The sequence below is a fragment of the Tachysurus fulvidraco genome, chromosome 5 (genome assembly GCF_022655615.1).
Source record: "Tachysurus fulvidraco isolate hzauxx_2018 chromosome 5, HZAU_PFXX_2.0, whole genome shotgun sequence".
Classification (NCBI taxonomy): domain Eukaryota; kingdom Metazoa; phylum Chordata; class Actinopteri; order Siluriformes; family Bagridae; genus Tachysurus; species Tachysurus fulvidraco.
The window spans coordinates 27882832-28027010 of record NC_062522.1 but is presented as its reverse complement, the minus strand read 5'-3'; the positions used below and the strand labels follow the sequence as shown (position 1 = coordinate 28027010).

The window sequence follows — 144179 nt, the reverse complement described above, 5'->3', positions numbered from 1 at the left end:
GTGTGTGCACAGTTGTAGCCTGTGATGTTTTGGCCAATAGCTCACACCCAGAGTTCTTTGGGATAGACTCAAGGCTCCCTGTGTGTAGGATAAATGGTACAGAAAATGGATGGATGGTAACCAGGACATGCTGTTCTATGGAAATGAGCAACAACAGGTTTAGATCCAGAGCGTCGCCAATAGTTAGCTTTTTGTCATGAAATTAAGTGGTAATTTTTTTTTTTCTGCTACCACATTTTATCCAACGATAACCAGTCGTGTCCTCACCAGCTCGTTGTGTTGGTTTGAATCTTACCACAGACTTTTACAAAGCACTGACACATGATACAAAAATTTTCCTCAGATAATTTCACATCAACATCTACACACGTTTTAAATAGGTTTTATGTAGCAGATCCACTCATTATCCAATCATTAGAATAAGCACATGATTATAAAAATAGTGTCAGAGTTGATGTTATGAAGAATGAATCCACTTTCTGACCAATCAGAATCAAGAATTTGGTACCGTCATTACAAGAAGGTTAAGAACAGGTCTAACGCTGTATTGGTTAGTTTCACTAACTTGGTGCTCTTCAGTTGTTTACTTTCACTTGAAGGATATTTGATTTTTAAGACTTCTTCAATATGGGTTTTTTTGCTCACACTCTCATAAAAGCTATGAAGCACCACATGACATAGTTAAGATGTTGAGACATTCTAGAGAACCACTTGAACACCTGAGTTCACACAGTTACTACAATGAACAGCTCCAAAGGCCAAACATTTCCAACCTTCTTAATCAAACTTCATTTCACCCTGAACAGAGATTGCTGTGTGCAGACTCTGTTCATTTCCTTCAGTTATTTTAGAACATGTGATGATGCCCTGTTTAAATGCTCATGCAGCGTGTATCTGTGCGTTTCTCTGTCAGGCAGCCAACGAAGAGACGAAAGAGCGCCTGTATGAGACTCTGTTGGCCGAGTGCAGAGACACCATCCAGGCTGTGAGAGAGGAGCTGCGTACTGACGTGGTAAAAGCACGCTGCTTCTCTGCATATACATACCGGCATCATGGAGGGAATTATTTGCTGACCAGAATTTAAATAAATGTACATGTTTGTGTGTTCAACCCTAACAGAAGCAGAGAGAGAGAGCCGTAGACAGTGCAGAGAGCGGAAAAGTCTCCAACCTGCAATACCTGCACAGGTTAGTGCTTTCCTGCCTGTGTGTGTGTGTGTGTGTGTGTGTGTGTGTGTGTGTGTGTGTGTGTGTGTGTGTGTGTGTGTGTGTGTGTGTGTGTGTGTGTGTGTGTGTGTGTGTGAGAGAGAATAATGTCATTTCGTCAGTATTTGTGGTCTCATTTACTTTCAAGAGCTCTTGGGTTTTTTTTTTTCTTTTTTTCCTTTTTTCTTTTTTATAAATGTTAGGTTTTTCTGGCAGCAGAGTAAGATACTGTATACTGTATGTCTTAATGCATAACTTGTTGCAAAACCACTGATGTACGTCACGTCACTTTCCTCACTTTCACTATCTATCTATCGGCAAACTTGGAGCGTCTTTCAATGGGTGTGCACTCGAATTCCACCTGTAAAGGTTTATTTTTGTTCTTTTTCATGTCCATACCGAATCACTAATGTGTGTGAACTGGCTATAAGGCATATACTGTAAAAGTATAAAATGTGTGTGTGTGTGTGTGTGCAGCTACCTGACCTACATAAAGTTGTGGACGGTGGTGAAGAGGAATGAGAGCATGGCTCAGGCACTGCAGGCCAAACTGAAGGAGCCACAGACAGACGAGAACAAAAGAGGACCACGACCCCAAGATCTGATCCGGCTTTATGAGATCATTTTGCAGGTACACACACACACACACACACACACACACACAATGCTTACCTGTCTTACAGCTGTGCCTGCATTGCTGTTAGGACCTGGAAGGATCAAACTGTTGAATTTGGACATTTAATTAATTAAATTAATTCAATTGCCACCTTTTGTTAACAAACGCCACAAATTTGCAACATGGTTGAATGTTATTTGCTTTTATGTTGTGTCACACTAACACTTGCCGGTCACACGGTCAGCATTACTCCGGTTATCCATTCAACATTTCCCTGTTTGACACAATGAATAGTTTGTGCACTCTGTCTAATTGACCACAATATGCTTTTAAATCTTGCACCCAGAGAATGCTCAAGCAAAGTCCCTTCATCTGACGCGTTAGAATGTAACTTTGTTTGACATGTAGCTTCCCTCTGTCTCTTTTCTGCATGGTTAATTATTATTAATATTATTTTTTTTAATGTGTCTTTTGGGGCAGAGCCTGGCAGAGCTGGCTACCCTGCAAGGTTTGGAAGAGGACCGTGCCTTCCAGAAAGAGTTGGCCCTTAAGACACTGGTCTACAAGGCTTACAGGTATGGTTGTGTGTGATAACACATCCTCAGTGTTATCTAGCCTTAACTGTATGCAAGCATCATACCACCACATATCTCAAATACCTGAAAGGTATTCTGAAAGGTTCAGATTTGTTGCATGCCGGAACCACGTCTTTTTGTCTTTTATACACATAATGACTGTCTCTGTTCTGTGCAGGTGCTTCTTTATCGCCCAGTCATATGTCGTAGTAAAGAAGTGGAGCGAGGCATTGGTTCTGTATGAAAGAGTGCTGAAATATGCCAAAGAGGTCAGGTCCAAGGCCAAAAACCTCAATAACAGCCTCAAGGTACAACATTTACACGATGTGAACTTTTTCTCTTACAGCTTAATTTCTAACACTTTCTACAGCTTCATTCCCCACAAATCCAACCCATGTACTCAAAGCTCTGTCTCCAAAACCAAGGGTGGTTCAACTGTAGTGTGTGTGCAGTTGGGGCATATATATAAAATGACTGACAAGTGATTAATCCAAATACAGACTGGCCAGATTGGAAGGCATGTATTTATACTGGGGGTTTTCGGCTCAGTTTCTGCGTTATTTTCCACCTTTATTGTACCAGTTAGAAAAGAAAAATATCAGACTTGAAATTGAGTTTGATTAATAAAATTATTCATTATTACAACAGAATTGTTGGCCACTGATTGGCCACAAGGTGCTGATTAATTTTGTATAACAATTTGAATGAATGATTTACAGTTTACTAGTTGACCTTTTTTAAAACACATGAAATAAGTGCCATTGCCTTACGTTTACTTTGTGTCCCTGTCATTAGGATCTTCCGGATGTTCAGGAACTCATAGCCGAAGTCAACTCTGAGAAATACTCCCTTCAGGCGGCAGCCATTCTGGGTAGGTCTTTGTCTCAATGAGCATTTATCTCTAAGAGCTGCTCTGCTCCGGGGTAGAAAAGAGGATGCACATATTATCCTGTGGGTTTTAAATAAATTATGTTTCTCTCTTGTGACTTATTTCTCTCTTCTGACTTTTTTTAGATAAAGAGGATGTAACTGAAGTTTCTGCTCAGCAGCAGGTGAAAGATAACACTGTAAGAACCAGTCCAGAATCTATTATCCATTTTACAACCATCCATTGTCCCAACTATGGCGTTGGAGGCCGTGTCACCATTTCTCCACGTAAAACCATTGATTCTAAGCCGTACGTCTCTGACACAAGTAACGACTCTCAACATGGCTACAAGTTAATAGACAAAGTGTGCTACAATCCACGAAACCCCACAGTGTGCTACAAATCACAAAAAGCAATTGTGATCATAGTTAAAAGAGCATTTAGCCATCAAACAGTACATACACACTAAAGCGTTTCTAAGCTAGCGCTAAAGCGCTGGAATTCCTGCTAATATACTATAGTCTACCCCCAGAACCACAAAAGTTTATGACCATTTGTAATTCTTGAAAACACCCACACAAAACCACTAACACTACTTTCCTAGGGGTGGAGCTCAGTGGAATGTTGCAAGGCAGATCTCAGTGTGCTAAAGACACCGATATGTGTAAGATGCTGATACAGGGCAGGGTTCCAGTGTCATGTGTTGTCTCACCTAGATCTTCCTTCACTGTCCATTACCATGACTGCATTCTCTGTATGACAGATTACTTAAATTGACACTCCCTTTTAGAACACGGCATGAAGACTGGAAACTGTAACAAACAGAAATGATTTAGCTTGTAATTTAGGGTGCAGAAATGTTACCAGGTGCCTGAAGAATTAAACGCAAAATGGATAGATTACTTTTAGACTGATTCTATCGAAGATAAGACCTGGATTCATTCGTTGGCCACAAGATGGTCATTGACCACTAGACACATTCATCGACCACCAAACCACCTTCATCATTAAAAAAAGCCCTAGGACAAGGTAGTCAAGGTCATCGACATTTTATTTGTCTTGGAGTTTTAGTTACCAAGGTGGTTGTTTCAGTGTGAAAGTTCACTTCAGCCCTTCTGGCCTACTCATTACCTCCAGGTGATGTGGCCAAACGAACAGCTAGCTGACGTCAAATTCCTCCCTGTTAAATGTTTACAATAAAATAGGCAGCCTTGGTAATCTATTGAAGGTGTAAAGCATTGCTGAACTACAACAGAAACCACTCATGGATAGGAGACACACCCTGAAGTGGCATCTCTGGCAAGTTTCAGACACACTCCCACACAAACATATCGGTACTCATAGTGTCTCAAATCTGCCCTGCCAAATCTTTCCCAGTCACTCAATACACAAGGAGACACACGTATCTCACTATTTTATGTTTATGTTAAGAATTAAATGTATGGTTATGTAAAGGAACTAGATACAAGACCAATTAAGTATTCAGTACTCTAGATGTTCGTTTAGGTCTTTAATAAGCAAGGCTGATAAGGAAACCTTTAGAGGGAACAGATTCATAAACAAACCTGTCACCTTGTGGGTGACAAAGATGGTGGGATTAATTATCATTACAGTATCGTACAGTATTATAGAAGATTCAAACAGAATAGAAGTGTGTTGAAATGAGGTAAGAATATTAGGAATAAGAATCCAGGGATGAGCACAGGAAAGTGAGATTAACCACTGGAGAAATTTGGGCACAAACATTTGGTAAACTTGAAGTAGAAATGTTTATGGTATCTGTTTATCACTCAGCCCTAATATATGAACTCTCAAACTCATTTATCCTTCTGTCATTATCCTTCCTCAGCCTCTCTCTGAGCGATTGGACAAATTCCATCTCGACCCATCCCTTGTCGGAAAGCAACCGAATCTTGTCCAGTTCCCGCCGGACTTCCAGCCTATCCCGTGCAAGCCTCTGTTCTTCGATCTGGCCCTTAACCACGTGGCCTTCCCGCCGCTGGACGATAAGGTGGAGCAAAAGGGCAAGGGCGGCCTAACTGGCTACATCAAGGGCATCTTCGGCTTCGGCAGCTAAATCGAGGCTTTGCTAGGCCTCGAACCTGAGAGCTGGAGGGAGTCAGCGAGCGATCTGGACTTGCCCCCTTAATCCCTTCCCTGTTTATCCATCATGTTGTTTTGAAATCAGTTTTGTGTACTCTATCTCCTTTGACCTGAGAGATCACAGATGTGCACAGCGCACGGCTTACCTGCTTCACCAACAAAGCCGTGTAGGTCTGGGAGAGAACACCACTAGTGTTTATAGTAGAGGTATCGAATTCATACTCACGGTGGGTCCTACCATATCGTCTAGGTCTGTTTTATTTATGCAAGAAGGGCATGGGGCACAAAGGTCGGGGGCAATTTCGGACTATTCCAAGCTCAAGGGTCCATGTATTTTCTCTAGGTAGTGAAAAAAAAAAAGAAAGATTAATTTAGTACTCATTAAAGAATTTTTTTTTTTTTTTTTTCCCCATTAATTTTAAAAACTGACCAGGTTAAATACACAAGTAAGCCATTGTTTCACAGGAACAGAGAAATGTACACTAGACATAGAAAACCAGTCAGTCTGCATCTGGAACAGATAACTGGCATTTTAATCATTCAATAAAACATGAAAAGGACTCCGACAACTGTTCCACTGTCACAGAGCCGGTGCAGGTTTATGGCATTTAAGCATTTACATACAGCATAAAGATAGCTCTAGGGATGCATCTATACCTTTTTTTTTCTTTTTTTTTCCCCTCCCCAGATCAAGTACTAGTATATGAATTGTGGTATTCATTGATACAAATACCAAAGCCAAGTTACCAGCTTAGTCAGTATTAAGCAATCAAGTGCATCTAAGAATATTTGAACTGGTTATAGAGAGCACAAGAGATTTTACCGCTCTGTCTCTCCACAGAGTCTTATAAAATGACCACGTGTGCTGATTGTGCTCTGCGTGCTCAGGTCAAACTCTCTGTTAAAGATAATATTTAAACACTGTAAAAACGTTTAATCAGGACCCTTGTGTCCTAGAAGGATATAGGAATATAATACCAGTGTCGGTATTGATGCATTCCTATTCACTGCATGTTCATGCATTTGCCAGTAAAATGATTGTCCTACCACTGATCACTAGAACACTGATTCATGGTTACAGTATACATTTTGCTGTATTTTACAACCAAATTAGTTTGGAATCCCTACTCACAGAATTGTTCCGTTGAGTTTAATGCTGGAAAAGAACTGATTTGGTATCCAGTAGAAGAGCATTGAATGATATCAGATTGAGAGCCAACACTGGCACAATGGACGTGGCTCAAAATGACCATATGTATATATGGAATGGAACTTTTTAAAATCCATACATCTGTCTATTCTGTCGTATATATTGTCTTAATTTGTGGACTTGTAGATGAAAAATTAATCTGTAACGTTTACTTTAGAAAAAAAATCATCATTCATTTTGTACTAAATCAGAATTTTTTCCATGTATTTTAGTAGATGGCCAGAAATAAAGAGGAAAAATATTTTTCCTAGGTTCTAGAAGTCAATCCTTATGTGTTTTGAGAACCTCCAGAGGCAGTGTAACATTTTACCCCTCAGCTTAATGGTTTCTCTCTCTTTTTCCTCTGTCTCTCTCTGTGACTATAGCTGAGTGCTGCTGTTACTCGTATCAACTCGTACCAAAGCAAATCTCTGCCGTCGTTTTTTTGCATCTCAACACTTCATCTCTACTGTCTCATCTATTTTTACTTTGTTATTTATCATTTCTGGCTTACTTGTTGTACCCTGACTACTTTGATGATTTTTTTTTCTTTTTAATTGTTTTAAGAGAAATTATGTCAAATGAAAGGAACTGAATGGCTGAAACATCTTTGTCAGAAAGATGATCCATGAAATGAGCGTGCTCCTAATAAAAAGAATAAACCATAAATGGAGAAGCTGTGATTGGTGTTACTTTTTTTAGAGGGTATCGAATGAGTGGAATTATATTCTGTCAACGTTAAAAAATAAGACCTAGTGAAAGTAGTTTTTCAACCTTTTAGTTGAGTCTCCCTCTTACATGCCAGCTGTGATATCCTTTTAATACTGTATGTTCATCCAAGATATGTTAGGAAACTTTCAGAAGAAAATGAGACAAATGATTGTATTCAGCAGAAATGTTTGGGTAAAAAAATAAGAGAAGAGATACTAGGAGTAAGTAGCTGCTGATTTCTGAGTTGTTTAGTGCGATCCATTTCTTGTACTTTATCTATCATTAGTGTTTGAACTCTAGGTGTCACTTGTTTCTTTAGACTGCTGGAACATTTTTATAAACTTCAACCCCCATGGCACAATGTTAAAATGCATTATCCATCTAACACAGACAGGAGACCCATTCAGTAATTACTGAACTGGAATGATTTTCTTGTCATTCTTTGTGTGTGTGTGTGTGTGTGTGTGTGTGTACACATCTGTGCATTTTTTTACCTTCATTGACTGTCTCATCTTTCTGATTCCCCTCCCAGAATTCCATCAGAGATCTTTATCATTTTGGCCTAAGACACACATTTTACACATTCCATAACATACACAAATAGCTGCCTTCGGCCTAAAGGAAATTGACTTGCACACCCCCACCCGCCCACACACACACACACACACACACACACACGCACACACACACAAACTCGATCTGAGGAACATGCAAAAACGCAGATGTCTGCAAGGATCAGATAATGCATGAAATAAGGATTTTTAATACAAAACACTACTTTGTACTTTGACGGTTGTGGAGAAGAAAAAATGTACATAATGCAATGTCTAATCCTGAAGCTGACTTGCATATCTAAAAAACCACAATCAGGATTTGATAGCACATACTACAGTTGTGAAAATAAACATGATTGCACAGCAGGTGCAAGGTTTGATCCTGAGCTTGGGTTATTGTTTGTGTCGAGATTCTGTGTATGTTCCTTTTGTGTATGTGGAGGTTTCCTGTGGGTTCTCAGTTTTCTTCCACTCTAAATTGGACCCCTATACTACCCCGTGTGTGTGTGTGTGTGTGTGTGTGTGTGTGTGTGTGTGTGTGTGTGTGTGTGTGTGTGTGTGTGTGTGCGTGTGTGTGTGTGCGTGTGTGCCTGTGTGTCTGTGTGTGAGTGAGTGATGCCTTGTGATATATTGCCATCTCATTCCAAAGGAAATGTGCACCTTATGGATTTTACATTGATTTAAATAGATTATATACACAATACAGTTATTAATCAAAAAGTACAAAACAGATTTTTTTTTCATCGAATTAATACCAACAACTTCAGGGAGAAAAAAAAATAACCGTTTATATGCTATTTTCTAGCACAATAGCTGCAACATTTCTTTCAAATGACTTGTTAGAAAGAAAGAAAAAGAAGAGGCGATTAGGAAAGCATTAGCAGTTAGTTTACTAGTTGTTTGACTTTTTTAATTTTGTTATGATCTGCAGTATCCTTCATACCGTTAGCTAGCTTATGAACTGAATGCTGGCTAGCAGGTGAAGCTGCTAAAATCGAAACCTTAATATAACAAAATATAAAAATACATCTAAAAAAAAAAATAACAGCTGGTTATCGGTAGTTAGAAATCAAAGAGACTGTATAACTCACCAACTAAAAGTATTTAGCAGTTGAAATAGCCACACATTCCTCCAATCCCTGTGTGGCTATTTCAACTGCTAAATACTTTTAGTTTATGCATTCATTCATCATCAGTAAATGCTTTGTCCTTCTCAGAGGACATGGACTCAAGGCAAGGTGGAAATTTACCCTGAATGGAATGTAGTCACGGGTTAAAGTTACACTTTGGGGCAATTTAGCCTAACCATCTAATTTGTGAGTGCCAGATTAATAAGTGAGAATGTTTAACACTGATGAACAGAAGACTCTCAGGTAGGTGACACACCCTAAGAAAGCATCCTCTAAGCAAACAGACTCCTTGGCTTTCAGCATGTCATGGGTGCTTTTGAACAAATACTCTGTTTAAAAATGCTGGCATTGAAAAATGGAGTTTTTCAAGGTAGAGCGAGTGCAGGAATGAAAGTAGGCCACGAGTTCTCCAAACTCAATGCTAGCTCACTGATTCCCTACTAGCTTTCACTGAGGTGATTTTGAAATTTAGAAATGAATAAACTTGTATGTCATAACTGGTCAAAATGAAATGAAAAACTGTTAAAAACGAACCACAGATGAATCAGAGTCATCTGAGTTAAGTCTGGAATCATCCACAAAGTCATCTGAGTCTCCTTTTTGTGTGTTGCACTGGATGGTGTGTAATTATTAATGGATGCCAAGTTTTATGTTTGGCATTTGTTTAAGTAAGCAATGTTTTTTTTTGTTTGTTTTTTATTGTTTAGGCAAATGGTGAGACTACAATAGCCAGGAAGCTTGTAAACTTGACAAGATCTCCAGTGGTAGCCCAGTTGTTAAGCATCATCCAGGTTGCTGTATAATAATAATTTTGCTGAAAATGTAAAATATATCAATCCTTTTGGGTATCGCACATAACTTGTATAAGCATAATTCCTTAGAACATACAGGAGTCTCCAGTGGTTTGTAAAAGTTTTCCATGGGGAGATATTCAGGATTGAGGTGTTTACGAGTTCCAGATTCTCTGTGAAATAAAAAGATGCAAGTTTTGTTTTGTTTTTTTGTTTTGTTTTTTTGGGATAGGGGAGAGGTTTGTGAGGCAAGTAAGTAGATAGGTAATATGCTTTATTGTCATCTTATACAATACAATGTAATTTAGTGTGGCAACTCCCAGAAAGCAACCTAGGACACTATAGTTTTTATAAAAAATACACATTGAGTAATAGATTGTACTGTAGCACAGTTATTATCTATTTATTTATTTATTTATCTATCTATCTATCTATCTATCTATCTATCTATCTATCTATCTATCTATCTATCTATTATGTAAACAATATTTATTTTTATTTATATATATATATATATATATATATATATATATATATATATATATTTATTTATTTATTTATTTATTTATTTATATTATTTAATTCTGTTTTACATCAACAGGTTTTACAAGACTGTTTCAAAGTAGTCCAAGAGTGACCTGAGAGGTCGAAGGCAGCTACAGTTCTGGGGAAGAAGATGCTCTTTAATGGATAAATGATAACATGAACTTATAATACAATAAAAAGTCAGCAAATTGCTGTGGTGTAAGAGGAGGATGCAGTGTTACTGCAAAACCTACTTCATCACACAACCCTGTATGAGTTTATCAAGACTATGATTATTTCCTTAAATATGTATGGTTGGCATTGTGGACTGAAAAAGAAAAAGTGTGTTTTGTTACGGTATAGAATAGTTTATTGTTTTTATTTCTGGTTTATATCCTGTGGAGAGTCACATGCCTTCAATGGATACAAGCACCAAAAAAAAAAACAGGAGGAGTTTGATTTAAACTTTAATTTGCAGATGATGTGTTGTATGTTTAGGAAACAATAATTCAACTTGGTTGGATTCTAAGGGGCAGGTCCAGTATATTTCCACCTAGGTTCACCTTTGTACACACCCCATGGGTATTTTTACTCCTAAGTGACTAACGTTAGTGAATATTTGAACACGTACACATTAAACATCATCAGCTGAAAATGGAACAAGATCTGATTCCGAGCCCAGAGGACGATCATGGTTTGAATGGCAAATTCCCAGCACCATCCCATACAGTGTGATAGCGAGGAAGGGAGTGAGAGGAAAAGAGAGATGGGTTGTGACTCATACTCACCCACCCAGATGAGTGAGTGTGTTAGAAATGCAGGCTTTCTGCCACGGCCCAGCTGAAAGAAAGTGGCTGTGCAACATTCCAAAACATAAAACACCCTTCATTGTACATTCATAGTGCATTCATTTAAACATTATTTTAAAAAAAAAACAAAAAACTTTGCATTCTTTAAAATCACAGAAAAAATGGTAATCAAAGTCATAGATAGTAGTCATAGATTGATTTGGTGAATCTCACCTTTTTATAACAGAGAGATAAAGGAAATGTATTTTATTAAGTGTTCAACAGTCTTCGCAATCAGGCCTATATGCAACTGTATAAGCACTGCTAAATAAATAAATATTGCATTGCTCGATATTGGAATAAGTTACTTGTCACTGGTATAGATTTATTTTAAAATGACATGAAAATAGGATTTTCTATAACAACCTCAGCACCTTCACACACTCCTTTACACACTCATTCACATCTAGGCTCAGTTTAATCCAGCCGATCCACAGCTTGTTACCGAGAGGTGGGAGGAATCCTGAGAACCTGGAAGCTCCTCAGAGCAACAAAGGGAAGACATGCACTTGGTGCATCCATCAATTCATTTTCTATATCATATACAGGGAACTTTTATTGGACACCGTACACAAATGACCCTGGATGCAGTGCAAATCTATCACAGGGCAAAATCATACACACACTAGGGACAATTTAAAGCCTACAATACATGACTTTGGCCTGGGAGAGGAAACAAGTGTACATGGAGAATATGTAAACTTGACATGAGGACGGAAACAAACCCCCAACTCAGGAGGCATGAGGCAAACTTGCTAACCACTAAATCAATGTGCTGGAATTATCCAGTCAGCCATTCATGTGAAAAAAGCGCAGTGCATATGGTCATGCAAATAAGAGTTTCTGTAAAAGTTCACCTGAAACATCAGAATGCGGAAAATGTAATCACATCGTCGCTGTTGGGGCAGCCAGAGATGAGAGAGGTCAGAGCAATACGGGTACGACTAATAACCATTCTTTTTACGACTGTGGTTAGTGGAAAGGCCATTAGACAGACTGGTGACTCTAAATTGAACCTCTGAGGCTACAGTGGGTTAAATAAAACTAAGTTAAAGCCTGAAGAAAACTGAAGCTACAATTGAGAGTCCTTTGTATGTTTAATGGTTGTAGTTTTATATAAAGTTGCGGAAAGCAAGTATATTATAAATGATTAACCCTGTCATCAGAACCAGGAGTTGAATGCAGCACAGGTTTTGGCAAATTACACACATCTACAGGAGGCATTCTCTGTTGGCCCATATTATGAATGTATGACAAACTTCTGTGTGTGGGTGTGTGTGTGTGTGTGTGTGTATGAGAGAAATGGGTGCGTAGAACAGGTCTGCCCGGTCCCTTGGTACGCCTGGGTGTCGTCCGACACTTGTTCCTCAGGGCGGAGCAGAGACAAGCAAACATCTCCATCTTTTAACAGTCCGCCACATTTCACCAGAGTCACGCAGAGTGTGTGTGCGTATGCGTGTGCAACCGAGACGAGACATAGACACAGCGCAGAAGAAGTCAAACAGTGAGCGAAAAGGGATTTAAAGATCAGCTGAGAGGCTGAGAGAAATATCTGCATATACACGTAGGTGACTTTTCACCTCACACCGAACCTGCAGGATGTTTAAGAAAAGCACCAAGGATGCCACCAAGGACAGCAGCACCTACAAGGCTTCGTCCAAGATGACAAAGTGAGTGTGTTAGTGTGTGTGAGTTAGTGGCTGGTTTTGAGGAGGTGCTTGTAACCGGAGCTCAGGTGGAGGCCTAAGTCGGTCACCTCCAGGCTGCTCGGGTCTAGATCATATATCTCACAGTTGGCCTTGGTGTTCACTTTGCGAGTGTGTGACATGAATGAGATCATCTTAACTCTACTTAAACTTTGGTATTCCATGTAGATCTGCATGCCAATTAAAGACATAAAACAATAGAGAATGTATGTATGTATGTATGATAGGAATTGCTGCATTTTATTGTACTTGAGTATTTTGACTTAAGTGTCAAATTCCAGAAGATAAGTCCTTCTTTATCACCTGATTCAACTCCATGGCAAGTTACCAAACGCATACGCAATTTTGTTTGTGCAGTTTGACAGCTCCTGTATTCTAGAGTAGCGGATCAGGTCCCGCGTGTGGATATAATACTTATAATTGTAATGTCTCTAATGCTTATTCCATTAAAAAAAACCTCAGAGATAATGAATTAATGAAAAGATTTCCATTGCATGACTGTTGATGAGTCATGAGCGATGAGTTGTTCCCATTGTACCTTTACGAATGTGGTGTCACAAGCATTAACTTTGCTTTGTAAACATACCCTTCAGAGAAAAACGAGCTCAATGGAGTACGCTGATGCCACCCTGATGGTGGACGTTAAATGGAAATAGAGTAAATGTCAGTGTAAGAGGTGAAAGTACAACCCAGGAATGTTGGGGTGGTTAATCTGTCAGATCTCATCCCCTTGTTCCTCAAACAGGTGTTGGCTTAGCTCTTAGTCATTGTTGTTCCAGTGTAGCTTTTCCAGAGGAACTTGCTCCTTTAGTTTGCAACATCAAGCAAATATTTTCCTGGTACCTGATGCACTGTAGATCTTAAACACAGAACCCTGTTGTGCCAATAAGATGACTTTGTGCCAATAAGTGGCTGAGACAGCGTAGCACGACATGTAGGTGTGGGATACGAGTGTGTAAGGCACAAGTGTGGATGAGACACATTTCACACACTCCAAGAAGCATCATACGACGATTATATATATCAAGAAAATAAACCGACATTTTCCTTAAATTTGAAAATACCAGAATAACAGGACTGAGGTTCCTGACAGCTGTGTATCACCACAAATATTTTCTGTTAGTGTTTGTTCAGACACACCTCTTGTGTAACTAACGATAAAATAACGAACATCAATGAACTTTAAATAACTTTACTGAGTACAGAATGGATTTACAGAGAGGATATATGTAAAGCTCCAAAGAACATCTATTTGTGCATCTAGTTAGTGCATTGTGCATTTGTTAGAAAAATCTGCATGGATGATAAATATATGAACGAGAGTCAGATCAGTTAACGTCGACTGTTTTCCAATAACAATTCAGAGCCAGGCAGAATCAGGTTTAACAAGTGTAGTTAAAGATCAAATTGAACAGTTCAAATGGTGTTACAAAGCTTTATGGGGATGTAATTGCAGCCTAATTGTGTGTAACATGTTTGACATTCTCAGAGATGGTGCAGTTCCTTGGGCTTGTGAAATTTATGGTGGTTTTCCATTAGTTCTCGGTACAAGAGAGGTGGAACCTGCCAGGGTGTGTACAAAAGAGATGCGAGGGCCCGTGGCATGAGGGCGGGTGGAACAGCATTGTTGTGAAGGGACAAAACCAGCCTGGTCAATGAATGGGAAAATGATTACATCACTGTTTATCTCACAGGACTTTGCTTGCTGGAGTTTTAATAACTCATTGTAATGTTGGGGTTGTCGAGGCCCAGTGTTTAAGGTGTTTTTCGAGGGCCTCCAAGCTGCCACCACGGCTGGGCCCCTGAGCAAGGCCCTTAACCGTCATTTTCTCAGCTGTACAAATGAGATAAACTTAAGTCGTTCTGCAAAAGAGTGTTTACCAAATGCCATGAATGTAAGTGTAAATGTAATAAATTCAACCAAAGTGTTGAGAGATGAAGAGAGAGCAAATGAGAGTGAGAGACAGATGAAGTAGTTAAAGATTATAAAGAGAGAAAGTGTGTGTGTGTGTGTGTGTGTGTGTGTGTGTGTTAGGGTAGTTGTGGAATGACAGACATTCACTGAATTCACAGAACCCAGATATCTTTAGTTTCATTGTCCCCACACCCAAACTGCACATACCAGCTGAACATGTCAGCAAACCTGTTAGAAGCCTCAGCTCGTTTGGCCACTTTGCCTGCCACATAGACATAAAGCAAAAAGACCTGGAAAACACACACTTTCTATACTATTTTCAGATGTGCACTCTCACTTTATTAAACATGCTCCCCTTGCTGGTCTGCCTTGTAAGTGTAAGGTTAGAGACCATGGCAGCATATGGATGTTTAATGTTTAATAAATGCAGCACTGATGTATGTGATAAACTCAACTGATCCCAATACAAACACACCCATGCCGATGCACATATGATCAATTAGCTAGACTGCTTTTTCTGATTGTTTATCCCCGTGCACATGTCCATGGTGCTTCTGTTACATCCTCACTACAGGATCCTGAACAATGAGAACCTGTGTGTTGTTCGGTCATGCACATACAGTAGATGGATGTATTAAGTGATGGTGGTTCACAACTTGATCATATGACATCACTGATCCTTCTTTTAACTTCTTTGGCTACAAAAATCTGCCAGTTTGTAATATTACATCGACAACTCTGACTACTATTTAAAAAAATTATAATTCTGGTTGATTACCAGAGGATGAACCATGACTTTTCGAACCCGATTCCTACAGGTCTCAGGTGAATGACCTGACCTTATTGATCGCCCGCATGCAGAAGAATGCTGACACTGTGGAAAAAGACGTGCTGAGGGCTGAAGACCTGATGGTCATTGTGAGTCGAACTTTTGTCTCTCTTGTTCTTTCCTATTATTTATTTCTCAGGACATCCAAAGATTGATGATCAACTCATTTCTGCTTGGATTTCTCTTTCAGGATGCAGAAAATGACAAGAAGAATATTCCCTTTAAATACCAGAAGGAAAATTCTGATTGCCTGGCTGAGGCCGAAGGGCTCCTCAAGGATCTTTTCCTGGATTTGGACAAGGCCAAGAAAATGAAACACCCACAGACAGGAGACATAGAGAAAGAGTGAGTATACAAACAGGCTTTCTTACACTGCATTCATTAAAGTCGAAACAAGGGTATTTGTACACATGATTCAGTACAAAGTTTCACCAAAAGTGAACAAGCTTCACAGTGTAGCGGTATCAAGCCATGTAAGAAAATAAGAGCTGGAGGTGTTTGTACACAGATACACTTGTGTTAGAGTTTTATACAACATACCTGCTAAACTGCATCCTAAAGTCTAAAGCTTTAGCAAATATTGAAACAAATTTCATTGTGTAAATGATTCAGAAACAAACACTTAGCCATTCAATTTCTCATCACTCATTAATACAACTTTAATTGTATGTAAAAAAAAAAAAAAGTGAAAAGCAATATTTTCATAACATAATCAGACTTTTGGGGACTATTCTTTTTTTTCTATTCTTCTATACTTGTCTTTCTTGTCCTCATGTTTTTTAAGAACATGAACAATTTTGCCAAATCATATAACCTGAAATATTTTTTGTATACCCTTGATACTTTTTCCTTTTTTTCTAATATGAAATTAACGTATCAATGAAATTTGCTATTGATTTATTGCAAACAATTCCTTATTCTCATTAATCGTTTTTATGAAATACTATCAAATATAATACACAGAAATTTAGCAGCAGAAATGTATTTATTTTCACCCTGAATAAAGTGTGTCACGCGGCAATACACTGAATAGCCACTAGATGGCGCTTGATATGTCAATAAATACACATCAGGTTCTGCAAGGAAAATAAGCGTCACCTGTTCTTATGGTGTTTGTATAGACTTTTGATATGCATTGTCTCTTAGGTTGTGACGCTGACGTTTTGTGTTTGTGTGATAGTGTAAGTCGACTTCATGAGCGCTGGCTGAAGGACTGCGTGTTTTACCGTGAACTCTACAAGCAGATGAATGAGGTCGGCCTTCAGCCGCGCATCAACTGGATCCAGGTGTTCAACCAGAAACAGGTAAGCAGCACATCTGGAAATCACTCATTCTCCGTGTTCACCATGTCTTTGAGTTGAATCATATCGGAGCTGAATCGATTCGTATTAAAGTCGAGTTGAATCCTATCGGAGCTGAATCGATTCGCATCAGAGTCGAGTTGAATCATATCGGAGCTGAATCGATTCGTATTAGAGTCGAGTTGAATCATATCGGAGCTGTATCGATTCGTATCAGAGTCGAGTTGAGTCATATCGGAGCTGAATCCATTCTTATCAGAGTCGAGTTGAATCGTATCAAAGCTAAAATAAAGGTAAATGTAAACGTAAATATCAGACAATAAAAACAGATTATAAAAACAGTTCAGGTCATTTTCAACCCAAAAGACTAGGAAAAATACACTATAATCTTTCTTTGTATACAATATCATCTTATTCTAGTTCCTATACAAAAATAAGCTCTTGTTAGGTGGTATGTTAGGAATAAAACATGGTGGAGGATGCTTTTAGGGGGAAATCATCAACTACATATTGAAATCAAATGACCTGATGCAAAGCAAAGTTTCTTTTCTGAAAATAGTACATCCAAAAATGTTTATATGTTTAATACCACAGATATTTTTATTTTTAATTACAAAAAAAAGAAAGGTCATATTTCTTTAATCATTTATAGTTATGTTTATAATTGTGGAACATTCCTGAAACAAGTTCCCTTTATCTCCATTCAACATATGAAGCGCTCTCCTAACGGAAAATTTCACCTTAGCTGTTTAGAAGAACAGCATGTAGTTGTCCATAGGCTCTTACCTACTCACCTCTTAGGCTTCATTACTGTAAATGTGACTGTTTCTCGGTGCCTCATTATATTTACTACATGTGTATGTGTGCGTGTTGCAGAAAGAGGTCAACTCAGAGGCGTATGGGCCCACCATGTCTGAACTGGAGAAGCAGATCGCAGCCCACAATATACTACACAAGGAGATCGAAGCCTACAGCACGCAGCTCAGCCCAGACAGCACCAGCTCTAAGGTCAGACATGATCCTGCCACTCATACAATACAGCAGATATCTTTCTTTAAAAAAAAGAGTTGTCATTTTTTCAGTGCTCACATATCTGTGAGGTGAATTTCAGAAAATAAATTCTGACATTTTGCTTTGTTGTGGTAGGCGGAATATGCTGAGCTGAAGAAGCAATACGCCAATCTCTTGGTAAGATATTTCTCCTTCAGTCCTAAATGAAAATAAGAGCTCTGGAGTGCTAAATTGCTCAGCAACATCAACAAAAAAAAATCTGTGCAATTTTTCGTTCACACAAATAACATGTTTTCTGGCTGAACCATTACTTTAAATGCAAATCATGTAATGGATATAAACATAATTTTGGAAAAAAACGTAAATTTGCTTATTTTCTGAGGTATTTTTCACAAATACTTTCCACATTTGTATACATCACTGCTGTTAATACTGCAGGACTAACTAATCACACCTGCGTACACGTGTATGTTTTGTTCTTGACATGAAGGACAACTCCAAATGGCGTCAACACTACCTAAACAGCTTGTACGACTACATGCAAGGCTGTAATAAAGAGTTAGGCTACCTGAATGACGAGCAAACTAAGATCCTTCAACAGGACTGGAGCGACCGCATGGTGGATCCGCCTGACGTCCGGCGCCGCTATGAGGTGAGGCTCTCCATTCACGCTTCTTCACATCTAATTTATCATCAAACTAATTTTAAATGCAAGGTTTAGGTTTGAAGAAGGCTGAGATTTTTGTTTGTTGTTTTGTACTCTGTGGTTTCCTGTAGATCTTTAAAAACAACAGCTTGCTGTCTCATGAGAGCGAGGTGAACAAGCTGCAGGATGATGGAGATCGTCTGATAGAGATGAAACACCCCGCAGCGAACACCATTCAGGTGAGAGAGAGAGAGAGAGAGAGAGAGAGAGAGAGAGAGAGAGAGAGAAATCCTGGGATTTGAATTAAAACTCCTGAGCAATATAGAAAACAGAATTGAGATTGTTGTTGTGTATAATTTAATGAATCATATAAAAAGTGGTGACGGATAGTATTATATGTGTACCCCCCATTTTTTGTTGTTGTTTGTGTAGGTAAATTGCTCTATAATATATATTGCTGGTGCTCCACACATTAGGTTGCTAGGCGAGGCTGAAACACAATGTGTGGCCAATGACACCAGGGCTAATTACACAGAGGTGTCAATTTCAGCATGTGTAAGCTGTTTCATGTTTCAGGGCCACAGAGACACGTTGAGGAACGAATGGCAGAAATTTCTGAACCTCTGCATCTGCCAGGAAGCACACCTGGACAATGTGGAGGAATACAAAAAGGTAAGGTGATACAGGAGGAGTCCAGCAGAACAAGCACAGCACGTTCATCTCAAGCAGCTTTGAACAGCTGAACATGAGTAGCCATGTTGAATGTTAGCCAGGCCTGTAATAGTCTAGGTATGGTGACGTGTCAGGGGATAGTTGGAGTCATACAATCATACTGAAAGCTCTCTGATGGGATTGTTCATGGTGGGGGTCATGGAACGGTCAGCCAAAGGCACATGTTTTCTTCACGTGATTGACAGACCACGCACATGAAATAATAAAAGCTATAATAATTAGTTGGAAATGATTTAATATGAAATAAACACAAATGTTATCACCATTATGCAGAAATATTAAGCATCAATTGACCATTTCAAGTGATATCTTAAGGGTCTTAAATTGCTAGTGTCTTTAGGGACTTTATATCACCAATACATTACAATGTTCTCCATACTCTATCAAATCTTAGTCCTTGCTTGTTAGAGGGTAAAAGGTACTAAACACATTTTCAACACCGCAAAAAATCTTATTGTCGTGTATCAGGGAGATGAAGAATGCAGAAAATTCTTTTACTTTTCCTTGCAACAAACAAGAACTTGAATCAAGGAGGAGTCCAGCAAAACAAATACTAACATACAGCAAGAAAAACAAACAAACAGATGGATCTTAATAAAGAGGCTAGACAAAGATACTGACACTTAAATAAGATCATTAATCACTAAACACAAAGCAGCTGACCAAAACTCAAGACTTGCAGGGTCGCCGTCTGGTGGTCTGGCAGGGAAGTGACCTAAATTCCCCATGGCACGTAGAATAAGAGCAAGTGCAATAATCGCTTGAAAAATGAGCTAAAATATCCTTTACATCAGGAAGAATGTCTAGAAATTAGTTTAATAACTCTTATAATTTTTTAAAAATATTTTAATAGGAAATACTACATAAATTTGACTAAATTTGAAAACAAACAAAAAAAGTAAATAAAATAATCCCTAATTTACTTTACTAGTGAATTTAATGAGATTAACAGCCATGGTTAATGTTGTAAGAGTTGTAGAGGTTATACATATTATTTAGTTCATAGTTATAAGCCTAACTGAGAGTAAACTTTGAACACCGTTGGTTTAACATGCACCGTATGAGATATGAGGTATGTAATTCATGCAGTATATGCACTGTATAATATATTTATATATGTTTGACAGATATTTATTTATCTTTTCTATTTGCAGTATCAACTGGATGCCGAGACCTTGTCCGAATCATTGACAGGCCTCAGTTCCACACTGGACCCCAAAACTCTGTCTAAGAAGTCTAACACTGAGGTTCAGCTCCAGCTAGAGGTATGATATAAGTATATTAATATGATATCAATATATATGAGGAGAAAACATGTGTAATAAAAAATACTAAAAGTTTAGTTTAAGGATTTCTGTATTCATTACTTGGTTTGTATATTAACATACTGTCACTATATTGAGATTGTAGTGTGGTTTAATCATTATATTTCTTTCATCATTAATCCCTCATTTCTTTCTTATTCTCTCTCTCAGGCAGAGGAAAGGCCTCTTCAGCGCTGTGAGCAGCTCTTAGCAGATCTGAGAAAGCGTAGCACTATCGTCGCTCCTCTCAAACTCCGCCGCACAACCCCTAACCGAGCCACCACCATCGAGTCTCTGTGTGACTGGAACACACCCAAGGTGTCTTCATTAAACACAATTCGCATCGATGTGGTTTCATTAATTCAAATAACAGGAAACTTGGACTGATCCTCACAGATAGTTTGGCCAGTGTGCAAACTGCATGTTTAAATGTTTTGCACACAAACACTTCAACCTTGCTAAGAGGAAGAAAACACCCCTAGAGTACCGTATGTTGTGTGTTGTTAGGTAGCGTAACATTTGTCCTCAGCAACTACATTGCAATAAGAATATAATGAGACACAATTGCGGTGTGAACGCTAGTATTTAATAATAAACTGCTCCTCACCTAATTTTATAGAGATCACAGTTTTACCCTGCTGTTTTCTGTTCACTCACAAGTCCGAGGATTGTGTATACAGAGGTCACAGATTCCCTAAATAAAGTCAGCCAGATCTGCTATTAGAAACTAGAATATTTTGAGACCTTTCCCTTCAATACATGTTGGCAACTCTGAACCGTCTTATAAAATACAGTAGTTTCAGAAGTCTACATTAAAATGGTAAAGATGGCAAACTTCCCATTTCATTATTACTTTAACCGTTCATCTACAGCTGCCATATCTACAGCTGCCATATCAAGGCACCGATTTTGATCCAAAACTCACAATTTAACCACATTAAGATTAAGCCTTGCTCTAGTCTAATAACCTTTGAAACTTTTCATACATTTCCTAATTTTTCTGTATGTTCTCTTTTATGTAAACTTTTCATACGTTTTCTCTTTTTTTCTGTATGTTCTCTTTTTTCTGTATGTATTCTCACACACACTTGATTTTATTTCCAGGCCTCCATATCCAGAGGCGAGAAGCTCGCCTTGAAGTCCAACAGTAACAATGCGAAATGGGATGTGCATTCGAGTGACGGGGCCGTCAACTCATTTCCTGGAGTGTGCTTCCTGATTCCTCCACCTGACACAGAGGCTATTGACAGAGTGGACCTGTAAGTCTGATTTTAAAGATTTATAAGCTTTTCAAGTGTAAAGAAGATAAGCATGTTAATACAGATATATGTTCAGATCATTAGAAATGTGGTTAAAGTTGTGCGTGGTGTGTGTAGGTTGGGCAAAGAGCTGGATGACCTGAAGAAACGGCGTGCAGCAATCAGGGCCTCGCTGAAAACTCAGGCCCCTGAGACGTCACGAGCAGTGCAATCAGGTGAATAACACACACTGCACACGTACACATACACACACTTCAAGAGCAGACACACAGTAAAAACACATTACACAAATGCAGTTTGTACACACCAACCTCTATTGTCTTCTTTGTGCTACAGCTCCTTTATCGAAATCTCTGGACAGCCCTAAAGCTAAAGAACTCAGTGGACACCTGAATCAGTTGGACAAAGATCTGGCCCTTGCGGAACAGGACATGCTGAACCGAATGAGAGCTCCACTGAACAGCAGCAACCCTGGTGCAGATCTTAGTAACCGCTTGAAGGAACAAGAGGTAAGAAAATGGACTTTCTGCCTATTACATACACTATATGGGTTTGTGGACACATGACCATGACGCTCACATGTGGGTCCTCCCACCAAACTGGAAGCAAATAATTGTATAGAATTTCCTTGTATACTAAAGCATTACACCAAGCCAGTTCCAGCATGACAATGCCCCTGCATAATGAAATCTTGAACTTGAACATGGCACCCCAGAGATTCTCGACCCAACGTCACTGCTAGATATCATTAAAGATCTTGAAGCTGAATGAATACAAATACACACACAAAAGTTTACTGGAGAATCTCTTTACTGGAGAATTTATAGGAGATATATTTTCTAATTTACTGGAACAGTGCAGTAACTGTGTGGTTTTCACAATAAAATTATCACAATATAATTGATTCCCTTCTCCACACTGTATGTGTATGGAGTTTGCATGCTCTCCGTGTGCTGCAGTATCCTCTGGGTTCTCCAGTTTCCTCCCCATTACAAAGACATGATTTGTAGGATGATCGGCATCTAATTTTCAGTGTGTCCCCCTCCTTGTCCCATGAGTCCCATAAGATAGCCTCCAAGCTCCTTGTAACTAAAACTTTGGAAGGCAAACTCAACACCTCTACTGTAAATGTATAAATCATAAATCATAATTCAGAAATATTTCAGTTCAATTTCATTCCATGTTCCTACAGAAAGCTGCAGCGGCTCTGCGGCAGCTGGAGCAGCAAAAAGCAGCTGTACAGAAGCAGCTTGAGCCGCTCATATCCCAGGACTTCAATGGCCCAGTGTCCTCCAGTTTGCCCGATAAACTGAGCCAGACCAACAACAAACAAGCCAGCCTGGCGGCTCTTAATGACCTCTACACAAAGAAGTAGGTTAAAAATCTAGCTTATAAAACAGAATCATTTTGGGGTTTGTCCAACATTTGTAGTAAGATATAGTAAACAACTGTAATGTATCACCATATGTCTTACAGTTGCTTAATAAATGATCTTACACTTCTAATGATGTTGTTGCAGGGCAAATGCATCCCTGAACTTGGAGAACCAAATAAGAAAAGTTGATGGGATAGTTTCTGGTTATGAGAAACAGCTGAGCAGAGATGGTCCTGTTTTAGATTTTCCCAACAGCCTTCAGAAACGCAACCAAGAAGTGCAGGTCAGCAAGGAATTTTGGTATTTTGCAGGGAAATTCAAAGGAAATACGCAATGTTATAAAATGAAAAAAAAAAACAAAAAACAAACAAAACGCTTGTATTCGTACATAATAAACTTTGAAGCCCTTGTTGACTGTCATTTATTATATATAAATTTATTTTAATATATTTTCAGAATCTGAGAAAAGATGTGGCTGCAGCCCAACCTGAGATGCAGAAGCTAAACAGGGACTTGGAGACGACCGAAAAGCTGTGTAGTTCCCTCCAGCAGGGATATCAGGAGTACTGCCCTGACATACGCAGACAGGAGGCTCAGGTTAAAAGCCTGCAGAACCGCTATGCTAACCTAAACAACCAGCTGGTAGACAGGTATGACGTCGCTACAAAACAGCATCTTTCTACCAAGTGAACTTCTAATTGTATTGTATGTGATTATTGTTATTATTATCATAACAAACCCTATTTCACAATTCTGCATAGGGAGAGCCTTTTGCAAGGGGCTAACAGCAAGCATAATGACTTCCAAAACAGCGTCCAATCACTTGACATGTTTCTGGACAATTTGCCCAACAACAAGATCAGACCTTCGGATAATATATCCGAAGTCCAGGCAAAGCAGACTTCTCAAGAGGTTGGTGGACTTCATCTATTTACACCATGATTACTACAACAATACTTTATCTGTCCAACTGACAGCCTCTGGATAATTAGAACTGATGTTCATTAAAAATGCTTACATTTTTTCACAGAGAGTAGTAGAGGACATTAAAAGGAAAGGTTATGAAGTGGACAGGATGGTCGATCTCTCTCAGGATCTACAAGATATCCTCAGTGTAAGCATAACTCTAGGTTTAATGTTAATTTACTAATCAAACCAACTCTTAATACACTTAGGTCAACATATAATTTTTTTTACCCACTCCATACAGGAATACAGTGTCAACTCTGACAAGTACCGAGCTACTCTGAAAAACCCTGACGTAGCAGATAGTCGAACAGTGTCCATCCCTACTCTGTCAGAGTCTGTGACAAAACAGGTGAGACTAATTACTACTGTTACGTCATCTCACAGAAACAAATCGAATGCGTTTTATGTTTCTTAAATTCCTTTCTTGTATTTTTGCACTTTTTTTGTGTGTGATACAGGAAAAAGCTCTAGTGAACCGCTATGCTAACGCAGCAGCTTCAAATGACCAGCTTCTCAAGCAGATGGACTTAGCCAAGAGTCTTCTTGCACAAGTATAAATCTGCCTTGTTACAAGTTACTTATGATGAGTGCCTTATGAGTGCTATGTTCAGCCCAAATCTGATTTTATAATGAATATACAGCAAAAAAAAATCATTTTCAAACTTAGATATTAAGTATTGTTTTATATATTGTTAAGCTATATGTAGGTCAATCAGAAAAACTATAAATTCTTAACACTCTGAGTGTCTTATGTCTTATTTAATCACCACTTACCATGGAGTTTGACACGACCAAAACAAGCACTGTAAAAAGAGTATATGCCTGCAATAATTTAATAAAAAAGAAGGGAATTAAAAATTTGCACATTGTCCCAAAGGAAATATATTTGAAAAAATCTGTGATACATTTCAGGCATTACCAATACCATTCAGAGATGGCACATACAAACAAAACTAACAATCTGTATAATTAGATGTTTTCTGTTGTTTTCTTTCTGAAGAAAGAGGAGACAGTAGCCATGGTACAACAGAAGCAGCAACTGCAACAAAAAAGCGCAGTAGAGGTTGATACTATGCAGAGGAAACTTGAAGAGGAAATTGGCAGACGGAACCAGGTCGAAAATGAACTTAGAGTGTTTCAAGATAGGATGTTGTCCCTCAAGAGCAGAAAAGGTGTCGAACGTGTGGAAGAGAAGGAGGTCGTAAAGTATTACCGTGATCCGAAGATTGAGGCTGATTTAAACAGCTTTCAGAAAAAAGTCCACGAGGAGGCCTTGAATCGAACCGGAATCCAAAGTGAGATTGAGGTGATAACCAGAAAGATTTCCAATGTGGAAACAGAACTTAAGAGTGTGCAGCCAAAACTGGTGACTAGAGAAGTGACCAAATATGAGAGAGACCCTCAGTTGGATGTGGATGCTAAAATACTGAGGGACGAGATAAGCAGACTGATGAATGAGGTTAAAGTAAAAGAAAGCCATGGAGGTCAACTGAAATCAGAGATGATATTCTTGGAGCAAAAGAGGCCCACTATCAAAGAAAAGGTGGTACAGAAGGAGGTTGTCAGAGTAGAGAAAGATCCTGAGATGCTGAAGGCTGTTATGAAATATAAGATGGAAATTGAAGATGAGGTTGAAAGATCCCGTACTTTGTCCAATCAAATAGTCCAAACCAATAGTCAGATTACCAGTCTTGAAAGACTCATTCCTACCATTGAGCCCAAGTATGTGACCAAAGAAGTGAAGAAAGTTGAACAAGACCCTAAACTCTTTAGTGAGTCTAGCAACCTTCGAGCTTCAATAGAGGAAGAACAACACCAGAATAAAATGCTTTTAAATGCGATATCTGACCTTAAGGCACGTTATGCCCAAATTGAGCTGCTCAAACAGAAGATAGACATCAAGGAGATCGTTAATGAGATCTACAGGATTTCCCCAGAGACTGAAGCAGAGATAGCACGACTGAGGAGAGAATTCCAGGATACTAACAGGCAGATTTCTGAATACGAAAGAAAGCTTAATTTGGTCCGAATTGATTTGGAAGCTCTCCGCTCTCAGAAGCCAACAATCGAGTATAAAGAAGTAGTTCAAGAGGTGGTGAAAGAAGAACGTAGCCCAGAGAACCAGAGAGAGATTCAAAAGCTCTCCGACCAAGTCTATTCACTTCAAAGAAGCTACACTTCCTTAGTAGACGAGCTGAACCGTCTCAAGCGAGAACGGGATGAACTGAGGATAGAGAAGTCAAAGATAGAGACTAAGGTGGTCACTAAAGAAGTGGTCAAGTATATCAACGATCCACTCTTGGAGAAGGAAGCAGATCGTCTAAGGAAGGAGGTACGCGACGAGGCACAAAACCGCAGAAGCATAGAGGAAATGGCATTCGATCTTCAGAACAAATACATACTGCTGGAGAGACAAAGGCCAGAAGAGAAGGTGGTAGTAAATGAAGTGGTGAGATTAGAGAAAGATCCAATGCAGATTATAGAGCTTGAGAGGCTAGGAAGGACTCTGGATGAGGAAGTAAAAAATCGTAGGAAGGTGGAACTGGAAGTTCAGAGATTAAGAGCTCTGATAGAGGATTTAGAGAGGACTATTAGGGACAGTGAAGAGAGGCAAAAGAAGATACAGGTGGAGACTGAGTTGTCAAAAATTAAATACCGTATCAATGAGCTAGAGAACGCACCCCCACCTGTGCAGGAGTATATTGTTATGGAAGAAGTTTTGAAAGTAGAGAGGGATCCAAAACTGGAAAAACTGAGCAGTGGCCTGAGGACAGACTTTGACGACGAGAGCAACAATGTCATGAGGCTGGAGCGAGACATCAGGAATTTGAAAATCCAGATCGAGCTCGTGCAAAAAGAGAAATCTTATGAGAGAACGATCTACAAAGAGGTGGTCAGGGTAGAAAAAGACCCAGCAGTAGAGACTCAGCTCTCTCGCTTAAGAGAGCAGGTGCTCCAGCAGAGAAACGCCAGATTAGATTTGGAGGATGAAATGCGTCGTGTTAATGAGAAACAGGACCGACTGCACAGCAGAAGAACAACGACTTCTCAAGAGGAGACTAACCTTATACGTCAAAGGGATACCCTTCTAAAAGAAAAACAGGATCTCCAACGACAACTGAGAGATCTGGAGGGCAATCAGAAAGAAGTCAGCATATCATTCCAGCAGCAATCCAGGCTCATGAGTGAAAGATCTCAAATGAACAGGCAAAAAAGCATCAAGATAGAGTCTGATATTCAGCGCTTGGAGAGAGAAATTCTGGACGAGAAGGACCGGATTAACAAGCGCGAAAACACAGTCAGTGAGCTGAGGAACAGCCTGAAAAAAGAGGAAAGTGCTTCAGAAACGCGTACGCAGGAGAAAAACGTCTCCACCAAAATTAGCATCCTGGACCCTGAGACCGGTAAAGACATGTCACCATATGATGCTTACCGTCGAGGGCTAATTGATCGTACACAGTACATCAATTTGCAGGAGCTGGAGTGTGACTGGGAGGAGATCACTACAATGGGACCTGAAGGCGACACGTCTGTATTGCAAGATCGCAAGAGCGGAAAGCAGTACTCTATTAAAAATGCTCTCCGAGACGGCAGATTGACTCAGTATCAGTTACAACAATATAAAGATGGAAAGATGCACATCTCTGAGTTTGCCCTTCTCGTGGCTGGAGAAAAGAATAAGCCATCTACACTCACACCAGTTACCAGCCAAACCACTTCACAGAAACCTCCACCTTACAAAAAATACTCCGCTGAAGAGCAACTCCCGATTTGTGGAATTTATGACAAAGATACCGACACAAGCCTTTCGGTGCGCTCGGCCCTGGCGCGAAAGATGATTGACCCCACTACAGCTCAGAGGTTGTTGGAGGCACAAGCAGCCACTGGTGGTATTGTGGATATTAACAACCGAGAAAGATATTCAGTTCATAAAGCAGCGGAGCGAAGCCTGGTAGAATCTAGCCAGCTGCAGCGCTTGCTCAATGCACAAAAAGCCTTCACTGGGGTCGAAGATCCGGTAACTAAACAACGTCTGTCGATTGGAGAGGCAGTTCAGAAGGGGTGGCTGCCTAAAGACACGGCCATGCGTTACATGGAGGCGCAGTTTGTGACCGGTGGCCTCGTCAACCCCAACCAACCAGGCAGAGTAAAAATAGTAGATGCGGTCAAAGAAAAAATGATCGACAATACGATGATGAGAGAGATTCAGGAAGAGGCAAACCACGTCAAGGACATAGTGGATCCAATTACAAAGCAGAAAATCAGCTACAAGCAGGCCATGGCGCTTTGCAAGGCAGATTCATACTCAGGCCTTCCTATGCTTCCCGCAGCATCCACTGATGCCAGCTTCATGCCTTCGTACAAGAGTCACAAATACAGCAACTTCTCTTAAGACATTCTCTTTACATCCAAAGTGAAGAGCACAGCAGGTTCTGAAGATTCTTTCAAACAAACAATAATCCACTCGGTGCAAATATTAATGTTTATACTAATGATGCTCAGATTGATAAATCTCAGGAAAAAAACTGCCAAATTACACCACCTGTGTAATATCTAATAATATTTGAGCACAAATGTCTTAATGTTAGTTACTAAAATTTTGTGTAATTTTTCACAGCTTATAGGGATTACTCTGCATTTTGCTTATTGTACTATCTGGCATGAACTGGCTCTTTTTAATATACAGTAAATAACTATTAGAACATTTTGGATAGAACAGCATTTATTTAAGGGCTTTGACTGCTGCTGTGGAGATATTTGTTTACGATATTTGCATGAAGTAAGAAATAACCATATATAAATATTAATCAGTTATATAAAAAAAAGCTTTTGCCATTTATTTTAATTGGGATGATGGGCTGTTTTTTTTTCTCTTGTTTGCTTTAAATAACAATAATTATTTAAATAATGTTTTTAAGAAATTCAATAATTCGTTAAGAAATTGTTATAAAATATATATCATCGTTTATTGAAATGTTAAAGAAAAAGTTCTTGTCTGGTTAATACAGAAGCAAATAAAACAACCAGTAAATACAACTTTAGTGAGTTTGATTTGAAAATGATATACATTTTTTTTTTCAATAATATTTATATTGGTTTTATAACAGACACACACACACAAAAAAAAAACAATTGAAAAAGGGGCCGGCAATATGACTTAAATGACATAAATGCCTTAGTAAAGTAAAAAGGAGAAAGACAAAAATGGGGAAGAGGTCTACACAAAAATCCTATCACACAAATGTCAAAACCATGAAATTCTACTGTCATGAATATTTTGGAGAAAGGGACCCCAGACTTTGGAAAAAAGTTTTAAGAGACTTTGATTTGTTAAACCACATTTTTTCAAGGTGTAAGACAGACATAGTTCCCCAAGACATCTCTAAAAACATGGGGGAACTGTAGATTTCCCTCAGTATAATTCTTTTGGCCATAACCATGCCCAGAATTGATGCCAATTGCAAGTGCAAGGCAACGACGAATCTGTATCAGAGCAGCCAAAGATGGCCGATTCCATTTCTGGTAATAAAACTGATCCTTAAGGGACTCCATATTTCACTGGATGATTCTCCATTTAATATCTACAGAATGGTATCGATGAGGCAGGTAGGATCTTAACCATCATAATGCGGTCTAGGAGAATATCATGATCTATAGCAGGGGTATTCAATTAAAATTCAAAGAGGTCCAGTTACTAAAATTTCCTCCCAGCAAAGGTCCGAATCTTATATTGTCAATTAAAATAGTGTACCCTCATGTTAATAAAATCAATAACGCACATACATTTCTATATAATTTATTTTTAAATTTCAAGTGTTTTCAAAGTCTGAACTTGTATGGCACTTGAATGGAAAACAATCCTTTACTACATGTCAAGTAACAGACAACAGACACTAAATTTTCTTCTGAATAAAATAAATAAAAAGTGCAAACACAGCTTTGAGCAGCCTGAACTTAGGGCTTATATTTCATGTAATGTAAAACATTCAGAATCTTTTGAATAAAATAAAAGTGCTTTTAATCTTTAAGAAAAAAATTAAACAAAAAACTTTTGAGCTGCTCCTTTTTAAAAAATTAACTACATTAATAACACAGGAAACTTAGGCAAAAGAACATTTCAAGTAAAATAGAACAGGGCAGAATTTACTGAATAAAAGAAAAGTGCAGAGCTTTGAGCAGCTCCCTTTTTCCTCTCTCCTTTCCATCTCTCCTTACTCCCTTTCCATCTTCCCTTCTATGGAATAAAAACACTGTCAAATATAGCTGCAAGCAGCCATTTCGGGGTCAAGCCGATCACATGTGCTCAGAACACGTGGCTGATGAACCATACCAAGTTTCGTAGCGATATGGCAATGTTTTTAAAATCTCATTGCCACTAGGTGGCGCTGTCACGAAACGTTGCATGCACCCTCAGGTCATGACTGTAATGACATATACCAAGTTTCGTGTCGACACGCATAAGTTTTGCGAACATACAGCCTCACGTCTGTTTTGGCATGCTCGCCACCACACAAAATAGCCGAACGAAAACCGTTTGGTATCGTTTGACTCGGCATGCCTCAAGGAGTCTAACAACACCTCCGTCATGATTTTAGACTCAAGTTTGCCGTAGTTATAAGCGAAAAAATAGCTGTTTTTAAAATCTCGTGGCCACTAGGTGGCGCTATCACGAAACGTTGCATACACCCTCAGGTCATGACTATAATGACATTTACCAGGTTTCGTGTCGACACGCATAAGTTTTGCGAAGATACAGCCTCACGTCTGTTTTGGCGTGCTCGCCACCATGTATGTTGCCACGGTATACGAGAAGGCATTGGTCTATCAAAAAACTTTTGATAACTTTTTGTCTCGGGTGTCTCTAGATGCTAGATTCCAAAGGACATGCAAATTGGACAAACGGTCTAGGAGGATTTCGAAAGATTAGGTTATACGGAAAATTCAAAATGGCGGAAAGGTATTCATGACGGAAATGATGTCATATGGTGCATTCGAATTGGCATGAGCAAACGATCCAAAATATGCAAGAACTGTGTCTCTAGGCCTTACCAGTCAGCAGTTATGAACATGAACATAATTGGATTTTGGACTGTTGGTGGCGCTAAAGGGTTTGAGCTAGACACACCAAAGTTGCTATAGTAACCTCAAAGACGGGCCTCTACATGTGTGCCAAATTACATAACTTTCCTACATACGGTTCTATGGGCTGCCATTGACTTCAATGGAAGAAGAGGAATAATAATAATAATAATAATAAGAAGAAGAAGAAGAAGAAGAAGAAGAAGAAAACCGACAATAACAATAGGTGTCTACGCCCCTTCGGGGCTTGACCCCTAATAATAATCGTACGTAATTCAAAGCATTTGTGTGTAAATTTTAATTTTGTGGAGTTGGATCCCAAAATTTACGGCCACGACAGTTTACAGATACGCGATTTTGTGTGTTTGTTCAAATACAACTCCAAAATGTACGACTATGACAGTTTACACACAAAACGCTTGTTTTCACAACACCTCTTTTTCACACACGAAAAAGGTCTGCGAAATAACTGTCAAAAATATGTCATCACGTTCACAGGCATTACTATCCGAGGGAAGATGAATCGATTCCACGAAATGCACATGCGCCCCGCCCTCTTTTAAACCACTGGCGAAATGGCGGATCAGCAGCCAAGCACTCACTCATCGTCAGTGTTGTATAAAGTATTAGAAAGCAATACTTGAGTAAAAGTACAAGTATCATACTAGACAAAGACTTTGGTAGAAGTGAAAGTCACCTTTTAAAATACTACTCAAGTAAAAGTCTTAAAGTATCTGATATTTACTGTACTTAAGTATCAAAAGTCATTTTCTGATATTCAATGTACTTAAGTATTTGAAGTAAAAGTAAAATTTCAGTGATTTTCGGTAGGTATAAGATCAGGGACGGTTCTAGGGTTTCATCTTTAGGAGTTTTAGCCCTCAGTGAGAATTTAAAACAAGAAGAAAAAATGACTACATAGTAAGTCAAAAGTTATGGTATTATTAAATGGCAAAAGTGGACACAAAAATTTTATGCATGATGTAATGATGCCTGTCTTGAATCAAATCAGTTCATGTATGTGTGCATTCTCTACAAACAGTGTGTCCAATGAATGCAGTCATTAATAAACAAATATTCACAAAGACAAATGTTATTTTTATTTAGTATTGTATGGATTGTTTGCATTAATATTTTGTTTGTGCTACAACTCTGGTAATAAGAATAGTGAAATTTCACTGCTTTTGGTTGCTGTATTTGCAGCTTTCCGATTAACGTTATACATTAACGCCTCCAGCTCTGACTGCGCATGCACACTGCACGTACCTGTGCTTCTCCGTACAGCGTGCAATGCAATCTAGGAGTAGTGATTCTCTCAAACCTCTCTTATTGCAGTCACACACATTTCTTCTGATTTTATTTTGTAGTAACGAAGATGCTTAGTGGAAATATAACGGAGTAAAAGTATACATTTTATCTAGGAAATGTAGTGGAGTAAAAGTGAAAGTTGACATAAATTTAAATAGCGAAGTAAAGTACAGATACATGACATTTCTACTTAAGTACAGTAACGAAGTGTTTTTACTCCGTTACATTACAACACTGCTCATTGTCTCAGATAAGTTGGTTTTTCCTTCCAAATTCAGACACGTTTAAGGGTTAGTTATCACTAATATCAGAGAGGAGTAATAATACAGAGATAGGTTAACTATAGTAAGTAAGATTAGCTCTCAGAGTAAGGTTACATTAGGTGCTTAAAGAATACAGCTGTTTAGGAGGTCATCACTGCAGTCTGTAGCGTGATGAGAATTAGCAATTTTAAGTGTTAACTTACTAACAGCTGTGTACATGCACTGGAATACACAGGTCATACAATATGTGTTCACTGCTTAAGTGTTAAAGTCATATTTTATTGTTTATCAGGTTCCATTAGGTGACATTTTGCACTCAGCCCTGATTCTGGTGTCGATGTTGACCAACAACTTAAGTGTTTGAAAAGAGGGCGGGGCGTATGCGCATTTCATGGAATCGATTCATCCTCCCTCGGATAGTAATACCTGTGAACGTGATGACGTATTTTTGACAGTTGTTTCGCAGACCGTTTTCGTGTGTGAAAAAGAGGTGTTGTGAAAACAAGCGTTTTGTGTGTAAACTGTCATAGTCTTACATTTTGGAGTTGTATTTAAACAAACACACAAAATCTTGTATCTGTAAACTGTCGTGGCCGTAAATTTTGGGATCCAACTCCGCAAAATTAAAATTTACACACAAATGCTTTGAATTACGTACGATTATTATTGACAGTGTTTTTATTCCATACGTTCCTCGTGAGAGAAATGGGCATGTAACTGTCCTGTCAGCAGGTTGAATCTTAATTGTCCTGCCACCGTAATTAGGTGCATTACTGCCACCTTCTGCTCTGGAGTATGGAACAGAAACAATCTGTTTGGCATGGCTTTTGATGACGCTCCTGTCGTAATAACTAGATTAACTGCGCATGAACAAAAGATTTATCTTTTTATTAATATCAAAGAGCTTATAATCGTATAATATTAGATTATAATAAGGAGATGCTTAATATGATAATAGAATTTTAACGGGTCCGGGCAGACCCGTCACTCGGTCCGGATCCGGACCGTGGTCCGCCATTTGGCGATGCCTGATCTATAATGTTGAATGCAGCACTAAGATTAAGTACTGTAGAATTTATATTGAGATGCATTCTTGTTCCAAAGCCAAGAACAAGTCATTTGATGGGCCCTGAAACCTGACTGAATAGATATTGGTAGCGTAATTGAACAGACACGACCTTTTCTAATATTTTTGACATAAACAGGATGTTTGAAATGGGTTTGTAATTTGATAATTGGTTAGGATCTAAATTAGGTTTCTTAATAAGGGGCTTAATAACCACCAACTTGAAGGTTTTTGAGATGACCTAAAAATGTAATAATTTAGTTTATTTCAAGTTTTAGTAAGGCAGAGTGCATCAAAACTATTGTTCTAAACCATTTCATTTATCCCGCCAAAACCCGTGAAGTTTTCAGGCAGAACCAAAACGAACGAGATGCATGCCGACATCAATCACAAATCCTAGACACCTCTGGATAAATCTTGTGAAGTTTAACTTTAGAAAAGTCCAATCTATGTATAATTATAAACTGAGTTAATTGTAGTATAGAATTGATGGAACAGCTGTGTTTTCTCTGAAATTGAAACCAGTGAAATTTTTCCAAGCTACCTTAAAATGATAAATAAATTGTGAGAACCATATGCTTAGAATCTGCCCCTTGACACACTAGATTATAAAAACAGGGTTCTTGCTGTTGAATCCTGTAATCAGGGAGAACCTGCTGGACGTAATGCCGTATCTGCAAGTAACAATAAATATGAGATTGAGAAAGACCATATCTGCCAAGAAACTGATCAAATGAGGAAAAGCAACCATTTGAATATAATCTGTTAAACATAGAAAGACCTTTTTTGTTCCACAGCTGGTTCCATCACTCAAAGCGGGTACAAAGTTATGATTCTGATGATATACAGTTTTATTGATTTTACATACATGCATACTGCAAACAATACACACAAACTGGAAAATGTGAAAGTGGAAACTGGAAAAGACATTTTTATACAGGATTTATGCTTGACCCAGTATCGTTTTACCTGGATAAATAAGAAGAACCCTTTGTCGCATATACTGTACATTAAAGCACAGTGAAATACTTTTCTTCACATATCCCAGTTTAGGACGCCGGTGTTAGAGTGACTTAACTCCTTAAGTTAAATCTAGAATTACACCTAAAGTCTACTTTCAAGGTTACCACTCATTTATTTATTTATATTTATTTTAATTTTGCACAAGCTTCATCAAGTCATTATCATATCAGCACTAAATATTGGTTCTAATATCACACCAGGATGCTGACCAAGGATTAACTGACATTTTCAAATTATTATTTGTTACCATTAATCATTTTGTATGCATGAGTATTTTATGATTTTATACAACCTTAATGTGTCTAATGGAAATGCTAATAATGACATTTTAACAATGTCATTATCAAGACACAGTCTGATCTTCCCCACTGTGAGATATGCTTGTGTTACTGTGCACCACCTTCATCATTTCGTTCACTAAAAAATGTCCTCTGTTCCTTTATGGCCTTCTGTAGCAGCGCAACATCCACACCGTCCACACAATTAAAGACCCTTGCACGCACCATGGCTTCACTGTGACCTAAAACAAAAGTTTGATGATGAGCAGAACTGTTGAGTCATTTGTTTACGTAATGAGCGTAAATGATAATACAACATACCCTCTGACTTTTCAATCTCTCCGAGTACAGTGTATTGAGCCCCAATTATTGGATCAAATGGCTCAACAAAGGAGGTCTGGATCGACACCTGATACTGCACCGATGCATGATTGGATGTAAGAATGGCTTTGGACTCCTCTGGCAGATAATCTGTAAGTCTATGGGTAGAAAGTTATATAAAATATCTTATAAACATATGAAAATTATCACATGGAGGCATTTTCGGCATTAGTTGGATCCGGTATGTTAGACTAGGGGGAAAAGTGTGAAGGACATTACTTCAGGCTTAACTTAAACATGGCAGTCTCATGATGCCATCTTTGTCATGTCTGTTTATGAAATATCTGTGGTGCTACATCTGCCCTAGTCAACTGTAAAAGCTTTTACTGTGAAATGGAAGTGTACTGGATCAATAACAGCTCATCCCTGAAGCATTAGACCACGCAAACTCATAGAGTGTGAAAATGTTCTTTTTTGTTGAATCAATCATTACAGAGTTCCAGACTGCCTCTGACAGCAACATCAACGTGTCAGGAGCTTCATGAAATGGGTTTTCATAACCAAGCAGCTGCACATAAGCATAAGTTCACTATGCTCAATAGCAAGTGTTCACTGGAGTGTTGTATAGCACACCACCACTAGACTCTAGAGCAGTGTAATCACGTTCTCTAGAGTGAAGTATCGTACTCTACTACCTGGCAATATGATGGACGAATTTGGGTTTGGCACATTCCAGGAGAAAACTGCTCCAACAGTGTTGTTTGATGGAGAAGCAATAGTATTCTGTGTTTAGGTAAGGCTGCTTCATTCCGGTAAAGATTTATGTTAATGCTACATCAAACAATGCCATAAAAACGGCCTTTTCCTCTTTCTGTATGACTGTGTCCCTGTGTAAAAATCAAGGTCCATAAACACACAGTTTGACATGTTTGTGGTGTAGGAACTCTGTGTCCATGTCCGTGTCATGTCCCTTAAACCCATCGAAAACATTTAGGAATGAACAAGATGTCTAACATCAGTACCTGGCCTCATAAATACTCTTTTGGCTGAATGAGCACAAACATCCACAAACACAGTCCAAAGTCTTGAAAGCCTTGTGAGAGGAGTTGAAGTTTATACATGTTAAAGTTTCAAAAGGGGTTATTTTATATTATTAAATCTACAATTTGGTATAGCTCCATAAATTAACAATACATCTGCTTTTTTAAAACTGCCCAACGTGTAAAGATATACGTTTGCACAACTCAGCACAAACATGGCCATAGTTACAATATCGTGCGTCATGATCTGTTCAAATATCGTGCCGATATCTGTTTGATCATATCGTCCAGCCCTAATCAGTCTGTTATTAAATAGAGATAAAGTACCTGCCAAATGTCCTTATAGAGGCTCCATCTTTTACCAGATCTGAATTGATTTCCCAGGGGAAGTGAAAAACCGCCGCTGAGGGAAGCATTACTGCATTAAAAGTGCTTTGGTTCAACTTTATTTAGCTGAGATTGCTAATTATTTCTCAATAACACATTATACAGACTCGTCAAAATAACAGCATGTTTGAACTACAGGACCCAAACTTCCGCCCCATTTATCCTAGGATTCCTATTGGTTGAAAAAAAATCTGACGCCAAAACACGTGACGCACTTCGCCCCCTATTCCGGAAACGAAGTTCACGTCCGTTACTAGACCAGAGTTGAAAGATTGTTCGATACGATATTCTCCAAATAACGTTCAGCTGTGTTTGTGTGAACGTCCTCAGCTTTTTCTGATCAAGAGAAAAGCAACAGAATTTGTAAGAATGAATCCTGACCTTCGTCGAGAAAGAGAAAATGCTACGTTCGAGTCGGAGATCCTTACAAACATATTGGACGGCAGTGTAGAGAAGAGCCGAAGGAGAAGAGAAATAGGTCGGATTTACAAGCTATGGGCTGAATATTAATCAGCTTTCCTTTGCTTTAAAGTCTAAAGACATAGTTGTTAAATCGTATTAATTTAAAATCGACAACACTAATCAACACTGTGATGTTATTGTGTTGCAAAGTTCATTTGCTGTATTTTGGAGCCTGCATGTGTTTTATTGTGTAAAAACTATTAGCAGCAAATTCTACATAAGTACTTTGTTCTCTGTATGTTTTACCTTTTCAATGCCTTGAGATGGCGTTCTTTATCACTCTTCATTAATAATGAGTGTTAACTAGAGTGCACTTTTTCAATTAACCTTTTTTTTTAATCTGTCTCTTTAGTTTATTATTTTAGCTTTAACCCATCCACAATATTCCAAAGCAGTTCAGTTGTGTCTGTTCTCACTAAGGATAAATAAGTACATACATACATGCATACATACATGCTGTTTGTTCTACACATCAGGAAAATGTGGTCTTTGACCTAATGTTTATTTCGGTTAAGAAGAAAAGTCAGCTTATGGGTATTTGTTGAGTCCCACAGGATCCCGGCCCTGACGTATGTCTTCGGTGGCATGTGAAACTTTTAAAAGATTAGTTATAAAACTTATGTTTTATAATTGTGATGTGGTAGCTCAGCGGTTAAGGTGTTAAACTAATGGTCGAAAGGTCATAGGTTCGAATCCCAGGTCCACCAGGCTGCCCCCCGAGCAAGGATCTTAACCGTCAATTGCTCAGTTGTATAAATTACAATAAAAATGTAAGTCACTCTGGATAATTGTGTCTGCTAAATGCTGCGAATGAAATGTAATCTGAAATATATGGTGGATATTCTAAGTCTGCAGTCCATGCACTTATACCGTGTGTTTGTATAATACACTGATCATTATAACATTAAAACCACTGACAGGTGAAGTAAACAGTATTGATTATATTGTGGACATAACATACAGCTAAGTACGATGACCCATACTCAGAATTCGTTCTCTGCATTTAACCTATCCAAAGTGCACACACACAGCAGTGAACACACACACAGAGCATTGGGCAGCCATTTATGCTGCGGCTCCCGGGGAGCAGTTGGGGGGTTCAGTGCCTTGCTCAAGGGCACCTCAGTTGTGGTCGGCCCGAGACTCGAACCCACAACCTTAGGATTACGAGTCAGACTCTCTAACCATTAGGCCACGACTTGCCACTTGTTATAGTGTCACCTGTCAAGGGGTGGGATTTATTAAGCAGGGAAACGTAAAGAAAAAATGATTCATCAGACCAGGTCATGTTCTTCTGTTGCTCTGTGGTCCAGTTTTGATGCTTACATGGTCATTATCACTTTTTCAGTGGTGTGATGTGATGCACTTTGTATTCTGACAAATGATATTCTGATATTTTCTATCATAGTCAGCATGAACTTTTTCAGACATTTTTGCTACAGACCAGAAGAACTAATCTTCACTCATGTGCATCTTGCCAGATGCACATACATGCATACATTCCCCGTCTGTACTTCTTCCAACTCCATGAAATGATCGTTCACTTGCCTGCCAACTTTTGACATGTGCCGCTGTAATAAGAAAGTTATTCACTTTACCTGTCAATGGTTTTAATGTTCTAGCTGATTAGTGTACATGATAATAATATAAGTGAACTTGTATTATGACACTAAAGGTAGCAATATTCAAATGCTGAAGCCACTTTGGCCCTTGGTGGATAATATTGGGCACCTTGGATGTAAAGGTTTTAGTTGCTTTGTATTATTCGTAAGGTTGTGGTCCTAAAATTTAAAGAATATTTGACACGTTTACTTGACTTGTTTATTGTTTACTGTTGTTAATATGCTGCTCTGTCATTGTGCTACAGAAACTCTGGTGATTAATGACCCTGACTTCCAGCAAGAAGACCCGAACTTCCTGTCTCGCAGTGAGCGCTATGACGCGGCGTTGAAGAAGAGCGTCCAGATGTTTTCAAAGATCCGGGATTTTGGCATCTCTGATCCTGAGGAGATATACTTCTATAAGAGGTACTGAGATAGATTTCTGAGTCTGAATAAACAGTCTTTTTTTTCCTTACTGCAGACTGTCTCTCATTTCTAAATCTGCATGACATCTGTTTTTTCCCCTCGAGTGTAAATCTGAAAAAAAGTTTTGTCGTGTTCAGATGTGGCATTGACTACACCTAAAGTTTCACCTAGACATGCTTTTAAGCTATAACTTTAAGAATCCACTGTGCAGTCCTCACCACTGTATTGCATCCAAAAATATCATGTATGTACCTCATATCAGAATACAATCCTTTATTTATTATGGTGCCAGGGGAAAAAAGATGTAGACTGGATATAGTAAGGAGAAACCTGGCCAGTCTCCTTAGCTCAGCAGTGGGAATCATTACATAACTCTGAAATACATAAATTGTAGATAAAGGGAAAAAGTTTGTTCTAGATCAGGGGTCGGCAACCTTAAACACTCAAAGAGCCATTTGGACCCGTTTCCCACAGAAAAAATACCACAGGGAGCCACAAAATTCTTTTGACATCTAAAATGAAGAGAACACTGCATATATCGTTTTTTACCTTTATGGAAAGTATAGAAAAAACTGTAGTGTGTTGCATTTATGAAATCAATGAACTGCTACCGAGTAAACGCAATTTTATTGCTGCAGGCAAACAAAAATATTTCGAACAGTTTGAACTAACCTTAAGAAAAAAGACACTGGGTTGAAGTTTACTTTCAAATAAAATGTTTAATGTATAATTGAGTCCTTCGTATTCATGACCAGTGCTCTGAAGTTTTGAAGACAGGCAAGCATGACATCTCCAACCCCTCACTAAATCTCACTAAACTGACCTCTTTTTGATTGGCTGATAAGTGTCAGGCTCGACTAAGAACTGAGACGCGCTTGGTTCCTGCCCGGTTCCACAGAGACAGCGGTGCGGACTGATACATTTTGGGTGCTGCGGCTTATTAAATATATGATAGTCAAAAAGTTTTTCTGCGTGAGAATATGATGTGCGGCGGGAGAGCGTGAGAAAAGACCCAAATGCGTGACTGTCACTCTCAATGCGTGGCACTTGACAGCCATGCATGACATCAAAACTTTAACTTGCCGGCTGCAGCAAACCAAAACTGCCCTGCTTCTGTGTGTCGGATTTTGCAAGTCGGCAGTTATGACGCATAAAAAAAAAAAATTAAACACGGTTTATTTTAATGTTACAAGAGCATCATGATCTTAGAATTTAGAATTATATTTTTAAAAAACTAACTAACAAAAATAAAAAATTTAAATTAAATATTTATTTTCCAAATCTACAGGGAGCCGCAGCAGAGGGATGAAAGAGCCACTTGCGGCTCCGGAGCCGCGGGTTGCCGACCCCTGTTCTAGATTATCTGAGCAGGAACTTGTAGGCCAAGATAGAAAGCCAGTCATTGCAGCAGATTGAGAGAAAATTATTATTATTAGTAGTAGTAGTAGTAGTATGAACAATTGAGTTTTCCCCATAATAGATCTAACACGTGCCAGATCCTGGGATCATTTTCAAGAATGTTTACTTTGTTGCATGAGTTGCATTTTAATAGGTACTCATACTAGTATTTATGATGTGTGATGTGATATGAGATTATTTTTGCCAGAGTGAATATTAGGATCCCACATAATTTGTTTATCTCAAAGTACACTTTATTTTTTATTTGTTTTAATATTGCCCCTAGAGTTGATTTTTAAAATTGCACTTGCAGGTTTTTGGCCACATCCCAAACCTACATGAGTGAGAGGGTACAGTCAGAACAGAGTGTGTATCGAGAATAAACCTATGCTCAATGGTTGTTAGATGTTATTCATTGTGTGAGTCCTTCATTTTACAAAAGATTGAAAAAAAAGCTTGTAGCTTTGAGCATCTCCTGTTGCACTGAATCATTTGAAAGACTCTTTTATCTGAAGAATTTAGGAAGTAAAGAATGATCAGTCAGTTGATTGCGTTGATCAAGGGCTTGTGTCTTTCTCAGGCTAAATGACAAAACCAACCACAAAGCTTTTTCAAGCACATTTTAAGCTTAATTTTATGTATAAGCTGTTTTTAACCATATTAAATCAGGATGATATTGATATTGTTTTTCAGAGTTTGAAGTGATGCGCTAAAAACTGTCAATATACATAAAGTTGCTTAAAAAGAACGTTGGCTTTTTCCTAGTTAAAGACAAAAACAACAGCAAAATAGATACAAGACTAAGCATAAAGCGACTGTTGAAACTTACACTGTGCATTCGCATCATCAAAATGCAGAAGAGCATTTCTTAATGCATAAGTCATTAATAACAGCAAATTGTAATATATTTGTGTATGTATTTACAGCGCATGATCAGTCTTGTGCAGTTTTATCGTTATTATACTTACTGAGTTGTGTAGGTCAATACAGAGTTCAGACTTATACGCAATTATGCAACAAGGCAGTTAGATAATGCATGCATATCAGATAAACACATCAGATCCTTTGCTCTAGAGTTCTAGAGTTATAAATCTTGATTATACCAGCAATACTGATGCAGAATGATTCAAATGGGGCAAAGAACATGTATAGTGTAGCTAAAATGTGCGTACATTCCTGCAGAGTGGCTAAAAAATCCCCCCATGAGGTTTTCAGTCTCCATTACGTGATGTTCATCCCTACACTGTCCAACCTGGGCACCCCTGAGCAGCGTGACAAATGGCTGCCACTGGCCAGTTCATTCAAGGTGGTCGGCACGTACGCCCAGACCGAAATAGGGCACGGTCAGTCATTCTCATTCTTATGGAATCATGGGATATGTGCATTCAGATCCACAGGGTGTCATGAGTCTGCTATCAGAACTTGGTCTAATTTCATCACAACTAATAATACGGTCATATGTTTGAAATATAGATTTTTATTTGTTGTGATGGTGCCTGTTTTTCTAAGAGAGTGCAACATGACTTTTTTTTTAAGTTTTTTTATTTAGCCCTAACGTTCTACTGGGTTTTAGCAAACCCTGTATATTGTGTGTCATAGAATATGTATGTCTTCGAGAATTGTGAAGGTATTTGTGATCATCGTACTCACCCCAATTCTAACAGTAACTCAACAAACAAATAAATAAATAAACCTATTAGCCCTAAAATATGGAAGTGCATAATGTGTTAAATCTGTTTCAAGGAACCAAAACAGTCCATGACAATAGATGGAAAAGTTTTGGCACCCATTGGCAAATGCCATTCTATTCATTTAAACACTTTTTCTGCAGCAAACATAATTTTTATTAATAATATTTTCTGTCATAGAAGCCATATCATTTTTGATGAACTTAAAAAAAAAAAAAAAACAGATTTGGCTTGTGTTGCCCAAACCTTCAAAGACCGCTGTATGCTTACCATCTTAAAACTGTAAGTTGATCTAAAACCTGGGGGAATAAGCGCAGGTCCTGATAGCAGACTTTTCTCTGCATTTCTGTGGTCCAAAGTATGACTAAGTGAAGGCCTTGACTCTTGACAGCAGTCTTAGTGGCCTGTGTGGGTGTTTGACAGCATTCCCTCATATGCTCGAGAGAGAGTCTTTTGGAGGAAATAAACGAAAACCTTTGTCTATAGAATTCGTAGAATCGTTCTCTTTTCCTTCAGTCAGGGCTTCTACAGTAGCTCCAGCTTTTAGTTCACTCCTTTTTTTCTTTTACTTGTTCTTTCTTTCTTTTTTCTTTGCATGTCTGGCTGGTGACAATGAACTTAGGACCTAAGTGCATGGTTGATGATTTAATTTGACGTGCATGCTTTGATTCTGTAAAGATTTCTGGCCTGATTAAAAAAAAAAAAAAATCGACTTTGTTATAACTTTTTATTTAAATTCCCTCTCATTTCAAACCTAATCCATCAGTCCTTACAGGTGTGGCTTGATGAGCTGCAAGGTAAATGTTGCTTATGAGTAAAGGAAGTCTGCCTCAAACAAAAAATCTGCCTCACACAAACAAATGGTTAGGATTTTTTTTGGTTTGGTTTTGTTTTCTAAAGCAGTTTACATGTGGGGCATCTTTCCTAAATTGTGCATGTCATTATCTATGATGTTTTTAAAATCCTGAATGCTTTTGCTTTGTCTAGTCAAATTAATTTATTTCCTAATGATTATCTGTATAATATCTTTATTTATTTTTTTTTCGACTAAATGACACCAGTAATAATGAAATGTTGTGGAAGTGATGGTTAATTAACCCCAAGATTCAAGTTAATTAACTTGATTGTTTTTCTCTCCATATTTCTTCACCCCTCACACTAACCATTCCTTATTCTTGTCTTTCTCCCTATCCAACCTGCTTACTCATATTCTTTCACTAATCATTACACTCCCAATGCCAACACCCTCCTTTTCATCTTTAATTCCTGGCTGGCTCTCTGTCCTGCTTTAACCCTTTGACCTGCGACTGCAGATGCGTACACAACGGACGCTCAGAACCACTGGACCTGCACCTGGGCATGTTTCTGACCACACTTCTAAACCAGGCCTCGCCGAATCAGCTGGACACCCTCTTCACGCCCGCATGGAACCTGGAGATTATCGGGACCTATGCCCAGACAGAGCTCGGGCACGGTACATTCACATTTACGGGGGTTAGATGTCTAGACATAAAGCACTAGACTACGGAAAATGTTATCGGGAAAACGCGGTTTTGATATTGGAGTGAAACTGAATAATTCTATATTCCTGATAATAATCAGATCATGTCCAGCATCTAATTCTAACCTATAAAACCTCATCTCTTTTTCTCATAGTTTTTACAAATCCTTCTCTCAGAAAGGGGGTTTGGGGGGTTCTTTTGGCGTTAGATCAGACCACATTACAGCTGTCAAACATCTACTAGACCCACTAGCTGTTTAAATTGACGATTTTTAAAAAAAAATAAATTGGCGATTTTTTTTCTTCTAAATTACCCCAAATGTAATTCAGTTAAATGAGTAGGAATTATGATTAGCTTCAAGCTTATAAGTAAACTACATTTCGGTTATAGGTTAAATTCTTCCTCAGATTCTGTAGGTTGTTATATTTCATACTTTGGACCACAAGCTAAAGAATTTGACATCCTCTGTTTCTTCTCAATAACAAATTTGTTTGTGTCGTAAAGTTTAACCTTCAATTCCACTGCGTTTGTCCTGTATGAGCTCATATCCATGCTCTTCAGGAACACACATCCGTGGACTTGAGACCACCGCGACCTACGACCCCTCCACGCAGGAGTTCGTTCTGAACAGCCCGACGGTCACTTCCATCAAGTGGTGGCCAGGAGGACGTGAGTGATTTTTTTTCCCCCCTAATGAATTATTTTACTACCAATTTATAAATTCAATAAGAATAATATAGCTGCAAGCAGCGACGACGGGCCCTCGCACGTTTTTTTATCGCTATACGGTGCCTCCCAGAAAACAATGCACGGTGGGCAAGTGCATCAAGTGGGTAAATATCAGTGGACTATTTCACGTTGTTACTGAACAATTTGGGGACTGTGGGTAAATGAAACCCCACATTTTAGACAAACGGGGGCACTACTGAGCCACATAAGCGACACACCTTTGTCTGACCTTTTTGTACACACTTAACAGCCGACAAATGTGATGTATGTGTCAAATTTCAAGTTAATCTAAGCATGCCAAAAGCCTTAAATATGCTGGAAAAAAGTAAAATTTGACACGATGCCATGGCAACAGTGTTTGAGATATCAAAAATCCGTTCGCAATTTCGCGTCTCTAATATCTCTCCGTCATGGTGGCCAAGTCTGGTCTCAATTGCATGAACCCCCTAGGAGGAGCATTTAAAAGTTTACCGCATGCAGCTGTCAAAAAATCCACCTTTGTGACTGACACACTTCCTGGGGCCTGTTGGTTATATACCCGGGACTCACAATAAGTACATCGATGTGATCGGAATCCTTGGCCGAACATACACACCGTGTATCATCACAATAAGACATTTTTTGCCTTAGATAGAAGACACTACCTGTTTCTCTGAATTCGCCATAACTTAGTCGCCTCGCCATGGCAGCACCGTTCGAGATATCAAAAATCCCTTCGCACTTTATCATCTACAACGTCTCGGCATCATGTTGACCACTTTTGGTGTCAATCGCATGAATGTCCTAGGAGGAGTATTTAAAGGTTCACACATGCAACTTTTGTGACTGACACACTTCCTGGGACCTGTTGGTGACGCTATGTCCGAGATTCACAATAGGCGCATCGATGCGATCGAAATCCTTGGCCGAACATACACACCGGGTGTCATCCCAAAAAGACAGTTTTTGCTTTAGATATTAGACATTTCCTGTTTCTCTGAATTCGCCATAACTTAGTCGCCTCGCCATGGCAGCACCGTTTGAGATATCAAAAATCCCTTCGGAATTTAGCAAGTGCAATGTCTCGGCATCATGTTCACCACGTTTGGTGTCAATCGCATGAATTCCCTAGGAGGACTATTTAAAAGTTCATTGCATGCAAAAACACAGAAACACTTCCTTGGGCCTGTTGGTGGCGCTATGTCCGAGATTCACAATAGGCACATCGATGCGATCGGAATCCTTGGCCGAACATACACATCGCGTGTCATCACAATAAGACATTTTTGCTTTAGATATTAGGCATTTCCTGTTTCTCTGAATTCGCCATAAATTTGTCGATTCGCCATGGCAGCACCATTCGAGATATCAGTAACCCCTTCGGAATTTAGCAAGTGCAATGTCTCGGCATCATGTTCACCACATTTGATGTCAATCGCATGAATTTCCTAGGAGGACTACTTCAAAGTTCACCGCATGAAATTTTGAAATAATCCAAAATGGCTGACTTCCTGTTGGGCGTAGCTCATAGTTTAGAGCGCGAAAGTTGTTCGGGTCCATGAGATCTATATGCGTACCAACTCTCGTACATGTGCATACATAATTGCCCGATCTGTGCACAAATGTTTGTTTTTTCATTACAGGGGGCGCTACAGAGCCCCCCTGCCACGCCCGTATTCCAGCCTTTGCCCAAGCCTAGCGTCGTACGACTCTGATGTGTGTGCCAAATTTCAAGAGTGTTCGAGCATGTTAAGGGACCCCAGTTGGCCAATGTGTGCTAAATAAATAAATAAATAGATAGATAATAGTAATAAACCCGAGCAAAAACAATAGGGCTTCGCAACATCTGTGCTCGGGCCCTAAAAAGAGAAAAAAATAAAGAAAAACAGTATACAAAAATGTATGAATACACTTAAGATAGAATTAACTGTACAGATGGGAAAGGCAGGATGTGAAAAAAAGCATGTACATAAAATATATATATGAATAGTGTGGAAAACAAAAACACGTCAGTCCTCGGTCGGAACCAGCTTGCTCATGTGAAACGTGTTGTGTTTGGAAGGAGAATTAAGCATGATGTCTTTGTGCATTTGTTTTGTAGTGGGTAAGACGTCCAATCACGCCATCGTGTTGGCGCAGCTCTACACACACGGCAAGTGTCATGGACTCCACGCCTTTATCGTCCCTATACGGTGTATGAAAACCCACCAGCCTCTGCCGGGTATGTTTGATTCATGCTTCTATGTTTTAACAACTATTTATTAATTTAGAACAAGAGTCATTGTGTGCACTTGCCAGTGTTAAAAAAATCAGTTTGTATATTTTTTAGAGCTCTCTGTAAACTGTGACAAGCCTTTGACCCTAATGTTCTGTTAATTTTAAGGGTTAGATACGACCAGCTCAGATTGATTTTGGTTTGGAGCATTTTTATTCCTTAAAACAGACAGAATGTAGAGGCTGTGAATATTCACTATTTACATGACTTGTGCAGGGTTAGTGAATTGAGTCCACCATGTTTGCAGGCGTGGTTGTAGGTGACATTGGCCCCAAATTTGGCTTTGACGAGGTGGATAATGGATTTTTGAAGCTGGACAACATTCGGATCCCACGTGAGAACATGCTGATGAAGTACTCCAAGGTAAGGAGCACATGAGGATGTGAAACATATTTGTGTGTAAAGTTTTGTGTGAGTGAGTGTGAGTGAGTGTGAGTGAGTGTGAGTGAGTGAGTGAGTGAGTGAGTGAGTGAGTGAGTGAGTGAGTGAGTGAGTGAGTGAGTGAGTGAGTGAGTGAGTGAGTGAGTGAGTGAGTGAGTGAGTGAGTGAGTGAGTGAGTGAGTGAGTGAGTGAGTGAGTGAGTGTGTGTGTGTGTGTGTGTGTATATATATATATATATATGTGTGTGTGTGTGTGTGCGCGCTTGTAGGTCCACCCTGATGGCACGTACGTGAAACCCCCCAGTGATAAGCTGACCTATGGCACCATGGTGTTCATCCGTGCCATGATTGTAGGAGAGTCAGCCATTGCTCTGTCCAAATCCTGCACCATCGCCATCCGCTACAGTGCTGTCCGGCATCAGTCTGAGCTACGAGCTGGGTGAGAGATCAAATCTCTCACCTCCTATACTACAGAAATTTGCTAATGCTTTTTTATGAATAAACATGCACTTTTTATTCATTTATAGTTAGGATTAATATTGTGAAACATCTCTGAGACCAATTAGTCACTCATATTGCTTACATTCTAACAGCTGTAAAGCTTTGTTACCTTTCCACTTATCTTCTCTTATGTCTAAATCACTTTCATTTTCATTTCAATTCTTCACCTTTATCAATGAACACACGTCTTTTTTTTTCTTTGTAAAATTATTAGGAATTATTTGTTCCACGTTTGCCGTTAGCGATTACTATTTACACAGTTCCTCACATTCAATTATTAATAGTCTAGTATGAGCTCATATTGTTTACTGGTGTTTTCTATACTCAGAGAGCCTGAGCCACAGATCTTGGACTACCAGGCTCAGCAGTATAAACTCTTCCCCCTGCTAGCAACGGCCTACGCCTTCACCTTTGTGGGCCAGTACATGAAGAACATGTATAATCGCATCACTGGAGACATCAACCAGGGAGACTTTAGCGAGCTACCTGAGGTACGAGGATGAGGTTCAGTCAACAGGGTCCAGTTACAGTAATCTTTTTAATAATACACAGTCAAGGAATTCTATAAAGTGCAACTTTACAGGAGATTTTAATGTCCTGATTATGTCCTTGTAAGGTGGCTAATAACATGCTATATTATAAACATTTGATTCAATCATTAATACTGGATGAAATATAAAATGATGCATACTTTACGTCCCATATAAAAAAAATAGAACAATTATTGCATTAACTAGAAAATCTCGTGGTGTTTTTTGTGTCCGTGTTTTATATCTATATGATAACTTCTCACTGCTACTGTATATCAGACATGTTACCTTGCAACATTTAACTAACTTTAATATATGTATATATATATCTTTCTCTCTCTCAGCTCCATGCTCTAGCTGCAGGTTTGAAAGCTTTCACTACCTGGAGTGTGAATGCAGGGATTGAAGTGTGTCGGATGGCATGCGGAGGTCACGGTTACTCTCGAAGCAGCGGCCTGCCGGACATCTACGTCACCTTTACGGCCACGTGCACCTACGAGGGCGAGAACACCGTCATGATGTTGCAGACGGCTCGGTACACACACCCGACACGTTGCAGATATCTGCTACAAACCTCTGACATGGATTTTTCACATTCTTTGTCCCTGTGCATAATTTAAAGTGATATAACAGTGTAACAGTTTCCTGTGTTTGTGGTTTATTTCTGTGGTTCAGGTACCTGGTGAAGAGCTACAGACAAGTGCGTGATGGAAAGCAGCTGAGTGGCATCGTCTCGTACTTGAACGACGCTCACCAGCGTATTCAGCCTCACCCCACTGGGTCCAGACCCACAGTCATCAACATCAACGACCTGCAGAGCCTTGTGGAGGCATACAAACTCCGTGCTGCCCAGTGGGTCACATACACCGAGCTCTGCTTTACTAAATATCATAGTTGTGCAGAATTTTTCCCTCTCGAGTGCTGCCAAAAATACAGGGCTAGTGATTGCACATGTTAATTAAAAGGCAAATATTGTTTTGTCTAATGTCACAATAAAAAAAGCTTTATAAATAAACCTCAGGGACTAGCACCAGATCTTTACTAAGGGAAAGTCTCAGGTTGGGGTTTATTGCTTCAGGAGATCAGCAAGAGATCAAGAAGAACTTTTTTTTAGAGATTTAAAGAATCAGCATGTTCTTTTAACCCAACCTTTTGCATGTGTATTTGATCTTAGTCTGGTGGAAACGGCAGCGAAAAGCCTTCAGACAGAGCTCCAGCGCAGCAAGAGCCAAGAGGATGCATGGAACAACAGCTCCTTAGAGCTCCTCCGAGCCTCTGACGTATGACTCTGATGCTTTCTTTAGTTTGAATTTGACACCTTTGTGAAAATCTGGTGGAATTATTATATGATGTTATCCGAATGACTTGTATACTTGCATACCTGATCCCAGCCTGCACCACAATGACTCCAGTTTGAGTTTATTTTTGAGCAGAACATGTATTTATAAGGTTTGTTATAAATTTCATTAATAATTGATAAACATTGATATAAAATGAGTAAAGTTATTGTATTGCTCCAAGTCTGATATAAAATGAGTCAGGACTTGTGTGTTTTCCCCTCTGAAAAAGTAACTCTTAAAGCTCTGAGTCTATACTTTCATATGAGCTTCATATTAACCACCACTGTAGAGTGTGACATGATGAAGACATTCAATGCTGAACCCGGACGCAACAAAACAGCCACAGATTTTATTTTTTAGCCTCCGGTTGAAAGTCATCATGAAATTGATGCTTTTATCACAGAGACATAGTGTAGCTTTCTAGCAGGATGTGGTTGCTTTTTTTAAAGCTTTATCAAACCACTCTGGATTTTTTTTTTTTCAGTAATTCCAGTGTTTGTGGCTGGCTGTGCATTTGTTTTGAAGAATGTTTTGTCTCACTGTCTGTGTTTGTCTGTCTTTGTGTTTAGGCCCACTGTCACTTTGTAGTGGTGAAGCTTTTTGCTGCTAAGCTGAGTGAGATCAGTAACACATCTGTCTACTCCGTCCTCAGCACTCTCGCTCTGCTCTATGCCCTGCATGGCGTTTCCAACAACTCAGGAGACTTTTTGCAGGTTTAACACACTCGCACGCACACATTTATAAATCATTAAATGTATTCCTTAACAACACTTTAACCTGTCAACTCATTGGAGTCATGCAACTGACGACAACTCGCACACGACACAATATTCTTAGGAATATATTAATAGTAACATTAAGTAATTTGGCCTTCATTGAGCGTGACTGGGAAGTGAGTCATTTTTCTTGCTTATAACTGCTTATAACGTAAGACTGTCTCACAGCGTTTGAGTCATCTTGGTAAATGTGAGTTGTTCTTTTACAAAATTAAAGCAAATGTGGAACTTTTAATTATGATAAAGGCTGGATTATTGAAGGCATAGTTAATAGAGGGGGTTTGTGGGAAAGCCTGGCGAACAGAGGTGCACTGATGGGCTGACGTACTGTACCATGCACTCACGCTATATAACGCATCATGTCTACACATTGACGATGCCGTGAATCAAGCAGGTGAATGAACAATGAACAAGTATCATAAAAGCTGATATGCTGCAGGTTTAAGGAGCTCACTTTTATTGATCCTCTTCTTGTCTGTTCATTCACGACTATTACATTTTCTGGCTCTGTGGTGAACATGTTCATGTTGCATGGGTGGAAATATAAATGCAAACACACCCAGATATGTGCACAGATTTGCATACACTGTATAAACATGCAGTATAAACCAGGCTTTTGTACTTAATCTAAAGAAGCAATTATTTAAACAGCAAACTTTATATTTACTATACGTTGCTATAGGTACATGTACCACATTCAAAGCTCAATGTGGAAATCTCATGTACAGTCAGCTATACTGAAATCTTTTTTCTGTCGCATGTGCATTTTCTAGGCTGGTTTACTGACCGTTCCTCAGCTGTCTCAGATCGCTCAGAGGATTAAGACCCTGATGGCTGAGATCCGTCCGAACGCTGTGGCGCTGGTGGATGCCTTCGACTACCCTGACGAGATGCTTAACTCGACGCTAGGCCGCTACGACGGGAACGTTTACGAGAGCATGTTCGATTGGGCCAAGAAATCTCCGCTCAACCGCACGGAGGTAAATCAACAATATATACATTTACTATTGATTTGCTTTATTTTCTGTCATTGCTTATCAGGATAAGAATGAGCTCTCTTCATATACTGGCATATATTTTGTCATATGGAATATACAGTACTCCAACATCCTAAACCTGAACAATGCAGTTTATTGTAACCCAGAATAAACCTCAAAGCAACTTGAAGCATTTTATTACTTTAGGTCATGTAAATAATTACGCATTTACTCAGCTGGTGGAGGCAAAGTACACTACACCATGATGCAGCTATGAGAGATATGAAAGAAATATCAAATATAAGGCATATTTTTCATGCAAAATGCTTGTTCACAAAAAAATTCTTTGATACTGCAAAATAAAAAAATCTATTTTAAAATGCTTAAATAAATGTTTGAAAATTTGGCAATTGGAAACTGGAAACAATTTGCTTCCAGTCATATGTTATCTATAACATCTCAAAAAAAGCATCTTGTGACATTTTCTCGATTTATTTAGTTCTTCAGAATAGGGAAGTCTTCAGGATTGAGGTTTTTATCCATTATTTTCTGTAGCATGACAAACTGGGTCTTTAAATGTCTTTAACTTTGAGAAAAAAGACCGGTGAGGAACCAAACTAAAATACAAGCATTATATATATAATTGTAAATGGTTAAAACGTGCAACAAGCCATTTCTTAACACACAAAATCACTGTGTTTATTATTTTCTTGTAACAGCAAACCCTGTCACATTTTCTTCCCTACTTCATAAACAAAGCATTGGTTATCCGTCTTGTACCTTCTGCACAGTTTGTTTAATGGTCTGTAAATTATCATGTCAGATTTCCTTAATTGGTGGTTTTCTAACTACATGAAATCACAACCGTTCACACCCCTCTTTTATTCTCTCCTCTTCACTTTAGGTCCATGAATCATACTACAAGTACATGAAACCTCTGCAGTCCAAACTGTAAGCCTGAAGCCGGGACTTCTTTTCAACTACAATTTAAGGGCACTCATTTCTAACTGGAGAATAACCTCTCAATCACGTAAAATTCATCTGATAGATTCTCATAAGTTACAGACCACATGAATCAGTGTGTTACTCTTCGATCCGTGTTTTTTTTTTTCTTCTTCTTTCTTCATTTTAATTCTATAATCTGAAGTGATTAAAAGTCAGGAAGTTTGTTGTGGCTTGGTGGCATTTCTGGGATATAAATTCAGAACCAACCCATCACTACAGCAGAAACATAACTGATAAGCTATTACTGATGTACATTGTAGGTAACATGCTAATATAGATGGTGCTATTGGTCCCAGGTCAGTACGTGATAAATATGAGGATTGCATTATATGAGGAGACTGTTCATGTTCTTGATTGATTTTGATTTGCGCTATTAATTTCCCCCCACTGTTGGTGTCCAGATCTGTGTTCGATATGTTTTGTGTTTTTTAATTGCACATAATTTTTTTGGACTCATTTTGTGAATGAAAGGTGATAATCTTTTATTTGATATTAGCATTAATATTTTGAGTGAAATATGAGTAAAATGAATTACAGCCTGTACTGAGGAGACTCATGTAAAGTTTGTAATTTTTTGTCAATTGAAAAAATTAATAGCAGTGTGTGTACTCCTGTGAGTTACTAGATTTCACATTAACGTGTTCCTGATTTCAGAAAATATTTTTAATGTGAAATTACGTATGTGGAATTTCCAGCAATGGAAATTGCTAAAATGAATATAAATTATTTGCGAAAGCAAGAAGAAACTAAATGCCAGATCAGAAGCAGTACAATTCGACAATGAGCCTGCCTGGTACATAAAAGCACTTAATACAACATGTGTTGTGTAATAATATTGTTCTCTAACCAGACACAAGTTGGATGAGTCTTGAATCACTGATTGATTGTCCAGAAACTTTGGCTCTGATTTGCAAGAAATTAGAATGTTAATATTATGGATTAGTCCCCTTTTAATATTTACATTTTTAATGTCCATGAATCAAACTACTCACTCACTCAATGTGAGTACATGTTAGTCTTGCTTACTTCATGATTTTTGAGTGAGTAGTTTGATTCATGGACATTGCATTTCTTTCTGTTGTTCTAATGAAAACTTACTAGCATGCGAGTACATGTTAGTCTTGCTTACTTTATGATTTTTGACCAATAGTTTGATTTATGCTACAATGAATTAGTCATAAAACTACAGTCTAACTCTGGAAAATAAAATGCTAAAACAACAGAAATTTCTGAAATCAGGTGTCTTGGTTGATCACTTGATTGTCAAATAAAATATTCGCAATCAAGCCTTTTATTTTTGTGTTCTATTGTTATTTCTGTTCACACTTCACACAACCTAAAAAGAAAACTCTGTAATTAGACAAATTGGCCCAGGAGGTGTCAGTGTTAGAGGAAATTACCTGTTTCTTAGATCAATGTATTTTCATAAATTTACAACATTTTATTATTTAGAGAATAAAATTCTGAATTATTATGTAAAGTGTAAACCAAACTTATTGCAGCTTACAATAAACTGGACACTTTCCAACATCTACAGTATATGCACTTAGTTAGAATTTATGACATTCTTTTTATGCAGAGTTGTAGGAGTAAATATTTGCCCACAGAGCAAATATCTTTCTATTGTACATATAGTGTATAAAAACGTATACCTTCCTGTTACTCTTTGAATATACTCCTGCATTCAAATGGTGGCATGTTTCTCTTTACAATATTTACCATGAACAGTCTATTTGTCGTAACAGTGGAATGAAATGAGGGGGGCACGGTGGCTTAGTGGTTAACACGTTCGCCTCACACCTCCAGGGTTGGGGTTTCGATTCCCGCCTCCGCCTTGTGTGTGTGGAGTTTGCATGTTCTCCCTGTGCCTCGGGGGTTTCCTCCGGGTACTCCGGTTTCCTCCCCCGGTCCAAAGACATGCATGGTAGGTTGATTGGCATCTCTGGAAAAATTGCCCGTAGTGTGTGATTGAATGAGAGTGTGTGATTGAATGAGAGAGTGTGTGTGAGTCAGTGTTGTATAGAAAGCAATACTTGAGTAGAAGTACAAGTATCGTACTAGGAAAAAGACTTTGGTAGAAGTGAAAGTCACCTTTTTGAATATTACTCAAGTAAAAGTCTTAAAGTATCTGATATTTACTGTACTTAAGTATCAAAAGTACTTTTCTGATATTTAATGTGCTTAAGTATTTGAAGTAAAAAGAAAAATTTCAGTGATTTTCGGTAGGCATAAGAGCAGGGGCGGTCATCTTTAGGGGTTTTAGCCCTCAGTGAGAATTTAAAACAAGCACAGTTTTATATTATATATTATCTGGCTACATAGTAAGCCAAAAGTTATGGTATTATTAAATGACAAAAGTGGACACCAAAATTTTATGCATGATGTAATGATGCCTGTCTTAAATCAAATCAGTTCATATATGTGTGCATTCTCTACAAACAGTGTGTCCAATGAATTCAATTCAATTCAAGTTTATTTGTATAGCGCTTTTTACAATAGACATTGTCTCAAAGCAGCTTTACAGAACATAAACATAGAGCAGAAGGTAAACATAATTAATGATAAAGGAAATAACGAATAATAAAAGAAATAGGAATTAACAGAATAAAAATTCTAGATTATTATTAGATGTATATAGTTCACAGTGTGTATGTATTTATTCCCCTATGAGCAAGTCTGAGATGACTCAGGCAGCAGTGGCAAGGAAAAACTCCCTTAAATTGGTAAAGGAAGAAACCTTGAGAGGAACCGGACTCAAGGGGGAACCCATCCTCATCTGGGTGACACTGGGGGTGTGATTGTAATATACAGTCAGTTAAATGTTGTATTGGTGTGAGGTTCAAGGACTTCTGATCTCCTGAGTACCACAGAGTCTAACCGGAGATGTCTCAGGATTCTTAGAGTCGGCCTCGGCTCAGTGGATGTCCAAAGGCTTCGTCCCACAGAGGACGATGGGAGCTGGATGCAGTCATTAATAAACAAATATTCACAAGACAAATACCAAATCAATAAATTTTATTACTCCGTCCAGGGTGTATCCTGCCTCGATGCCCGATGACACCTGAGATAGGCACAGGCTCCCCGTGACCCGAAAAGTTCGGATAAGCGGTAGAAAATGAATGAATGAATGCATGAATAAATTTTATTTTTATTTAGTATTGATGTTGCATTAATATTTTGTTTGTGCTATCAACTTTGGTAATAAGAATAGTGACATTCCACTGCTTTTGGTTACTGCCGTTATAGATAAATGCCTCCAGCTCTAACTGCGCGTGCACGCTGCGCGTGCCTGTGCTTCTCCGTACAGCGTGCGGACGTGCGTAATGCAATCTAGGAGCAGTGATTCGCCAAACCTCCCTTATTGCAGTCGCACACATTTCTTATGATTTTATTTTGCAGTTACGAGTAACGAAGATGCTTATTGGAAATTTAACGGAGTAAAGGTAGACATTTTATCTAGGAAATGTAGTGGAATAAAAGTGAAAGTGGACATAAATTTAAATAGCGAAGTAAAGTACAGATACGTGAAATTTCTACTTAAGTACGGTAACGAAGTATTTTTACTTCGTTACATTACAACACTGGTGTGAGTGCGCCCTGCGATGGGTTGGCACCAGTGGTGTAGTCTACGTGATACGCAGGTATACGCCGTATACCCACTAGGAAATGCCAAGGATTTCCGTATACCCACTTAAAAATCGTGAGGATACGTAACAATATCGTTTTGTGACAGAACTTTCATTTATAAATTCACCCCGTCTATGTTGCGAACACAGACTGTGGTTGCGATTGCGAATCACTAACGTGTTTGGACCATTGGGGCTTCCGTGGCCTGTGACCTGATCTGACGTCACCTACCAAGGAGGAAAATTAGTTGCTTGGCGGTGTTTTGTGGCGCAAATTAGAAATTAACTAACTAATGTAAAAGAAGATCTGAAACGAAAGCAGACTCAAACTACACCCTAAGTGTTTTCGGAAGCCTGCGCCTAAAGCTACAGCAGCTTCGGGTGACATTTCACCCACAGCCCGAGTACAAATGTATTTGGAAAGCTTTGTAAACTACCAGTTCATTCAGTTCATAATATTCTGCAATGAAAGAGTGTTGGTGATAAAACTGAACAAATGTGTATTGTTAACTCTTAAATGTACATTGAAAATTGACAGCTGATAAAACCTGTCCTCCAGGTCCCATATTCATATAACATTTAAGGCTAAATGTAGCTCTTAAAGGTAAAGTTCACCCAAAAATGAAAATTGTGTTATTTCATCACCCTCAATTTGTTCCAAAACTGTATGAGTTTCTTTCTTCTGTTTAACACAAAAGATGATATTTTCAAAATTGTTGGTAATCAGACAGTTGGCAGCACCCACTGACTTTCATAGTCTATATTTTTTCCTACTGTGAAAGTCAATGGGTGCTGCCAACTGTCTGATTACATTTAGCCTTAAATGTTATATGGATATGGGACCTGAAGCACAGGTTTTATCAGCTGACTGTCTTTTGTTGCTTATAATAAATTGGAATGTTGATAAGCAGTCTTTAATAATGCTCTCAATTACATGTAGATGCATATTTTATGCATTAGTGCAGTGGTGCCTATGGGGTGTCGCTCTAGGATGGGTGCGTATGAGGCGGGGGGGGGGGGTGTCACAGTATACTCACTACAAAAAACTAGACTACACCACTGGTTGGCACTCCATCCAGGGTGTATCCTGCCTTGATGCCCGAAGACTCCTGAGATAGGCACAGGCTCCCCGTGACCCAAGTAGTTCGGATAAGCAGTAGAAAATGAATGAATGAATGAATGGAATGAAATGAGGCAAAAGGAGACAAAATTTCTTGGAAAATGACTATACAAACATAATTACCACTGAACTGAAATACAGTATGGCATAAGGTGTTGTGGGTTTTTTTTAAAAACACAATCTTATAATACATTAAATAACATTACCAATCACTAGAAATACATAATTAAACTCTTTACTACAGACCATTCCTGTTGGCAACGTGATAACCAGCAAAAAAAAGAGATGGTAGCGTATTTCTGAAAAACCCTACATTCTCAAATAGTCCTAAATAGTATTTGAGATTAGAAGTAGTGTGTCCCAAACTAGAGTATGTTGAAAGACGTATCCCAAATGTACCTTGATGGTTTACTTTTTCTGGTAGATTTTCAAAATGTGGATCTTGGCACACTTTTTAAGCTAATATAGGCCACAATTTGAGGGATGAGGAGTTTTGTGATGACTTGTTTTAGACAGGTGAAAATGAAATGTGAAAAAAAAAACCTCAAGGTATCAGTAAATTAAATGGTATTGTATAAATTATATAAGGAATAATGAATAAAACGTTCTCTCAACGTTCTTTTCCGTTACATGATATGTTATCATGTCCCAGTTCTAGCAAACCCTTTTGAGTTATCAACAAAATTGGAATGTTGTCCCTTTATGTTTGAGCTTGATGAACATTTCTTCGACATTAAACACGATGGAAAACACATTAATAATGTCCTCCTGTGACAGTGGAGCAAAACATGGCTGAGAAATTCTTACTGCGATAACAAAAACACAGCACAACAATATTAGCATAAACATATTTGATGTGTTTCAATTCAAAAAGTGTCCTTTAAGTAGTTTTATTTATTTATTTGAAAAGATTCGATGTTAAACAACCTTTGCTAATTTCTTAGATACATATGCTAACATTCAGTAGCCTTTAGTGAGACACCCTGTGGGGTGGAAGAGAGTTGGATTTCAGACATTTGTGACATTAATGGCCTTCCATGATGGTCGCTCCCTTTTTGGGTATATTACAACCTATATTACAACCGAAAACGTCTTCGGAGTGGATTTCACACGCCTCCTCATGGTTTACCGCGCTTTACTCGGTGGTTTTTAAACTGGGGCAGTCTTTAAAGGTAGGCCGACATGTTGAATCCCTCCCTGTCTGTTTTTCTTTCAGTGAACTTCCAGTTAAGGGAAGTGAGTTTGTTAGCGTGGGCAGAAAGTCCGTGATTAAACGCTGCAAACCAAACGCTCTACACCCCGTAACTAGATTTCTGGATTAAACTTCACACCTATTTTTTATTTTTTTTGGAGGATTTACACACCTACAGGAGGTGAGAAAGTGTAATTAGTTCGCTTTAACTTGTTAAATTGTGTATGATACAAAAGAAATGGCAAGGAAATAAATAACACTACTCTATTAGCCGCTCTGACACTTTAACGTTAGCTCAAACCCGAACGGCTTTTTAAATAACCATAACGAGTCGAGTCACAATGCAGATAATAGTTTTCTCTTGATTATACTTCAAATTCTTTTTATTTTATTTTATTAGGTGGGACGGAGAATGAGAGGTGGTTTTTCAAATTTCGAAATGCCTCATCGCTTTGTGTTACATAGACTATTTAGGCTCGTTACCTACTGCTATAAGCGTAACGTTTCGCTCGAATCGATTCTTTTGGTCGAACCCGTTGAAGCGAAGTGGATTTGCGAGTTTGAAATCATTTGAATCAGTACAGGATCCTGAAGTGTTTCAGCTGCAGTTTTCCTCCTCATTAGTAGTTTCAAATGCTCACTTTGTCTCTCCCTATTACAGTTCACACAACATGTTTTTTTATGGCTAAGAAATTTGGATAGAAAATGTAATAATGGAATACTTTAATAATTATTCTTGCTAATGTGCTATAAAATTTTATCGCAAATTTCAGTGTTCATTTGACTGGAATAGATTTTGGACTGTCAGTATGTGTGTGTGGTCTGGATGTTGGGGTTGTTCTTACTTTCAGATTGGATTGTTTTGACAAGTTACTTCCCTTTTATATTTATATAATCATGCATCTTTAGTAGCGCTGCTTGGTGTTTTTTCCCCTGCTTATGAAGAGCTCCATAACAGATTGTTGTATATTCTTGGTCTTCCAAAAATTCTCAGGTGTCGTAAGCAACCCACAGCACCACAAGATTTTCTGAATCTGCACCTAAACCACAGCTGCACCATATAACACTGACACCTGCAGAGCTTGTGCGCTTGTGATGCAGTTCATTGTTTCCATTGATCATTTCATTTCATTTTCCGTCTTTAACTAAAAGTACAGAAACAACGTAAATTGAGTTCTGAGCCGGATTTACCATCCGACCACCCAAATACATGTTGATTATTGGATTTTTAGTTAAATGAATGTGTCACTGTGCGTGCAGTGGGATGATGCCTTCCTGTGAAAGGCTTTGGAGTCTTTTGACCCTGACCAGGAATATTTTCTAGACATAATGGAAGTAGTTTTTTTCTGACATAATTGATTCCAGATTATGTATTAAAGTTAGAACCAATGTACAATGTCTGTCATGTGCCATGTTGTGTTTGGGACTATACTGTGGTGTGGGTTTGTATTTGGATGTGACGTCATTGAAAGTTGATGACGAAGTTTCGAAAGTAGTAGCATTTTGAGTAGTTTTGATAATAGTCTGGAAAATACTTCTGTGAATTTACCCGAATTGAGCCTGTTTTGTGAAAATGATTTTAAAAAAAAACCTTACATGTACTTGAGGAACTTAACTTGGCACAACAAAAAGCAAAAGTGTTGTCTGAAAACATCTCCTCACTCAGTTTGTTAATGTTACCAACCAAGCTTTTTCTTTCACTTTCGCGTAAATCACAAGGCCCATTTTACATTTTAGCTTAGTTTATTAACTACTGTGTGTTTTTGTTTTTTAGTTATTGACTTGTACTGTAGCTTGCAAACTGGCAACTCAGTGAAGTAGTGTCGCTTTGTTCATGCATCTCTGCATCCAAGTACTGCGTTCCTGAAACAAAGGGTTAAGTAACGGCTTGCTTTCTGTAAGCATGCTTACTGTAAAGAGTCTTTGGTTTCTCTTCAGGCATGTCCGGACTTGTGCAGACTCCCAGCAAAAACGCTGTCATAAAAGAATTTCAGTAACCAGAGAAGCTTCTTATTCCTCTGAAGACAAAGAGATCATTATAGGTATGATGGGATCTGAGGCAAGATTTCTGATGAGTAACTCATTATACATAGGGACTTAGATTTTGGACATCAAAACAATGGATTTGTTATTGTATAAGATAAAAAAAAAATTAAACTAGATTTGTAAAGTTCATAGTGACAAACTTTGATGTTGGCTTTGACTTTTCAAGTATTCATAAAAGCCGGTGCTTTTTGGAGGCGTGTGGACATAAGGGTCAGTGGTACTTTTTGAGGTAAGTGGACAGAAAGCTAGGGTGCCAGAACATTTGGAGGCAAGTGTAGATGAGCATGTCATCAAAATACTCTTGAGTGTTTTGATATGTCCATGTTATGCTCATTTTTTATTTTTACGTGACATCACGTGACCTAATCAGAATACCCGTGAGGAAGGTCCCCTCATTGTTCTGAGTGTTTTGATATATGACATGTTAATGTTGTAAAAAGTTTTTTGATTTTCCATATTTTGGAGGTGGGGCTGTGGCACAACCGAAAGGCCAGTCGGTACACCAATTTAAAACTTTGTTCAGAGTATCACCCTAAAGGAGCTGGCCGAGTTTGGTGTAGATAGTTCGAAAGCTTGCCGAGTTATAAACCTCCAAAATTTGTAATGGGAGTCTATGGGGGGGGAAAAAAGGCCATTTTGAGACCCAGTACCAGAAGTACTGATACTCAGATCGCTTAGAAAAGTAATAGCAACAAACTTCAGACCAGGGTATACAACATATCCGAATCTGGTGTATGTGGCTCGAAAGCTCTAGGAGGAGTTACTCTTGATATATTTTTGTCTAAGCTTATACAGTAGGAAAACAGAATGTTGGCTTCTACAAAGCCAACATAATGATAACAGTACGGTTCCCTGATCAATACAGTAATTCAGACCAGTTTGACAGACATCGAAGGAAGGAAAATTAAAGCTTTTATGAAGAACAGAAAGTCCCAAGGGATTTATGAGATTCCTGACCTTTGACCTGTAATCTGACCTCATAGGGTGTGACCACTTGCATTCGAAAAAGTCTCGTGTTCCTATTTTTGCTGACTGGTGGGATGCTCTTCCGCACTGAGAAATAGCAGTAGCTATATGTAGATGTATATACACACGTTATGTGCTACGTACTTTTCACCAGAGGCACCATCAAAATCTGCTTCTTCCTTCCAATGTTTATTTTACTCCGTAATGTTTCTGTACGCGATTAATGATGAGTCATATATGACCGGATACCATGGTTGTGTTTTGTTATTGCTTTGTCCATTAATCAGTAAATAGGAAATAGCTCTGCATTCGACTTGCCTCCGAAGTGGGAGGGCAGAATGATGGCATTTTCCAGCTTGCATTTGAGCTATAAAAAAACACAAGCTCCTTATGTTTGTCTTGTTTGAGACTTCGTTTTGCACATGTACATTCAATAGTTGGTGATATCTTGTGTTTGTGTCACACAAACGGTTTCTAGTCTACAGCTCGATTCATTCTAGCTAGATCACTACATCCATGATCATTAAGTGATTAATGTGTCAGAGATGTGGGAGATTTATTTCAAGAAAAACAAATGATGTGAAGAATAATATCCAGTTCTGGTTTTTCATTTTAGATGTACAATATTACAGCAGCTTTAACCAGTCTCTGCTCTCTCTCTGAAGCAATGCAGTATTTTCATATCAGACATAAATCTCAGATTTGATCACTATTAGGTCTGATCAGTCAGGAGATAAAAGGGAAAAAAAACTGCACATGATCGCACTCAGAGTGAAATTGTTTTGAAACCTCAGTTCTGTGCAGTATAGGAATTAGCTCTGCATTCTTTTCTTCTCAGAAAATGTTCTAGAGGAGAAAAACGATGCCTAGTGTAAAAGAACACAAAGATGACAGTTCATCTTAATACACACTTGGTTTTTGTTTGTACCGTACTGTGTATGTGTGTACTACTCTCAAATGCTGTGTATGTCTGTGGTTTCCTCTTTGGGGTTTTTTCCCCCCCGATATGAGTCGACTTTAACAAAGGTGTCACCAAGTCCGAAAGCATTTTACATAGAAACCTCAAGCTCATGTGCTGTCATATGATGTCATGCTGAGTCAGGGTCAGATGGAGTCTCACACACAAACACACACGCATCTGTACTTAATACACAGTAACACTTGTTATTTCTGATTGCCAAAGTGGTAGTTTTTCTTACCTATTTTTGTACCACGTTTATTTTATAAATCTGGGAGATAGAACAGGTTTGCTCTGAAATGAAACTAACCCGCATTGTAACGATATTTGTATTTCACCACCGATCTGTTTAAACTCGTATCTGGTCATGTGATAACACCAGCCTCGAGTCCGTTCACAAACTCTAAGGGTTTGTTTCAGGAGGTTAAAAAAACAATACATCATATCCAGTATGTCTACAGACAAGTAAGCAACTTGAAAGGCTTTTTTATTTATACATTGATAAGTTCATACAGTGGTTCGTTAGTTCACAAAGTGCAGATTTAGTCTACTTAATATGATTAAAGATATTGCTTCAAGTAAAAAGCAGGCTGCTTTATATCCAGACTATTTTAACCTTAGTGTATGTTGCTATGTCAGTGTGCCAAAAGAGAATTTTTTTGTCCTTCCAGCAAAAAATTTCCTTCCCCCCCCCCCCCCCCCCTGCTGATGATGTTGTTTTTGGTGAAGGGCTCGCCTTGACTCAGTTTGTTTGCTAGAAACATGCACTATTCTTACTTGCTGTCAAGATAGCGTCGCCACAATGGATCATCCTAATCTGCATATTTCATAATGGCACAGGTTTTATACCGGATGGACACCTTACCTCAACCCTCCAATTTTACCTGGGGTTGGTTTTGGCTTAGAGTTAACCGTTCAATTGCTAGGTTGTTTCCCTGCCTGGTGGAGGTGGTGAGGGTGTGGGAAAGCTGATGTTGGCTGACATCAATTAAGCATATTTAATAGTATAGTCACTAAAGATTTATGTGAAAATGGTCAAACAGGAGTTCAGTATTTGTATTGTGTCTGCATTTGTTTTGGTTATAATGCAGATTTTAGGTTTTGTGCATGTGTAAGGGTTTTTGTTTAATAGACAGAAAGATAGGAGGGCATTTAAAATTTCCTGTGATGAGAACAGATGATGTCTGGTGGTTATTGGAAAATCCTATGCAGGCTGATTTTGGGGAAAAATTGATATTGAAAATATTTTATCGCTGTTTATATGAACACATTGCACTACCTTCTTTAGCAGGGCTACACATTATTCATCTTCAGGCTTGCCAGGACTGAATACTTGTTTTCAGGCTAGAAATAAAGTTTATACGAGGTTCATATCATTGAAGCTTACTGACTTTAGACCAGTGCTTAGTAACAATCTTTTCAGTATTGGTTAAGTCTAACACTTACACATTATCCTATATGTTATTCAGTGCTTATGCCCAGCTTTTGAAATCATTATGTAGACATCTTTCAAGTATAGTGAAAATACTAAAATGTTCTCTAGACTAATTCTTCTTCTGTGATGTGTGTGTGTGTGTGTTTTCTCTATTTCTGTTCAGCTGATTGGCATCATTAAGGAGTCACAAGCTGCAGGAGGGGATGGAGAACTAACAGACGCGACAGCAGTCCCTCGGTGAAGAAAAAGTAAGTGTGAAATAAATTTAACAGCTCCAAATGTGTTGCTGTGTAAAAAGAGAGAACAAGAGAAATTGTGTGGGTTACGTTACCCAATCAGGAAATTTTGTATCTCTTCGGTTTATATTCACATGCGCATGGCTACAAAATAAGCACAAGTAAGGATCATTATACTACACAACACAGGCAAAGAGATGTCTTTACATGTTTGGTACAAAATGAATGACCAAAATAAATTTTTGTTTTATCTTTTAGAATAGATGAGTGAAGGTTCAGTGATTTTAATTGAAAGTAAACATCCTCAAATCCCAGGTTTACGGCTGAATATGCTGATCTGGGAGATGGCGGTAATCGCTTCAGTAGAGAAGCATAACCAGCATTTCCACAGCAAAGATCTGATTCCGTGGAATCACCGTTAATCCAAAATTTTGATGTTATGCTGTGCTCAGCTAAAGCCTGTAACTTGGAATTTCCGAAGAAAAACAATCCTCGACTTCCTGCTTGGAAAATTCACAAGTTCAGAATATGACAATGTGGTCGATCACAGTCAAGATTTATATTCAATTTGACGTCAGTATTTTTAATGGGAATGTATTAGTGTTTGCTTTGCTTTAGAACAAATATAGACACATTAGTTTTGTTAAATCTCTAACACTGACATAGTTCACGGTTTCTTGTGTCATTGTTGTTAACACAAACTTTCATGAAGGTGCTCATGTTTTCAGTAGCTCCAGTGTCCCAAGACCAAAACTGGTTACAGACCTTTATTAAGAATAAAAAAATCTTTTCACCTGATTACGTAAAGCAATGCTTTTCTTGTTCGTCTACTGTTCCGATAGCATTCTTTCAGTGGGTATGTATTGAGACTCTGCCCCCTATAAAGCTAACCCTAACCCCTATAGAGCACCCTAATCCTATAATACACTGTAGTGTTTAGAGTGTTTAGGATTTGAAGGTTGCCGATTCATAGATTTACATGATTAATGATGTTTACTTAATGTGGTTAAGAACAAGCTAAAAAAAAATTTCTTGGGGAACATCAATAGACATCATTTCGTTAAGGGTTTTAAACTGCTGTATGAGAAATGAATCATTACAACTAAACTGTACTGAACATCCAACACCCACACGCCAACGCATCCCCATATGTCCAAACCCATGCCCATGCTTGTACTGCCTCTCTGATTCACACATCCCGACTGTTCTTTTGTCAAGATAATCACAGTTCTATTTCTGCAGCACTTTAGCTACACTTCCTGCTTCCCACTAGCCATAATATACAACATATTTGATTCACTTTCTGTAGTTTTAGTCATTCAAGGTCAAATTAAGACCACCTTAACTGTACACTGTACACCTCCTAATCAAAAGCAGAAGCCATGTATAAAATCTGGGCTGGTATAGGATTGGTTGGAATCGAATAAGATGGGATCGGATAGAATAGTGTGGAAAGGGATAGAATGGGTTTTAACAGGATTGCGGGGGGATTAGATAGCATTGGGTGTGATAGGACAGGATGCGATTGTGTAGGATAGTGGGGATAAAATAAGATTGATTAATGACTGCAATTAGTCATATATAAATCTTTTTATTTATTTATTTATTTATTTATTTATTTATTTATTTAATTTAATTTAATTTATTTTTTATAACTGTTCTTGCTTAGAGCCTGTGGAGCATTTCTAGGGTTAAGAGCCCGTTGCATTTGAAGCCAGCAGGAAACAGACAGCCTTTGTGAGGGACCGGTTGTTTGTAGGAACTCATGCTGTACTGCTTTGACACTTATTTCTTAATTTTTGCATTTTTTTCTAATAAACTGTGATTCTTTTGAAGATATAAAAACATGCCTTTATCGGTTCCACAGCTTCACCCAAGGCTAAAGGATTGGCATTTTTCTCGTGTCTCGTATGTTCAGGAATCAGTTCACAATAACTGCGCTCATGGCATCTGGTCTAATGTACTAATGTGGTGTTGGCTTTTTTTTTTTTTTTTTTAAATAATCCAACCTTGACTTGAGCTTTACACATCTTAGCAGATTGACTTAAGGTAAACAGTGCCATGTTTCCATTGTGCAATGTTTATCTGGAGCTACATCATCCGGCTCTCACATCTGCTCTGCTCTCTGCTGTTTGTTGCTTGCCAAACAGATCATTTCCTACCTAGAGCCTTGGTGTTTAATTACAAATTCAACTTAAACACTATAGAGACAAATTTTTGGATATCCATTGCAGACTTGCATTCTTGCTGTCAAGCTCACATGCATACACCACCATACACTCACACGTTCTATAGTGTCATACCCTCTCACACACACACACTCTCTCACAGACTGCCATGCTCTCTCGCACTCTTTTGCACACTGGCATTGTCTTTCACACAATATATAATGCTATCTCTCACAATGCCATTCCCTCTCACGCTATTATGCAACAACCCTCAAACTCTCTTAAACACAATGTTCTATTCTCTCAGTCGTACTCTCTGATGTTATCATACTCACACTTTTTCACACAGTACTTTGCACAGTATCTCACATCATACTCTTTCCGATTCTACAAAACTGTCAGTCATCATGCCCTCTCATGCAGTCCGTCATGTCTCACGCTCTCTCATGCTCCTCAGTCAGTTATAAAAAGGAGCTTTGATATGAGTGAAGATTGAATTAGAGCATAAATGGCTTCTAAGAAAAGATCCAATAGAAAACTTAATTCTAAGAGGAATTGTCTATATGTGAAAGTTCCTACATTCACAAATTTCACCATCTGTCTTGTAAAAGACATGACGGGTACATTAATGCAGCTAATACAGTGAATCAACATATCTGTACATATATTCTTCTCTTCTAATGCAACTTATGGTGTGGAAAACACAGTGCAGACAGTCTCTCATCACTGACCCTGGCCCTGCTGTAATAGCGAACAGTTTGACATTGCGCGCCTTCGTGTCAGGTTACTTCAAAGCTGCTGATGGTGATGCGTCTCTGAGGGGCAACGCTGAGGGCTCGCTATCGATCTCTGACTGTTGGTTTTCATGAGCACCACTGATAGTGTACGTGTTATTGAGATGAGAAGAGAGAGAGCTTACAGTGATGTACCGCTTTAAGAAACAGCTTTGAAGGTGCCTCATGCGTTGTAGGGGAAGTGGTTATTGAATCATCTCTCAGAAGGAAATTTGGTTTGGGTAAGTGCTTTTGGCATCTTGCAATCAGAGAATGCCTGCTAAAGCTTTATATACAGTGTGCTTTAATTAATCTAACTGCTTACAATTTTTTTTTTAAATGTACAGTTGGGTGGAAGACTGAATTCTATATATTATATAGGATACAACCCCATATATACAACTTGCATGTTTTTTGTTTTTTTTTTAAACTAAATATGGTTGGCATGTTTTTAAGCAACTAAGATAAACTCACATTGTATATAACTTTGAGGAAATTACTTTTTTATGAAACGTTCCATTCATTTTGTCATGCCAATTTCACACAGATGCGTAAACTGACTTTTGTCGTATAGGTTTAAGGCAGCGTATAAATCTTGTTAACTCGTATTATTCTCATTATTTCTTAGCCTGGTTCCTCTCCATTTTTTTTTTTTTTTTTCTTTTTCAAAAATGTAGCTTGATTATTAGTGATAATCTATATCTTTTGTCTGTAAAGCTGGTTTGTGACCAAGCGACTTGTTATAGTACTTTTCTAACCTAATACGTATTACAGTAAGCATTAATCCAGTACAAAGCTAAAGACTTATTACTTGAAAACCTGATGCAGTTAAGCAGTTTTTGAATTCTGTTAAGTCTTTTTGTATGAAAGACAAACTGCTGAACTGAAGATGCCTTTCTTTTTTGTCTCTTGCTTTTATAGGAGGAAGTAGTAACCAAGATGGCATCACAGAAAGGGAAGGATCCAAACAGCAACAGTGACCAATCAGACAGTAGGTTAAAGAACAAGAAGCCTCCCAGCCTGGTGATTGCAATCCCACCTAGCGAGGCTCAAGAGAGAACTGTGAAAGAGTCAAAGGTATAAACTGGTGAAACGCACACATCCTGGTTGAATGTTCCATATTCCAGATCTGTTTTTTTTTTTTAGTTTTCTGAAGAATTAAATCAAGAAAAATGTCTGCAGGTTTTATTAACCTGTTGTAATGTGACGAGTAGGTCGTACTCGGCAGCAATAAATTGGAAAAGAATCTTGAAAAAACAAGACTTAGCAATGCATGGCTGTAATTTTCAAGACAAAACACAATCACCTGGTATAAATAGGCAGAATTAATAAGGGCTAACACAAAACAGGTGAACACTGTGGTAGCACACCAAAAACAAGACTAGAACCAAAACCAAGGCACATAAACAAATAAAACAAATGAAAAGCAACACTTGGAACTGCAGTTTGTGTTGCGTATAATCTGTGAACATAGCAGTGATCAGGCTTGTGTTCACAAAACAAATGTAATATTAATAATCCTCATGCTTCCTAGATCACCTGCACCCACAGATATGTATAGACACATGCTGACAGTCAGGCACAAAAACAAGATGTAACTTAGTCCTACATGCCAGCATGATGGATGGGTAAAGAGAAGGATGTATAAGTGTTGCATTTATTTTCCATCTCTGGTCAGCTACATTGCGTCATGTGCACACCTTAAATCTAATGATTAATGTAACTACTGACATTTTGGTGCATAACACTAATAGATCACAGACTATAAAGTCTATAAAGTCATTATTGTTACTTTAGTCAACATTAGTTCCTGTCCTTAATACAGTGCTGTTCAAGAATGACCAGTGTCAATGAAGACAATATTGTGAGTTTGTCATTTCAGAGCCCTCTGCTGCCCGACAGATGTCCCACTAATTCACACAATTTTGACCGATTCTTTTCCCATTAGAGGGCTGTGTGTAGCTCCAGATTCTGGGGTTTTGCTCCCAATTGTGTCTGATCATATGATGCAATATTAAAAACTTGGTGTGTGTTTGTGTTCTGTCCAGCCTTTAAGACCATCAGTAAAGAAAAGTGTCAGTATTCAGCAGTCAACCGAGGAATTGTCAGACAGATGGGCGACCGAGAGGAGAGCAGCGTTCCGCAGACAGACATCTCTATCTCAGAGCATCCGCAAGTATATCCCCAAACACACACACACACACACACACACACACACTTTGTGTGCTCTCTCTCTCTCTCTCTCTCTCTCTCATACATGTGTTTGTTTGTGTGTGTCACCAAAAGAAACACGGCACAGTGGTTTGGAGTCGGTACAGACTGTGAAAGTCAGCAGCAGGTGTGGCAGCGGAAGAGTCTGCGCCACTGTAGTCTGCGTTACGGCCGTCTGAAACCTCAGTACAGAGACCAACATGAGGCAGCAAGTATCGACCACAGCCTCGACTCACCTGCTGCTCACAAGATGCCAAAGGTACTAAGGTGTCATGCTGAAAGCTCGTATTTGGTCATGTTTGCACAGAAAAGTGAACATTTTCTTTGTTTTTATTGTTTCTGTTTTAGATTGTGGACCCTCTGGCCCGTGGACGTCAATTCCGTTACGACGAAGTGGACCGGCCACGGACACCACATGTTGCTCATGCTCCTCCCCCTCAGACCCCAGGGGTCTCTTCTCTGTGCTCCTTCACCAGTCAGCGCTCTACTCACTCTCGGGTTCCACGTAGGAAGAGAGAGTCTGTGGCCCGCATGAGCATACGTGCAGCCTCCAACCTACTCAGGGTGTGTGTGTGTGTGTGTGTATATGAATATGCAGATGTTCCAAGATTTTCAGTGCTGGTAATAATTGAGGATTTGCAGTATTAATATTGGACAAGTTTTCTGATCAAATCCACTGCTGTACTTTTGTGAACATGGGGGGAACTGACTCCAACAGCTTAGCTTAAATAAACGGCTTAATATCAGTTTTGAATATTGCTTAAAAATGAAGTGCTAAAAGTAGTGTCCTATTTTTATCTTTACTTTTGTCCAGGTACTTCTGCTATATTATACTAATTATATTGTATTAGATTGGATTTTTGGCTGTATGCATAGATGAAATAAATGTGTGATTGGGGTTGTGTGTGTACAGGGACGTCCTGGCCTGCATGGAACCCAGCTGCCTCGAAGCGTCCCCCGGAGGAGTTTTGTTCGGCCCAGCTGGATGGAGGAGGACACAGTGGACACAGCAGACACCTCCGACTCAGTGTTCTTTAGCAAGGCAAGAGTCTGCCATCTGTGTACTACTGTTTTATTAAATCTTGGTTAATGGTGGGATATTTCATCAAACGAAAACAAAAAAATTGGATCGATTTGATGTTTGAATATGATTGAGACTTGATAGAATGAGCTTTTGAAACTGTGTGTGTTTTTATGGCAGATGGATGCACATGAGGACTTTTACTCTATGGCAGATGATGTGTTCGAGTCCCCGCCCCTGTCCGCTTCATTGGCTGTGGATGGTTTGGTAGATGAAGCAGGACGCTACCCCAGCTTGTGAGTTCCCAACGTCTCTAAATTAGACATGAATGCGAATTGAATTTATCACTCTTACTATAACTAAACTCTTCCTCTCTATATCACTTTTTCCCTTCTGTGTGCTCAGTAAGGATATCAGCCGTGCTCCAGCTGCGATAGTAAGCCCCGCCCTTCGCCGCGGAGGCCGAATTGCGTCCCGAGTAAAGCACTTTGCCTTTGATAAGCACAAGCGTCAGTATGGCCTGGGTGTGGTGGGGAATTGGCTAGATCGTCACTATCGGCGGAGCCTGAGCAGCCAAGTGCAAAAACAGTTGGATGACTTCCACAGCCACAGGTGGGAAAAATCACTTTTTTTTGGTAACATCATATCACTGATTACTTTGAGAGTGGGTTAAAAAAAAAGAGCTTGGTGTAAGAGAAACTATTAGGACGTCAAAGATCACATTGGAGAAAAACTTCAGTGGCAAAATACAGGAATCACTTTGAATACATAAGTGTCAGAGTAAACTTTAAACAGTATCTGCACAGAGACATTTATACTGGATTTCAAACCAGTTTTCCTCCCAGTAATGTAAATAAAGTCTTTTTCCAAATGTACTGTTCCACAACATTAACTGTAACTCTAAACATATAAAATGTATGATCGCTTATTTTTGCCAAATTGCTCTAGTATGAGGAACTAAACATTAAAGGATGTGATGATATTGGAAAGGTTTTAGGGTGTTCATCACAGAAACCACAGCATCAGACAAAAAACACACCAGCATCTTTAATAACTTTCCTCTCACTACATGTTCCGTTATGTTTTATTCCTTACTTAATGATGTTCTTCTGCTACTGATCCAAACAGTGTCATTTCCACTGAATGTAACATGTGTTCGGTGACTTAGAACTCGGGAACCACATTTTTAAAATATGAACATCTCTGCATCTTTGCACATTTTCAGACCATATTTTACCTACTGGATCACCTTTGTGCACATAGTCATCACTTTGCTGGCCTGCTGTACGTATGGCTTCGCTCCGGTCGGTTTCGCCCAGCACACCATCACTCAACTAGTATGATACATTTACTTCTGGTCTTTAAAACACAGTTTTTATATTATAGCAAATCTGTTCTGTTTGTCTTTCCTATCATTTTCCTTACCTCCTTTGAGTCACTGTTCTTTTTTCTTTTTCTTTTTTTTTTCTCACCCACACAAACCTTTGTTGTTTTTTAGGTGCTAAAGAACAAAGGGGTGTATGAAAGTGTGAAGTATGTTCAACAGCAGAATTTCTGGATCGGCCCAGGATCCGTGAGTATCTCCAGTGCCTGGTTTTTGTTCCAAAACAATTTCTAGCAAACTATTCTCTTCTATATCGTTACAGAGCCTAGGCTACCGATCAAAAAACTTGGTATGCCATTCTGGAAAGTTGTTAATTGTAAAAATCTATGCTTAAGACATCTTGTGCCCCTTTTCCACCAAGGCAGTTTGAGTGCTTGTTCAGCGCCTAATTTAAAATAAGTTCTTTCTTTTTTCGACACCCAAAGCATCGGCTCTGAACCAGGAAAAGTGGTTCTTAGGTGACACCAAAACATTGCTGGTCTAGACTTAAGAACCGCTTGCGTCAGGGGCTGTGGGCGGGGTTACTGTGACCAACAAGACAAAAGAGAACGTCATTAATGCCTCACTGTTTGTTGATGTGTTTGCCACTGCTGTGCCAATGTTGCTGTATAATGTTGTATACAATGATGTAAGACTTGGCTCTGTGATGGCACTCTAGCCCATGGAAAGGCCAACCGGTTCTTAGAAGGCTCGCCAGTGGAACCAGCACTCTGAACCAGCATCCGGTTCTTTCTGGTGGAAAGGGGGCATTGGAGAGCACACAAGCCACATTTGAGGAAAAATAAACATGGTCACTTCCTCAGCATGATCTTAATCCTGTGCTTTAACCAACAAACCCCGAATCTGTCCCTTCTGATTCACTGCAAAATAAAATAAAAAAATGCAAGTTACTCTTCACAAGTGTACTTTCATTAAAACCGTAACAAATGGACAAATCAAATACATAAAAAAAAGATGTTATTGTGAAACGATCATTTATATTTCTAATGTGATGTAAACATGGACTTTTATTCTACTTGCCTCGAAGGACCATTTCAGGTAGGGTTTTTTAATCCCTAATTTAATCCCTTAATGCCATTTTTATACTTTTTTTTTTTCTCCGTGTTGTCTGTTTTGCTGACTGGTTAGATTTAGTCATTGAGAGGTGGAAGCTTATATAACAAAGTAATGTATTTATTTAAAGACATTAGTCACCTCAAGGCACGTTGAATTAAAATGAACTTGAACATATCAGTGTACACTTTCTAATGATAACTGTTAACGTGTGTGTGTGTTGCAGGTAGACCTGATCCACCTGGGAGCGAAGTTTTCACCCTGTCTTAGAAGAGACGAGAAGATAGCTACGCGCATGCAACGTGACAAAGATGAGGAAAAGGATTCTGGCTGCTGTGTGCAAAATGATAATTCTGGATGTGTACAGACGCTTCGGAAAGACTGCTCGGTACACAAGTCCTCACAGTGTTGTATTAAATGTGTAATAGCTTATTGTGCACTTCAGCTGGGTGGCTTTCAATATCGGGGGTTAATGCAAAATACTGTACATTACAATCTTAACACTGATCTTAATCTCAAATACTGGATATTTGCTGCCACCATGAGGGTATAATGAAAACATCAATTATGGAATAAATTGATTATGAATTAATTCTGATGATCCCAGGTCCAAGAGATTGAAAATGAGATTAAATATAAGTCGCTCTGGATAAGTCGCTCTGCCAAATTCTGTAAACATAATGATATATCAATCTATCTGGTTTATGCTGTGAGCATAATCATCCTAGTTATTAAACAAAATCAGACACTCAGCATGTCTCAGGTGATGGGAAGAATTATATAAATGATGCTTTTTCTTTAAAACTTTTGTGTAGAGGTAGAAATCGGAGGACAATGACCAATTCTCCTAACTAACCTCTAAATAAGTTAACACGTGCAGCTACCAAAGCCTTAATATTAGGTACACAGCTTCAAATATTTCCACTTTGTTATTGTATAAAATATTGTGTATGTCCTGCTTTATTGCAGGAGACATTGGCCACCTTCATTAAATGGAACAAAGAGAATGCTGATATCAATCGTTCCTCAGGGGCGGTGTGCCATCAGGACCCCAGGTAGTGTGTGTGACAGGATTTATATATAGACATATATGATAGGAACATCAGCTAAATGTCTAGATAGTCATTTCTTTATGGGGGTTTGGGGATTTTCATAATGCACTGTAGAAGTCAGATTTAATACTGAGATATTGCAGTTTGCAAAGAAATAAAGAAAAGTAGAGTTGCACTAAATGATTAACTGCCCATCACTTCTACATGCGCTTTTGAATCTGTGTCTAATTCCACATTTAGTTCCACTGTTATAATATTTTACATTTTCTGGCATAGCTTTTTCTTTAAATTGTACAAAGTGGTTGTGGGGATTTGCTGTTTGTCACTAATGCAAATGCAGTGGTGGGGTGTTGATGTGTTCTAGCTCATCCAACATAAAGGTGTTCAGTGGGGTTGAGGTCAAGGATCTGTTCAGGTTGTGCAGGTTTTTTTTTTTTTCTACTCCAGTCTCAGCAAACCATGTTCTCATGGAGCATGTTTTCATGGCCATGCTGGATCATTTCAGGCTGCTTTTAAAATGCTGTTAATTTAAAGAGAAAATGTAATGCCTCAGAGTATAAAGACCTTCTTTGGAACTGTGTGCTTTGAACTTGTGGCAGTAGTTTCGGAAAAGCCCATATGGATGTGAGGGTCAGCTGTCTGCAAGCATTTGTCCATGTAATGTATCTGTGGCATTAAGCTAGAGGTCATATGTTTACTGGCAAATTAACCAAGCAGAGGTTCGTTAGAGCACTAGTACAGTAATCAGCTGACTTCTGAATATTCTGGTGTCGGTTTATTGGAAGAATTTACTACAGTACTTTTTATTTTGTTTCCTTCTCTCTTCGGTGTGAAATACTTTCTGGGAATAGGACATGTCAGGAGCCTGCCTCAGCAGAGCCGCACGTTTGGCCTGATGACATCACACATTGGCCGGTGAGTCATTTTAACAATTTCCCTCAAATGTAATTTTTATCCTCAGTCTCAGGGGTTAAAGTTGTGAGGTCCAATCCCAGAACTGTTGGAGAGCCCTTGAGCAAAAACCTATTAGTTCATTAGTACCATAATTCATAGTACTGAGTAACATGATTTAAAATAAAAACCATCTGCTATATTAGTCAGATATTTAAGTTTATCTTCTTATCCCTTTACTTGATTCATATTCTATCTCTCTTGTCAGTCATTTGGGGAAAAAAGAAATTACACACTCCTTAAAGGCTTATAAGACCATCTTTAAATGCATTACAACTCAGTTTTTCATTGAGAAGGAATGTTGACAAAAGGATTGTTCACAATGTGGCTTGCAGCAGAAGTTTCATTGTTGTTTTTGTGCATTCTTCTGAGTCCTGAAGCTCCATTTCCTTCTCACAGATCTGTACAGACAAAGGCACATGGAACCACACGGGTTACCGGCACATGGACTGCAACATCAGGGGTCGTCCGTGCTGTATCGGGACCCAAGGAAGGTAAACTTATCAGCTTTACTTTTCATTGTATCTGTCTGTTTGCATGAAGTGATTTTTTTTTTTTTATGGACTTTACTATGTTAACACTTTTTTTTTTTTTTTTTTTTTTAAACAAAAGTATTGTGTGTTATTGTTGTACTACACTATAATGTATTTGGATGTTTTATATTATTTCATATTAAATATTTTGCAATATCCATGTTGCAAAAGCAGCTGTGAGTAACAGGTATTTGTATGGCTGGTGACTTCTGCTTGTTGTATGTGTGCAGATGTGAGATTGCCACGCGGGAATACTGTGAGTTCATGCATGGCTACTTCCATGAGGAGGCCACGCTCTGCTCTCAGGTAACACACACCGCATGTATTGCTGCTGATGATGATGATGATAGCTGTTGATGCTTAGCAGTGCTTGTTTAAGCAAAAAAAAATCTATTTACATTGAACAACCCATATTTTAGAATAAAACGTGTTTATACTTGGATGGATAGATGAATGCATGGAAGCACAAATAGATATGGGTGTGTGCTTGTGCTTGAATGGACAATTGGGTGGTGGGTGAGTGGATGGATGTATGCTTGGCTATAGGCTTAGATGATGCTCTGATGGATAGCTTGAATGTACCTGTATGCTCGAATGGATTCTGTAATTCACAAGTATTTATGGATGCATGTTCTGATTTAATAAATGGGTTCTTGGATGTTCGTATGGATGGATGCTCAAATGTATAGATGGATGAATGCTTGTGTGGACACTTGAAGAGATAGAAAGAATGGGTGCTTGAATATATACCTAGAAGCAGTGGTGGATGTTTGACTGGATAGATGTGATGTGTGCTTCATTGCAGGTTCATTGTCTAGATGAGGTGTGTGGCCTCCTGCCATTTTTGAACCCAGAGGTTCCGGACCAGTTCTACCGACTCTGGCTTTCTCTCTTCCTGCATGCAGGGTATGGAGACTGTTTGATACAGAATTTCAAAATGAAAACGAGAAATTGAATGTCAGTGAATAAGTTACCTCAGAAAATATTACATACCTCATCTGATTTAATCCATATTAGATTATAACTGATTAAATAAATAATTTTTTATACATTTGCATGTACAGTCAGATTTAAAAGACTAAATTCTTTCGCATAAACGTATGTTCCTTGTAAACTCAAATGATCATGTGACCACACTAAAATGTCTCATTTTATGCCTCGTCCTCATCAGTCTCCTGCACTGCCTGGTGTCCGTAGTCTTCCAGATGACTATACTCCGAGACCTGGAGAAACTTGCTGGCTGGGTACGCATCTCCATCATTTACATTCTCAGTGGGATCACAGGAAACCTAGCAAGTGCTCTCTTCCTGCCGTACAAAGCAGAGGTGATGACATCACACCAACCTTTTTAAACATTTTATTGCTTTAATCATTTATTGAGCAACTGTGTACATGCAATATGGAGTACAGTTTGGCAGTCCATGCATAGACACTAAGAAGAAAGGGATCTTAATTTCTGATGCATCATTTAAAATAACGGTTCCTCTATATTCCATTTATCTCTAAAATCTAGTTTAAAATAAAAGTTCTTGACCTCAAATAATAGACTTTAAAACGCCTAACAAAAAAGATTGTGCTGCATAATGGCATTTCTTGTAGCTGTGTGTGTACAGGTATGTGTGTTAGGTTTCATAAGAGGACATTAAATGTCACCACATTAACCAATATAAAATGAAAAAATTATAAATATTAGATTAAAAATATTGCTGTGAATGGTTTAAGATCATTTCAAACAGAATTTCTTAGCGTAAGTCCTTAAGTATGCGCTCATTGTGTGCTTGTTCACCCCTAGTTAATCCTGCTTAGCTGCTGGCCGGTGCACTAATGGAAAAAAGCATGGATTACTAACGTCTAGATGATTGGTGTTAGAAAGGTGTCTCATGCTGAACAAGCAAAGGCTAAAGTAAGCTAGAGCAGGAAGTGAGGTCATTACACCACTCCACCTCCATTTACTTCTCTAGTACAGGAAGGAGCCTTATTTCCAGTCATCATTAAACAATTTTATGATCACAAGCACGTTTGAGATTCTGACATTTTTCAATCCAGACTGCAGATGATGAAACCTTTCCTACTGTGTCATTTCACAACATTCACATGTTTTTGAGTTGAGACAGATTAACAGTTAACAAGAACAGATTTAACCTGATTTGACCCACTGAGATCCTCTTACTCTCGCCTCATATGTTTCCTTCACATTTTTGTCCTGGTGTATTTGTGGAACTTGTTCCATTTATGGTCTAATCTCTCTCTGATACAAAACGTCATTAAGATTCAGTTTTCTTAAGGGGAAAAAAGCAGTGATGGTCCATATTTCTGATAAGTTGACTATTGTTTTCTATTTTATTGTACACCATTATACCACAGTGCTGTTAAATCGTTAACTCTTTAATGAACTGTTGATTCATGTGCATTAACAGCAGCTCTTACAGTGAAGCCAGTTTTAATTCTATTGAAACATTTATATTAATGCATTCATTTGAATGTTATGTTTTCTATAGTAAAGGCAAATTTTACCTCAAATTAAAATTTAAGAGTAATAAACAAATTTAAATTAAAAAGCTATTGAATAAGTTTCACCGTGTGAACAATGTTGGGTTTAAGTTTTCTGTTTAACATTTGTGGAAGGAGTCTCCAGTTTTAGTGCTTTGTAACAGTCAATTTTGGACTTTTCTTAGTAACATACATTTATATGATGAACTAAAAATTCATTTTATATAATGTACTGGATCATAGAAATGAATTCATTTTCCCCAGAAGTTAATTTGACAAAATGAAGTGGAGGGAAAAGGGGTCCATAATTGAATATGAAATTAGTAATTGCGGTTGTATAAGAGGATTAAAACTCTTATGAACTTTAAAGTGTGCTGTTAAAATAATCAGTTTTGGGCTGGAATCTCTTCATCAGGTCTGGCCATTGCACCTCTGTCACCGGTTAATTTTTCTGTACAGTTCTATTTAAGCTTTATATATATATGTCTGTATCATAAACTGTAGGTAAAGCTATCTCACCCAGCTATTTATTTAAATATTTAAAACTTAGATGGCCTCTAAGGAAAGTGTATGAAGATTTGCATACCTGTCTTTGGCATGAGGGGATCATTAGTGTAATGGGCCCAGTTATGTAACTGATTAATTAGTGTAGTGTAATTAATTTACCTTTTTGTATTTTTTATTCAATTTATGATCATTTGTTTTTACCTGTTTTTACTGGGCAGTTGGATGGGTTCCTTTAATTAAAAACAAAAAAAGGAAAATTAATATGCTTGGTTGAACTGCTTACTGTACAAAATCTAAAAAGGAAAAAGTGTGTGCGCGTGTGTGTAAAAGCACTTGTCCGGTGTCTTCACCTCGCTTGTCCTTGGATAGATGTCTTAGATTAACCGTCTGTCCAGCAATGACGTCAGTCTAATCAGGTCAAAATGAACAGTTATGGTCTGTATTACTGAGTCAACAGCTTTACACATAGCAAAGCGATTCCCGGAAGAGGAGAAAGTTTCATTTATTCTCCCCTTTCTTTAAAGATGTTGTAAGGGTTTAGTGTTTATTCATGTTCTCTGCACTGGCATTATTCCATACATTTTCTGTTATGTGGGAGTAAAAGAAAGACATGTGCTGTGATTAGGTGTGTGTCAATACAGTCACTGTCATTTCTATTTATTAAAGTTATTTTGCATTCATTTAGATGTTATTAAAGTTATTTTGCATTCATCTCTCTCTCTCTCTCTTTCAGCCTGATGATTAACCTGTTAACAAAGTGTGATGTGTTATAATCAAAACTCTTGATAACTCAAGAAATAAGGAGGCTAAAAAATAAAAATAAATGAAAGCAAAGGACCAAATGATTAAAATCATGAGAGCTTGTAGTTGCATCACTAGTGTGGCTGGATCATGCGAGTAGCGAATGAATTTGCATTAGGCAGATGGTTTTTATGTCCATTTGCATGATTGGTGCACATGTTGATAATTACATTATGTACCGATTCTGTTCAATCCTGTCATTTCTGTCTGTTTCCATTTTCAGATGTAATTGCAGCCCTGTGTGTATGCATTCTATTTAAAAAAAAAATTAAAGAGAGGGGGAGGAAATTGCCAGTCATCTTTTTTGCCCCTTTGCCCCTGTATGCTAACAACAAAAGAGACCCATTTATGCAGACATCAGAAATCAGCCCTCTGCACCTGTTTCTCATATAACGCTGCTGTTTTTTTTTTTTCCTCCTCATAGCAATTTATTAATGTTTGTAACCTAAGCATGACATCACAGTTATGGGCTTGAGCTAACATACAACAATGATGCAAGCATTTGTTGCTAAAGTATGAAGATTTGAGAAGAAGAATTCCTCAAAGGATGGAAAATGGTTAGGTGAGGCAAAAGGAGGAAGGCTGATGTAGGTGAGGGAGGAGAGAACGATAGAAGTTGGTTATAAAATAGGGGAAAGGAAGTAGAGGAAGATCAAAACAGAAGGTGCTGATTAGAGGGGACGATTGAAGGAATTTGAGGAGGATGAAGAGGGTGGGGGAACTGTATAGAGGGTAAGGAAAAAAGGATGGCCGGAACTCATTCTGATTCTCTGTTCATTTCTTGTAATGCAGGTGGGTCCAGCAGGCTCTCAGTTTGGTCTGCTAGCGTGCCTGTTTGTGGAGCTCTTTCAGGGCTGGCAGATGTTGGAGACACCATGGAATGCCTTCTTCAAGCTACTTGGCGTTGTCCTCTTCCTCTTCCTTTGTGGCCTGCTGCCATGGATTGACAACATTGCCCACATCTTTGGCTTCCTCAGTGGCTTGCTGCTGTCCTTCTCCTTTCTGCCTTACGTCACCTTCGGCACCTTTGACAAGTACCGCAAACGTGTGCTCATCATCCTGTCAATGCTCGTGTATGTGGGCCTGTTCTCCTCGCTCATCGTCTGGTTCTACATCTACCCCATCAACTGGAAATGGCTTGAGTATCTCACCTGCATCCCCTTCACCAGCAAATTTTGTGAACGCTACGATAACGATCCATTCGGCCACTAAGACGATAGAAGTTTTAACAATTTGCTAGCCAGAGGACAGAGGGTTTGCTGCCTGTGTGCTACCTCGCATGCAAATCCAAATAAATATTGACCAAGTGTGGTGGAAGCCAAGTACTGTAAAGGATCAAGAAGTAAGGCATGTTTTGTGTCATTATCAAGTCAGTTAAATTTACGCTTGAGGTCCGGTGATGTGTGCAGAACTTGCAATTCAGGAGCTTTTGGTACAATATTTGTACTGATGCACCAATTTCTTATTGACACTAAATACTACATCAGGTTACTTCCTGGTCAACTTTGCTTTAAACTAGTATTATTTTATTTGAGTGCTATATTCTTACATAATAGAACACTGTAGCAGATAAAGAATGATGCTTGTGTCTATATGTTTTGGTTGATGGAATACTCCAGCATTGTTTAACCAATCTTGCTCCATTTTTGAAAGGTTGACATAGATAAGGTTGGTGCTGCAATAATTATTCATTCATCCGCAGCAATTGCTGCTGGTTAGGGTGGATTTGGAGCCTGTTACCGGAGCACTTGATGTGAGGCAGGAATACACTCTGAATAGGATACCAGTCTATCTCAGGGCACAATACACTCATTCAGCCCTATGAACATAATCTTGTGGAGAACATGTGAAACTCCACTCCCAGTAACCCACGCTGGGGAACCAGGAGGTGTGAGGCAACAGCACTTCCTCCTGCACAAACCTCCAGCTGTTATAGCATCCTTAACCAAACACACTCCTTGCTTCTGGGATAGTGCTCTCAAAGTTATTTCTGTTGTTGTTGTAGTGTACATTTCAAGTATTACCCTAGGTTAAAGTCCACCAAACTCAAAATCAACCAATATATATAGTTCCAGGGGCATAAAAAGAACGCTAATCCATCTTTAGTGGACCTTAAGGTCTAAAAGTTAAGCACTAAAGGTGCAGAAGATGCACACTTGAGGGTACAACCCCAGCCCTCATGTGTGCATCGTCTGTACCTTTAATACTTTTATATGATTTACATTTTTAACACTTTTAGAAAAATAATTAGGCCTTAAGGCCCTCTAAAGCTGGATTAGCATTCTTTTTATGCCCCTGAAACTATTGGGGGGGATTTTAAGTCACAGCAAGTTTGAATTGCTTTCCCTTCAGTAGCCGCCTTCCTTCCTTCTTCGTAATCCAGAGATGATGATTGATGTTTGTATACGGGAACTCGAACCTTATTTTCTGGCTATGGTCTTTCCATGTGACCCTTCTGAGATTCTCTTAGTCCCATATCTTTAGATTTAAAGGCTTAAATTATGGAGTTAATGTCATCAGAAGATTTCCTCATAGATTTGACCCAATTAAGATCCAGGTGACCACAAGTCAGGTTTTAGATCAATAGCTTCTTTTTTTTTCTTTTCTTTTTTTTGTGAAGAATATTTTAAAGGTTTTTCAGCATACAATTTAGTTACAAGAAGGAGTTGTTCTAGAGGAGGCCTCCCTGCCAACACCAGTTGTTTTCTGACCGTGTAAGCACCTTACATTTATAGGGGTGCAGTTTTTAACTCGTGATAATAGTTGTGAAACACTTGATGAAATTCAACAGTTGACCTTTAACTTCGTATTCCTAATTCTAAGCGAAGTTTTTCTTTTTATGTTTCTATTCCAGGGAAAATGTCCGTATTACTTTAAGGCAAAATCCCATGCAGAACATTTTCAGTAGTTCAAGATTATGTTGAATAATGCTGGAATGTCCCTATAATTTTTCTTCATGTCCAGGTATAACTGTTATGTCACCAGGGTATACCACTACCATACCAAGAAACTTCTTATGCCTATAAATACTTGAGTTATTGTGTTACTAGGGACAGAGAATTATTAAGCATACCCAAACACCCACAATTTGAAGCATGGCTGTGGAGATTTGTGCTTTTTTAGCAACAAGAGTATTAGTGAGGTCAGGTGGGGAAGTCTGGAGTGCAGTCAGCATTCCAGTTCATCCTGAAGGTGTTCAGTGGGCTAAGGTCAGGGGTGTAGGACAATTGATTTCTACAATAACCTTGAAAAACCATGTTTTCTTGGAGCACACATTGCACAGTGGCATTACCATGCTGGGACAGATTTGAGTCGTTAAAAGAATTTGTAATCTTATGCCATGCAAAGACATGATACACACTTGTGGCAGCAGTTTCTGGAAGTCCAACATATGATCGTGATGATCAGGTATCCACAAACATTTGGTTATACATTAAATACTAGTTTACTTACCTTTGTAGATAGAAATCACTTACCACAGGCTTCTGCTTATCCTTCAGCTCAGACTGATGCTAATACAGTTTATTTTAGGTTGTTGTAAATGGTCACGTGATCTCAGCAGCACTCGGAAATCTGAAAGTTCACTTTAGACAATAGAGCAAAAGTCTGTCTGTGATTGTGAATTACACTTTCATACCAAGATGGTATTTCCTCAGGTTTTAATATTATTGATGTTTAATTTTACACAGGAGAGAGGAGGCTTTTATCTGAACCTGTTTGGAAGGAGACTCCAGTGTTGATGCATGGAGAAATTTGCTGTTTCTTGGTTAACTTTAATAGAGAGATGAAAAAGATGTAGGTGAGGGAAAGACCGTGGTTAAAGGAATTGTGCAGATCTTCCACAATGTCTAATGTGGTGCTAACTGTACCCTTTTGTTGATTTTGTAAAATCATAAAACTGAATTTGTATAAATAAAATAGTTAGCATTAGCAAATGGCTGTGGTATCAATAGAATAAAACACTTTTTGATTCTTTTCCTATAACATTATGTGCGACCTATTTAATTCCTTTCATATTTAGTAGAATTTCACTGAACTTGAATAATTCATTTCTCATAATGAGGAATAGTAATGTTATTGTCAAATGAGGAATTCCTATCTCAATGTTCTCATATAAATCTAATAATATCTGAGCTTTCAGAACACAATTCTGATCTCTCCAGCAATCTCACTTATGTCTGCTGATGAGACATTGTGGTCTCTGTATGTGTCTGGCTTGTAGAGAGAGAAACCATTGCATGTAATGGACTATGACCTGATTGGGATGATCTCACAACAGCAGGCTTTGAGTAGTCATGTTCAATCATCAGCTCAATGCAGCAAAGCTGGATTAGCGTCTGCTGTGCAACACATCTGAGGACAGAAGACACGGTGCAAACTTGTCTGCCATGCACAACACTCTATATGAGAACTGGATGTTCCAGCATGTGTCGTCGTCATGCAGGTTACTGCAGACCAAATAATGATACATACTGTTTGTGGCCTGTGATGCAGCACTTGACTTCCTGGGTGGACTCAAATGTTTACATTACTGTGTTTAAATAACCAAATGTATTGTTTTGTACATGTAGTTATCACTTTTGTATATTTTAAAATCAAACTGCCATTACATTTCTGGTTTGAAATAATTTTTCTACTTTTACTTTAAATGGTACTGTGCCTTATAAATGTATAAATAAAAAGGGAAAGGATGATCTTTACATTTTCAGGTTATGAAAAAAAAAAGTAATGTGCATTAAATGTTCTGGACCAAACTCTATCACCTGGTTTGTGTAATTTTTCTGTTTATGAATAAGCAAACAGTAAGTTTTCTTAATAAATGTCACACAATTACAATACTTTTCTAGTTCGCATATTTTATACATGAGCAAAAATTATTATTACATGATCTTGGGGCATTTACTTATGGAAGAGCTGGAAATAATTGGACAGTGGAAATAATTGGATAATTGGACTATTTGGACAGTGTTCTAAGCAAAATTATACATATATTTAAAAAAAAGGCCATTAAACACTTACTCCGATAAAGGGGTGTACTTTAAGTTCTTATCCACACATTCTGCACATATTCTCTGGTTTTCTCACAGAGGGTGAAATTGTACTATAGGTGCTTAGGTTTAATAAAAGAAAGTTTTTGGTAACTTTGGTCACTATTCTACAAGATTAAAAAATTGTGCAGCAAAAATAGTGAAAAATCTGTTCTTTATTATTTTTCTATATACAGAACATGTACAAAATCAAAGATCTCTTAATGCAAGACTCCAGAGGCAAAAGTGGTGCATGTCTACTGCAAAAGGCAAAATTCTATCCAGGATAAGGGGTGATTAAAATTGGAAGTATTTAACGACCAATTTTGTGGCTTTTGAATGTTGGATTCCATGTACAGGTTTTGGAAAGGTTACTTAAGGTCCTGGAACCAAACCCGCCGATAATGCTCTCTAATGCAGATCAAGCTGTCTCAACCTTAGCATCACTGTAGCTAAACATGCTGCGTTCAGCTCTCGTGTAGACTTATGAGCAAAAAATTAAAAATGAATTCTCTGGTTAACTTTTAAATACAAAGTTTACAAAGTGACTTCTTTCCTACAAACTTTTTAGGTTTTTTTAGAGAATGGATGGAAACAATTCTAAGCAGTTTCCTCAGGGCCTAAAAGAATATTGTTCACACGTGCAGGATTAGGAACCTGTCCTTGTGTTGTCCTAATGGAGCACAAGCTAATTTGTTTGAATTGATCATTCTAGGTCTCGGATTAGAGAAGAGTACAGTAGCAGGGTGTCAAATCAATGCTGCTTTAATGCTTTCACAAGACAAACATCTAGAGCAACCACAAGATAACAACAAGGCTGAAATAGAGTTACAGCTCAACGACCGAGGGACTGTTTATTATAACACATGCACACTAAGTAGGACAGGGTGATATGACCATACAGTACTGATATGGTGATACATTTCTAGTATCAGTAATTTTCTAACACTGACTGCATTGATATTTAACAATGTGTAGAGGAGACACTAAAAATCCCAATCCACCCCAATACCGTCTCATTAGTGGAGAATTGGGATTTTTATTGTCTCCTCCATATGGTCTGTTCTTCTTTAACTACACCACCGTTGCCTCCTTTCTGATAATGAAGAGGTTTTTTTCTTTCTTTTTTTTTAATGTGATAGAAAAATAAAGCACAAGTGCTCCAATGAGATAAACAAATAGCGTTTCTTAATGAAAAGAACACAAAAACATCTTGAGGATGATAGAGAACAAAGATGAAAATGTAACAACATGAAACCAGCCGTTACGTAGGTAAAAAATGCGGATGGTTTGTTCATTTCTTTCTTTCCCTCCTTTCATTTTTTTAATACAACTTCCCGTTTACAAATATGGGCAAACACTTAGACACCACAGACGGAAGCTAGACTCGAAGCAGAAGCTGTGATTAAACTTCCCCGCCAGAATAAGCCTCCCACTTCACCCTGCTTTGGCATATGGGGTAACGAAAAGTAGCATCGGCAGCTGAGTCAACTCAACAGCCACTATTGCGGCGCATGAAGGCGTGACCACGCACGGCGTACTGCATCTCGATGAAGGTCAGTGGCCCCACCGTGATCTCACACGGGCCCTGAACCTTGAAGCCGGATTTCTGGTAGAAGGGCACGAGAAAATCTTCACACATGAGCATGGCACGGCGAACGTATGGCAGACAGCGCAGATACTGCAAGTAGCGCCACATCAGGATGGAACCGCGGCCCTGCTGTCGGAACGTACGGTGCACCGCCAGCACGTGGATGTGCACCGTGGTACCGTGAGGTTTGTGAAGGGTCAAAGCTTCCTATAAGGAACAGGAGACAAAAGAGGACCTGGTTACGTCCTGAAAGGATTTCAAAATTCCTGATATACCTTTATTACTGATGCATGATGTAGTCAGGACACAAGACTTGGACCTCTCGGATCTCTAAGTTAAGCTTTTTTCCCCAAAAGGAGTGCAGCATTATCGGACAGTCTTTGCACTCCCAAAGTAAAGCTCGACTCATTCAGAAGACAAGATGAAATCAGTTTTCTTAAATTGGACAAGCTTTAAGGAGAATCAGACAGAGAATGGGATTTATTTCAATTGTGATCTGGGATTTAAAAATGGTCTCAACACTTTTTACCAAGTTTTTAAACTGCTGGAATTTACTGTTTACACTGTACTCTCCACATATGAAGAAAAAAAACTCTAGGATTTCCATCAATCCCAAATATGGATTTAGAGTCTAATTATTTAGACGTTTTCAACTCGGGTAATTATTGTAGCTTTCTGAGGTATTTGATTGAGACATTATTCTAAAGTTTGCTTTGTATTACTTTCTTACATCTGTGATTTGTTCATTTATTCTGTGTCTTATGTACTAACTTTAGTCTACTTCTACCACATTCCTACTTCTTCTCATTTCTCTGTGAGCTGTATGAGGCTGTTCAAATTCGCTTTCACTCTTCGTCCATCACAATTCACAGTTTTATATCAAATTTAAAAACATATTCATTCAGTCCCAAGGCCGTTTTTGTCTTGCTCTCATTTTTGTCCAATTCCTGGTGGTTTGCATATTTTAGTGTTTCCTGATCATGTCACTGAATCTTTTTCATACTGATTTGTATTTTAAGGAAGAAAATAGTGGCCTGAATGAAGTGCAAACGTACTTGGAGGATAATCCAGTATTTTTATAAGTTGTGGACAGGATTGCACATTTAATTATACATGTTTAGTTTTTTTAATTCAAATTTCTAAATTTAATATGTATTTGTATTAAACCATTGCTTGAAGCAGAACCATAAATATATGTCTTGTTAAAATGTCTTATCCATGTCATTCTCAGTGGCTGCAAAATTCTATAATTTGTTATTGTACTGTTAAACAGTTTTAATGTTTTTGCTCTTTGTTGTGGTGTGTGAGGGCACTCACTGTAGTGAGACGCTCCTGGTCCCACAGCGAGCCAATGATGAAAGCGACGAGCCTGCCTTCCACAAACCAGCCAAGGGACAGTTCGGGGCAGAGGGTGAGGAAGTGACGCACCTCATCCAGGTGCAGTGGACACTCGCCAGACACAGAGATAAACGCTAAGGAGGGCACGGCTTAATCAGTGACACATATAAACCTTTCTTTTATTAACCTTGATTACGTTGCAAAAATGAATGTATTCATTCAAGACCCCATTAAGGGACATAAATAGAGGGCTGTACCACACAAGACAAAAATATGTTAGTGACCTTTTTTTATAAACAGGCACATATAATACTTTGGTTAAAATTTTTACTTCAGTTCTAGAAACTTATATATATATATTTTAAAATAAATAGATACATAGGAAGAGTCTTTGTTTTGTTTTTTTATATTTATTTTCTACACTAATTAAAAGCAAATCTGTAAACAAACTACAAAAATTAGCTTTGAAGTATTTTATATATAGCTTAAATTCTAAAAGTGCTTATATTTACAGCACAAATTAAGTAACTTAATACAATATAAATAACAAAAATAATATTTATAGTTTTTGTTGAGCAAAAAATGTGCATGCTTTAAAAGTTATTTTTAGTTAGTATGTAGTATTTTAGTTTATTGCTAATTTAAAGAAACCTACATGCTTCTACTGTCTACCATAACACATGTAGCATGAATGTTTCCATATACAGTTTCAAGACACTGAATGTAGTATTTTGAAGCATCTTATGACCAGAGTATTTAAAGTGTATTTCAGATATATTCAAATGTGTTTGAAATGCATTTAGTTTTGTTTTTAAGTGATTTTTTTGTTTTTTGTTGAACTCAAGTAGATTAATCTGTGCATTAAGGGACATAAAGTTTTATCTCTTCAGTTCCAGTGTGCTTCAAACCAATAAACAAATAAATATATTTTTTAAATGTCTACTTTAAGTATAAAGGGAACATCTTTCCCAAAATTTTAAGGGTGTACAGTGTGAATCGCTTCCAAAATGTTTTTCTTGTTTGAACTGATGTTTTTTAGTTTTAAAAAAAATTATGGATCCTAAAACAAACCATCAGGACAGTAACCTGGTTAATAATAATAATAATAATAATAATAATAATAATAATAATAATAATAATAATAATAATAATAATAATAATAATAAATGAAGTTAATTAGACAGATAGATGATTTGAAATGTAATTCGTGTATAAAGCTATAATAAACAGTGTTATTATGTAACTTACCCTCTCTCTCGATCTCGAACACACTGATCGCGTCCTCGGTGTTGAGGGACCGGAACTCACTGGCCGGAAGTGTGTGGCGCCGCTGTCTCGCGGGCGACACGGACGCATGGAGGGGTTTGAAGAAAGGCAGCGCGCTCACGGTGGACATGTTTCCTGCTTAGTCTAAAAGTTCTCGACGGTGTTATTGAGTGTTGTTTTGTATTCACAGCAGGAGCGCGTGACCGTCTCGAGCGTCGCGCGTGTGGAAAGTGGTCTGTGGCGCGGCGCGTGCAGGCGCATTTATAGCTTCAGCCGCTTAAACGGTTTTAGTCACCGCTAATAGATAGATGGCTTATGTGCATGATGGCGATTTAAATTCCCAAATGGGCTGCTTTTGTTTCAGCTGTGCGCTTGAACGAAACGTGGCATGCAATTAAAACTGAATAGCTGAACAAACCCTGTTCTGTTGTGTGTTTGTTGCAGTTCATTCACAATAAAGTGTTAATTATTTCTATATACTTTCTACTGTTGATAAAACAAACCTCCCAACACACTCCAGTTTATTTTATTGGAAAATAAATATTCATTTCATAACTATAATAACTAACTGAAAAAGCTGAAAAACCATGTTAAAACCTGTTCATTGCTTTAGGCTTTCATTTTCATCCTAGTTACAGTTTTATTACTATATTATTATTATTATTATTATTATTATTATAAAGCTATTTGTAGCACACTCACTCAAGGCATGACATATTGCCCATGAGACGTGCTACAATCCATTTTATAAAGCAATAAGAACATTAATAGTGTGATGTGTAGAATGACTTCATCCATGCAGGCTGTGGTACATGGAGCTAGCAAGTGAGATATTTAGGAGGCGGATGAGGATCGGTGTACAGCAAGCAGGCTACAAAGGTCATATTGAAACCAACCTTGCATATACACCTACCAACCATAAGATTTAAACCACTGACAGGTGAAGAGAATCCCACAGAAGAGCTTTCTGTTGCACAAATTGCTGATCAAGTTAATGCTGGCTATGATAGAAATGTGTTGTGCATTGCAGCTTGCATATGTGGCACTGCAGTCACAGACCAGTTAATATGTCCATACTGACCTTTGTCCACTAGAACAGGCATCTACAATCAAATCAAAATCAATTTGTCACATTCACATACATACAGGGTACAACATGCAGTGAAATGCTTTTGCATCTGTACGGTATTTAAGCATAAAAGGAATGCAATTAGGGATAAAAATAAAACCAAAACCAAAAGTATAAACTATATAAAATATGAAAATATATGTGAAAAAATAATGTATGTACATAAACATATACATAAATGTGTATGGTTTTCAATGATTGTCCTTAAAGTGTCTGAGTGTATAAAGTGGCACTGTGCTGTGTAAGTCCAGAGTTAAAGTGACAGTCCAGAGTTAAATTGGGCATTTAAGCATCAGAACTGGTCCATGGAGCAGTATAAGGTGGCCTGGTCTGACAAATCATGATTCTTTTTTATCATGTACATGTGTATGGCTAAACTGAGTAACAGAATGCACTGTGGGAAGAAGGCAAACTGGCAGAGGCAGTCTGATTCTCTGAGCAGTGTTCTGCTGGAAAACCCTGGGTCTTGGTATTCATATACAGTATATATACCATGACAAAGAATTGAAAATGAGTTGAGCGGGATGAAAAAGTCCAATCCATGGAGGCCCCACCTTGTAACTTATGTAAAGCTCTTAAAGAATGTGATCTGGTGGCTGATCAGTGTTCTTATCTATATGCCTTATAAATATATAGGTTATTAGTCATGGCAGTTTTCTAACCTGATGAAAATAGTCTTAAATTGAGTACTTGCCCCACACCAATAGGTGGCAGTAAAGCATCAGAATCGACCTCAGTTTCCATCAGGAACAAAATGGAAACATACAAATGCATAAACATATAAACGTGTTAATGCCAGAAAATGGACAATTACGGGGAAAAATGTATAGAACAAAGATTTAAGGTGGATGTGTGTACAAATGACCAATTTTGTAAATTTAAAACTTTGAATCTGTTTCTCACCTCTTCTATGTTTGTATAAATCTCTCTCTCTCTCTCTCTCTCTCTCTCTCTCTCTCTCTCTCTCTCTCTCTCTCTCTCTCTCTCGTGGAAGTGTTATGGATAGTAATAAAAAATGTATGTTAAATCTTTAGATTGCACATACAAAATATTTGTTGTCTTTACAATTGCAATCAAACAACGCAACCACAAATAATAATAATTTTTACATGTCGATAATTGTGATTTTATTTGATTTGCTGTCACACAACCCTTCACGTAGCAATTAATCAATTAATTAACACCCCCACCACCACCACCACCAACAACAACAACAACAACAATAATAATAATAATAATAATAATAATAATAATAATAATAACTGAGCATTTCAGGTTCCTCCTTCCCTGTGGTTCCTTGGAGGATGAATCTAAGGAAACAAGAATAAGAAGGTTCTCTGATTGTTTCCATTCTGTCTCCGTTACTATAGTCGTGTCCACTAGGTTTTCTGGGAGGTGCCCAACATCGCATCACCGTTTCCAGGTGATCCCTCTGATGTCTGATCTGAACCTGCTACTGCAGTTGTAGACAAGAACATGAGCGAGTCCGCGGTCACCTTCGCTAAGGACTTCCTGGCTGTTTGCGTCGCTGCTGCGGTATCAGAGACCGTCGTGGCTCCACTCGAGAGAGTCAAGCTGCTCCTTCAGGTAAGTAAACAAAGTGAAACTGCTCCATCCAGAATAAATCCAGTAGACCCGAAATCAGTAATGTGCCATGCGCATGAAATGATAGGTCTGTGCTTTCGGTAAACAAACATAGGTCTGTGTTTCTGGATATGTACAAACTGCTTTAGTAAGTGGTCTATGAAATGCAGTGTATATAGGATTATTAGGTTGTCTAAATTACAAGAAAGTGGAAAGTTTCAAAGAGTGTCAACATATAATTTCAGTTCTAATCAATAAGGGTATTTTGTAGGCACAAGGGAAGTCAGTTCCTATTCTCACAATGCTAGATCAGATGTAAACTCATCCGCTTCTCTCATTCACATTCATTCTCATTCCCTTTTACAGATTATAAATACATGCAACCAGAAAGTAAAAGGTTGTCTGTTTCAAGTAAAATGTACTGTCCGTTACACACAGCTGACACTAAAGATTCATTCTATAAGTGTAAAAAAAATCTCCTTACAAAGACCATATTAATTATTAAATATTTTGGTTCTCACTCTTGCCCTGCACCTTGAGGGTTGATGTTTCGATTCCTGCCTCTGACCTATTTGCGTGGAGTTTTCATCTCCTCATGATTTGGGTTCACTGACTTCCTCCCCCAGTCCTTTGGGGGACATGCTTTGTATGTTAGTTGTCATCTCTAAATTGTTCATAGTGTGACTGTGGGTATGATTGTGCCCTGCGATACACTATCCCTATACCTTGTGCCCTGAATCCTGTGGGATAGGCTCCAGGTTCCTCTCAACTCTGTATAGAAAGAACAGTTTAAAAAATGGATGGATGAATATCTTACATTTACTGGTGACTTATGTTGAAGTGTCTGCCATAAGTCATGTGAATGAGTTGTTACCCTAGAAAAATATTGTATTGTAGTGTGTTAATCTAAACCTGTGGTTTGCAATACGGCCTGAGCCGCTGTTAATGAAAAACCTTCTGACCAGATAGGAGGTACCTACAAGGATGTAGATACAAAATTCAAAAGTATACTGCTATAACATTCCTTAATTCACACAATGCACATTAATTATCCTCTTATGTCAAAATGAGGTGATCAGACAAGACAGGTTTCATATGATGTCTTCAGTTTGGATCATGTTAACAACATAATAGAAATTTATCTCACTCAAGTATCTTTTCCATAAACACATGCCCAAATCTTCATATATGTACTTACACTAGTCTGATCTGTGATTAAATAATGTCAAGTATGAGCAATACTCCATCTTTAAAAAAGACTTCTACCAAACTACTACAAGAAGCAAGTTTCTGGTTGTCCGAGAAGCATATTGCTGATATTGCAAATGGTTTGAATGAATTATAAATCAAAAATATTAAAAGAATGTTATAATGACATTGAGAATGTCAGTGGCTTCATATATACTGGGGATAAGGGCCAGGAGATACTATTTTGCTGACAGCATAAAAACTTATTGACATTAAAACATTGTGAGTAAGCAGATATTAACCTCAAGAGCAGAAACCTTTAGCATAGGTAACTAAAGCTAGTTTTCTTAATCATTATGATAATTGTTTATGCAACATGATACTGTACAAAAAAGATTGTATAATACTTAAGCACATGCCCCAAATATGCTCTCTAAGGTGGTGTATAATTTATATAATATATCTAGTATATAATATATCTAGATATTTACACTTCCTGAAGTAGACATTTGTCAAACCAACAGGACACACACACACACACACACACACACACACACACACACACACACACACACACACACACACACACACACACAGAGCGGTCTAGTAGATTACAGAGCTACTTTATAGACCTCTCATAATTACAAAGCTGAACTATGAACTGCTGATCTGAGAGTTTTCAGAAATCTCTGTAAAGACTGATCTACATTCATTCATCAGCTGCTTTATTCTGGTCAGGATTGCAGTACAATCTGGGGCAATCATAAGAAACAATGAGCTTGAGGCACAAATACATCATTGATGGATCATTTTCAGCTCCTTCCAAGGGCAGATTTACCTGAAGATCTAACTTGAGTCAAATCTCCCTGTAGGTACAACATGCCAGCAAGCAAATCATAGCAGCGAAGCGCTACAAGGGCTTCATCGACTGCATCATTCGCATCCCCAAAGAGCAGGGTGTCCTCTCATACTGGAGAGGCAACCTGGCCAACGTGATCCGATACATTCCAACACAGGCTCTCAACTTCACCTTCAAAGACAAGTACAAGAAGTTATTCCTGGATGGTGTGGACCAGAGCACACAGTTTTGGCGCTACTTTGCTGGTAACCTGGCATCAGGTGGTGCCGCTGGGGCCACATCTCTATGTTTTGTCTACCCACTAGACTTTGCTCGCACTCGTCTAGCAGCAGATATCGGCAAGGCGAGAGCACAAAGGGAATTCACTGGACTGGGTGACTGTTTTGGGAAAATACTCAAAGCCGATGGACCAAGAGGTCTTTACATTGGCTTCAATGTGTCTGTACAGGGCATCATCATCTACAGAGCTGCTTACTTTGGCATCTATGACACCATCAAGGGTAAGAGCACTGTTTCACAGTTAGTTACAACTAGATTTACATTTTTGCATACTGACGGCCATTTTGGATGACTTCAAATGTGATCCAAATGTTCATGCTTAAGAATGTTTGCTGGGATCTCCCATTGAGAAAATACCTGCATGTACTTTTCAAGTTTGCCAAATTAATCTTGAGTAGATGCCGTCAAGGTGGGTTTTTTCAATATAATCTAAAATGACCTACCTTTAAAAGATAAGCAATTCCCTTTACGCTTAAAAATAGATTCTTTTTTGAAGGTATTGCACTGCAACATAAAAACAAGACACGCATGTGACATGACTAAAGATTTGTATAAACCAGGCCATCTCACCCATATACACCAAGCAATGAAATAATCATTTATTAGGAGTCTAGTATATTGGCAATATACTACTGCATAAATAATTCTATTCTAATTGTAGTCATCACAGGAATATTTTTAATGTTAATTTAAACAGGCTTCCACACTTACTATTCAGCAGCTTATAAAATAGCACTTGATCCAGCACTTACTCTAATTGTTTATACAGTGTGTCAGCAGTGAATTGTGCACACAACAAATATAGCCATAGGATAAATCATAAAGTGTGTGAAGATGTGAAATCGTAACGTGGGGAATTTGCTAATTTAACATTTAAATGTATCTTTTAATTTTTATAATTGATTTGTTGTTTTCATATTTAATCAAAGACTATTCAAAGCTTATAGCTCACTTTACATTAATTATGGTACTTTCTCCAAGCAAAAAAGGATAAGTATTTAAAGGATAGTATTAATTAAGTGCCATATTTATGTATTTAAAATAGCCTTGCATTGCATTTAGTAGTTCCTCTGTATATTTACAAGCCAAAACGAACATTTCAGTGTGAAATACTGCAGTTATGTCTACTACCCATGAACTTATCTCCTAACTTGAGACAATAGCAGAAAAATGGCAGACTCCACTGCATGCACATAACTGAATAGTGTTTAAGTCTGTAGTTTAACAATGGATATTGTCCTGAGTGTACAGGTACATTGCCAGATCCACGGAATACTCACATTGTGATGACCTGGATAATTGCACAGAGCGTGACTACACTTGCTGGAATCATTTCCTACCCATTTGATACGGTGCGTCGCAGAATGATGATGCAGTCGGGACTTAAAGGGGGTAAGTGTGTAGTTTTAGTAGTTCAGTTGCTGGTTCAGAAACAACTAACATACATACCATATGTCATGGTTGAATATCTTCAGGTGCACTTAAATAAGAATGTTTTTCTCTTTGTAGCTAAAGTGAAGTTGATCAAGATATATTTGATGTCCAGAATTTACAGAGTAAAACAGTTTATAGCTGTCAGTATAAGTCTAAATCATTACATTCAACTTATCCCATGCCCACTTGTTTTATATTTCATGCATGTGTGGTTTCTGGCATGTGTTTAATATATGAAAAAAAAAAGTCATGTCAGAGAAGTGAAACACACCAAAGCAGCTGAAAAAATGTTATGACTTGGATATTAAGTAGTTTCTGAAGGGTTTTTCCTTTGTCCAGCTCAAATCATGCAAATCATATTGAATCCTTTTTTTACATGCTGTGTTTTTTGTTCAATTAAATCACACACCCCTGCTTGCTATTCACCAAGAACTTGAAGATCAGTTTTTATTGGTGCAGCCAGTAGAGTAATGATGAGGATTTCATGATTATACCTGTCTCAGCTTGTTCATTGGAGTTTATATTAGTGTGCAATCATGTTGCTTACAATTTGTGTCTAGAGTGTTTGGTGTTTACAGTCTTTTAGATATTGAGAGTGAGGACAGGTGTGTGTATAATCTGGTCATTGTTTGAATGTCAAAGAGCGTTGTGTTGTGTGCCTCAGCAGTCATGTTTGTATGCCAATTCATGTGTGACCTTTTTTTTATTGCAGCAGACGTCATCTACACTGGGACATTGGATTGCTGGAAGAAGATTGCTCGTGATGAAGGCATCCAGGCTTTTTACAAGGGAACTTTGTCAAATATACTCAGGAGCATGGGAGGTGCCCTGGTGCTAGTGTTTTATGATGAGATAAAGAAAATAATTTAAATGTCAATTTTTGTTACTAGGGAGAAAGTGCTATAAAGTCAATAACACTGAAAGTTAACTTATTATTATAATTATTATACAAATTATACTACAAAATGAAGTAGTGAGCCCTTTGGTGCTATTTCACACATAGAAAGGGGCTTGTGTGTGTCTGTTTGTATGTGTATGTTATTAAGAAACACAGTTAAATAGGGAACTTCATCGTTCATTGAAAAGAAATGTCATCATAAATGTCTGCACTCTATGCAGTTCAGTATCACCTTTTTTTATCTTTCCAACTTTGTGTGAAATATCTAATCTATGGTTTTCCAATTGACTCAAATGTAGTTCACAGACATGTTTTTTGCATCAAGGGATACAAATCCTACTCAATAGTTTTATAATCAACTTCAAATTGTACTATATTTTACCTAATAATTTCTCTCCGCAAGATTGTTTTAAATGTAGTTGTAATCATCTGACATCTAGATTTGTACCTCTATCACAGGTAGTTTTTTGTTGTTGTTGTTGCTAACTAGACAGATTTCATTACAATTCATAAGATTTCATTACAATTATTAGCTATTCTGTGAAATGCAAGCTCACTTTGTCTGTGTAAATGTAATGTATTTTAACTAACTAGCATAGCATAACCACTATGTTAGCACAGTTATTCTCTCAATATCATGGCTAAGCAAGCATGTGGAACCTAACTTTATTTAGAGACTTTATTATACTTAACAAAAATGTAACATGTTTTGTTCTGTCATGTCACTCTCATTCAGCTTATTCTTGTGTTTGTGTGTACCAAATTCTTTATTTCCAGTTTGTCTGCATCTCCTGTTTAGTTTGTGTGTTAATTACAATCAATTAAATTTTATATATTAATGAATTTAATATAAGTGACCTGTCTTGTTTTACACCTATGTAACAACATCTGCATTTAAATGGTTTTGGATTACTTGAGTTGCAACTTTACACCGTGTCTCCTGTTGTGGAAAGAGACAGGTGTGAGACAAATTGTCTCAGGTGTTTTATTGTCTACGTTAAGCTTATTTTTCAAAAGTACTTGCACATACATTTGGGTCTTCAGCAGTGTGTGAATGTTTTTAATTACCTACTTTATCTGTTAGGTCTATACAGTGCCTTGTAAAAGTTTTCAGCCTTTTTCCTAATTTGTTTTGCATTATAACCTGGAATTTAAAGCATTTTCATTTGGCTTTTATGTAGTGGATCCACACAAAATACTTTGCTGAAATGAAATAATAAAAAAAAATTGGTGTGTGCATTTGTATTCACTCCTTTTGCAATGAAGCTTCTAAATAAGTTCTGGTACACTACCAATTACCTCAAGAAGTCACATAATTAGTTAAATTAAGTCCACCTGTCTGCAGTGGACATGTCACATCATCTCAGATTACATATATACTTGCTCTGAAAAGCCTGCAACACCACTGAGCAAAAGGCAGCATCAAGCAAGCAGCATTTAGGTTGGGTTACAAAAAAAATGCAAAACTTTGAATAACCCATGAAGAACCATTAAATCCATTATAGCAAAGTCGAAGGAATATGGCACCACAGTAAACTTGCCAAGAGAGGGCTACCCACCAAAATGCATGAATTTGAGAAGCATCCAAAATACCAACAATAACCCTGAAGGTGATGGAAAGCTTCACAGCAAAGACTGGAGTGTCTATCAATAGGACCACTATTAGCCATACACTCCACAGAGCTGGGCTTTATGGAAGAGTGGCCAGAAGAAAGCCCTTGCCTAAAAGAAAAAAGAGACTCCCCAAACATCTGGAAGAAGGTACTGTGGTCAGATGTGACTAAACTTTTTGGCCATAAAAGAAAACGCTATGTCTGGTACAAGCCCAACACCACAGTGAAGCATGGTGGTGGCAGTATCATGCTGTGGAAGTGTTTTTCATCCAGAGAATTCAGGGAAACTGAATTGAAGGAGTGATGGATGGTGCTTAATAAAGGGCGATTCTTGAAGAAAACCTGTTTCAGACTGCCTAAGAGATGAGACTGGGAAGGAGTTTTACATTCCAGCAAGACCAATGACCCTAAACACACTGCTAAAGCCACACTCAATTGGTTTACGGAGAAAATTTTAAATGTGTTGGAAAAGCCCAGATCTCAATCCAATAGACAATCTGTGGTCTGACTTAAAGACTGCTGTAAACCAGAGAAACCCATCCAACTTAAGGAGCAGTTTTGCCTGGAAGAATAAGCAAAGATCCCAGTGGCTAGATGTGCTAAGCTCATACAGACATACCCAAACAGACTTACAGCTGTAATTGCTGCAAAAGGTGACTAAACAAAGTGTTAACTTTGAGGGGGTGAATAGTTATGCACAAGTTTTTTTTTGGTATTTCTTTTGTTTGCTCCCAATAAAAAATATTTTCCATCCTCGAAATTGTAAGCATGTGGTGTAACTCAATTGTAAATCATTTGAAAAATCAATTCATCTAAATTCCAGGTTGTAAGGCAACAAAATAGGAAAAAGACAAAAGGGGATTGTGTGTGTGTGTGAATACTTTTGCAATGCACGGTATATCCTCAATTAACTAATTACCTAGATGTTTAAAACTACTGAGAAATGCTTTAGAAAACTGCTTTGGGCCACCAAACAAACCAAAAACAAAACTAATGTGTAGCCAATGAGCAGAAAGGGGCATGCATTTTCAATCTACTAAGCCTGTAGTAAAAACAGTGAAAAGATGGATCAGTGAGGTAAAGCAGAAACTACAAGACTGTTTTGACTGCACTGATTGGATTTTCTTTGAGGCCGGAACTGACAGCCTGGATGAACTGACTGACACTGTGACATCGTACATCAGTTTTTGTGAAGACATGTGTGCCAACCAAAACCTTCTGCAAATACAGTAACAACAAGCCATGGTTCACAGCCAAACTGAAAAAACTTCGACAAGCCAAGGATATTGCCTACAGAGGGGAGGACAAAACTCTGTACAGTATAAACAGGCCAGGAACCTGCTGACAAAGGAGATCAGAATAGCCAAAAGAAGCTAAGAAGCTGAAAAGCAGGTTTTGAAAACAAAGCATGTGCTGATCAACTGGCTCCTATCTTCGCACATATCTTCAACAGATCACTGGAGCTGTGTGAAGTCCCCTCCTGCTTTACACTCTCCACAATCATCCCTGTACCCAAGAAACCCTCCATCACTGGACTGAATGACTACAGGCCTGTCGCTCTGACATCTGTTGTCAAGAAGACCTTTGAACAGCTGGTAACGGCCCACGTAAAGTCTGAAACAGAACAGATGCTGGATCCCCTACAGTTTGCCTACCATGCAAACAGATCAGCGGACAATTAGACTGCACTACATTCTGCAACACCTGGACTGCCCAGGGACATATGCCCGGATTCTGTTTGTCGACTTCAGTTCGGCCTTTAATACTATAATTCCGGAAATTCTCCACTCCAAACTCCTAAGGCTCATTATACCCCCTTCCATCTGTCAGTGGATCACCAGCTTCCTGACAGACAGGAAACAACAGGTGAGACTGGGAGGTATCACCTCCAGCATTCGGACAATGAGCACTGGGATGTGTCCTATCCACAGGGATGTGTCCTATCCCCACTGCTATTCTCCCTCTACACTAATGACTGCACTTCAAGTGACCAAACAGTTAAACTCCTGAAATTTGCAGATGATACTACGCTCATCGGTCTCATGCAAGATGGCAATGAGTCTGCATACCGACAGGAGGTGAAGCGGCTTGTGCTATGTTGCAGTCAGAACAGTCTAGAGCTAAACACCCACAAAACTGTGGAGATGATAGAGGACTTTAGGAAAGACCCCTCAACACTACTCCCCCTCACAATATCAAACAGCCCAGTGTCATCTGTAGAGTCCTTCAAGTTTCTGGGCACTACCATTTCCCAAGACCTGAAATGGGAGTGCAACATAAAATTTATTATCAAAAAGGCCCAGCAGAGGATGTACTTTCTACGCCAACTAAGGAAGTATGGTCTGCCACAGGAGCTGTTGACACATGAGCTGTTCTACACTACAGTCATTGAATCTGTCCTGTGCACATCCATCACCATCCTTTTTGGTGCAGCAACAAAAAAGGACAGGAACAGACTGCAACGCACAGTAAAAACAGCGGAAAAAAATAATTTGTGGCCCTCCTGCCTACTTCCTAGGACTTGTACGATCCAAGAACCAGAAATTGGGAACAAAAAATCACCACTGACAATTCGCACCCTGGACACAACCTTTTTCAGCTCTCCCACACTTTATATACATAACTGATCAGTCATATTCTATATTCATATTTAATACTCATTCTGTCTATATTGTATCGCACCGTCTGCATTGTCTTGTATAGATTGTATAGTATAGTGTTATTTATGTCTGTACTTTTGAGAGTCACAAACTCCAAATTCCTTGTGTGTGTCAACACACTTGGCCAATAAACCTGATTCTGATTCTGATTCTGATTCTGATATGGGCGGAGAGAGTGTTCAATGCGCATGTGTGACTTTAGCAGAAAGCTAATGTTTTAATATTGACATGGCGGATAAAAACAAAAAAAGAAAGTGACGAAAGGCTTACGATAAAGCAAGAAGCATCAGCTTTCCAGCGCTGGACAGAACTGTGTCTTCCGCGTGAAACGGAGATAAGCCTTTCACGGTACAACACACTGTACTACAAAAACACATTTGTATTACCATAGTATTACTCATTGAGTTTATTTATTGATAAAAATATACCCTTGGTCAGCTGCCCCAACAGGTTCTGCCATAATATTTGTCTGGGTTATACTTGGATTATAGTTTGTCTGGTGTATGTGTGGGGCGGAGCTATCAAAACAGGGGTGGGACCCATTTGGGTTAGGGGCGTGTTTGTTTTGGTGATTTCAAATGTCAACAAGGGCTTTCAAACAACGGAGACCCCATCTTTAAAACCTGTTTGTTTTCTAAGTACACACAGAAGGGGTAGTATCATTAACCAGGGTTGGCATGTTCTCTATATCTCTTAAACCACACAAAAGACTGTACACACCTCAAAAACAGTTTCTTTCCATCCGCAACTATCCTAATCAACCATCAATCACTATTTTTAGTTTATACTCATTATAAATCTGGGAAATTCTGAAGATTTTCTACACCTTATTGTTAGATTTGCTTTATGAAATTCATTTTATAATGATACTGAGGCCAACATCTTAAAATAGTCGTTATCAAAGGTAATGAAATATGAATTCTGCTCATTGTTTCACAATAAAACACCCCCTGGTTTGGAGGTAAGCCGTTTACAAGCATCCCTGTTTACATTGGACAGATGTAAGGTGATTTATCATGTTTTATGGCAACAGTGTGAAAGTAGGACAATCTGGCAACACTGGGTTCAAGCGAGACAAGAGACCTTTACCTTTCGCCCTGGTGTAACGTTACTGACACCCAGTGGTCCTGTTGGACAAAATAATGTGAAAACCCATTGTTATAGGTCAATATTGTTTGTGTAGTCTATATATATTTCATTGCTATATATTGTCATGGTTGTATGCCAGTATATAGAAAGTGTTTGTTTACTGTAAGAGAAAATATTAACGCTCTAATCATTCAATTTCAATCAAACTGGACAATTTCCCCCTCCAAGATGGCGGCACTATTGACGCTTCTGCCGTTGTTAAAGGTCGGAAGTGGGGACGCCTGCGCGAGGGTGGAGACTGACCAATCACAGACACGCGATTGGTCCGTTAACGAATTGTAGAGAAAATCATACACAAACGTTTCACTGCTAGACTGTAAATGATAAGAGATGAGAATTATATGTTTAAAAACAAATTAAGAAACCATCAACCATAACAACGATGATAAACGAATCAGGATATGCGATCGTATAAATCACGTATCAAACATAAAGCTGGCCTGTAAAATAGCCTTTAGTAGAAACAATAAAATAAATGAAAACAACAACAATAATAATAAGTTAATAATGAATAACATGTATAACAAATATGAACAGAATAAATAGCGAAATAAAAAATACCTCAAAAGTCAAAATGACTAAATTCTAATTTAGTGTAAGTTTATTAGTATTTATTTATTTATTTATTTATTTATTTATTTATTTATGTATGTTTGAACAGCATGTGATTGTAATAAAGCCCGTTATGAGTGTTGGCGCGCGCATCCCGATAGCGCTGTGCTTGTTTTGTATTAATGACGCGTGCCGGCGCGCGCGCTCCCAATGCTCGAGCCTTACATACGACGTAAACACGTGCCGGTCCCCCAGTTACGGGTTGCTTTTGGGATTTTACCCCCACAACCATACATCCTTTTCTCTTTCTCTATCTCCCCTCTCTTTATTCTTGGTCAGTAGCAACAGCAGAGGTCGTGATGGCGGACCCCGTGGCGGCAGAAGCAGCATCCTCTCCGTGTCCGACTCCGGGCCTTTCTCCAGCGGCGAGTCCAGGTTCAGAGCCTCCCTCCGTGGCTCTGTCTCCATCGGCGGGCGGCGCGCAGCGGCTCCTTTTCTCGCATGACTTGGTGTCCGGTCGGCACCGCGGTTCGCTGCGCTTCGGCCTTGTGCGAATGATCCATGGAGAGGAGGATTGGACCGAAGACGAGGATGAGGACCTTGATGGCGGCGGAGGCAGAGACGGTGGAGGAGGAGGCGGCGGCGGTGGTGGTGGTGGCGGCGGCGGCGGTGGCGGCGGAGGCGGCGGCCGCGTCCCCGGGAACTCGGACACCGAGAACGGGGCACCAGAGTCACGGACATGGCCTCTCGGTAGGGGCTTCGTGCGCGTGCAGTGGTATCCCGAGGGCACGAAGCAGGATGTTCGGGAAACGAAGGTGAAAAAACAACAACATCCGATTATTTTATGATATTTTCATTGTTTGCATCGTCGATGCTTCGGTCTTGCTTGATACGATATCATCATCGTGAGTACAATCCAGGCCACCTACATTGGCATTACTTTCTAAGTGATCATGTTCTATTTGATTGTTTCTTCCTTTGTCAATCTTTATCTTGCTAATTACTGATTAACGATTAATTCACAGCCAGCGACTCATTTGCATTTTATTCGACCCACCCTAAGCTGACACTCCCCACCATATGATGTGACTCAAAGCACTGGTACATAGTAGTTCTGTGCCTCTGAGGGTCGGTAATGGAGATAAACATGCATGTAGAACATCAATAAAAATGCTTTTGCTTACAACAATGCAACCTGTAAATAAACAAACAAATATCTAGTGTGATTATTATATACCTCATAGTCTAGATTAGCTCTAGTGTTTGGGCTATAATGATTAAATCAATTAGGAGTTTTTCTAAAAACTAAAAGAACCTGCTAGATTGTTTTTTTCAAACATGGGCTTTATTTTAACGTTGTTATTTTAGACAACTGGCTTTAGGTGAAGAAATCCTCTTTATTCCTGCTGTGAAAAGAAAATGTTCAGCTAGATACTACCCATCCCCACTGACAGCCTGTGTATTGATGGGAATCAATCTGTTGGATGGTTCTGTCTCCTTCTGGACATCCAGTTCAGTCTGAAATAATGTAGACAATGCAGAGGGCAGGTTGTATGTTTTGACATTGTGAGCTTGCAACGTTCCTGCAGTTTTGCTTTTGTGTGCCGCACACAAAAGCTTTAATTATTACCGGCCAGGCAAAACCCCAAAACCGCCTTTATTTTGACCATTCACACAAAGCCTATGGTTAGAGCTGATGTACCTTCAGTTAAAATAATGCAATATTACTGGAGCAGATAAATATAAACCTTGGTAACAGGATGTATCCAAATGTTGATTATTTCAATATAATTGGCTTTTTCCATTAACTTCAAACCAACCCTTAAATTTGTTCAACCTGGATATCTCCATGAGGTTTGCTCATGCTGCATTGTCCCATGTCCTGGGTGTTGCCACCTTTAGTCCACAGGGGCTTATTTCCTGGGAGCCAGTGGCATGATTCACAAATGCTTTGACACACCATGCTGGAAATATGACATGCTAACATTGTTGATTGGCTGAGGTTACCATGCATTAGCATAGATTTCTCTTTGAGCAATTACTTAAAAGCCACAATACAGTCAAAAATAAAATACTTAAAAATGTTGTTTCAGAGTTCATCTGCTCCGAAAGCATGCTTTTGGCTTATTAGCTTTCACCAGTGAACAATGCCTGTTACAGTTAGCTGAATACACCTGATCAGCCCAACCCCATCTTATCTGCTTTAGAAACATCACAGCATTTCAAGAAAATAATTTTGTTAAAGTCTGACCAGTCTTTCTTTAGCCTTGAACAGCATGGTTTTCTTCGCCATGGCAGTTTTGGAATGGCAATAAGATATTCAAATTGTGCAACATTAAATGAAACTCTTCAGTATCTACAAGACCAGTGTAACCTTGTGGAGCTACATGTTTCTCAATACAATTCTGAAGTCTGATTCATTTTAAGTATTGAGCATTCTGCTTACTAATATAACATGCAGGAAATACAAAATGCATAAAATAGTATGCAAGTCAAGGACTGTTATGTGTATCTACTAGGGCACCTTTACCAATTGCTAAATATTTTATTTTGTATTGTAATCATCACTTAGATGAATTATGGCTTGCACACAGTCCAGAGCTTGTTGCAAATAATGCAACACACCAGGCATTTTTTTTTTTTTTAAAAAAGCCTGACTGGAGCAGCTTTTTTGCTGATATAAAACCTGATAATTAGGGATCCAAGCTCCAAAGGTGCTTATTATGCTCATATGTTAGTCTACACCTCAACATGGTGTGAAAAGACCAAGAGGCAAACAAGAAACAACAAATTGTTCAAAAAATCCCCCTTTTTTCCCCCAAACCCATTTTTCTTTGCCTAGATTCAGGTTTGATTGAGATGAAATTCTCCTATATAATGCAACTCCGTGTCAATTGTTAAGTGATTTTTGATGATAAAGTTGTTTATAAATGTAAAAGAACTGACCACCGGGGGCACTATTTTAAAAAATGATGCTAGGACCTTCTACATAGCTGCTTGTATTGTATTAGTATTAATAGTATTATTTTTCATTCGCAAATATGATAAAGTATATTTTTGTATATTTTAGATATTTATTTTGATTGTAACTGCATCTGATGATGATAAATCCTGTTATGAGTGTCTGTGTATATAAGGATAGGACAGGCTCAAGATTGAATTTGTTTTAATAAAATAATAATAAAAGAAAACAGCAGTAGACTACAAATCATCATTGGGACATTGTCACATTAAACCTACCCATAGTATATACATACTTCATAATCAATCAATTTCTTTATTTATGCAAATTGCATAAGCTAAGTCATTACTCCTAGTCATCTGTAAACAAACCAGACTGTAATTCCTTTTGAATAATAAGATGATATTGAGATATCAAAAATTCTAGACTATTATAACTAGATTATCAGATTATCTATCCAGAGACAGTTTGTTTCAATCACCTTCAAGCACCTTATATGGTGTTTTTGTGGAAACACATATGTAGTAAACATTTTTTCTGTATCAAGGGGTTTAACCTCCCAAAAAGTAGTTTGTTTGTTGAATCCAGTGTAGTACTTATCAAGCAAAATGCATTGAAACATATAGTTGCAGCCACATAAAGCCCGTCACCCCTAAAAACTGAGCTCCCCTTCTCCACATATCGAATCATTGTATTAGTGCAGGGCCAGTTATCAACGCAGCTCAGCATCTATGATTATGATGCCACTTTTTTCCTTGAGTGGTGATTAGCTCCTATTTTGTGATAGACTCTGAACACCCAACATCATATTCAGTTCTTACAGGGGTAGTTATTTAAGTCGTTAATAATCTGATTTTGAGCTGGGTTGTCTAGATGGAGAAACAGATGTTAATGCAGTATTTTTTTTAATTGATCTCTGCTTTGTATACTGCAATAAATAGAGAAATTGCATCATTAGTGATTAATATGTTTAACTAAGGTGAGACAAATATTATGCATGGAAAGCAGGCGAGAGAGTGAGAATAATCAGAGTGTTTGTTTTGTTGTTGTAATTATCACAAATGGTAAAGAACCGCCTAGTAATCATGAAGCCTGTGTTTGTTTGATAGCACCAAGCTGTGTGTGTTTGATAGCCCTATGCACTCACATGCAATGTGAGGGAGTGTGTAGGGCAGGGGCAGCATGAGTGTGAGGGAGCACTGGTGCAGATTACTGGAAACATAAACACAGTCGGGTTGTCCTGAACTACTGTGAAGGTCTCCTGTGTTTCTCGCGTCGGACAGGGTCTGGGAGTGTTAGCTCAGGGTCAGTGTTTGCTGTGTCATTGCTGCGTTAAGCCTTTGGAGGCCATCAGACGCAGAAGGTCCGGTGTGAACCAGTAGCAGTATGCTGCCTCTGTCTTGTGTCCTTAGTGTCATGTTTTCTCATTCAATAGATTTAACCAGTTTTGCTGGAGTTTTGTTGTAAAAATGTGAATCAATTACAAAACAGATGGCAGACTCCATTAAGCAACATGTTTTATTACGTATGCAGTAAAAACAGGCATGTTTAAAATCTTAATAATTATTCTGCTCGTTGGAAAGTAAACAAAGCTCCATCTAGTGACATAGTAAATATATAGGTTATTGTATTGTAGACTGTACTAACAGACAAGGCCATTAATATTTGGACATTGGCATAGTTATTGATAGTTATGCCATCTACTACAGTATAGCGGACTGTCAAATTTTATACTGAGTAATACTTAAAGTGCAAACCCTCAGGTTTAATTTTAGGCAATTCACAAACAAATCCAGTGAAAGGTCCCTTTTAAGGTACCAGAAGAATTTAGACAGTTGGATGCTCAGCTGTTCCATGGTCAGGTGTGTGTTATTCCCTTATTATTTAATTTGGAAGCAATTATATAAAAGGTCTAGCATTGATTTTCAAGTGTGGCATTTGCTGTTGGAATCTGTTGTTGTTAAGCTGCCACTGCCGGGCATGTAAGCCATCATTAAGTTCAATCAAATCAAACCTATTAGAGAATTGGCAAAAATATTAGGTCAACAATTTGGTATATTCTTCAAAAGAAAGAACGCATAGGTGAGCTTATAAATGCCGAAAGTCAAGGCTGCTGTGGATAACACAAGAATTTTTTCCCTGATGAAAGTCAAAAATCAAGAATTTCTCCAGAGCACATCCAGAGGGTTTACTAAAAATATTGATAAGCCTCAAATACCAGATTACAGGAGCAACAAGATGAGACTAAGATCATCTTGCTATAATAAAAGCTATATTATGTGCTCACATGCAGCCAAATTCTTCAGAACTACACAGTCCAAATACACAATTACCATGACAAATTTAGGAAGCAACCCAAGACTCTTTAAATGCAAAGACGTGAAATGATCTGCAATGGCCAAGTGAGTCATTTGACCTGAATCCAATTGAGCATGCATTTCACTTGATGGTAAAACAAGACAAAAGACTAGCTCTGATAGTTTTTAGTAGACTAGCTGTTAGTGATTACTTTCCCCATTAAACATTTCCCTAGATTTAGCTGTCCTCAAATTAAAGCTGAAAGTCTGCACATATTCATTGTTTAATTTCAACTGTTTTATTGTCATAGACCACGAAAATAATGTAAATGTCCAAATATTTATGGACGTGACTGATCATGTCTGCTATTAGAGTTATTCTTAAGTGAAGGGTTAAATTAAGTAACCTCAGTAACCAGTTAAGCATGTGTTCAGGGTTCTGTAACTTGAGGTTTTGTACCTGACTTAAGTTGAGCCCAGGACCAGATATCTGAAACACCAGGTTTAGAACCCAAAGGCAAGGGGGCTTCACTGAGGCAAATCCAGTGTGTTAAGCAGTATGGAAAAACACCTTCAGTCTGTGGCTGTAAAGGAGGTAGGAGGCATGAAGCATAGGTGTTAATGGTTCACCATTAGCCAGTGTCAGCGGATGGACCCATCAGGTGTTTTGATATATCAGAGTGTTTAAAGGAATTAACTAGTCTGGGCTCTGCATTCTCTGTCTCAGGTTTCCCTTGTCCTATACTTTAATATAGTTAGGTCGAGCAAAGAGGAGCAGGTCTGAAGCTGCACCCCTATGCTGTGTCTGCGTGCCCCGTGTCTGCGTGCCCCGTGTCTGCGTGCCCCGTGTCTGCGTGCCCCGTGTCTGCGTGCCCCGTGTCTGTGAGAGAGAGAGAGCGAGAGCGAGAGCAAATTTATCCAGTTGGATTAGTTTCAGGGGCAGATTCTTAATCAGTGACCGACTTCGATGCAGAGATGCAGTGCGTGTCCTTGTGCGTGTCTCTATCTAACTTTTGTGTTTAGAAACTCCACATTTTAGTATTTTGTTTGCACTCAAAGATACACAAAACAGAGTCTTCCATTTTCCCCAATACATTTTTTTTTAACCATTCCACCGTGTTTTGAACTCTGATATTACCCGACACCCTGGAGGCCTCACCCTCATACACACTTATAATTGTTTTCACTTTCTGTCAAGGTAAATACAGAATACTTTAAGTTTTGTTACAGTGAAATAAAAGCTACCAGTGTATGGTTGACTTGGGTATCATTATACAGTATATGTATAGTTTTATTGAAGAACAGTCAGAAAATTCTGTGGCAGAAATGATGCATCCCCCCCCCTCCTCTCTTTGTGTTTGTGTCAGTGTGTGTGTGTTGTGTATGTCTGTGGGTATATGTTTCTGTCTGAGCTTGTGAGGTGTGTGTGTGTCACACTAGCTTCAGGAGCTGCAAATTATTTGACACGTAGCCTGCTGTGTGTGTATATTTGTGTCCTTGTGCTGGAGTGTGTAGAGCTCTGTCTCCCACTTGTTTCTTCACCTCAGTTCAGGTGTGGCTTCAGGAGGTACAGCTGCATCATGCTGCGTGATGTGAATATACTGTATTGCACTTGTGTTGATCTCTAAAGTTTGAATATTATTTGGTCCAATATTATTTCAAGTTTTTGGATCAAAGGCAATTTTCACAAGATCTGGAAAAAATTATCACCACATTTAACATTATTTCTAGTATTCTCTATCTATCTATCTATCTATCTATCTATCTATCTATCTATCTATCTATCTATCTATCTATCTATCTATCTATCTATCTATCTATCTATCTATCTATCTATCTATCTATCTATCTATCTATCTTTAAAAATTGCTTTCTCTTTCTGGAATATTATGGATTTCACCTCAATGCCCTTTGCCAGTTGCTTTGGTTGCCATGTCCTCTAAAATGGCAGTGCTTTAAAATCAAAAGGTCCAAAAATGAAGAAAGTGTGTGCCAGATTTTATGGTAATGTCATTCTTTACAAAGTCAAACTTGTGTAAATGTTTTAATTTTTCATTTAATTTTAATCTCCAGCTTTTATAGCTAATAGTGTAAAATGTTAGCCACACACTCGCTGCAAACACACAAAAAAACCCACTTGTTTCATCTGTCTAGTACTCAAGCTGTGGAATCGTATATTATTCATGCATCATTTGATGCACGTTGTGTACCATGGAAACAAGTGCCTGTGAGTGGAAAACACATCCTTGGTTATAATGAGGACATGTGGAGAGGAGACCTGGGATTTTTTGGATGCACTTTCTTTTCTTTTCTTTTTTTCTTGGTTGTAGATTGTCTGTGCATAAATATTCAAAATTGCATGTAATACGGTTGTTTACATGGTTGTTTTTCTTTTCTAACATTCATGCAGCCTGTTTGTTGTACCAAGCTCAACCCACAACATTGCATGTTAAATGTGGAGGAGATGTCGAAGGAATTGGAGTAGGTGTGTGTGTTTGTGTGTGGGCGTGTCTGCAGTTTAAGGCGTGCCTCTTCTTCTGCTGCAGTCCACTGCTGCAGTCCCACCCTCTGCCCCTTATCTTACTCTGGGATGTAGGTAGCATTCTGCTTATTAGCACAGTGAGTAAAAACAAACACGGTGGCAGAGCAGATCCATATTGATTTTGCTGTAATCAATACCTGCCTCTTAATTTTGAGCTCAGCCTAGCGAAGGTTGTTGTCATAAGAGCAAAACATCATCATCTTTATTTTTTTGCATTTTATTGTTAGACAGAGACAGGTGTAGCAGGCATTAAACCCTCCTGAAGCTGATGCAAAATATGATTATTTGAAGCCTGTATGATAAGGAAGGATTACAACTCTACAGGATGTGATGTTACAGGAAAATAATAAGCTACTGGTGGGATTTGTTACCACCCCGATGACTGTTTTCCACAAAACAAGAACTTATAACTAATGAAACAAGTCACTTCCTGTTATGATTGCATTATAGTAGCTATAAACAGTCATTCCCTCACCAGTTATTTTTAATAATCCTCAAAAATTTTAAATGCCTGCTGCTCTGTCCTAAAGGTAACTTAAAGGACCAGATATACTGTTAAATGTTACAATGCTCTGACACTGGAGACTTCTTCTATAAATGTTCACAGAAAAGCTCTCCATATCATTGCTTACATTTTTGTTTTATTTTAATCGGAGCATCCCATGTATATCCCTGCATAGAAAGCGAGCACATTTATATAATATCCTGTGATTTGTCTTACGGATGGAACTCCTATCAGTACTGTTGTCTAGTGATGCATTAGTTAAACATTGATGATGCTCAGGCTGCAATGCGCTGGGGTTAAGTGATTATTGTTCATTTCATCACAAGACTGAATTGTGAGACTCGTTATTTATATCTGATCAGCATTGAGTTGATTTTGCTGTCATTTGTAATCAAGAACTTAGTAAGTCGTAGCAAAACAATGTACACAATGTCTATATACATGATGCTTACACATTACAGGTGTATCTGTATGTTTTAATTATCTGAATATCTGTCTGGTTTGGATTTAAGGATTAAAGTTTTTATTTATTTATTTAGGGAAAAAACGTACGTCACTCACGGTCTTTAGTTTTAATTAGTGATGTGTATGGGAACGTTTTGTAGTGCAGCTACTGTTTGTATTTATGTTCAACGTTCAGTCTGGATGATGTATTCCTATTTGTTTACATCTCTAATATACATAATATACTATAAATTATGTATATAAAATTACTGATGGATACACATTTAAAACCTTATTTTGTTTTTGTAAAAAAAAAAGTCTTTACATTTTGTTTTTCTGCTCACTTTATTTTATTTTTTAACTTTTATTCTAAGCCTAATTTCAGTTGGAAATGTGCCAGCTACTATGACGTTTAACACCAGGTTCAGAGTTTTGGTTTGAGAACAGATGGACAGCTGATTTTGATTCAGTACATGTTTCTATATGGTTAAATTTTTTTAGCTGCAGCTTGGACTAGCAGATGATTGCCGAGATACAAGGTGGGGCATGAGCTTTAGCAAGAAAGCTCTGTTATGCTCACTCTGTTGCACGGTTTTTAGGCAAGCAACAGAGAGAAAGGGGGGCAGGTGGAGGGTGTTATGGTGCTGCATATCTAATACATACAAGTGAGTCACCGAGGTGTCAGCGTCAGAGCCGCATCCATCCTATTGTTGAAATGCAGGCTGAGGAGAGCGATGCCTCTCCCCTGATCAGCTCGGCTGCATAAATGACATCATCTCCAGCCAATCGGCTCATCCCATCTATGTCTGTTGAACCAAAGATACAGTACAGTATGACTGTGAGATTTAGGATGTTGCCCAGTCTACTGGTGGCTATTTATAGTCACCCAGTTTCCACGTCAGCAGAAAAGTCTCAAGATATTGATTCACAATCAGGCTGTGTGCATTTAATTGGATTCTTCAGGCCGTGCAAAGGTGCTAATTCAGTTTTTGGCTCACACTATCTTTGGATTTGTGTTGGCATATCTGTTAAATAACATCATATCGATCAGTTCAAAATTGTTGTGTTCTTGCTGTGACACAGCTCGGATCAGCACTGCTGCCTGAATGATCTAATGCAATGGTAACAGAAAAACAAGCAAAGTGTCTCGTCACCCCTGTGATTTTAATTCGTTTTCTTGAACAAAACACACATTTTTAGACTCTGCATGCTTTCCAGAAACCAACCACAGACAGACTAAATGCAACACATGTCTTTCAATGAGTCATTTAATGATTATTTACTGTTCACACTCTAGTTAACAAGGGAAATGCCTCTTTGAAAAAAAAAGAAAAAACACATGATTTTAAATTAATTCACGGATTTATTTAAATGACAAACACTGCATTAGAACCTCGAAGCCCCCCCACCCACCCATAAGGCACCAAGTGTGTTCATGCTGCAGCTGATTTACATTTAGTGACACCTACAACTGTATTAAACCTACAAAGAGCTGAACGTCAAAATGATGGTGAAAGATCACCTCCTAAGCACAGCGTGCGCTAAAATAATAATGCAATTTAATAATGCAGCTCAGCCACTGCAGAGCATAAGCTGCAACAGACTTTTTTCATTATCTTTTTTCATTGTGCTTTAGTTTGTTCAAACTGCCTAGTTCGATTTTCCTTACATTTAGGATTTAGAATATTTATTAAAATAAAAATCTAATCAATATGTACAATGGAATGTATTATATATTCCTCAACAATCATTCTATTTGAAGTAAATCATATGAGGCTCACCTTAGTGACACTCCTTATATGTAAATTGAACTCTCTTAGGATTAGACTAATGGTGTAGTCTAGTTTTTTGTAGTGAGTATACTGTCCCCCCCCCCTTCCAGCCTCATACGCACCCATCCTAGAGCGACACCCCATAGGCACCGCCACACTCACTAACGCATAAAATATGCATCTACATGTCATTGAGAGCATTATTAAAGACTGCTTATGTGTTATCAACATTCCAATTTATTATAAGCAACAAAAGACATATTCATATAACATTTAAGGCTAACTGTAGCTCTTAAAGGTAAAGTTCACCCAAAAAAGAAAATTGTGTTATTTCCTCACCCTCAATTTGTTCCAAAACTGTATGAGTTTCTTTCTTCTGTTTAACACAAAAGATGATATTTTGAAAAATAACACAATTTTCATTTTTGGGTGAACTTTACCTTTAAGAGTTGCATTTAGCCTTAAATGTTATATGAATATGGGACCTGGAGCACAGGTTTTATCAGCTGTCAATTTTCAATGTACATTTAAGAGTGAACAATAAACATTTGTTCAGTTTTAGCACCAACACTCTTTCATTGCAGAATATTATGAACTGAATGAACTGGTAGTTTACAAAGCTTTCCAAATACATTTATACTCGGGCTGTGGGTGAAATGGCAAATGGCACCCGAAGCTGCTGTAGCTTTAAGCGGAGGCTTCCGAAAACACTTAAGGGGTAGTTTGAGTCTACTTTCGTTTCATATCTTCTTTTACATTAGTTAGTTAATTTCTAATTTGCGGCAAAAAAGACCGCCAAGCAACTCCTTTTCCTCCTTTGTAGGTGACGTCAGATCAGGTCACAGGCCACGGAAGCCCCAATGGTCCAAAAACGTTAGTGATTCGCAATCGCAACAACAGTCCGTGTTCACAACACAGTGCGGAGTGAATTTATGAATGAAAGTTCTGTCACAAAACGATATTGTTACGTAACCTCACGCTTTAAGTGGGTATACGGAAATCCTTGGCCTTTCCTAGTGGTTATACGGTGTATACCTGCGTATCACGTAGACTACACCTCTGGCACCATGTCATCTTTCACAACACTTTCATCTTGTATAAATTTACCAAAAACGAAGTTCACAAATACATTAGTTTATATAAATTTAGATTAAATGAGGCCCAATGTTTGAATATGTTCCATGAACGGAGTAACGCTTACCCATCTAAAGTCGATCGTTTTCATCACATCCCAAAGAGTTTTATTTCTTTTATATTACGACGATTTGCAAGTTGTTACAGTTTATATTTGCTAAACTACGGTACATGTTTTTTTTTTAGCAGTATATAGTTACGTATATTGTAGTGAAACAAGTTCCAGTTAGCGCTTACATTATAGCGCTCATTCCTCTTCCCTTATTCATGTACCAGCCTCTCAGTTTTCCTCTCACTCTTAAAGTTAATAAGTCAAAAATGCAGCTTATGTTGCAGAGAAACTGCAAAGACGTTCCTATGTTGAAAAACCTAAAGTTTCAGCTTTACCTGATTTTCACAAAGCACTGACAATCCTCCATCTAGCACAGAGAAGTTAATGGTGATCCAGTCCTCAAGCTTTTGCTACTGCTGGAACTTTACTGAAAAAAGCTCGCCTTTGCTAAAGGGGACAAGTGACTGCCTGTTTCAATTATCACTAACTCTGATTTCTCTCTCTCTCTCTCTCTCTCTCTCTCTTTCTCTCTCTCTCTCTCTCTCTCTATCTCTCTATTTCACAGCTGAAACTTGAAGATCGATCCATTGTGCCTCGAGACTTTGTGCGCCGAATGAATTCAAATGTGAGTTGCTCACTTATCACCTCAGATGTTAATTGCACAGTGCACAGTTCCCCCCGGCCTTAATCGGGGCTCGCTTCACACTTTATAAATCAAGCTGTTCTCAGCTGTCAGATGTTAATAGACCTGATTTAATCTGCCGATTGTCACAGATAAAATTGCTCGGAACAAATTTGTGGCCAGCTATTAGAGATTAAAACATGTTATGGTACTGGTGTGAGGAGGCTGTGAGCAACCGTGTGTTGTTTGGGTCCTACAGGATAAGCAGTGTGGTATAGTGACCAACATTAACACAGAGTGTGCTGTGAAACTGGTGGGGACCAACTGCTGTTTATATCCTGTAAACAGTCGGGACCTGCAACACATCTGGGTAAGTTTTCTATATCTTCAAATTTCATTTCGTTATCCCTGCAAAAAAATGTATATACTCACTACCTACTTTATTAAAAAATGTGTGACAAGCAAAAAATATTAAGAAGCAGCTGTTATGTGGCTAGAAAGGTCTTTGTCGTGAGAGAGAGGTTCAGAGGAGAAATTGACCTGTTTTTTTTCTCGTCCTGATCTGGCCTGTGCCAAATATTGCTTCAGATCCCTGTTCTGAACCAGAACCTAGTCCTTGAATCTGGTCTAGTATCTTATCTGGTCTTCTGCTCTTTAAGCCCTTTGGCCCCATGAGTGTAAAGAGTGGTTATTTGAGTTACTGTAGTCTTCATGTCAGCTAGAAATGCTCTGGTCATTCTCCTCTGGTCTCTGTTATAAAACCTGTAGCCATAATTGGCTAAATTGGAAATGCTTCTTTATCGATATTGTTAACTGTGTCAACTGGCCTATTTAATATAAGTTAACCAATAATATTCATTCATTCATTCTCTACCGCTTATCCGAACTCTCGGGTCACGGAGAGCCTGTGCCTATCTCGGGCGTCAGTGGGCATCAAGGCAGTATACACTCTGGACTGAGTGCCAACTCATCACAGGGCACACACACTCTCATTCACTCACATACACACTCTACGGACAATTTTCCAGAGATGCCAATCAACCTACCATGCATGTCTTTAGACCGGGGGAGGAAACCGGAGTACCCGGAGGGAACCCCCGAGGCACGGGGAGAACATGCAAGCTCCACACACACGAGGCGGGAATCGAACCCCCAGCCCTGGAGGTGTGAGGCAAACGTGCTAACCACTAAGCCACCATGCCCCCTCTCAGTGATATTCACCATTGTTTAACAATAACTGACAAATGTTCCACAAATTCCCAACTTGCTCAATTATTCCAATAGCATTTACTGAATGAATGTTGGCAATAACAGTTTTCCAAAATGCACAAACATGCACAAATATTTTTGTTCATATCTGTTCACCAGGAAATAAGGTGATCTTTGCCCATAGTTGTTCCTCTCTTCTCTGATCCCCCTATAGTCTTTTATGTATGGTGACTACATTGTGTATGACTTCTGGCTGGGGAAAGTGTATGACCTCAGCAATCGCATCATCCTAAAGCTGTCCAACGGCGCAAGGTATACTCATTTATTCTTTTCTGTCCTTGTTTATTTGTTTTTGTCTTTGAGTTAATGCTCAGAGACACGTTTTATCTTGACCTTGACTTGAAGGCAGATTTCTTTCCAATCACTGTAGTAGTCTCCTCATTCAGCCTGATCTGTGTGTAGAACTTTAATCTTAATGTTCTTCTGTTGTAGTTACTGATTTTAAGTAGTGTAACTTAAGCAAGTGTTTTCAGACTTCATTAGATCTTGCATTAGAGTAAGATGTGGCTTTCTGTGTCATGGTTTGTAAACTGCTTAATCATCTTTGTACAGATGTTCAATGAGTGAAGAAGACGGATCCAAACTCTATGATGTTTACCCACATGTCAGCGATTCAGTAAGAGCTCCTCTAGATAAATAAACTTGTATCAAAAATCTGTCAAAGCCTGTAACCCTTAAAGGTCTTTAGCACTGTAGCAGGTCTCTGGTCTATTTTAAGTACTGTACTATACAAGTGTGCGTTTAGGGAAAGCCACAACAGAATATCTGCAATGATTCACGTAAATAATTTGTGTAGAGCCTCTGAATAGTGGTCATTGCTTCACCTATTTATTGAGACAGCTGTAAAAGTATTAGTTTTTCTTCCAGTGCAGTGCTTTCCTGGAATTGTAGAGATGAAATTCATTGCTGAAGCACAATATTCTGTTATCCACTCAGCTGCTTCCATCATTTGAAAATGTTTGAAATTGTTTGTCTGTATGCATCTGTTTTAGCATCCCAGCATGTGGTTCCCCTGCATAAACCAGTCCCTTTTTACCATACTTACCAGTCCAGTTTTAGTACTCCATAAAACAATGATTGACAGGTTTAGCTTTTGGATTAGGATTGTTGTTTGTTTTTCACTAATACATAGCTTTATACTTTTCATCTTTCACCGTGTGTCAGGGGCTGTTTTTTGACGAGGCATACGGCTTTTACCCGGGTCAAGTCCTCATTGGGCCGGCTAAGGTCTTCTCCAGCGTGCAGTGGCTGTACGGTGTGAAGCCAGTCCTCAGCAAGAAGAGCAAGTTCAGAGTGGTGGTAGAAGAGGTAGGTCACGTCTGAACACGTGCATTATATGCATGGCATTATATGTTGCTTACTGTATGTGGATTGTAAATTTTCATATTCATACAAATACTGATCGTAAAATGTTTGTTCACAAGTTATAAGTTGGATTTTTGTAAGAGTGACTCTAATGAGATTGAAAAGTGAAAATAATTTGTACACTGTTTATATTTCAGTTTTCTTAAGGTATGTTTTAGACTCTAAACACAGAGTTTTGGGGATGTGCATCCGTTTAAAGCAGCTAGCATTCATCCATTATTGCTGTATGTCTTCACTAGGTGCAGGTTGTGGAGCTCAAAGTCACGTGGATCACTAAGAGCTACTCTCCTCAAGGCTCAGACAGTGTCTTTCCCCCACCATCCACCATCACACAGGAGAACCTCTGCAGGTACGAACACAATTTCACGGTAACACAACTAGTCTCCTGTATGATGTTCAGCAGCGATGGAAATCACATCATTGGGATATTATTTAATTTGTATTTGTAAAAGAAAACCATTTTTAGCAGCGCTGGTGTCAGTTTTATTTTGTTTCCTTTTTCATGTTCACCTTTTAAATCTCTATTTCTAATTACTAATAAACAGTGGAACAGTGTGACTGAAAAAGTGTGTGTCTGTCTATCTAGCTATCTATCTCTCCACATACTACCTCCTTACCTATCTGTAACTGCTTATGTTAGATTATTTGGGTTACACAGATAAAGCCTTCAGAAGCTTGTCTGTCTCTCTTTTTTGCTTTCATCTGTTTCTCTATTTCTTTGTCCTTTATCTACCCTTCTGTCTACCTTTTGTATGCCTGCCTTTTTATGTCTGTCTCTCTAGATCTCTATCCACCTTTTTATCAACCTTTGATTTGACCTGCCTCAATATCTGTCTGTCTGTTCTTTCTGTGTGACTGTCTGCCTTAGCTCGCTCTGTCTGTCTGTCTGTCTCGGTCATCATTATTAGATTAAACGGATAACGCTTGCAGAACAACAATTATTTTTAATTTCACACCAAAGCTTATGGTGAGGTTTATATAACTCCATTGAACATTATGTATAAAGGTGCTGGTTTTCTCATCCCAGAAGTAGAATTCTGTGAAATCCCGTTAAATGGTGTAAATATTGCATTTTTCTAATAAACTAATAAAATGTTCAATGTGACAATCCTCCCCTACCCCACATCTGGCCCTAATCATGGGTTACAGTTTAAATAATGTTGGTGTTGGAGCATAACACAATGAATCATTGCATGGTAAAATTCAGAATATTCAGTTTTAAGGGGTTACATTTTAGAATTATATTTGACATGTTTTACCCTAAATATATAATCCCTTCTTATAAATTTTAAGGTGTCGATCTACAGCAGTGATGAACTAAACCTACAGTATCATCAGTAGTAGTCTGTATAACACAGTATACACTGTTAGATTCATCCAGTTTTGCTTTTGAATGAACATCGTGCACTGCAGTGCTGTCAAGTGGCGTTGCTTACAGTAAAGCTCTGATATTCTGCTGGAAATTTCTCCCTGCAGCAGTGCAGTTATACTCGATCATCTCTATTGCTTGACTTATAGCTACTCAGGATTTCCCACTGCAGTAACCTCTTGCAAATACATCTTTTCTGAATCTCTAGGCTGTGAAGATAACCAAACCTATAAACAAAAAATTAAAGATGATGTATGTGCAGTATCTTCATGAAAGAAATTATTTCTATACCAAATATTATCTAAACCAAAATACCAACATGCTAGACTATAATGTAAACCTAGTGTACAGTGTTGTGCCAATGACCAGAATCAAACACCACAACATGTGACCGTGAACTGGATCAAAGCAAAACGTACTATGTGAAAATATCCGGAGGAGGCACTACATCGTCTTTTTAAATAAAGTAACACAATAAAACATCTTTGCTGTGTTTAAACAACAGTAGACAAGTGGGGCAAGTCATGGCCTAATGGTTAGAGAGTCTGACTCGTAATCCTAAGGTTGTAGGTTCGAGTCTCAGGCCGGCCACGACTGAGGTGCCCTTGAGCAAGGCACCGAACCCCCAACTGCTCCCCGGGCGCCGCAGCATAATTGGCTGCCCACTGCTCCGGGTGTGTGTTCACAGTGTGTGTGTTCACTGCTGTGTGTGTGCACTTTGGATGGGTTAAATGCAGAGAACAAATTCTGAGTATGGGTCACCGTACTCAGCCGTATGTCGTGTCACTTTACCAGTCATTTAAAATGATTACAATGTGCATGGTCCTGTGAAATGAGTATGCACAGAAACTTTGACTTGAAATCACTTCTAAATATTTGATTCTGCTTCAACGACAACAATAAAACGTGTCCACTTACAGCTGTTCAGAAGCACTTTTCTGTAATCTTACTCGAACCAAGGTAACTAACTAATCTGCTTCAACTAGATAACATTATAAAGATTAAGCCTACTAGCTTAAGTGTATGAACATGCATGTTTGTGATTTAATGGCCACTGAGTGAACTGGGAATCTTTAACAATACTGTTTCATGACCTCCCTAATTGCTGAATTAAATGTTAAGTAAGTAAATGCGCTCATATTCAGTTAAGAAAGGGAAAAGATTGTACATGGTAGTGTCTGTTATAGCTGTACTGAGACATGATACAGCCTGGGAAAAGAGAGCAAATCTAAGTGACCTTCAGATCATACAGATTTTGCTCCTTTTGTCTTTCCGTGTCATACAGTTAACTTATTAAACGGCAATATGTTGAAAAGTTTATTTGGATTTAATGCAGACAACTTGACATTGTGTCCTCTGTCTCAGGCAGAATGACCTACCTGGCAATGTTAAATCTTTTATTAATCTAAAAGTCTCTTCACTCAGGAAAAAAAACATGCAAACATGGATATTTAAAAAAAAATTAACATAATGCATTATTTAGGAATAATAATCTCTTGTTGCGTGCACACGGTTAAATGTATTAATCAAAAGAGAGAAAGTATTTAGGAAGCATAGGATATTCCTATGTAGACAATATGCTTTTGCTGTTGATATTTTGAAATTGTCAAATTATGTACGTCTACCTGACTGTCTTTGTCTTTGACTCGGAATTATTTGTAAAATCAATTCAATTAATTATGTTACTAAATTTGAATCAAGCTGTGTTGCCAGATCATACCATTTTATGTTGTCTGATTTGTTTAGAGTGAAGCGCCTGGGATACTTTGATCACACACAGAGGCAGCTGGGCGAGAGAGCTCTGTACGTCTTTCCTGCTAAAGGAGATGCGACACGAATCACCTGTGAGGGGCCAGAGGGGGCGCCGGTCTTACCTGAAGACCCAGTCATCCGGAAGGTAGATTCACACGCACAGAAACTTTTACTAATTTTAACTCTTATTCAGACAGAAAAAAAACAGCCTTCCTCAGAGTTAAAGACGTCTCTGCTCCTGTTTTACAGGTCAAACGAATGTTTAAAAAGCACCCAGGAAAGAAGGCAACGGAGAGCGCAGAATCACAGTCTAACAGTGTGCAGACGGCTGGGAAAACGGATGAAGCTGAAGGTGAATTTGCGGGTTTATTTCTCTGCCATTATTCTCAGTGCAGAAAGCAGACAGATGACGTTTCTCAGTCGCTCACTTCTATTCTGTTAACCCATTACATTAGCCAATGACGGGTACTTTTATAGAGTCACTTACAAGTGAATCAGAGTCTAATCTAACTAAAGCTAATCTGTAAAGGATTTACAGCCTGCGGCTCTTCTTCCATCTCACTTTCAAAACTGACTTAATAAACCGTCTGTTAAAAAGAAACAGAACTGAAAAACAGTTCAGTTAATTCTACTTCTGATGAGTGCTTTCTGCTCCACTGTGAATCAGGTTCTCCTGCTATGGATGGTCACATGGATGCCCTAAATTTTTAGAGCTGTACACAGTTACGCGTAAAGTAATAGCCGCTTTAAGCGCTGCTTCAATGTCTTGCTTGTCCAGTTCATTGCCCTTCCTACTGTATGATGATGCTAAATTCTTGTCATCCTTTTTTGTTATGTCATTGATGACCTGAGATTTCTTTGCCAGGCTCCACTGCATCACTGAGTTTCTCAAATGCCTTTTTGTTCCCTGTATGTGGAGTTTTTAGGGGTAAGGTTTTGATTAAGTGGCCAGGAACTCCAAATCCACACTTCTGGCATCAGCAGTTGTACCTGCTTACAAGTTGTTTTGGATGAAAGGGTTTGCCACATGCATGCATCTAAATGATTAATCAATGAATACGATGGCTAAGCTTCCACTCGCAGAGAAAACTGATTTATTCAGCAGTATATTCCTTTAAAGGCTTCAGGGGTGGATGTTTATGTTGAGGGCAGATCAAATTGGCATGGATTTCAGTGCATGAGTCACCAAACGGAGTCCCGCAGTCTCCACCATGGCTCATAGTTTCAAACGTGAACCTTTCTTCTCCTCCTGCTGCATTTTTTTTTCTCTTTGTTCCCACTGAAATAAAATTGTACCATTTTTCACTATGCTTCATAATCCCCATATCAGCCGCTCAGGGTCTGAAATATGCATCTTTTTTATTTTTGCACTGCAGGTATTTTTGTCTCTAATATCAAAGCAGCTAATCTCTGGTTTCACACCATGAAAACTAAATCATACACTGCTTTGGTGAAGTCTGATGTCAGATTTTTGATTACTGCTGTGCTTTGACACTGTAGGACACACCGTTATCTGTATAAATAGACAAAAAGGAGGTCAAAGTGCTAAAATCAGGAGCTCCACCTTCTCTGTATGTAGTTGTATGCACTGTATGCAAGCAGTATTGGGTTTTCAGTGTGGCATAAAGATTAATTGAGGAAGCGATTCTGGGTAAAGATGTAGTTCTGATTAGATTGTTTCTATCTTGGCTTTGTCTGTTAAGCTGTTCAGTGCTACTTCCCAGTTAAACAATATATTTTTATTGTGTGTGTGTAATGGTTTGAATTCTGGCAATGCAGGTTTATACGCTTTCTCTCTAACCGCTCGTCACTCGTGGGTATCTGTTTGTGGAAGAGGGTAGATGGCTCTTTCATCCAAGTTTGTTATGCTGACCTGTGATGTAGTAGCATTGGGAAGCTAGTCCAAAAATGTTCCCTAAAAACATGTTTGGTTGACCTATTTATGATACTTTAAATAAATCGAATGTCTTTGTGCCACCGAGCTGATACGACTGATGTTCATGTTCTATAAAACACTGATATGCATAACAAACATTGTTGATTCCAATGATAAAAGCTTGGATAATAATAATTAAATCCTTTTGATAATTATAATTTTTTTTTTAAATCATGCAAAGGCTTATTCTGTCAATTTAAGACAAAAACGAATTAGTTCCTTTGGAAATTTAAGCTAACTGTAAGTGGTTTCTTTAACTTTTTAACTTTAGTGCATTAAGAATTTCAAAGATAAGCAAGCAGCTTGTGCTTGGTTTTGGGAGGTTTAGTGCTTATGTGTAATTGGCTTATTTAATTAGTATTTGTTTTTATAATAATTATTCTTATTATTCACATTTTTAATAGAGCAACAATCAGAGGCACCTCATATCCATACAGAGGAGAAATCTGGCCAACAAAGCTCCAATAATGGCCCCGTCCCAAATGAAACAGAAGAGGAAATAAGGGATCAAGAACCTACAATGCGTCAGGCACAGTGGCCTCTTCTCGGGGAGCTGGAGTCAGACGAGGACGCAGCAGAAGACACGGACGATACAAGCTCAATTACGTCCTCGGCCAGCTCTACAGCCTCGCTGCACAGCGGCCCGAGCAGAAAGAAGAGCATCCCTCTGTCTATCCGCAACCTGAAGAGGAAACACAAGAAGAAGAAGACTAAGTTCTCCCGAGAGTTCAAACCAGGAGACAGGTAAGTTAAATTTCTATTAATTGCGTAAAATGTGCTGCATTATTGTTGGATATAATGGGTGTAAATGATGGCCAGCTCAGAGTGATACACTAGTCTGGATACACTCCTTCAGGTGAGCTGTTCAGCTCTGATGAATGAACGCATTCAGATGTATGCGTATCGGTCATATCGGGGATAAACATATCTAAAATCTATTAGCTAACCAGTGGGATGTTCTCTGTTCTACCCAGTAACTTTGCTATTTTTAGCCACCAAATCCAATTAACCAACCTGCAATGATTTAACACAAAACTCTTCTTCTACTTTTGGATTTTCCCGTAAGGGTTCGCCAAAGCAAATCATCTGTTTCCACCTAACTCTGTCCTTGGCATCCTCTAGTATTGCACCATTTAATTTCATGTCCTCATTTAACACATCCCTCTTTGTCTTTCCTCTTGAACCCTTACCTGGCAGCTCCATCTCAATCTAACCTCTCTGACCTTGTCCTCAAAATCGCCAACCTGAGCTGTCCCTCTGATGTGCTCGTTTCTAATCCTATCCATCTTCATGACTCCTAAAGAGAACCTCATCATCCTCATCTCTGCTACCTCCATCTCTGCCTCATGTCTTTTCCTCACTGCTACAGTCTCTAACCCATACAGCATAGCTGGTCTCACTACTGTCTTGTACACCTTTCCTTTGATTCTTACTGACACTCTTCGGTCACTTTTCTCCACCCACTCCAACCTGCCTGCACTCGCCTCTTCACCAATTTTCCACACTCCCTGTCACAATGGACGGTTGACCTCAAATACTTCACTGTAATCTCATTGTTCTACTTCCCTCCCTCTCATTCAAACACATGTATTTTTGTTTTACTACGATTGAGTTTCATTCCTCTTCTACCTCCAGAGAAGGCCTCCACCTTTCCAGGTGTTCCTCCACCTGCTCTCTACTCTCACTACAGATCACAATGTCATCTGCAAACATCATTGTCCACAGCGATCCCTGTCTGACTTAATTTGACAACCTGTCCATCACCATAGCAAACAAGAAAAAACTCAAAGCCGATCCTTGATGTAGCCACACCTTCACCTTGAAATCCTATGTCTGACCAATGGCACATCTCACTGCTGTCATACTCCTCTCATACATGTCCTGTACTTCTCTGACACTCCTGACATCCTTATACAGTACCATAGCTCCTCTCTTGGCACACGGTCATACACTTTCTCTAAATCCACAGACTCAGTGCTGCTCCTTCTGACCATCTTTGTACGTCTTCAGTAACATTCTCAGAGCAGAAATTGCATAAGTAGCGCTCTTTCTGTGCATGAAGCCATACTGCTACTCACAAATATCCACTTCCTTAGCCTAGCTTCCCCTTCTCTTTCCCATAGCTTTATTGTATGGCTCATTTATGCCTCTCTGCACATCAACCTTGTTCTTAAAGATCAACACTAGAACTCTTCTCCTCCATTCCTCAGGCATTTTCTGACTCTCTAAAATCCTGTTGAACAATCTAGATAGAAACTCCCCTGCTGTCTCTCCTAGATGCTTCCACACCTTTGAGATTGAGACTAGAAATACATTAGCTTTAACATCGGGACAGATCTTATTTTCATACATTAGGAAAAATTCTGTTCACTAGTTGCAGGATAAAAACAAAACAAAACAGTGTAGCCCTCTAACTCTAGTTAAGTGTGTGTGTGTGTGTGTGTGTGTGTGTGTGAGTGTGAGTGTGAGTGTGTGTGTGTGCGTGTGCGTGTGCGTGTGTGTGCGTGTGTGTGTGTGTGTGTGTGTGTGTGTGTGTGTGTGTGGTCAGTGCTCCAAAGCATACTGCAAAAACAACCCATGAGTTTTTTTTAAAGGTGGAATGTTATGCAATGGTCAAGTCAATCACCTGACCTGAATACGATTGAGCATGCATTTCACTTGCGTCTGGTGATGTCTATGCTTTCCAGACTTCAGGCTGTAATTGACTGTAGAGGATTTGCAACCAAGTATTAAACAAAGTGAAAGTTTGATTTATGGTGTTGATGTCCCAATATTTATGGACCTGACTGTGTGTATATATACGTGTGTGTGTGTGTGTGTGTGTGTGTGTCTATACGTGTGTGTGTGTGTGTGTATATCTAGATAGAGAGGGAGAGAGAGAGAGGAAAATGCATCATTTCTGCCACAGAATTTTCTGACTGTTCTTCATTAAAACTATACATATACTGTATAATGATACCCAAGTCAACCATACACTTTATTTCACTGTAACAAAACTTAAAGTATTCTGTATTTACCTTGACAGAAATTGAAAACAATTATAAGTGTGTATGAGGGTGAGGCGTGTCGGGTAATAACTGTCACCTACATAACTGTCAATCATTCTGCATTGAGTCGTGGCATGGTTACTTTTTTTTTATTGGGGGAAAATGGAAGACTCTGTTTTGTGTATCTTTGAGTGCAAACAAAATACTAAAATGTGAGAGAGAGCCCACTTCAGGTTTAAATCTGAAAACAGATACATATAAATATACAGTGTAGTTCCGTTGTGTTACTCCCCTTCTTGTATACAAGCTACTTTACTAACCTTTCAAGCTTTCGTTTTCAATGCAGTCTGTTTATACAGACGTCTAGTGGTATTGTACACTGCCGTCTAACACATTCTGAAAATATAAACCAGGTCTATAAGAGTCTTTAGGAGCTCTCTTGCCAGTGTAGCATCTCTTAATCAGCTGCAGTAGGGGATATTTAACACCCTGCACACACAGACGTGTTTATTGACCGCTCTCTTGCACTCTCTGTGTCTTACAATGTCACTGGCTTTGTTTGAAATATCAGTAAGTGTCTTTACACACTCCCTACCTGTTGGGCCTTGGTGTAATGTGAATCAAAACAAAATGTGTGTGCATGTATGTGTGTGTCGTTTTTTTTTTGTTTAGTGATCACGTTGTGATGACGTGAACAAAGATCCAAAAAGAGCACTTGAAATAGATAGAGGCATAATAGAAAACCGGCAGCCAGGCCAGAGATGCCTTTTTTAACTGTGTCCCAATTTCTTCTCATTTCTGTCTCCCTGAGGAGTGAAACCGTCGGCACGGCTATGCTTTAAATAGCAGCATGTGTGTATGGTGTGCAGTGACGTATAGAATCAGCTGTTCTAGTATAAAGGGAAGTGTTAAAGTTGTTAGAATTTAAAGTGTGAGTATGCGTGCACGCAGGGTGGCTGTCGAGGTCGTTTCCACGGTTACTTCAGCTGATGTCATGTGGAAGGACGGTCGACTAGAGACAGGAATTCGTTCTAACGATCTCATCCCAATCCAACACCTGGACAACCACGAGTTCTGCCCTGGAGACTACGTAGTAGACAAACGCAGTAAGCGCTCCACTCTTACATTAATGCCATGCTAACTTGCTCTTAATAAACAGTGTGTGATTTTCCTGCTTAAATATAACATGCACTAGTGGGCGTATTTTTGTTGTTGGAACATTTACAAATGTTAATTTAAAAAATCATATTTTGTGCCTCTCTGTGCAGGGCTTAATGTAGCTAGATTTTTACCCAGATTTTTCCAGAAATATATGCCATATCCAGTGCTTCAGTAATGTCACATGGACCTGCTGAAGTGGTTTAGTGTGACTTAATGTAATTTACAAATTTATAAACACACAAAAAACATAAAGGAAAAATCCACTGTGAATAACTGGAAAATTGTCATTTATAATGTGATCCTTAGATTTATTTTATCACTTAGATTTACTTTATCAAGTTTTACTCACAATGCTACTAAATGATGGAGAAACCTTGTCATCAGTGCACTCTGCATTCAATGAGCTCACAAGTGCTTGTGTTGTATAGACTTGTAAGTCTTCTTATTTTTTTTTATGCTACACTAGCCCAGTAGCACCGGTAGGAAAACTAAAGCAGCAAAAAAAATGAACAACAGATTTGTCTTGGCTGATTGAGTAAACGGGGGAAATTCTATTTCTACTTCTTCATTTATTAAATATTTTTTAACTAATTTGTATGCTGCCTAAATAACTGTAACCTTTTATTGTTAAGGCATAAAGCAAATGTTTTGATTTACAGGCCAAGCTCTGCAGGACCCGAGCGTGTATGGTGTGATTCAGAGAGGAGACCACAAGGCCAGGACATGTGTGGTGAAGTGGATCAAACTGAACTCTACAGGAGACGATGTGGAGGTGAGAGCTTTGTTTGACCCTCACAGACTGGTTGACGAGACTTCCTACTACACTTCCTTCATCACTTTTTTTGTGAAAGGTCTCGTTTCAGCCACTTTTTGTTTGTTTTACTTTGTTGCATTAATTCCAGGTGATTGGTGAAGAAGAAGACGTCAGTGTTTACGACATATCGGATCACCCTGACTTCCACTTTCACACCACGGACATCGTCATACGGATAGGCAACTCCGGGTCAGAGGAGTTCAACAATGAAGTAACGTACCTTCCATTATCACTTTCATGAGCTTCCAGTTGGGATCAAAGTTTCTTGAATGAATTTTTTTGCTGATGCTTTGGACAGCCAGCTTAATTATTCTGAAAAGGTTTGAAAGAACATGAAAATTGACCTGTTGTGTTATTTTGAAGTTAATTCCTGTGTTCTTGTTGAGACCACAGTAGACGTATGTTGATATAAATTATTTACCAAACCTTTTCCCTGCAACATTGTAATGAGGCTATTATGGGGTAATAATTAATCAAACAGAAATCAGATCTGAATAATATTTGAATAGAAAAAAGCACCACACACTCTGTCAAATTGCACCTTTTAATAAAAAATATTAATAAAATGTAGATATGGAAATTCAAAACTACAGATACGAGAAGAAAATACAATATAAAGATGTGTTTACTGTTATGTGACATGTCTGTCTAAATATACCCCTCTACTCTGTTATGTGTCTTATACCTAACGTGTGTGTGTGCGCGTGTGTGTGTGTGTGTGCGCAGAGGACTGTGGGACAAGTGTGCAGAGTTGATGTCAGCAGTAAGGTGGAAGTAGTCTGGGCTGATAACTCTAAATCTGTCGTCTTGCCCCAGGTATCTGTCCATTCATCATTACATCACATCTCTAAACTCTAACCTGTAAAGCCTCTAACCAGTTCCATCAGTATTCTGACAAACAGTTTTATTATACAAGAGCATTTTATTTATTAGGATGTAAATCTTACATACAATTACTGGATGGTTTTTAGGCAGCGTCTAAACAAATTTTTTTTTAAAAATAAATTTCTTTTATTTATTTATAAGCAGTAATGATTAGACAGTCTTGTTGCTTGTTTATTGCTTTACTTTGTGTAATGATGATTTGTGAGATATAATTGTCTTATTACCATCTATGAAGTACGTGTCAGACATTTGATTTATTGAACAGGTTGAATTTTCTAACATTCATTTGATAACATGTCCATCTAACATTTATTCAGCACCTATACAATGTCGAGTCAGAGATTGAGGAGACGTATTACGACTCAGGTGAGGGCAGCACCAGCGGTGCCTCTTCAGAGGAGTGGGAGGATGAGAGTGACAGCTGGGAGACTGATAATGGCCAGGTGGAGGAGGAGGCGGGGACAGGTGTAGAAGACTCCACCCCCAAAACAGAAACTGTGCCTGAGGTTAAAGCCTCGACTCCCTGTGCCATGGCTAGCACAGAGACACAGGGGACACCTGCTACACCTGAAATGCCTACAGGTAGAAAATGAGGGAACAAATGTCAAATAAATAAATAATTTCATCCTAGCATCTGGAATTGACACAATATGAAACTGCAGAGAGTCTGAGAGCTTGTGCACTAGGTAAACTTTTTTTTTTTCAGTTCAATTTTACTTGTACAGCACTTTTAACAATAGACTTTGTCTCAAAGCTTTACAGAACATTAAAAAATATATAACTTATATTTAATGAGCAAGCCTGAGGCGACTGTGGCATGGGAAAGCCACCTTGAGAGGAACCAGACTCAAAAGTGAACCCATCCTCATTTGGGTCATACCAGAGAGTTTGATTATAAATGAATATAAACACTAGCAGACATTTTTGTTGCATTAAGTATACCGAGAGCTTTAGTGTTAATTGTTGTCATTTCTTACCAACTGTTTTAGAAACTAGTACATGGGGGTTTTAATGGAATCTACTTTAGACTGTGGTTTTAATCCTGTGTGGTAAAGTGCTCATGAAATATCTAACCCTGAGTGGATTGCGTTATTTGAAGTAAAAATCATTCGGTCAGTTTAAAGGTTTGGTCTCTGTCATAAATACTACAATCCAAAGCTTGACGATGCATCAAATTAAAGTAGTAATCAAGGACAAGTGCCCAACATTTAGGGTTCCTTTAACTGCAAATGCAGCAGCGAGCACTTAAATGATGATGATAATAATAATAATAATAATAATAATAATAATAATATATAGGCAAAGAATTAAATGGGCATAACAGACTATAAAATTAATTATTTTGATATTTTTTTATTATACCAAAGTAATTTGCCAATGTTTTTTCTTCTAACATGACACAATAAAAAAAAAAGAGCCACTGTTTATAACTTTTATAATAAATAAAATAATAGAAATTTCCTTATTAAAAAAAAAGAAACCTTATGTAAATATCTCCTAACGGTAAACCTGACCACATCAGTGTTTTTCACCTTTTGTTAAGCAGTAAAGTCCCAGTGAACAAGTTGTTGTAGTAACTACAATCATGTGAAAAAGTTAGGACACCCCAACTGATCTTGTTTTACTTGGCCCAGACTATATAAAATTTAATTCAGTATAAAATTTAAATGAGCATTTCATACAGTCAGTTGGCGTATAAAAGGTTATTCAGTAACAATCTGAGAATATTAATTCTCACTTATTTTCCTTGTGGAGGTGGAGCGCCAACAAGTGACGACAAACCCAATAAGGAGACACCGCGGCTGGCCTTCCGTGAGCTCAAAGAAGCCCTGAAGATCCTGGAAAGCCTGAAGAACATGACAGTGGAGCAGCTGTGGACTGGATCACCCACCTCACCCACTGCCGAGCCAACAGGCGCCACTGGCACCGCCACCCCAGCCGATGTCAAGCCCACGAAGGAGAAGCGCTTCCTGGATGACATTAAGAAGCTGCAGGAGAACCTGAAGAAAACACTGGACAACGTGGCCATCGCGGAAGAGGAGAAAATGGAAGAGGAGCGGGTGTCTGCCCCTGCTGAGCCTCAGACACCGGTGCGCTCGGAGTGGCCCAGTGATACGCCTGTCCTGTGCCAGCAAAGCGGCGGTAAACCTGGTGTCACTTTCACCAGTGCCAAGGGCGAGGTATTCTCTGTACTCGAGTGGGCACCAGGTGTGAATTAGTAACACTTATTATTTACAAAGTATGAAAGGAGTTTCCACATTGGATGTAACCTCTAAATAAGATAATGACAAATTCTGAAAAAATTGGTATTGTGATTCATATTAATATACTAATAATTCTCTAAATAGTACAAGAAAGACATTTTGAATATTGTTGGACATTCAATAAGCACAATTTATCATCAAAGACACAGTTTTGAGGGAATAGGAAATGTACATGTATCCTTTAACCAAGTTATAAGATGAGATAAAATAAGATACAAGATAAAAAGTCAGCTTTTGTTTTCTCAGGCTGTGTTAACTGCATGTCTAAATCATCAGTCACTCATCTGTACCAGAAATGTTTTAGCAATCTTACTGATATGAGTGAGGCCACGTGATGACATCCCAGATGTTAATAAAGCTGTAATATACCTCACCATGCACTTTAATTAAACTTGAGTGATGTTTTACCTGCCTGCTCTAGATACCCACACGTTTAAGAAGATGGAGTTCCAGCCAGCTGAAGCTAAGAAGTTCTTCAGTACAGTCAGAAAGGAGATGGCTTTGTTGGCCACATCGTTGCCTGATGGCATAATGGTCAAAACATTTGAGGACCGCATGGTGAGAGCATTGCATAAGCATAAGAACTAACCATTTCTATCCCATTCTATCAATACTTAACTTTCTGGGGAATCAAATGCTTGGAAATATGTCTGGTTTACTGACTTCAGTCCTATATGTTCCACCTCTCCAGGACCTGTTCTCAGCTCTGATCAAGGGTCCTACACGTACACCATATGAGGATGGCCTGTTCTTATTTGACATCCAGTTGCCCAATATCTACCCCGCTGTGCCACCGCTATTCCGTTATCTGTCACAGTGCAGCGGGCGCCTAAACCCAAACCTCTACGACAACGGCAAAGTGTGTGTCAGTCTGCTAGGAACATGGATTGGCAAGGTAAGAGCCCTGCCACTCATTCTGCTTCTCTGGCTTTCTTGCTTTGTGTGCATTTGACAGATTTGAACTAAGCCTTGGGCCATGTTCCAGCGCTGTTTTTAAACACACACTTGTCAGCTTCAGAAATGTATCGCATCTACAGAACACAAGTGTGTACGAACAGCCAAGAGGGAAGGAGCATGTCTTGGGACTGATTACAGTAACACACATGGCCTTAGCAACAAACACTGTACAGCTGCAACCTCAAAGTTTGGTTGAAGCTCTGCAGTAGTATATTGATAATATACATAATTATTTATTTTCTTGCAGATTTTTTTTTTGAAGTTAGATATTGGTTGCAAATGTGCGATTTAGTCAGACCGGATTGTAAAAAAAAAAAACTATGTATGTTACTTCTTAGCAACATGACTCATAGCTCCAACACAAGACACGTGGGTCGGTTGAAAATGTTAAAGAAGTGTTCATAAAAATAAGTCTATAGTGAAATATATGTGATGAGCCATTTTATTGTGCATGTTGGATTTTATTCTTTTGACATGGTCCAGTTGGATATTCAACCAAGCGGGTAAGCTGATAAGAGGGTAAATTAAATGGTGTAGTAAGTTGAAGCTGGTTATAAAAAATGTCTATTCCATTTATACGGGAGATTCACAATTAAATGATAAAGCTCAGGAGTTAGTTTCACCCTCTCCATGTTGTGTTCCTCTCATGCCTTTAGCTTTTTATTTAGTATCCTAAGCTTTATTCGTTGCAGTACTTATTTTCACATGCCCTCTCGATCCTCTTTCAATCTTTGCAGAGCTTTTCTATATTTTTTTTGTATCCTTAGGGCACAGAGAGGTGGACGAGCAAGTCGAGTCTCTTGCAGGTGCTCATCTCTATTCAAGGTAAGTTACGGCTCTGCTGCATTACACAGCGTCAATTAATCATACACAGTATTTATTATTATCCCGGACAGCATGATCCTGTTAGTGAACTCGCTAGCCAGGTTACTAAAGTAATGTCTGACTGATACGAATTTGATTGATTAATTCGTCCAGAGCAACATCACATGTAAAGCTTGAGAAAATATGAGATACTGTAGAACAAATAAACATTAATAATATGAATAAGGGGAGGTACAAGTGGGGGGCTTACACTGTATTATGTATCAGCTCCATACTAGCCTCAGTATCATTGCATGAATAGATGTGACCTTGCTATGGTTTAGATGTTCTATTGATGTTTAAACCATGTCCAACATTCTTTATTCCAGGCCTAATTTTGGTCAATGAGCCGTACTACAATGAGGCAGGCTTTGACAGTGACCGTGGCCTGCAGGAGGGCTATGAAAACAGCCGTTGCTACAACGAGATGGCCCTCATTAAGATGGTGCAGTCCATGACACAGCTGTTGGCACATCCAGTCGAGGTCTTCCAGCAGGAGATCCGTGAGCACTTCTGTACCAGCGGCTGGAGACTTGTGCAGCGACTCGAGTCCTGGCTGGAGCTGGACACGGCCGTGTCTGATCGTGTTGCTCGAAACGCCAGCACCATGCGGGCTGAGCCACTAGATGAGGAGGTTCCTGAGGCACTGGCGCACAGCAGTCCTACAGGCAAATGTGAAGCCAGAGGTGAGGAAGATCTTGAAGACTCTGGTCTCGGTGCTTCCAAAGACATCATCGTGAGCTTAGATTTGGATGGATCCAGAGGTGCAGAGCCTGCACAGCAGAGTGGCAAAGCGACACAGGAGTCTCAGCCGTCTGTCAGGCCGAAGAAGCGGAGACGGAGCTACCGCAGCTTCCTTCCTGAACGTAGTGGCTACCCGGACATCGGCTTTCCACTCTTTCCCCTCTCAAAAGGCTTTGTGAAGAGCATGCGTGGCGTCCTGTTTCAGTATCGTGCAGCACTGAATGGCACTGGCATACCCGAAGAGAAATAATCACTCATCCTATCATCATCCTTCATATTTTCCTTCTGAGAGCTGCATTCAATCCCTTTAACCCGCAAACCTCCAGCAAGGCTATGCTCCTTTAGCTAGCCAAGCAGTTTTTTCTTATTTTTTCTTGTGTTGTCCTAAACCCCTCTGTTGCTGTGAAAAACACCTCTTTCATATCGATTCTGGTCTCTCAGGGAGATATTGAGATGCCTGAGGCGCTTGGAGGAGGAGAAAGAGGATGATAGAAAAATCTTTTTGAATCACAAAAAAAAGACCTATGTTGAATTTTAGTGATCTATGAGGTAGAGTATTGTGAGAGAGCTGGGACAGGTACACCATTCAACACTGAAATGGCGTCGTCTTGAATCCTGAGCCACAAGACCAAAACTGACGGAGAGGATTTCATGATACTGAAACATGCAAAAGGTTTTGCACAAAGTTTTTTGTTTTTGACCTCTGGGCAAAAAGAAGAGTTGTTGCTTGTTCCCATCCATGTCATGGTGATGTTTTGGCTCGTCTGATTGTCATCCTCTTCATCACTGGAGAACTACACTTCCCAGCATGCTCTCCATTCTTCATTTCCTCATAAAGTGCTGCTCTGTTACTTTCATTTTCACTTTTGAGCCAATCTCAAGCTCTTTTATCATTAGTGTTGCTTGAAGGTTTTGTCATGTTTTGCCCCAAACCTCACACACACTCCAACCCCCTCCCCCTTTCTCTCTCTCTCTCTCTCTCTCTCTCCTCTCTCTCTCTCTCTCTCTCTCTCTCACTCACTCACACACACACACACACACACACACACACACACACACACACAAAAACAACTACTTGTATAAGGAATGTCACAAAACTGCCCCAATGTGGCTGTGAGCCTGATAATCAGTTAGTACACCTGGTTACCAAGTTTACATGCAAAAACAAACAAGACACAGTAAACTCTTTCGATTCTCAGAACTAGATCACTGGAGTTACTTTACATCTGCCATCGAGACCTCGCTCTGTGTAGCTCATTTCTGCCTTCTCTTTAAACTCACTCCATTCATGTACAATACATTTTACACTTTTTTATAAGGAAAAGTTACAGTTTTGCTACTCATTGTCTTTATAATCCACAAGTAAGTATTAAGACTTGTGCTAGACTTTGAAGAGACGACCTTTTAAAGATCTGGGCTTGAACAAAGCGCATAGACACGATCCCTACATATCTCTCTTTCTTTCTCTTTCTCTCTCTGCACATCTTCTCCATCCTTTCCCTTAGCTAGCGAACATCATATCTTTCATACACTGCCCCACACTACGATGCCATACAATACACACTGCAGATTGTTCTTAACAGGAGTTATATTCAGAAGCACAATCCCAACCCTTTTTCATGTTGTGAAATGATTCGTTTATCCAACTTTGTATGTATTCTTCTTAGGTATGATTGCATTTAGCACTTTTCTTTTTGAGACATTGTGTTTATGGATCAACCAGTATTATGATGTAGCACAAAAAGGGAGGTGAATATTGTATACATATCTTTTTCTGACCACCAGGGGGCGACAGAGTACTTTTTCCTGTAAACGCACAGTGTATACAGCTTGAAGGGAGGCGAAAGATAAAATCGTGGCTGTTTGGAAATACTGGCTTATTGTACAGTGTATTAGAACACAGTCTGGCTAAGGTAGAAAGTCTGAATTTTGCAATCTTCTTCCCTAAGCATGATGGGAAAACTGCAGCAGGCAGAAAGAAGTTTATTCTTGTTCACATCAGAAGAGCTGTAAAAGTGAAAGGTGGCAGGTTTTAATAGTGTACTTGTCTTAATAGTGTGCACGCTGCACATGCTTCAGTCTTTCAGCCCTTTCACATATCGTTTATATATCAGGCCTTTTTCTTTTTTTTTTTTACAGTGTGCATCGATAAAATTGACCTGAACGGTGACCAACACGGCTTCTAACCAGAAAAGACCTGACTATGCTGCATTAAATCTGGTTTTCTTCATGGAAACTCAGTAGATCCGCAGGATAATAAATGCATTTTAGTATTACTGCAAGGAAGGAAAACTAGTGTTAGTGTGCAAACATTCAGCACATTTTCCCTGTTCATTTCTTCATTTTCACATTTCTTCATTTCATTCTTTCGTTTTTCTTTTTTCCCTTCTTTTTTCTTTCTTCCAATTTTTCTTTCTTCCTTGTTTCTCTCTTTCTTTTTACATGCCACCCTTTATTATTTTTTATGCTGATCAGTAAATGGATTGCTGTGTAAATTTCTGTGATTCTGCTCTTTGAGGGAACCTGATTATTTACGGTTGCTCATAGCTTTATGCATCTCACAGAAATGTCAGAATTGCATTTTCTCCACCTTCCTGAGTATATATTTGTCAGGATATACTAGAATGAAGATGTCCAGAGAAGCACTTTATAAAACTGGACATGGAAAAGTCATGCCGTGCCTATTTAAATATAGTTTAGTCTTTATTTTCCATCAGCTAAACAGCAGGCTCCTGCTGACAGTGTGGATGTATTCGAGCAGAGAGAAATGAATCAAGGTGAATTTTGCTGGATCTTAATGGCACTGAAATGGCCTATAGACGTTTGCACTGCTTTTCTGTGTTGGAGCAGGAAAATGCATTAAACTGCATGCTCCCCAGGTTCTCCAAAATTGGCCTAAGAAAGTTCTTTGTATTATAAAGATCTTTATCCTTTTTTGAACATTAAACTTTCTAGCAGTACAGTCCATCTTCCATTCTGGTCAGTCTGTGCAGTGGTTTTTACAATCTCCCACAAAAGAGCAAACATCAGTGGATCTTTGTTTGAGTTTTATTTTATTTTATTAGTTTGTTTTGGGAATGTATCATATTGGACTATTTGGGATTTGGTTGAAATGCTGCTTAATTCCAGTCCTGTGGATCTACACTAATTAGGAATTGGTTCAGGACATGGCCCGTGTTTAACTGCATCTCTGTCCTGCTGATATCCTGTTGCTCAACTTTGACCTCCAACCCTCCCCAGTTCTGCTGCAATGAAAACAAATGTGAAGTCTTTAAAAAAAAAAATCAGACATCAAGCACATGAAGCTCTGACCCGTTTTTCTTGCCTCATGTAAAAAATCCACCTTCAGTCCTGTTGACGAGAGACAACAGCCAAAGCATGTAACATGTCGCTTTAAGCCTTCCGGCTGCTCACAAGACTTGACTGTATGATATAGAACATTTCCACAGTGGCCTGTATTGGTAAACTAATGAGAAAAAAAAAAAAAAACAAGATTTGTAGCCTGATTTCCTCTGTACAGAAGTCATGACTATATATAAATACATAGATTATATATATATTTAACAAACATGAGTTCAAGTGATTAATGTGAATGCTTGGGGCATATTACTTGCGGAGTGTGTGTTACTGTATTTTCTTTTTGTTCCTTTGTATTTTTTTAACAATTTATTTTGGTTGCATTAAAAATTCAAATGTATAAAGTGAAGCATTAAACTCTTGGCGAGCAGAACCAGAGATCTTGTTTGTTTCTTTTTCTAAATAGATCTGTTCCTGAGGGGAAAATCCCATTATTTAAATTTGACTTACAGAAGCAAGTAGCTGAACTAGCAATATCTGGAAACCAAAATCTGTCATTATAGCAAAATCAGGGCTACACAAATACTTGTACTGAATAGTAGATTTCACTCAGGGTTTAGAAAGGGCGAATTTTATACAAAAAAGTAAGCAAAATACAAGCATTTTAATGAGTAGACTGACTGTTGGACCCCCTAAATATAAATTATTTGTATTTAATTAATTTATTTTAATTACTCATTCATCTTGAGTATCCACTTGGTGTGGCGCTGGCCCAACTGCATAAGTGTGGATGCAGAGTCTATCACGAGTAGACTGTGAGTAAGGTAGGAAAACACGTAGAATTTAACATTACACACACACACACACACACACACACACACACTCTTTCACATCTAGGGGCAATTCAGAGTGGCAAATTCATCATTCTATTTACTGTCATGTTTTTGGAAGGTGGAAAGAAACCAGAGAACATGCACAGAAATTACACAGACAATAACTTAAGCTCAAACTGTAAACCATAGAGCTGCGAGGAGGCACCTTGTTTTGGGAAAATGCTATAGATTAAGGCCTTTTTTTAAATGCTGTGGTGTCGACTTTTTCCCTGTTTGTTCATCAATTTTAATCAGCAAATAGAATAATAGAGATAGAGTAACAAATGATCTTACATTATCTATGCTGTTTAGTTTTCAATTAAACAATGTAATATTAGTCATTCCACATTTTATACTTTGATATATTATACACTACAACATAGAATAAGAACCATCAGTGGAGATTCAAAAAGAGAGCAGAGAAAAAAATTGTAAAAAGCTAGACAGAAGGATGTGTTCATAAAGTGGGGGAACGGTTTTAGTGCAACAGGACGCGTGACCAGCAGGTGGCGGTAGTGCACCTTTCACAAATTTTTTAGACCGCGTGCGTTGTAGCTACCAATAGGTGGCGATCCTGTTTGCCAGCCGCCATAAAACAAGCGAAAGAAGAAGAAGAAGCAGCTGTTTTGGGTGAGGTGAGTGTATGACTAATTTAGTATCAGTAAGAATACGCGCAGTTCACTTTTTTATCGCAAGACGTTAATGTTTTTTGACCGGTTTTTACAAAAAAAAGAACAAAATCGCAGCAGAATGTGTGCGCATCCTGGTGATGGCGGAAATAAAGCTTTGTAAAGCAATGAAGCTTCTCTACTAACTGTTTCCAAAAGAGTCGAAGATTTTCAGCATGTTGAACACCAGTGACACCTGGTGGTCAAAGGCAAGTATAGCAGGTAGAATTTGAGGTAGAGTTTGTTTCCTTTTTTTTTAAACAATAAAGGTTTTGCTGTGAATCATATCAGTACTAGTTGATGTTATGTTAAATTTTTATACGCTGGAATGTCAGCGTTTTGATTGCTATGTTTCAGTAAAGTTCTAGTCTTGAACAAATGTATTCATAACTAACAGGCTTTCTGATCTATATTAAAAAATGGATGTGTTTTGCTTTTTTTCAGCTATACATCACTGTTTATCCTACAGGGAAGAGATTAAGCAGAAGTACACGGATTAAAGCAGAGTCAAAGTCAGGTAAAAGGAGAAAGATATAAAAGTGGGCTGGTGTTCTCAGCTCAGATAAATATTCTATACAAACTGTGTAAAAATTTGGTATCTCAGGGCTAGAGTTCACGTTCTGTGCTCTGAGTTACGAAAGAAAATTTAAAAACAACAGAATGGGGAAGAAATCTGATCTAAGTGACTTTGACCGTGGCTTGGTTGTTGGAACCAGACGGGCTGGTTGGAGTATTTCAGAAACTGCTGAACTCTTAGGGTTTTCACGCACAACAGTATCCAGAGTTTACACAGAATGGCGAGAGAAAGAAAAAACATCCAGTGAACGGCATTCCTGTGGGCGAAAACGACTCATTAATCAGAGAGGTCAGAGGAGATTGGACCGACTAGTGCAAGCTGACCGGTCAGCAACAATAACTGAAATAACTATGCGTTATAACAGCGGTTCGCAGAAAGGCATCTCTGAAAGCACAACACGTCGGACCCTGAAGTGGATGGGCTACAGCAAAAGACCATCATCTACTAACATAAGGCAAGTACAAAATCCAATCCTCAGTGGATGCAGGCTTATCACAGTTGGATAGCTGAAGCAGGGAAACCATTGCCTCATTCAAAAATTCTCAATTTGCTAATAGTTGTGTAAACCATGGATTCAACCTGCCGTGTATTCATTCTTTATCCTGGTGGTGGTGTAAAGATGTGGGGAATATTTTCTTGGCATCCAAAGGAGCATTGTTTAAATGCTACAGAAGTCTTGTTGCTGGAAAATTTAACACATCTTAATCTCATCCATAATCCTATAAGCCATTTTGCGTGCATGGATTTGCTCTTCTTAGAGTGAAGGGTCACTGCAAATCAAAGCATGTCATCTAACTGATCACCTTCATCCTATGATGAACTGTTTCTATCTTACAGGAGGGGTCTTTTTCAGGATAGCCCCAACCCAATCCACAAGGCAGAGGACCTCACTGAATGGATTCCATGAAACCATTGTCCTTTACAGTCAGTCGAACATCTGTCATTAGACACTGTTCTCCGCCATCATAGACAAACTAATTGCGGGATTGTCTCTTCTATGAAAAGTATATCTGTTGGTGTACACCCTATTATCGTAGGTGCTGTTAAGGTGCATTGAAGCTGCTATTATGGCTTTTTGTGCCCCTAAATTAAACTAATAATTTATAATAATGTTTTTTTTTCTTTGTATTGACTGTATGATGTGCATGATATTTAAATGCAACCAAATCAGAGCGTGGCCACCTTATAGAAGCATCATATTCAAAGTGATGAAGCTTTATGTTTCTTTTTGAATGTAATCCTATTCCTTTACATGTGCATCTGCAATCAAAGCCAAGCTTTCCAGCGTATTTAAGAAAAGCGATGTGTAAATTTTTTCTTTAGGTTGCTGTACATGTTTTCTTTTATCGCTGCTATTTCTTTTCACACAAAATATAATTTGTTTACTTAAATAAAGTACTCTATGTTCTAAATATGAATTGTCCTTTTATTCAAGGTAAAACACAAGAAGGGTCTAAATGTCATAAGATGTCTAGACAAGCAGATAAGTCAAATTGACTGAGCAACAGTTTGGTGAGTTTTGGATTAGCAAGTGAATCTCGGATAATGAAAAACGTGATGTGAATGCTGCTACCTCAAAGCTCCAGTGTCTCTATCCAGCTTTGAAAAGGACTGACTCTAGAACCACCATGACCCTAACAAGAGTAAAGCATTTACTGAAAATGAATAAATGAGTCTTAGCAATTCTTCTAGCTCTTCAGATGGTGAAGGATGTTAAATTAGGAAGAGTTGATAATGGCACAGTCTCTTTAGGATACATGATTACAGAGGTCTGGATGCAGACCGGAAATCATTTATGGAGTGTTGCAACAATTATACATGTTATGCCGACATGAGCCTTTGTCTATTGTAGATATTAGACTATATTGGGGTAGATGGGAATGAAACAGGAAGACACCTGTGTAAAATAAAGAGACAGGTTGGTGTAGTGAGAGCTAGAGAAAAAGATTGGAGGACATTTCATATATACATATACAATATATATGGATATATACAATATATATGTTTTCCTACAAAGCAGAACAAGAGGTTATGATTAACACATTGCTGGAGAAGGGAATAAAATATTACATAAATTAACCAGGCATCATTGTATATCTAACCTGGCGCTTCTCCACTCCAAGCCAGATGGTGGCACTAATTCACCATAATGCTATTAGATAGAAGAAAGAAGAAGCAGTATTATTATTCTTATTTTTTTATTTTTTATTTTAGCAGAGGTGAGTTTTTGGTTAATTTGCTATCAGTACTAATTTATATAGTTTGCATTGTTAGTTTCAAAACATGAAGGGTTTATGAGCAGTTTAAATATATAGCATGTTACATGATTGACTTTGTATCAGCTTTGATGTGACAGTAGCGTAGGTCTGAGCTAGCCATTAACCTAGCCATTTAACTAGCCATTTAACCTAGCCATTTAACTAGCCATTAACCTAGCCATTTAACTAGCCATTAACCTAGCCATTAAACTAACCATTTAACTAGCCATTTAACCTAGCCCTTTAACTAGCCATTAAACTAGCCATTTAACTAGCCATTTAACCTAGCCCTTTAACTAGCCATTTAACTAGCCATTTAACCTAGCCATTTAACTAGCCATTAACCTAGCCATTTAACTAGCCATTTAACTAGCCATTAACCTAGCCATTTAACTAGCCATTTAACCTAGCCATTAACCTAGCCATTTAACTAGCCATTAAACTAGCCACGTAACTACCAATTAAACTAGTCATTTAACTAGCTAGGATTAACAAATCAAAGTATGTTTTCATTTTCTTATGCTACAGCAGCTTGTCCTCGTAAAGAAGAATGTTTTATTCGTTAATAATTAGGTTTAATAATTAGTTCCTGTTGTCATTTATATTGCCGCTGATATAAACAGTTCCTAAACACTCCTCTGTCTTGTCCATGAACCATTTATTTATCTAGAGCCTGACAGGAAAACTAGAGTTTCCAAATATTCAGGTGTAAATAGGGAGAAGTTATACTATCACACAGGAAGTGCTTTCTTCCTGGAAGAAGACATTTGCGATAAGTATTTAAGTGATAGCATGTATTAGACTGTTGTAGCTGTTAAAATACTTACAATCCTTCAAGCTTGTCATGTCTGGCAATATAAACAGAGTAAACTTCTCTAAAGGATTAATTCAGTATATTGTATGAATCTAGTGTAGACATGTAGGGACCTTCATTACAAAGTCATATTTTGCTGGCATTATTATCTTTTTTATTATTATTTATTATTGTGGTTATTATCTTTCAAGTCATTTACCAAAGATCATTGTTGAGATAACTCTGGTTGCTATCCGGTTACATGCATATAAACCTCCTAATCGGCAGGATTTTAACTGTGTTTAAAGGCTTGCATACTCTATAATCAGAAGGTTACAAGGTACCAAATCACCCTGAGACTGACAGGCTTTTGGATAAGGTTACTGCACATCACTGTTAGGAAATTTTATGTTGATCTTATAAAGTATGAGGTCTAAAGTGATGTGCAAGAGGCTGCAGCTTAAACATTCTGGATCAGCATATTTTTCAGAAGTGTTTATAAACTCTACAGTGTTGTAGACTGTCACTGTAAGGCTGGGTTTTTATTCTATGGTTGTGATCTCACACTGGTGACACAAAACCATCCTTAGAGACTGCTAGGATTGTGCTAGATTAATAACTGATTCTATGAGCAAATAGTAGCTGTGCAGCTCAAATAGCTCATGTAATGGACATAATAGGAAATGTTCTGAAGATTGTTTCTTGTAGCACACTGCGATATCAATTAGCAGTTTCACAAATGAGAGATATGATCATGGGTTTAGCAAAGCCCCCCCAAACCACATGCAGGGTGAGTTTATCACTAAGACTTAAAGTTTTCCCAGCTGTTTGCTGAGGTGATTAGACATGTGTTGCATACATGTTCTGTTAATATAGCTGAAAAATACAAGAACCAGGTTAAGAGTAGGTGAAATTGCTAACATTAGCATTTTTTTTTCATTAGTTTATTCTTAATGAACAGGATTTCTGACCCTGAAAGTGTTAAAAAAATGTACATATGTTGCTTTCTTTGCAGTTTATATTATTGTTTGGCTTAAAGGGAAACAGACAGAAACAGAGATGAAGCAGATGCATACGGAATAAAGACCTGTCTGGGGAAAAGGCCAAAAATTATGTCATTTCCACCCCCTGCAAAAAGTTGGTGATTGGCAGCAGCTACATGGACTACCTCCAGGTTGTTTAACTTATTCTTCACTTTTGGGACTGTAAATTCCAAAAGGAAATTCAAAACACTGGGATGGGGAGGAAATCTGATCTAAGTGCCTTTGACCGTGGCTTGGTTGTTGGAGCCCGACGGGCTGGTTTGAGTGTTTCTGAAACTGCTGAACTCTTAGGGTTTTCACGCACAACAGTATCCAGAGTTTTCACAGAATGGCGTGAGAAAGAAAAAACATCCAGTGAACGGCATTTCTGTGGGAGAAAACGTCTTGTTAATGAGAAAGGACAGAGGAGAATGGCTAGACTGGTGCAAGCTGACAGGAAGGCAACAGTAACTGAAATAACTATGCGTTATAACAGCGGTTTACAGAAGAGTATCTCGGAGCGCACAGCACGTCGAACCCTAAAGTTAATGGGCTACAGCGGCTCAACTCCCGTAAGCCAAGTACAGGAACTCCAGGTCACAATGGACACAGACTCAGCACTGCTGGACAACTGAAGAAAAGTCACCTGTTTTGACAAATCTTAATTTGCAGATCGTATCAGTTTTTATCCTAAATAACATGAAACCATGATTATTCATTCTGCTGTGTATTAACAATTTGTTTGATGGTGGTGCAATTTACATTCCACACTACAGTAAACAACAACAAACATGACAACAACAAACAAATTTGAGTTGACTTACACACCCCTGGTATCTGTTATTATTTTGCTGCATGGGTTAACTACACTCTTCCTCTTAGAAGTAAATGTCACTACAAATTAATACCAGGTTCTTCTGCTGATCAACATTTCTATCCTGATAGCAGTGGTATCTGTTTGGATTACATTGTCTCCATCGGAGAGTTTGGATTAATGCATTAGATATTGTCAAAATATATGGTTGGAATGATTGGAAAACATTTGGAAGAGCAATGTTGATGCCTCCAACACACTTCCAGAGCCTTGTAGAGTCTATGCCATGGTGAAATGAAGCTGTTCTTGTGGATAATAGTGTCCCAACACCTTACTGACATGCCCCCCAACACACACAGTGGTCACTTCATTAGGTACATATCAATGTAACAAAATGAATCTGATTGTCCAAGTAAACGCACTGTAAATATAACTAATAAAGCGGCCACTGGTTCTATGTCTGAATGGTTGTATATAATGTAAAATATTTATTATTTTAGGTCATGAAATATGAATCATTTTGGTTATTTAAAAGTAAAATCATTTATCATTTGTGCCAATGCAGGAAATGTATGGAATGGGAAATAAAAGCAAAATAAAAACAAACAAACAACCCAAAACTTCTAAAGTTTATGTTGGCTTAGTTTGGCCTTGTAGGTTCAAGGGCACAATTACAGAGGAATAAATGCATTACTTCCATATTTTTCATGCAATGTGTACACCATGTTAAGGAATAAGCAAGAGGAATGACTTTTAATATTGGTCGACACATGTTGACGACTATGTAAGCAACAGTAAAAGTCAAATAGTTTGTGCTTTTTGCTGTTAGCTGTTTGTCTAAATAAATGATAATGTAATTAAATAAAGCTTATTGATGTTGGTTAAATATAATTATGGTGCAAAAAATTCTGCCACAATTTCTTGGGTTGGTGGTTCACATATAGGTTAAGTTAGATACTCTTGTTAGAACCATAGTGGCACACTATTTTAACATTTTGTTTAGTGCAACAGTATTTGGCTTGGGACATATCTTAAAGACCTAATAAAATGGGGAGTATCTTGAATATATTAGTTTTGTTGAATGCTGTTTTAAAAAACTATACAAATACTCAAGGCAGAGAATTCAGTACCAGATATGTGATGCTTACAGTGCACATAGATAACCTAGTAATGTGTCAAATATTTCTTAATCCATCTCGATTAGTGTATTTATCCTGTTTATTGACTTGGTGGATCTGGAGACTACCCCAGGGATATCAGAATCAGGTTTATTGGCCAAGTGTGTTGACACACACAAGGAATTTGGTTCCAGCTGTTTGTGAACAGACATAAGTACAGACATAACCCTATATTATACAAGATAATATTGTGTATATTGGGGATGTGGTAGCTCAGTGGTTAAGGTGTTTGACTACTGATTGGAAGGTTGTTGGTTCAAATCCCAGGTCCACCAAATTGTCACTGCAGGGCCCCTGAGCAAGGCCCTTAACCCTCAATTGCTCAGGTGTATAAACCAAAATGAAAAAAGTCACTCTGGATAAGAGTATCTGTTAAATGCTGTAAATATACTGGTCTTCATGTTGGAATACACCTT

The 144179-nt window shown here is 38.5% G+C and overlaps 8 protein-coding genes across 17 annotated transcripts in view; 6 read left to right on the top strand and 2 right to left on the bottom strand.

Annotated features, from left to right (window-relative positions):
- The window catches only part of srp68 (signal recognition particle 68), a 15640-nt gene extending 8408 nt beyond the window's left edge, over positions 1-7232 (top strand). The window contains exons 9-16 of the mRNA XM_027133535.2: positions 914-1012; positions 1120-1187; positions 1683-1836; positions 2302-2396; positions 2575-2704; positions 3192-3267; positions 3411-3463; positions 5114-7232. Of these exons, the coding sequence (XP_026989336.1) occupies positions 914-1012; positions 1120-1187; positions 1683-1836; positions 2302-2396; positions 2575-2704; positions 3192-3267; positions 3411-3463; positions 5114-5341 (903 nt within the window). The 3' untranslated portion in view covers positions 5342-7232. The remainder of the gene's footprint in view (positions 1-913; positions 1013-1119; positions 1188-1682; positions 1837-2301; positions 2397-2574; positions 2705-3191; positions 3268-3410; positions 3464-5113) is intronic.
- A 5270-nt stretch (positions 7233-12502) lies between these two features.
- evpla (envoplakin a) lies at positions 12503-29199 on the top strand. The gene is made up of 22 exons (XM_027133602.2): positions 12503-12785; positions 15555-15654; positions 15756-15910; positions 16746-16869; positions 17743-17874; positions 18013-18054; positions 18368-18529; positions 18655-18762; positions 19100-19195; positions 20410-20520; positions 20731-20877; positions 21664-21818; positions 21936-22033; positions 22155-22327; positions 23011-23189; positions 23338-23476; positions 23650-23843; positions 23955-24105; positions 24224-24307; positions 24404-24511; positions 24621-24713; positions 25163-29199. Exons 1-22 carry the CDS (start codon positions 12715-12717, stop codon positions 28553-28555), a joined length of 6015 nt encoding a protein of 2004 aa, XP_026989403.1. The 5' UTR covers positions 12503-12714; the 3' UTR covers positions 28556-29199.
- Positions 29200-34712: 5513 nt separating this feature from the next.
- On the bottom strand, positions 34713-37088 carry ten1 (TEN1 subunit of CST complex). The gene is made up of 3 exons (XM_027133529.2): positions 36869-37088; positions 35502-35659; positions 34713-35422 (listed from the first exon to the last, which is right to left on the bottom strand). The coding sequence occupies exons 1-3, from the start codon at positions 36955-36957 to the stop codon at positions 35289-35291; spliced, it is 381 nt and encodes a 126-aa protein (XP_026989330.1). The 5' UTR covers positions 36958-37088; the 3' UTR covers positions 34713-35288.
- Positions 37089-37154: 66 nt separating this feature from the next.
- Positions 37155-53791, top strand: acox1 (acyl-CoA oxidase 1, palmitoyl). Of its 2 annotated transcripts, none has more exons than XM_027133527.2 (14): positions 37155-37406; positions 39258-39417; positions 43817-43977; positions 44567-44674; positions 46815-46934; positions 47236-47351; positions 47638-47807; positions 48198-48360; positions 48744-48934; positions 49075-49251; positions 49574-49679; positions 50309-50452; positions 51289-51495; positions 52397-53791. In XM_027133527.2, the coding sequence occupies exons 1-14, from the start codon at positions 37298-37300 to the stop codon at positions 52445-52447; spliced, it is 1983 nt and encodes a 660-aa protein (XP_026989328.1). In that variant the 5' UTR covers positions 37155-37297; the 3' UTR covers positions 52448-53791. The 2 variants fall into 2 exon arrangements, with proteins under 2 accessions (XP_026989328.1, XP_026989329.1); XM_027133528.2 differs by lacking the exon at positions 43817-43977 and adding an exon at positions 41998-42158.
- Positions 53792-58268: 4477 nt separating this feature from the next.
- LOC113634551 (inactive rhomboid protein 2) lies at positions 58269-83779 on the top strand. 4 transcript variants are annotated; one of them, XM_027133587.2, is made up of 20 exons: positions 58425-58616; positions 60374-60477; positions 64004-64088; positions 67939-68094; positions 69066-69193; positions 69304-69487; positions 69577-69792; positions 70142-70270; positions 70430-70545; positions 70655-70861; positions 71475-71586; positions 71748-71822; positions 72913-73074; positions 73656-73741; positions 74590-74653; positions 75089-75183; positions 75453-75528; positions 76028-76128; positions 76394-76547; positions 79813-83779. In XM_027133587.2, exons 4-20 carry the CDS (start codon positions 67957-67959, stop codon positions 80230-80232), a joined length of 2463 nt encoding a protein of 820 aa, XP_026989388.1. In that variant the 5' UTR covers positions 58425-58616; positions 60374-60477; positions 64004-64088; positions 67939-67956; the 3' UTR covers positions 80233-83779. The 4 variants fall into 4 exon arrangements, with proteins under 4 accessions (XP_026989385.1, XP_047669547.1, XP_026989388.1 ...); XM_027133584.2 differs by lacking the exons at positions 58425-58616; positions 60374-60477 and adding an exon at positions 58269-58415; XM_047813591.1 differs by lacking the exons at positions 60374-60477; positions 79813-83779 and adding an exon at positions 77015-79272 and having other exon boundaries at positions 58424-58616.
- Positions 83780-84205: 426 nt separating this feature from the next.
- On the bottom strand, positions 84206-88701 carry aanat1 (arylalkylamine N-acetyltransferase 1). Its single transcript, XM_027133375.2, has 3 exons — positions 88225-88701; positions 86956-87110; positions 84206-85845 (listed from the first exon to the last, which is right to left on the bottom strand). Exons 1-3 carry the CDS (start codon positions 88370-88372, stop codon positions 85540-85542), a joined length of 609 nt encoding a protein of 202 aa, XP_026989176.2. The 5' UTR covers positions 88373-88701; the 3' UTR covers positions 84206-85539.
- Positions 88702-90623: 1922 nt separating this feature from the next.
- LOC113634424 (ADP/ATP translocase 2-like) lies at positions 90624-96518 on the top strand. 2 transcript variants are annotated; one of them, XM_027133372.2, is made up of 4 exons: positions 90624-90958; positions 93016-93502; positions 94533-94673; positions 95431-96518. In XM_027133372.2, the coding sequence occupies exons 1-4, from the start codon at positions 90848-90850 to the stop codon at positions 95583-95585; spliced, it is 894 nt and encodes a 297-aa protein (XP_026989173.2). In that variant the 5' UTR covers positions 90624-90847; the 3' UTR covers positions 95586-96518. The 2 variants fall into 2 exon arrangements, with proteins under 2 accessions (XP_026989173.2, XP_026989172.2); XM_027133371.2 differs by having other exon boundaries at positions 90629-90958; positions 95428-96518.
- Positions 96519-100049: 3531 nt separating this feature from the next.
- On the top strand, positions 100050-136014 carry ube2o (ubiquitin-conjugating enzyme E2O). 5 transcript variants are annotated; one of them, XM_027133632.2, is made up of 21 exons: positions 100050-100198; positions 101930-102402; positions 113861-113920; positions 114177-114287; positions 115341-115438; positions 115739-115802; positions 116351-116494; positions 116791-116900; positions 119667-119817; positions 119922-120024; positions 122013-122352; positions 125547-125701; positions 126416-126528; positions 126659-126781; positions 127297-127386; positions 127773-128037; positions 129211-129663; positions 130141-130277; positions 130411-130614; positions 131444-131501; positions 131870-136014. In XM_027133632.2, exons 2-21 carry the CDS (start codon positions 101947-101949, stop codon positions 132532-132534), a joined length of 3900 nt encoding a protein of 1299 aa, XP_026989433.2. In that variant the 5' UTR covers positions 100050-100198; positions 101930-101946; the 3' UTR covers positions 132535-136014. The 5 variants fall into 5 exon arrangements, with proteins under 5 accessions (XP_026989433.2, XP_026989434.2, XP_026989431.2 ...); XM_027133633.2 differs by having other exon boundaries at positions 101927-102402; XM_027133630.2 differs by having other exon boundaries at positions 100050-100234.
- The last annotated feature ends 8165 nt before the right edge of the window (positions 136015-144179 follow it).

What these genes read in the sequence shown, in the direction of transcription:
- ube2o (XM_027133632.2), top strand. Translation starts at nt 101,947, where the DNA reads ATGGCGGACCCCGTGGCGGCAGAAGCAGCATCCTCTCCGTGTCCGACT. An exon ending in ACCCACATGTCAGCGATTCA is followed by an intron (nt 115,803 to 116,350) that starts GTAAGAGCTCCT and finishes ACCGTGTGTCAG; the next exon opens with GGGCTGTTTTTTGACGAGGC. An exon ending in TGTACTCGAGTGGGCACCAG is followed by an intron (nt 129,664 to 130,140) that starts GTGTGAATTAGT and finishes TGCCTGCTCTAG; the next exon opens with ATACCCACACGTTTAAGAAG.
- evpla (XM_027133602.2), top strand. Translation starts at nt 12,715, where the DNA reads ATGTTTAAGAAAAGCACCAAGGATGCCACCAAGGACAGCAGCACCTAC. An exon ending in AACGCAACCAAGAAGTGCAG is followed by an intron (nt 23,477 to 23,649) that starts GTCAGCAAGGAA and finishes ATATATTTTCAG; the next exon opens with AATCTGAGAAAAGATGTGGC. An exon ending in CAAAGCAGACTTCTCAAGAG is followed by an intron (nt 24,106 to 24,223) that starts GTTGGTGGACTT and finishes ATTTTTTCACAG; the next exon opens with AGAGTAGTAGAGGACATTAA.
- acox1 (XM_027133527.2), top strand. Translation starts at nt 37,298, where the DNA reads ATGAATCCTGACCTTCGTCGAGAAAGAGAAAATGCTACGTTCGAGTCG. An exon ending in CCAGACAGAGCTCGGGCACG is followed by an intron (nt 43,978 to 44,566) that starts GTACATTCACAT and finishes CATGCTCTTCAG; the next exon opens with GAACACACATCCGTGGACTT. An exon ending in AACCCACCAGCCTCTGCCGG is followed by an intron (nt 46,935 to 47,235) that starts GTATGTTTGATT and finishes CCATGTTTGCAG; the next exon opens with GCGTGGTTGTAGGTGACATT.
- LOC113634551 (XM_027133584.2), top strand. Translation starts at nt 67,957, where the DNA reads ATGGCATCACAGAAAGGGAAGGATCCAAACAGCAACAGTGACCAATCA. An exon ending in CTGCTCACAAGATGCCAAAG is followed by an intron (nt 69,488 to 69,576) that starts GTACTAAGGTGT and finishes TTTCTGTTTTAG; the next exon opens with ATTGTGGACCCTCTGGCCCG. An exon ending in TGTATCGGGACCCAAGGAAG is followed by an intron (nt 75,184 to 75,452) that starts GTAAACTTATCA and finishes GTATGTGTGCAG; the next exon opens with ATGTGAGATTGCCACGCGGG.
- LOC113634424 (XM_027133371.2), top strand. Translation starts at nt 90,848, where the DNA reads ATGAGCGAGTCCGCGGTCACCTTCGCTAAGGACTTCCTGGCTGTTTGC. An exon ending in CATCTATGACACCATCAAGG is followed by an intron (nt 93,503 to 94,532) that starts GTAAGAGCACTG and finishes CTGAGTGTACAG; the next exon opens with GTACATTGCCAGATCCACGG. An exon ending in GCAGTCGGGACTTAAAGGGG is followed by an intron (nt 94,674 to 95,427) that starts GTAAGTGTGTAG and finishes TTTTTATTGCAG; the next exon opens with CAGACGTCATCTACACTGGG.
- aanat1 (XM_027133375.2), bottom strand. Translation starts at nt 88,372, where the DNA reads ATGTCCACCGTGAGCGCGCTGCCTTTCTTCAAACCCCTCCATGCGTCC. An exon ending in GTTCGAGATCGAGAGAGAGG is followed by an intron (nt 87,111 to 88,224) that starts GTAAGTTACATA and finishes TGCCCTCCTTAG; the next exon opens with CGTTTATCTCTGTGTCTGGC. An exon ending in ACCAGGAGCGTCTCACTACA is followed by an intron (nt 85,846 to 86,955) that starts GTGAGTGCCCTC and finishes TGTTCCTTATAG; the next exon opens with GAAGCTTTGACCCTTCACAA.
- ten1 (XM_027133529.2), bottom strand. Translation starts at nt 36,957, where the DNA reads ATGCTTCCCTCAGCGGCGGTTTTTCACTTCCCCTGGGAAATCAATTCA. An exon ending in TCTATAAGGACATTTGGCAG is followed by an intron (nt 35,660 to 36,868) that starts GTACTTTATCTC and finishes TTCTACCCATAG; the next exon opens with ACTTACAGATTATCTGCCAG. An exon ending in AGAGATTGAAAAGTCAGAGG is followed by an intron (nt 35,423 to 35,501) that starts GTATGTTGTATT and finishes CTTTTGTTTTAG; the next exon opens with GTCACAGTGAAGCCATGGTG.